Source organism: Schistocerca serialis, chromosome 9 (genome assembly GCF_023864345.2).
Source record: "Schistocerca serialis cubense isolate TAMUIC-IGC-003099 chromosome 9, iqSchSeri2.2, whole genome shotgun sequence".
In the NCBI taxonomy this organism is placed as follows: Eukaryota; Metazoa; Arthropoda; class Insecta; order Orthoptera; family Acrididae; genus Schistocerca; species Schistocerca serialis.
In genome coordinates, this window is record NC_064646.1 from 53,537,220 (window position 1) to 53,681,398 (window position 144,179).

Genomic DNA, 144,179 nt, shown 5'->3' on the forward strand with positions numbered 1-144,179 from the left:
AAGACAATCTGACTGTATTTGGAACTGAAACTAAAACCGCGGCCTTTTTAGGTATACACCTAGTACAAACAAAAATCGTCCTCAATAATAAACCAATATAACAGGTAGCCCATTTCAAATGTTTACGATATGACATATCATATGAGCAACATATGGATATAGAGAAAACAACTAGCACTTGCAGCTCATATGTGGCAGATAAAGTAGAACACTCAAGGAAAGAGACACCGCTGAAATTTTATACAGTCAGAGCAGTTCCCAATTTATTATAAGGAGGAGTCGAATGAAAACGACATAGACGGAAGAAAAGTAAGTAAATTATTTATTATCTCAACTTTTAATACTTATCCCTCTGTAAGACAAAGTGGTCAAAGTCCTGCTTTGATGGAAAAATGTTTTCGGTTGCCTGCGGGACGATGGCTGTACCCAGGTGAGCATCTCTTCGTCCGAAGTTAACCGCTGGCGACGAATGTCTTTTCTTTTAGGACTTCAAAAATATTGAAATCGCATGTGACTGCAGTCTGGTTCAAATGGTTCAAATGGCTGTGAGCACTATGGGACTTAACATCTGAGGTCATCAGTCCCCTGCAACTCAGAACTACTTAAACCTAACTAACCTAAGGACATCACACACATCCATGCCCGAGGCAGGATTCGAACCTGCGACAGTAGCGGTCACGCGACTCCAGACTGTAGCGCCTAGAACCGCTCGGCCACTCCGGCCGGCGAGGATGTGTGGACTGCGCTGCAAAAGTTTCGCTAGGAAGCCCTTATACAGCTTTTATACAGTCCCGATCACTCCCCACGCGACTTCCGTATTTTGGAGCCCTGAAGAAAGACGTTCGAGACCGTCGATTTGCTTCAAACGAAGAGTCGCACGTCCAGATGCAACCATAGACATTTTTCTATGAAAGCATTGATCGCTGATCTCAAAAAAGGTTCAAATCGCTCTAAGCACTATGGGACTTAACATCTGAGGTCATCACTCCCCTAGACTTAGAACTACTTAGACCTAAGTAACCTAAGGACATCACACACATCCATGCCCGAGGCAGGATTCGAACATGCGACCGTAGTAGCAGCGCGGTTCCGGACTGAAGCGCCTAGAACCGCTCGGCCACATCGGCCGGCGCCGTATCTCACAGTGGGATAAATGTATTAACGGTTATGGCGATTACTTTTAAATTAATAAACAGTTTACTTACTTTTTTCATCAGTCTTTTTATCCGTCGACTGCCCGTTATATATATGTTGGAAAGTCGAACGCTGAGAAACAGATATACGGCAGCCAGAAGGGTCAGAAATGAAATTTCTAAGGTCTATTAAAGGGAAGACAGAATTAGAAACGAAGAAATAAGTGAAAAATTAGGGTTGCAAGAAATAATCCAAAATGCAGTCCAGAATAAAGAACAATGGAGAGAACTTGTACATTGTATGTCGCCACAAGGACGTCCTAAACTAGCAGTGGATTACAAACCATGGGGCGATAGAACTGTTAGAGAACCGAGGATGAGATGGTCAGACCACAACAGGCCTTGGGCCTAACCCTGAAGTGGTAGAAGAAAAGAAGAAGAAGGAGAAGAAGACTGTAAGATTTTTAAAAAAATCAAACGTATAAAATGGCAACTTCAGAGTTCGAAATTCTCTCCAGATGTGTTATGCTCATGATGAAAGAAACAAATTGAAAACAGTGATCTGGGGACTAGGATTAGCACGATCTTAGAGTTACTAAAATTCGTACAATTAAAGAAAGTGCTTTGCTTCTTGCATAGCTAATGAAAACTTATGACATTAAATTACAGAACTTCTTCACTGGAAACACTGTTAACAATACGCCGCGAAGTCTGTGTGACGCAACAATTCACAGACGAACGCTAAGTGGAAGAGACGTCAACGTGGAACACCTTTCCCCACCGTCGCAGCGAGCACGAGTTTCGTTCTTTGCTTTCTTTCTCTAGTATGAGACTGCTTTCCTGTTTCGCCACATTAAAGGCAAATATTACAAACCCCCTCCACCTATTGTGTCACCCATTGCTTAACTCTCATTCACTCGTAAAAATGTTTTTTGCTTGCGGTTTACGAAGCCCAGTGTAATAGTCCCCGAATCCAATACAAACGTGGAGTACCGGTACTTCAACTGTTCTAGGTGCTGGTAGTTTATTCTTAAAATAAAGTTCTATTACAGTTGATACTCTATTTTCATTGTCAATTCTTCAGCGCACACGGTTTCAACAATACCGCAACGTACTTTGATCATACTTCTAATAAGACTTACTAGTTAAGCAACCTGGTTAACTATGGCTGTTAGAGATGCGCATAAAAAACATTACGCATTAAAATGGTGCACAGAGGTAATGTCAAAACAGCAGCGTCCCTGCAAAGAACTCGCAAGACGGAGATATCCCCGTAGAGTAAGAATCCTTCTGGAGGGAGCTTTCAAATCGGCAGAAAAATGTTCGCTCCGGACGTACTTTGCCTCGAAAGTCATATAGCCTTATCTAAAATAGAGTCATATTTCCCGTTTAATGCTGGCGAGATGCGCAGTCCGCTATGCTCACTCTACGCTCGGCCATGACAGGCACCCTCTAGCGACCGAGACGCCACACACCGAGACAAACCGGTCGACAGCAAGCCATCCAGTTAGGTCACAGTCGTCATTAAGTCTGAGCGCGCACTACCTTCCCTGACCCCTCGCAAGCCTTGGGCATCTGCGTGGCTGATGCTGTGTCCCTGAAAAGTTGAGAAGCAATATTAAGGCTTAGAAGTTGGTATTCTGTGTAAACGTTCATTTATTTGACGTAGTTAACCAGATCATTCCTAAAATGTACAGTTATTACGATCTCCTGCTTCGCCTTCGAAGGGTGGAGTGAGCTGTGGGCTGTCAGTTGTTTATAGAAAGGATTGCTAACATCACCAGGGTTCCAAAAGACAGGTTCAAAATGGCTCTGAGCACTATGGGACTTGACATCTGAGGTCATCAGTCCCCTAGAACTTAGAACTACTTAAACCTAACCAACCTAAGGACATCACACAGCCGGCCGGAGTGGCCGAGCGGTTCTAGGCGCTACAGTCGGGAACTGCGCGACCGCTACGGTCGCAGGTTCGAATCCTGCCTTGGGCATGGATGTGTGTGATGTCCTTAGGTTAGTTAGGTTTAAGTAGTTCTAAGTTCTAGGGGACTAATGACCTCAGCAGTTAAGTCTCATAGTGATCAGAGCCATTTGAACCATTTGACACCACACACATCCATGCCCGAGGCAGGATTCGAACCTACAACCGTAGCGGTCGGGCGGTTCCAAACTGAAGCCCCTAGAACCGCTCGGCCACTCCGGCCGGCTCGAAAGAGAGGATTCTTACATCTTCGTCAACGTATTTTGTCGTGGAATGTCTGCCACCCCGATTTACTCTGACGGAAGTAAAATGGCAACCATTAATGTAAGCGCGAGATAAGCCATTGTAAATGAGAAATTCTGATACATCACTAACCGGTGTAGCCGCCAGAATGTTGAATGCAAGCATGCAAACGTGCATGCATTGTGTTGTGGAGATATAGCGTGTCAGTTTGTGCGATTTCCGTGCCTGTTTCACTTGGTCGCTTAATACAGGGATGGTTAATGCAGTTTGTCAATGACGGTTTACTTGTCATCAGATGATGTCCCGTTTGTGCTCGATTGGAGGCAGATTTGGTGATCGAGCAGGCCAAAGCAAAATGCCGACAGTCTGCAGATCATGTTGGGAACAACAGCTGTATTTGGGGAAGCGTTATCCTGTTGGAAAACATCCCTGGGAATACTATTAATGAATGGCAGCACAACAGGTCCAATCACCAGATTGACGTAAAAATTTGCAGTGAGGATGCATGGAAACCGTGAGAGTGCTCCTGCTGCCAAACAAAATCATGCCCCAGACCATAACTACAGGTGTAGCACGCAGCAGATTGATTGCAGGCAGTGAAGTGGACTGCTTCTAAGCAACACGAGGCCACCACTGGCACCGATACAGAACCGGCTTTCATCAGAAGGCACAACAGACCTCGAATGAGCTCCCGCTCGACACCACTGAAGTCACAAATGGCGGTGGTCTGGGGTCAGTGGAATGCACGGTACGAGGAGTGTGGCTCGGAGCTGTCCTCGAAATAACCGATTTGTAGCAGTTCGCTGTGTCGCTGTGGTGCCAGCTGCTGCCCATATTGCTGCTGCAAATGCAGTACGATGCGCCAGAGCCACACGGCGAGCGCAACGATCTTCTCGCTCGTCAGCGTCACGTGACCGTCCAGAGCCTGATCTCGCAGCCTCGTGACTACCTGTGCCGGCACTCCTGTACACCGACTGCATTCCTGACAAGTCTTTCTGCAGTATCGCAGAAGGAGAATCTATCTTCTCGTAGCCCTGTTACAAGACCTCGTTCAAACTCAGAGAGGTAGTGATAAATGGCTGGTTCAAATGGCTCTGAGCACTATGGGACTTAACTTTTGAGGTCATCAGTCCCCTAGAACTTGGAACTACGTAAACCTAACTAACCTAAGGACACCACACACGTCCATGCCCGATGCAGGATTCGAACCTGCGACCGTAGCGGTCGCGCGGTTCCAGACTGTAGCGCCTAGAACCGCTCGGCCACTTCGGCCGGCAGGTAGTGATAATGACGTCTTCCTTGCCTTAAAGGCATTGTTGACTAACATAAAATCAGAACGTGCAATCACAAAGGTAACTAATGCCCACGACCGTTACAGTGTATACTTAAAGCAAACCTCATTTGCATCCTCATAGTGGTGCTAGTAGCACCACTCGTGTGCGGCTGGCACTGAATCCAAACAGACACCATTTTTGAGTTGTTTATGTAGCACGACTCCTTGTTCCTCGATTTTTTATCTGTCATTGTGGATGAAACATCCTTCCAGAAAAACATAAGAAAGACTACGTTTGGTTGGAGCGCACTAGTTTATACGAGCGTTTCAGTGGCTTTTGCCCAAGCCACTGGGCCAACAAGCTGAAATGGAAAGCATGAGATGTACGAAGCGCCAGCACAAAAGCATCTCCTTACTCATAGGCAACTATCACGGTAGGGCCCAGGTTTGTAGCGGCTGTGTGTTGCGATGACGGCAACGGAGCGGTCCTTTTGGATGCGGACTACTCTCCCTGTCGATTATCAGCTTAGTTCTCTCCTCCCTCCATTCTCTTGTCATTTAATCACGTATCTCGGAATTTTTTTCGTCGATTTCGACAAGTTAGTTGAAAATCGCGACACATGCGACATCTCTACGAAAAATAACTCTCCACTGCAGCGGCTGGCTAAGCCACAGACGCGTCTCACTCACACTGTAATCTTTCAGTCATTTGGAACGCCGAACTGCATCTAGTCCTTCTTCAATTAATCTGAGGTCCCTATGCTGCTGTATGATTGTGAGTATTGGGCTCTGAACGAAAATTACAAGAGCAGTTAAAAAAGCAGTAATGAAATTCCTAACTTGAACACCGGAATACACTCTTGGAAAAGAACCGTCAGTCAGGAATTTAATGCATTTAATAGAAATGAACAGATGCAAGCACTTGTTACTAAAGGAAGACAATAGATTTGCGAAAAAAGGCTTTTTCTACAAACTTATCGGGCGCCCAAGAGAGAGATGGAAGGGTGATATCTTAATCCCTGTTTGAACGCACGGACCACAGTTACAATGAAGATTATTATTACAATCTGTTGTTGCTGCAGCCTAAAAAGGCTTAATAAACGACGTACTGTTCGTGCAACTGCAGCTGCGCACCCAAGATCACAGAAACGTGTGCGTGACGTGTGTGTTCCTCAGACTGCGGGAGAACAGCGGGCCAACAAACCCCTTTAGCGGCTATCCAGTTTCGGTTTTCTGTGGTTTCTCAATATCACTGAATGCAGATGTTACTATTTCGTTTCGCAACCTTTCCAAACGCCAGCTTGTACTACCTGTCGAATGACCTCGCTGACGGCAGGACGTTAAACCATCTTCTTCCGTTAGGTTGTAAGGCCAGGCAGTGCTGACGTAACCGATAATCGAGGAACAGCTGAAGTGACGTGTGTTTTCAAGGCATGGGGTGATAGAATCACTAAAAGCATGTTGCGTAACTGCCTGGCCTCAGTTACATGTGCGTTAAGTTACTCATCTCCGATAACGAAAAAAATTCATCGAGAGCAGGCGTCCTGACTCACGTAAAAAACGAATGAAGCAAGAAGATGATGATCAGTTTTCAGCTAAGTCACGTCAGTCGATAGTTAGATTTTTCCACATCTTTTCCGACTAGATGGTTTTTCTTTAGATTAGAGGGACCTGGGGAAACACGAAAACGGCTTGCCTCAAAGGGTGCAGGCCGAACACAAGAAGAACTTAGATACAGGAACCATCGGTATAACCGTAGTCAGGGGCGGCGGCAAAGGGGGGGGGGGGGAGCTACGGGGGCTGTAGCCTCCCCCCTCCCAATGGAGTACGATATTATACTGGATAAAACGTCTTCACAAATCAGCGAATATATTACTTCAGCAGATTCAGAAGCTGAAATTATGGAAGAAAAAGTGGGCTGATGAAAGTAAAAGATCTGAAACGGCAACTGAAGATTGAAAGAACTGTGACAATCAGTTTTCCCAAATGTATATGTTTTATTTCAAATATTTGGGACTACTCCTGTCGCCGAAAGCGCTCCGGAACGAAGCTTCTCTACTTTGAGACGAATAAAGACTTTTTTCCGTAACACAGTGGGGCAGGTGAGACTAAATGGATTGGCTCTTGCAAATATCTTCTGTATTTATAAAATTAATGAAAACTTATTCGTTGTAAGTTGACCTTTTTATGGTTTATGTAATTTATAAAATCTCCCATATTACAAATAAGTTTTTTTTTTACCCTAAACTCCAAAACAGTTACGAAAAACTACTTTAAGTAGGGGACTGATGACCTCAGCTGTTAAGTCCCATAATGCTCAGAGCCATTTGAGCCTACTTTAAGCAACACCAAATTTTACCAATTTGTCGATGGAGAGTCTACTTTTGTTAAGCGATATTCCATTCCCCCAAACCCCTCGCCCCTTGACCGACTTCTAGAATCAAATGGTTCAAATGGCTCTCAGCACTACGGGACTTAACTTCTGAGTTCATTAGTCCCCTAGAACTTAGAACTACGTAAACCTAACTAACTTAAGGACATCACACACATCCGTGCGCAAGGCAGGATTCGAACCTGCGACCGTAGCGGTCGCGCGGTTCCAGACTCTAGCGCCTAGAACCGCTCGGTCACTCCGGCCGGCCTTCTAGAATCACCTCTGACAGTAGGAAATTGAAGCTGTGTTGGGAAAGTGCTAATAGAAAGCACTGACGCTCAAATCGTTACAGGCACTGAAAGCTGGCTAAAGTCGGAGATGAGTTAAGCCAAAATTTTTTGCGAAAGACCTAACGGTGTTCAGAAAAGTTTCTTGCTCTTAGAAGTAGTTTACATTATAGTGAAACTGAAGTACATAATTCCTGTGAGTTAGTATGGGTACAGATCATTCTCGGCAACCTGCATTAAATAATAACTGGATCCTTTTACCGATCTCCCAACTCAGATGTGGCGCATGACCTCGCAGTTTGGTCTCCTTCCCCATATCAACCAACCAGCCTCTTTCGGAGTACTGATGCGCAGTGTCGAATCCTTACAAGATAGGATTGACGGAGTACATCGAGAAAGTTCAAAGAAGGGCAGCACGTTTTGTATTATCGAGAAACAGGGGAGTGAGTGTCGCGGATATGGAGTCGATATAATTAAAACAAAGGCGTTTTTCGTTGCGGAGATATTTTCTCGTAAAATTTCAATCACCAACTTTCACCTTCGATTGCGAAAATATTTTGCTGACGGCGGCCTACGTAAGGAGAAACGATCATCGTAATAAAATAAGGGAAATTTGAGCTTGCATCGAAAAAATATAATACTCCTTTTTTCTGCGTGCTCTTCGAGAGTGGAATAATAGAGAATTAGTGCCTCTGCCAGGCACTTAAGTATGATTTGCGAAATAGCCATGTAGATGTAGATGTTGATCTGGTTGTGATACTCCAGACTTTTATCAACGAAGGAATATGTGGAAGAATGTCTTATGCGTGCGTGACGCTTGCTTTCTTTTGATAAGGTTTTACACTTTTTTTTTCTCTAAAGTTGAATGTGTTTAAAAGCGCACCCTTTTGGATGGACGTTTCTTCCCAGCTCCGTAAATTCGCCGCAATACACCAATATAAGCGCACATGGATTATTAATCGCTGTATCTTTATCGTGACGATGATACACTTCGCAGAATTAATTGTTTTGATGCTTTTTAGTCAAAGGGAATTTATTCAAAGTTGATGAGGGCTTATGCGTTTACACACAAATTGTCAAACCAAAGTGTCCCATTGAAAATTTTTCTTGGAGAATGTGGACCCTGAACTGCAATCACAAATGAAAACATCGAGAAACTGCTTGATATAGTGGACAATCGGCGAATAAATGTGTATGAATTAGGTGACGACTTAAACATGTAACAAGGAAACTCACGGAATGTTTTACATGAGTAGTTAATTGTGAGAAAGGTGTGTCGACGATATACATGGTGTCCTATAAATGTTGCCACAAACTTCGAGGGGTTGTAGAGGGTGTCTTGAAGAACAAATCGGGGATAGGAAACCGCATCCAACGACGCTGCAGAGCCACTAGGCCTTTGGAAGCAAATGTGACGTTGTACGCTGATGGACCGCAGGCGGAAAGTCTCGCAATGTTGTGATTGAGTGATCGCGATTGATTGCCACGAGCGCCACTGGAAAAGACGGAGTTTGCAGATTCGTAGAAAGGCCTTGTCTCCTATAAATGCGATGCGCTGTTGCCTCAGTGGATGACGGTTTGCGACACAGTAGCCATTCGCAGTTTATTTTTCTCCTGGAACCATCCAAATGTCTTCGGTATGCAGGAGAAACTAGACTGCAGAGGGAAACCCGTGTCCGCAACCGTCTTCTAGCAAGGAAAGAGAGCGTCGCATTCATAAGAGACAAGGCCTTTCTACACAGCGGGCAGCTCCATCTTCTCCACTAGAGATCGTTGTAGTCAGTCGCGATAGTAGTAGGGAGTTGGTGTTTGTAACACACTTTTGCTATCAAATTGATATGCAAATTTATTAAATTGATCAAATAACCACCCCTGCCCCCACACACCCCCGCCGCCGACCACGCCCATCCCCGCCCCGAGCTGACGTCACGTGTTTTCTCAGCTGCACGTGTGCCCCAGCATCCTCCTCCCCCTCCCCACCCCCAAACCTCGTCCCCCCCCCCCCCAACCTATTCTATTGGTGGGAATTACGAATTTTCGTGGGAATTTCTTTGCCCCAGGGCTGTACTGACATCCCACCCCACCCCCCACACGGAAATTGGCAGGGAATTAAAAATTGGCAGTACCCTTTCTGGGACTCAAACCCTGGTCCTCCTGAGCGGAAAGCCCAAGTGCACCCTCCTAACGCAATTAAATCACCAGAGGTGCTTGGAATTGATGGGAAATTAAAAATAGTGGTGTCGTTTCCGGGGCTCGAACCCTGATTCTGCTGTGTGGAAAGTCAGAGTGCACCCCCAGGACATGGAAACTGTCCAGATGTGGGAGAGGAAGGTTAGCTTAGTGTACTTTATTTATTTTGGTCGGGAAACTGAGACAAATACCGATCCTAATTACGTAATTAATCACAAAGATCGGTCCCAATTACACAACTATACGCATAGCGCAGCACAAGGACGGCATAAAATTGCAATACAGCGCAAAAACTGACGATACCGTACAACTGGTGTTATCCTGCTGGGAAAGAATTTCGCAATACCACTCGAAACCGGCGACGGAAACACTCAAACTCTACCCTACATCTACAATCTGGTGAGAAAAAGACTGGGACGTTAGGTATTATCTTTATTCTTTTTGGTGGGAAATACGTTTAACTGACGAGGTGCTGGTGTTGGACAGAAAGGAGTTTAAAAAGACTATTATCTGGAAGCGTACAGTATCTATCGTTGTTTTACGTCCGAGTTCGCTACAGACGCCTACTTCAAATCACCCTGCAGCCCACCTAACCGAAAGCAATTCACGCTATCACAGCTAATGGAAAAAAGTGCGTCACAGTTCTGATTACACTTTGAGATTGTTATGAAAAAACCAGCACTCGTACTGAACAGGTCATAACGCCGCAGATGTACTGGGGAAAATCCTGCAGAGGAGGCGGTAGTTGAACGTGCGTTCTCCTCGATGTACAATCACGAACTGCCGAAAATCGAGGCCCTCTCCTCTCCCCTCCCTCCCTCCACCCACCTACTGGGTAGACGGACGCAGGGAGGGAGCTACTCCGCCAGCAGCCTCGCGACACGTGCTGGCCGCTGGCCGTCTTGAGACGATGGTCCTTCGCCAGCACAAAAGCAGGCATAGTTAACTAAACGATAGGAGATAAAGGAACGGCTGTCCCGAATGCATCTTGGTCGTCTAAAGGATAGTGACACAACCCCCCCCCCCTCCCCTTAATGGCTAGGGGGCGCACCTGCAGCGACAAGCTGTCACAGACTAGACAGGTCCTCAACGCCTGCAATAGGCCTATCGTCTGGGATGGAAAACGCTTTTATAATTGCGTAGGCTTCCGCGGCCAGAGTCAGTCGACATTAAAGTTTTCTGGGTAGACCCAGACGAAGGCCGCTGTAATCGTGGCCGAAACGTTGGTTTTTCTCCAGCAGCAGTAATTTTTACAGTATGACGCGGTACTATACCCAGAAAACGCTTTTGTTTAACGTCACGTGGGACACTCCAGCTGAGACCGGGGGGAGAGGCACAGTCTCGAAGGGAAGTCGCCCGCCGTCCTGCGCTGGACTATTTGACATCAACTCGACTCGTATAATAAAGCAACTATCCAAAAAAGGAAAAGAAAGCATTCACGACGATAATAAATGTCATCTTTCCGTGAAAATAGACAATGTCCATTTTCATTTAGTTTTATGAGCAAAATCGGCGTAGTTTTTTACGTTCGACTGCACTCGCATCTCATTATTTTGTCACGTCCAGCAAAGTGTACGGCCACCGATCATAAATGATCAGCAGAGACGTACCAACCCTGCGTAAAATCAGAAAAAAAACTTCGACTATTTTGATTCAAAAACTACCGACCAGCGCAGAATGTCGTCGTTATTTCGAAATTACATTGATCATGAGCGTCACTTTGCATGCTGAATAATTTTTGTTTTTGTTCCTTTTTCTGTAGAAGGATTACACTCACCAGGAAGGTCAAATGGGAATCCGCGGAGGGAACACGATGTTCTTTTCGTGGAACACTATTGAGAAATGACATGTGAAGCTGGCCGCAGAGGGATTCTACGGCCCACAACATACATTTCGCTTAAGGACTGTGCTGTTAATAACACGATCGTCGCTACCGCGTTACCATCATCCTGCATAAAAAGCGGTCTTGAGTCTACAGGTACACCCATGAGCCGCTGATAGTATTACGCTTTCTGGTAGCAATGCAGTCAACGATTTTGAATTACGTCTATTCATTCAACCACTTACTTGCATTGGATCCTGTAGAAACATCTTTTAATGATTACAGCCACTGCTGAATCATATTCGTGGCACACTCATATCTGCCGGCCGTTGTGGCCGAGCGGTTCTAGGTGCTTCAGTCTGGAACCGCGCGACCGCTACGGTCGCAGGTTCGAATCCTGCCTCGGACATGGATGTGTGTGATGTCCTTAGGTTGGTTAGGTTTAAGTAGTTCTAAGTTCTAGGGGACTGATGACCTCAGAAGTTAAGTCCCATTGTGCTCAGAGCCATTTTTAGCATATCCTTTCTCCAGTAGACTTTCCATTCCATCCAACAGGCCATGTAAGTGGCGTTTACTTGCACAGTGGACAGACATGTCATTTGCGAATGATATCTTCCACATTTACCGCCTTGACTTTGTCAAGAACATAACGCACGTCGTCGGCATCGTGAGGTCCATCGTGCAGCAGTTAGCTCCATTTTGTGACAAGTGTTGTCTTCCATTACTTTGGGAGTGACCTTGTGCTAACCACCGTGAGTTGGCTGCGATGTTTAGAACTGCGTAGCACGCTGCAACTACGGTGGTCCCGTCTGGGCTGTCGATACGTTTCCACCGCGAGAGACCGGCTGTGCGGATCGACATGTGGCGTGGTAAGCTCTATTGTCCGACTCGTATTTCTGTCGATGTATTCTAGAGTCAGGGCAGCTTCTTTGTTATAGTGATTCACATTAATTCATTTTGGGCTCTCTCTAAGGACTGCTCTTTATGCTGGAGACATTATTGTTGAGTGCTCTCTTGTTCTTTTGCCTGATCCTTTGCAAGTCAATTGCTCACCTAGCGGCTGTTTTAATGTTAGTGATACGTTGGAGAACTTGCGACTAGGCTACGTCTCAGTTAAGTGTCCGTTTCTGACAACTGTTGTAAGAAACGAAGTCCGACGCCTGGGACAGATCAGCAGATGATTGACCTGATAGAGAACAATGATAGTTGGCACATCTCCGAATGCCATCCCTTCCATCTTCCGGCAATTCTGTTAATTCTGACTTCACACCACTGTTGATTCTTTCTTTTACTTTCTTAATGCTTCTTCGGTATGCAGGTTGAACAAAGGAAGAAGAATGCTTGGCTGTCTTGCGCAGTTTTTAATCCGAACAGGTCACTCTTGCTGTTCTGTTCTTATTGTTGAGTCTCGATTCTTGTGCATATTAGACTGTGTAGCGTATGCCCGACCATACATTCCGTTATAGCCGCTTTGATGCAACAGTTTAGTAGGGGATGTCGGTCTCCAGAAATTGGGCTACATGGCATTCGATGCATTCTAGAAATCTCTTGCTATAAGTTCCTCTCCTCTTCGTCTACGTTTGGTCCTCACCAGACGGGTAGTCGTTGTTACTAGTCGTGTGACGTCATCACGTCTGTTTCCGGAGGAATGGGTAAGAGAATACCAGAAATGGCGTCTACTGAGGCACGTAATTTTGTGGTAATCTAGGCCGCCTCGAGGAACAGAGCACATTGTGTGCGGACTCCTGTGCCAGAGTAGAGGGCTGTCGTGCGGCCCTCCTGAGGAGTGCCGGGTCCCTGTGCCTGCTGCCAGCTTGCAGGCAGCGCTGCCTTCTGCTCGTCAGGCCTCCTTCCTGTCCTCTGGACGCAGAGAGCCGCCACCGGGTCCCCCTCTAACTCCCACAGCTCAGTGGCCTCCCAGCAGCGTGCTACCTATTGGAGTACAATAGAAGGGAAGGAAACGGAACAACGTATCCGCTGCTTCCTCCGCGCAGCTTCTTGTGTGTGTTTATAGGATATGTACTTCATTATTTAGTGGTCATGTACGGTGTTTCTTAATTGTAAGCGTGCCCATCCTTCATGTTTTCCACTTCCTCGGCGACTACCACTGCTGTGATCGTCGTGATGGTACAGCCCACTGATCACTGCTGTGAGGCCCGGTCTCGGAGCTGCCATGGTGCTGAAAAACAAAAACTCTAAACCAGCACTAAGCGAAGTGGGGAGGGGATTAAGGTAACTACGGGCGAGAGGAGTTCAAATACGCATACAGCCGCTGTGATCGAGATGGCGTAGCCGGCGGGCAGCACGGATTACTGCGTAAAATCTTCAGTATTTATTGGCACTGCTGAGAGGCAAAGTATTTGCCATCTGCCTAGTTTGTAACGCTCGCACTTCACTGTAGTGAGAATACGAGTTCTTGTCCCTGTGACAAATTTTGTAACTAGATTAGAAGTTGTGGGACTAGATGCAGAATAAATGAACCATGTACGGTACTCTAGTTTATAGCGAAGGGTACAAAGTTGAAGTCACAAAAAAGTAACAAAACAAATCGATAATTTTATTTCGTGTGGTAAAAAATAACAAATTAACAGTATGTACCAGTAAATAAATAACAACAGAATGTAACAGAAGTAACACGTATGTTACAGATGTTAAAATGTACAATCGTGTGAACTTCCTTGCTGTCTGCTTATTGTCTTGATTCAAAAAGGTGCTTCTGTGTGGGGAAATTAGTTTGGTGACAAATGAGATGTACCGTGTGTGGATCTGTGCGCAATGTAGTGTTCGTTTTTTCCTTTCTTATCGTACAGTCACCTACCCACTTTTTTTAGTTTAGTCATTCAAATTTCTGCACCTATCTTTAGTTGTACCTTACATTTGAGAAGGTTGAGTCCGTAGGGATATCGATTGAATAGCAGAAAATCCAATTCGTACGAGGTCTCTTAAAAATTGGTTTCCTGCAGTTAGAATCAGAGATCGGTGAAGCTGTTATCAGAAATAACTTGTTACTCCTCGTTTCCTCCGAACCATCACTATTACGGAGATTTTGATAAATATCCTAGGAACCGATTTAAATCGTACGGCATTGTTGATTTGTTTCCTTGGTTCTCAGTGGAAATGGCCAAACCAATGGGACACTATCATCGTCTTGTTCCGTTTTGAATTATATCCGTCACAGTATTTATTATTCTCAGTATTAGGAACTAGAGAATAGTGCAGACAGTAATATGTAACGCCTCGCAATGAATACAAACCGTTGGATACGACTCCTCTCGACTCGTTTAGTAATTGGCAGTAGGAGAAGCGGGAAGAAACAACCATTTATCCTACGTATTTAAACCAGAATGAAGAAAGGTGTTTACGATGGCATTTCAAATGATTTTTTCAGCGTTAAAAAATTCTTTTTCTTGTCAGCTTATGTAAGGTACTGTACTGCGACTCTCACTGGTGCAGGATTTATTGATTTGCACAGTGAAGTCAACTGCGTTGCAGACCTGGCCCCAACCTCACCGTCGTGCCTGTTGAAGATCTATTATGATTAGAGGTCCGCTTAAACGCTATTCGGTATTGCCATGGCGACCTTTCTACTAAAGTTCGTAATACTGACTTCAGTTAGCATGCAAAATGAAGTAATCTTCGATTACGCTACTGATAGGCAACAACAGGCGAAATACCCTCAGAAGTTAAGAAGAACGTAATAATGCCATGAAATGTGGGAATAACCGAACTGTCAGTGTAGTAAGTTATCGTTGCAAGATACTAACAGAAGTTATTTACAGAAGAACGGAAAAACTGGTAGAAGTCGACCCCGGGGATTCCGGAAAAATGTAGGAACACGCGAGGCAATACTTGACCTTACGACTTACCTTAGAAGATAGGATAAGGAAAGGCCAATCTACATTTATAGCATTTGTAGCCTCAGAGAAAGCTTTTGACAACATTGACTGGAATACTCTTGAAATTCTGAAAGTAGCAGGGATAAAATACAGGGAGCGAAAGGCTATTTACAACTTGTACAGAAACTAGACGGCAGTTATAAAAGTCGAGGGTCATGAAAGAGAAGTCGTGGTTGAGAAGAGAGTGAGACAGGGCTGTAGCCTATCCCCAATGATAATCAATCTGAACATTGAAGAAGCAGTAAAGGAACCCAAAGAAAAAATTGAAGTAGGAAAAGGGAAAAGCTATAAAAACTTTGAGGTTTGTCGATGACATTGTAATTCTGTAGGAGACAGCAGAGGACTTGGAAGAGCAGTTGAGGGAAGATTGTCTTCAAAGCACATAAGATAACACCAGTAAAAGTAAAACAACGAAAAAGAAATGTAGTCGAATTAAACTAGGTAACGCTGAGGGAATGAAATTGGGAAATGAGGCATTGAAAGTAGTAGATGAATCTTGCTATTTAGGCAGAAAAACAACTGGTCATGGCTAAAGTAGAGAACATATAGAATGTACACTGCCAACGGCAAGAAAAGCATTTCTGAAGAAGAGAAATTTATTAACATCGAATACAGATGTAAGTATTAGGAAATCTTTTCTTGAACTACTTGTCTAGGCATGTAGCCATGTATGAAAGTGAAACGTGGACATAAACAATTTAGACGAAAACAGAATAGAAGCCTTTGAAATGTGGTGCAACAGAAGAATGAAGACTCGATGGGTTGATCACGCAATTAATCAGGAGGTACTGTATAGAACAGAGGAGAAAAGAAATTTGTAACGCAATTTGAGCAAAAGAAGGAATCGGTTGGTGGGACACATTCTGAGACATCAAGGGATACCAACTTACTATTGGAGGGGAGTGTGGGGAGAAAATTCGTACGGGCAGACCAAGAGACAGTGAGCAGACTCATAAGGATGTAGGTTGCAGTATTTGTTCGGAGATTGAGCCAGAGCTCATAGATAGAGTAGCATGGAGAACTGCATAAAACCATTCTTCGAACTGAAGAGTGTACGACAGCAACAACAACAAGCACAACTTAAGTAAATTATGTTGTTCTAAAAACGCGGGAGTTAGAAATGTTTGCGTTTATGAAGAAGATCAAACACGTAGGCGCAGTTGAAGGTAAATCCAACTACCGAGATTTAGTATAAAACACTTGCATGGTGTATGCTGTGAATATTGTTCAGGTGTGTGGAATCTGAATTATATGTACTGAAAAGAGAAATAAATCTTCTACAAAGTCAGCCAACAGAACGAATGAGAAGCTTGGACAGTGTAAGGGAGATGATACAAAATGTGAAGTAGCAGACAGTTGTGAAAGATGTCTAGTTCCTCACAAAGGCATTAATTATAAATTCCGGGATCTTCTTTTCTAGATGGAATGTGTGAACATTATTACCCAAATATTGCTTCACAGAGTCCACAAAGATGTAATCAGATTAAATACAACGTGCACGGACGTAGTCATTTTCCTTGTAGTAAGCACCTGTGCTAACATTGAATGTGGCGTCTCCCACTGTGGATTGGATTGCACCGACTGTACGCGTACGTGAGCAACGACATTCCTCTGTCTGATACAGCCGTTTCGTACACTTTGCTGTTGAGGTGATCGGCGGAAATTGCTCCCGTTCCAACAGCATGCATCCCTGAGTTCTGAAATTTGTGTAATGACGTTCAGGCATGTACTTGCGTCGAACGACTTTCCCGAGCATCGATACATAACGCATTGTCTGTATGTAATATGGTGATTCGGTTAAAGTTTTCTTGTCAAGGAATACATCAATGGTGCGAGAACGACGAAACTTCACCATATTTTCAGTTTCTGCCAAGGTATGTTGGAGAAGGGCCACCACATTGTAGATTCCTTGACTTCATTTTTGGAAGTGTCCTTGTCTCCGGCAGTTTTGTTGCCACCCGAAGGCATTGGAGTCAGCATACCCAGCAGGTTAGGCACCATCTTGCCACTGCTTGTGGGCCTCCCGGTGGCGTTCTTGGGCGGCACCCTCTTGGGCATCGCGGGCACGTCCGCCGTCGCGTTCGCCGCCGTGGTGTTGACGAGCGTCGAGTTGTCCAGCCAGAGCCAGCGGCGCTTGATCATGTCGGCCGCCTTCTCGGCAATCATGACGACCGGCGCGCTGGAGGCGGCGCTGACGACGAAGGGCATGACGGAGGCGTCGACGACGCGCAGGCCCTGCACGCCGCGCACGCGCAGCTCGGCGTCCACGACGGCGTTGGGGTCGAAGTCGGCGCCCATCTTGCAGGTGCCCGCCGGGTGGTGCATCGTCCTCGTGTACTGCAGCGCCACGCACTGCCAGTAGGCGAACGAGCCGAACAGGAAGCTGCGGCAGCGCGGCAGCGGCGTGGGGTCGAGCGCGACCCCCAGGCTGCGCAGCGCCCGCGTCTGCGACAGGCGCGCCCCCACCAGCAGCGCCTCGATCAGCACGTAGAGGTCGCGCCGCTCCGAGAAGTAGCCGGGGAAGATCTGCGGCGGCCGCAGCGGGTCCGTCGTGTTGATCCTGACGATGCCGCGGCTGCGCGGCCGCAACACCGCCGGCCGCACCACGATGCGGTTGTAGTAGGCCAGCGGCTGCGCCGTGGCGTTGCTGTGGCACCGCGGCGCGGGCGCCGTGGTGTTGGTGGCTGCCGTGGCATTAGAGGCGGCTGTGGCGTTGGCGCGCAGCCGCGCCTCCAGGGCCCGCGTCGCGTTGTCGATGGTGGCGCTGAAGCAGGACGCGTTGGCCGCGGGAGCCGTCTGCGGCGCGCCGGCCGAGCCGTTCACCGGCACCAGCTCGGACTCGAACAGGAACTGGATGTCCGGGTAGTGCTGCGGCAGCTTCGCGTACTGCGACCGCATGAACGCCGTCACCTGCCGCAGAAGGGCTCGTTATGGCGGCGGTCGCCGTAAAAGGCATTGAGTGCATCGAGGAGACTAGCGGAGAGACAAGTATAGTAGGCAGCTGAGAAGAAAGCCTCCGGGAGAACAGTGCTTTGCGTCCTTTCCTTCCATCCTGCGGCTGCCCACCGTCAATGTTATGGGCTATTCGAGAAGTACTGATCTACCAGTACATCAATGTCAGCCTTTATATGTTTCACTGTCGTCCTGTTTGTCTTTCATCTACATCTACATGATTACTCTGCAATTCACATTTAAGTGCTTGGCAGAGGCTTCATCGAACCACAATCATACTACCTCTCTACCATTCCACTCCCGAACAGCGCGCGGGAAAAACCAACACCTAAACCTTGCTGTTCGAGCTCTGATTTCTCTTATTTTATTTTGATGATCATTCCTACCTATGTAGGTTGGGCTCAACAAAATATTTTCGCATTCGGAAGAGAAAGTTGGTGACTGAAATTTCGTAAATAGATCTCGCCGTGACGAAAAACGTCTTTGCTTTAATGACTTCCATCCCAACTCGCGTATCATATCTACCACACTCTCTCCCCTGTTACTTGATAATACAAAACGTGCTGCCCTTTTTTGCACCCTTTCGATATCCTCCGTCAATCCAATCTGGTAAGGATCCCACACCGCGCAGCAATATTCTAACAGAGGACGAACGAGTATAGTGTAAGCTGTCTCTTTAGTGGACTTGTTGCATCTTCTAAGTGTCCTGCCAATGAAACGCAACCTTTGGCTTGCCTTCCCCACAATATTATCTATGTGGTCTCTCCAACTGAAGTTGTTCGTAATTTTAACACCCAGGTACTTAGTTGAATGGACAGCCTTGAGAATTGTACTATTTATCGAGTAATCGAATTCCAACGGATTTCTTTTGGAACTCGTGTGGGTCACCTCACACGTTTCGTTATTTAGCGTCAACTGCCACCTGCCACACCATACAGGAATCTTTTCTAAATCGCTTTGCAACTGATACTGGTCTTCGGATGACCTTACTAGACGGTAAATTACAGCATCATCTGCGAACAACCTAAGAGAACTGCTCAGATTGTCACCCAGGTCATTTATATAGATCAGGAACAGCAGAGGTCCCACGACGCTTCCCTACATTTTCTATGTACAGGGCAAACAGAAAGAGGCAAATTCTAGTGAAACATGCATGTAGCAAGAAATGGACGGTAAAAGCCTTCCATTGGCGGGATAAAACGAAAGTGTATTTTGACTAAGCACCGCGTTTCAGTACTTGTGTACACAGTACGAGTATTGGAGGTGGTGAGTGCATGATAGTCGAAGAATGTTTACAGGCGACAAAGACGCAGTTACCAACACCTTATTGAGTTTGAACGATGTCACGACAAGGCCAACAGAATAGTCGCGGTTAGGAGAACAGAGAGACAAGTGCAGTAATCAAAAATTCAAATGTCTCTGAGCACTATGGGACTTAACTTCTGAACTCATCAGTCCCCTAGAACTTAGAACTACTTAAACCTAACTAACCTAAGAACATCACACACATCCATGCCCGAGGCAGGATTCGAACCTGCGACCGTAGCGGTCGCGCGGTTCCAGACTGTAGCGCCTAGAACGGCTCGGCCACCCCGTCCAGTTGCAGTAATCAGCTGAGAAGAAAGCCTGCGGGCGATGAGGCGGAAAGCGGGGGACACTCCGCCCCGTGTTGTCCTGCCGCTCTGCGGCTGCCCACGTTTAGTGTTACGGGCCGTTCGACAAGTGTACCGCGCTTGTCCGTGCTCTTCTGGAGTATTCTTGTGCGGTATGTGAGCCTCATCACGTAGGAATGACGGAGGACATCCAAAAAGATCAAATAGACAGAAGAGAGAGAGTGCAACGAGTATAATACACAAACTGGGGTGGCAATAATTGAAACAGAGGTCATTCTCGTGGCGGCAGGATCGTCTCATGAAATTTCAGTCGCCAATTTTCTCCCCCGAATACGAAAATATTTTCTTGGCGCCAACATACATAGCCAGAAATGATCATCGCGATAAAATAAGAGAAATTAGAACTCTCCGCGCGCTGTTCGCTAGTGGAACGGTAAAAAAACAGCTTGAAGGTGGTTTGATGAACACTCTGCCGGCATTTAATTTTGAAATGCAGAGCGATCATGAAGATGTAAATGTAGACCAGTAGGCCAACGTGTCAGCCTTGTTGTGTTTCACTGTCACCCCTCTTCCTTTCATTCTAGTGAAGCAACCATGCAGACATCACATCCATACTGTAAGTAAGAAATGAACGAGAGAAACCTATCACTGGCGGAATGAAACGAAATATGTATCGTGATGAAACAACGTATTTGAGTAGTCGTATATGCAGTACGAATATTAATAAGTAATTGGTTCCACTGTTACTGACACCATATGCACACAAATAGAAAATTTATCCGATGTTATTTCGGAAACGTCAGCACCACCTACACCCAAATGGAGAATCTGACTAGTATTATTCCCCTTCCCCTGGAGTTTTCAGGACAACTCCGGCTGAAGACCTGTTCGTGATTCCTGGAGTGTGGCCCGTCTATATAAGTGTGAGGGGAAGGTATGCTAATAATCTGGAAGATGCAAGAGTCAACGTGGGTGCAAAGAACTGAACAAAGCTAGAAGAGCTCATAATAGCCGGCCGGTGTGGCCGAGCGGTTCTAGGCGCTTCAGTCTGGAACCGCGCGACCGCTACGGTCGCAGGTTCGAATCTTGCCTCGGGCATGGATGTGTGTGATGTCCTTAGGTTAGTTAGGTTTAAGTAGTTCTAAGTTCTAGGGGACTGATGACCTCAGATGTTAAGTCCCATAATGCTCAGAGCCATTTGAACCATTTTTGAGCTCATAATATATTTCCTGATAATAAACAAAGTAAAAATGTATCACTTAAAAGTAAATCAGGACATCTTACAACTTATTGCAGCTGAATTAAATAGCAGCTTCAGATGCATAAAAAAGTACTTGTTGTAAGAACCCATTTCGACCCCTATGCCATTCTGAAGAGGTTAGCAATCAAGTAGCACGGCTGTACGTCCTCGAGTGCTCGGGACAGGCGAGACAGCTGAAGTGTACTGTCTGGCTGATCAGGATACTGAAACCTTCAGTCAAAAGCGTTCATGTGTTTCAGTCGTAAATTCTATAAATAGGATTAAGTTTTATTTTATTAGCAGTTGCAAAAATAAAATACTGAGCGAAAATTACATAACATACAGAAATATGAACTTCATTACATGAGAAAATAACCCACTCTGCATATCAGATGCTTCTCAGGACAAAGTTAGTAAGCAGCCAGGGAAAGTTGTAACTCCGACAAAAGCTTTCGCGGCATTGTCGAATATCATAAAAGTAATACCATAAAATTCCTCACTTGAACTACACGCGATATTCAATTATTCCATTATTAGGCATACGAACTAAGCGTGGAAGAGTCTCGTGGAACGCATATTTGCAAACAAATAAATCAACTGGCCGTGTTGTGGTTATTCCATGACCATTTTGTCATATTTGTGCCATCTTCTTGTAGCCTACAATGGGGTTCATTGTATATTTCTACGAGAAAACTGATTCACATGTGCAACAGTCACGTGTGTTATACACGTGCACCACATTCCTCCTAGTAACAGAAAATCTTTTTCATTGGAGGGCGCATGCATGTGGCACAAAAGCGCTCTGACCGTGTGTTTTACCGAAAATAGACTGTAATTGAAACTGTGGTATAAAAAAATTAATCAGACGTAAGCATTTCTTATGTCTGTCGCATTATAGCTACATACAGTGTGATTTTTAAAATATCCGCCTTCCGCATAGTACAGTGTTTTCCTTTTTTTTATTGTTTAGCTGTGCGTGTTTTGATATGGCTTTTTTCTGTTTTTGAAGTTGAAGGTTTTGAAGGCGGAATTTTACAAGGACTTCTGCCGTTATGCACTTCATGAAATCAAGCATATCATGTTTTGTGTCTTGGAGACTGTTTTGTGGGATGTTGTTGTAAACTATTTTTCACAGCTTTTACCATTTCGACTACGTGGTATCTACGTTTTCAGTAATAAAACGAATTTAAGAGGAGTTCTGATGGTACATTAACCGAGAGATTTTATGATATTACTCAGGTGACAGAGTAACAAGAAAAAGTATAAATAGGAGCAATTAAGTTCCACGAGACAGTCTTAAGGATGGACAATATAAAAAACAAAAGATATGCTATCAATTCCTAATGTGTACTTCTGCAGGCCACTGTTTAATAACCAAGCTTTAAATGATACAAGTTCAAAAATAAAACCGACACCCATATGCAGTGACACATAACTGTGTACGTACACAGCTCTTTATTTATACAAACACAGCTCTTTTTTTATACAAACAGTATGTTCATGAAGTGTCTGAATCTTGAAACTTCCTGGCAGATTAAAACTGTGTGCCGGACCGAGACTCGAACTCGGGACCTTTGCCTTTCGCGGGCAAGTGCTCTACCAACTGAGCTACCCAAGGACGACTCACGCCCCGTCCTCACAGCTTTACTTCTGCCAGTACCTCGCCTCCTACCTTCCAAACTTTACAGAAACTCTCCTGTGAAACTTGCAGGTCTAGCACTCCTGAAAACTGCAGAGTGAAAATCTCATTCTGGAAACATCCCCCAGGCTGTGGCTAAGCCATGTCTCCGCAATATCCTTTCTTTCAGGAGTGCTAGTTCTGCAAGGTTCACAGGTGAGCTTCTGTAAAGTTTGGAAGGTAGGAGGCGAGGTACTGGCAGAAGTAAAAGCTGTGAGGAAGGGGCGTGAGTAGTGCTTGGGTAGCTCAGTTGGTAGAGCACTTGCCCGCGAAAGGCGAAGGTCCCGAGTTCGAGTCTCGGTCCGGCACACAGTTTTAATCTGCCAGGAAGTTTCACATCAGCGCACACTCCGCTGCAGAGTGAAAATCTCATTCTGTCTGTATCTTTATTGCACGATGTGAAAATTAGATACGCAAACGTAAAAACTAGCGAATCGATGTAACCTAGAAATTACATAAATTAAAATACTGCAGTATGAGAACAAATTTAACAGATTCGAAGGAGGTCTATGCTCGCTGCACCATTGTAATGTAGATGTCAAGAGGGCATAGGAGCACTGTAGCTAGAGTTACAGGTCCTCGCTTGGTTATAAACCTAAGAAAGAGTTAAGTGACGAAATAAGCAAGAAGAAGAAGAAGAAGAAGAAGTGCAACATTTAAGAGTTTAGAAGTGGAAGCATATGGGTGAAGGTCAGAAACATCGAATCGAAACGTCACAAAGGGATAAAGTTAGTAGCATTGAACGCAGAAATAATTGACGCAAAACAAAAATGATGAGAAATGGAAGCAGCATGTTGAATAAAATGCTACTGACGGAGGAGATGATGAAGAAGAAGAGGGAAGGTGAATGAAGGAGCGGCACAAAGACTAAATAGTAAAATTGGAGGGAAGACGGAGCGAGGCAGTGAGCGAGTGGTACCTGGTGGACGCCGGTGGCGGAGAGCGGCCCGTTGCCCAGCTGGATGTACCTGGCCAGGTCGACCAGCTGTTGGCGGGGGTGGCGCGGCGCCGTCGCGGTCTGCTCCAGCACCAGCGTCACGCCGCCGGAGCTCACCAGGTCCTGCCGGCACGGTGCGGCGCTCCAGTCAGCCTCATCTACACTTGCGAAGTTAGCGCAGGCTATCGCAAGTAAGCGTAGACTACGGTACTTTTTACAGTACCCCTGGTCAGTTAAGATCGCAACCGAGTTACCGGTGCGTTAGGTGTGTTGCATACCTGTCGGGCGTTATCTCATTCCAGTCGCTGTTTTTGTACATACGATCAGTGCGTTATTAGATTCCCCTAGAAATCTGAAGCGATGAACACCCTAGAAACTGAGTAAGGATCTACATCTACTAAATGTACATACCTGGTCTGCAGTTCACAGTGAAGTATCTGGCAGATTGTCCATCGGAACACTTTTATGCTAAACAGTTTTTGTTGTTGCTGCGCAACAGTCTTACAATAATTTTTAGATGAACACTTCGCTGTTTGATTGCATTGTTGTTTATGTAATTACGACCCAGGATTCGGCCTTTTATGTAATTTTCAAGTGCTTGAGTTTACGTCATTAACACACAAGCACTTGAAAATGGCATAAAAGGGCGAAACCTGGCTCATAATTAAGTAAAGAACAACACAGTCAAATGACGGTGTGTTCATTTAAACACTTTCAAGCTATTTCTCAACCTTTCCACTCTCGAACAGCGCACTCTTAAATCTTTCAGTGCAGGCTCTGTAATTTTGTTACGATGGCCATTCCTCCCTATATAGGTGGGCGCCAACAAAATATTTTAACATTATGAGTAGAAAGTTGGTGACTGAAATTTCATGAGAAGATCCTGCCGCAACGAGCTACGCCTTTGTTCAAATGATTACCTCCCCAATTCACGTGTCATATCCGGGGCACTGTCTCACCTGCTCCGCGACAGTAAAAAACGAGCTACCCTTCTTTGAATTTTCTCGATGTCCTCCGTCAATCGTATCTGATGCAGATCCCATACTGCACAGCAATATTGTATAATTAGGCGGAAAACTGAAAAGACGGCAGAATCTGTGGGAGTTCGGGTAGGGGATAAAATCTCGATCAGACGACGCGGGAGAATGACGCGACGGGACGGGGCGCAGGACTTTCCACTTTTTACCAGGTACCGGTACCTCTGAGCGACTGAAACTCACATATTTTCGACCAAGCAGAGGTCTGTTGCACTTTCTCTCAGGACATGTACACTACCCGGCTATTACCTACTGAGACAGCAAAATACTTTTGAGATTCTTAACAGCTTGGCGAACGAGTTTTCCACCGAGCCTGAAGGACAATCAATGAAACTATAAGATTACCAAAATAAGAAATCACGCACCCACACTATTCCGCCGCTTCGTGCACTGGCCGACCTCCGTTACGGTCGGAATCCGCCACGTCGCGGACTAGGAGGGAGGTTCGTCTCACACCAAACGATTCTGCACTAGGTTACGACAGTTACTCATAGGCGTAGTTTTAGTAAATAAAGTTTTGCGAAACTAGCATTTCAGGAGCCTGCCGCGACAGTACAGCTTCTAGGGCCAGCCCAGTGCCAGGGCGCTCCCGCTGGGGTTAGTTCGGTGGTCGTGGCTACTAAAGTAGGTTTATACTTGCTCTAGCACATCTGTAACGCTGCAGTAGTTTGTGGTACACAAGAAAACAGGAATAACTTGTAGTTTCTCGTAGAGCAACTACGTAGTCAGCTTGACCATTAAGACTAAGGAACGCTACTATATATCAAGCAGCATGTGAAATTTTAGTAAACTGTAGGACCCACTAATCATTTAGGAGGTGGGTTTGTTGTATGATGAACATCGTTAAGAACAAAGAATTAAAAAAATATTCCAGAAGAGAACCTCTTTAGTAGAGCTGTTGAATTTTCTACGTGTTTTGCCAATAAACCGCAGTCTGGTTTACTTTTCTACAACATTATCTACGTGGTCGCTGCAGTTTAAGTTATTCGTAACTCTAATCCCTAAGTATTTGATTGAAATCAAAGTTTTTAAATTTGTGAGACTTAGCCGGCCGGTATGGCCGTGCGGTTCTAGGCGCTTCAGTCTGGACCCGCGTGACCGATACGGTCGCAGGTTCGAATCCTGCCTCGGGCATGGATGTGTGTGATGTTCTTAGGTTAGTTAGGTTTAAGTAGTTCTAAGTTCTAGGAGACTGATGACCACAGATGTTAAGTCCCATAGTGCTCAGAGCCATATGAACCATTTTTTTGAGACTTATCGTGTAACCGAAATTTAGCGGATTCCTTTTGGTATCCTTGTCGGTGACTATAAACTTTTCATTATTTAGAGCCAAATGGCCCTATTCACACTATACAGATGTCTTGTCTAAGTAACTTTTCAGTTGATTTTGATCCTCTGATAACTTTATAACAAGATAAACGATAGCGTCATCTACTAATAATACACTCCTGGAAATGGAAAAAAGAACACATTGACACCGGTGTGTCAGACCCACCATACTTGCTCCGGATACTGGGAGAGGGCTGTACAAGCAATGATCACACGCACGGCACAGCGGACACACCAGGAACCGCGGTGTTGGCCGTCGAATGGCGCTAGCTGCGCAGCATTTGTGCACCGCCGCCGTCAGTGTCAGCCAGTTTGCCGTGGCATACGGAGCTCCATCGCAGTCTTTAACACTGGTAGCATGCCGCGACAGCGTGGACGTGAACCGTATGTGCAGTTGACGGACTTTGAGCGAGGGCGTATAGTGGGCATGCGGGAGGCCGGGTGGACGTACCGCCGAATTGCTCAACACGTGGGGCGTGAGGTCTCCACAGTACATCGATGTTGTCGCCAGTGGTCGGCGGAAGGTGCACGTGCCCGTCGACCTGGGACCGGACCGCAGCGACGCACGGATGCACGCCAAGACCGTAGGATCCTACGCAGTGCCGTAGGGGACCGCACCGCCACTTCCCAGCAAATTAGGGACACTGTTGCTCCTGGGATATCGGCGAGGACCATTCGCAACCGTCTCCATGAAGCTGGGCTACGGTCCCGCACACCGTTAGGCCGTCTTCCGCTCACGCCCCAACATCGTGCAGCCCGCCTCTAGTGGTGTCGCGACAGGCGTGAATGGAGGGACGAATGGAGACGTGTCGTCTTCAGCGATGAGAGTCGCTTCTGCCTTGGTGCCAATGATGGTCGTATACGTGTTTGGCGCCGTGCAGGTGAGCGCCACAATCAGGACTGCATACGACCGAGGCAAACAGGGCCAACACCCGGCATCATGATGTGGGGAGCGATCTCCTACACTGGCCGTACACCACTGGTGATCGTCGAGGGGACACTGAATAGTGCACGGTACATCCAAACCGTCATCGAACCCATCGTTCTACCATTCCTAGACCGGCAAGGGAACTTGCTGTTCCAACAGGACAATGCACGTCCGCATGTATCCCGTGCCACCCAACGTGCTCTAGAAGGTGTAAGTCAACTACCCTGGCCAGCAAGATCTCCGGATCTGTCCCCCATTGAGCATGTTTGGGACTGGATGAAGCGTCGTCTCACGCGGTCTGCACGTCCAGCACGAACGCTGGTCCAACTGAGGCGCCAGGTGGAAATGGCATGGCAAGCCGTTCCACAGGACTACATCCAGCATCTCTACGATCGTCTCCATGGGAGAATAGCAGCCTGCATTGCTGCGAAAGGTGGATATACACTGTACTAGTGCCGACATTGTGCATGCTCTGTTGCCTGTGTCTATGTGCCTGTGGTTCTGTCAGTGTGATCATGTGATGTATGTGACCCCAGGAATGTGTCAATAAAGTTTCCCCTTCCTGGGACAATGAATTCACGGTGTTCTTATTTCAATTTCCAGGAGTGTATAAGAGGGCTGTTCAGGTCGTCTTGTAAATCGTTCGTGTGGATCAGAAAAAGCAGAGGGCCTATAATATGGGGAACGGCCGGATATTACTTCTGCTTTTACTCGATGACTTTCCGTCAGTTACTACAAATTGTGACATTTATGACGGGATTTACACTATGTGATCAAAAGTATGCGTACACCTGGCTGAAAATGACTTATAAATTCGTCGCGCCCTCCATCTGTAATACCGGAATTCAGTATGCTGTTGGCCCAACCTTAGCCTTGATACGTTCAATCAAGTGCTGGAAGGTTTCTTGGGGAATCGCAACCCATTCTTCACGGAACGCTGCACTGAGGAGAGGTATCAATGTCGGTCGGTGAGTCCTCGCACGAAGTCGGCGTTTCAAAACATCCCAAACGTACTGTATAGGATTCAGGTCAGGACTCTGTGCAGGCCAGTCCATTACAGGGATGTTATTGTCGTGTAACCACTCCGCCACGGGCCGTGTATTATGAACAGGTGCACGTTCGTGTTGAAAGATGCAATCTCCATCCCGGAATTGCTCTTCAATAGTGGAAAGCAAGAAGGTGCTTAAAACATCAATGTAGGCCTGTTCTGTGATAGTGCCACGCAAAAAACAAGGGGTGCAAGTCCCCTCCATGAAAAACACCACCGCACCATAACACCACCGCCTCCGAAATTTACTGTTGGCGCTACACACGCTGGCCGATAACGTTCACCGGGCATTCGCCATACCCACACCGTCCCAACGGACGCCACTCCACATGAATCGTCACTCTGCACAACGTTTTTCCACTGTTCAATCGTCAAATTTGTACGCACCTTACACCAAGCGAGGCGTCGTTTGGTATTTACCGGCGTGATGTGTGACATATGAGCAGCCGCTCAACCATGAAATTCAAGTTTTGTCACCCCCCGGCTATCTGTCATAGTAGTTGTAGTGGATCCTTACGCAGTTTGGAATTCCTGTTAAATGGTCTGGATAGATGTAGGCCTGTTACACATTACGACCCTCTTCAACTGTCGACGGTGTCTGTCACTCACCAGACGAGGTCGGCCAGTGCGCTTTTGTGCTGTACGTGTCCCTTCACGTTTCCACTTCACTGTCACTTCGGAAATAGTGGAACTAAGGACGTTTAGGAGTGTGGAAACCTCTCGTGCAGACGTATGTGCTCACTCACAATGTCTAATGACTACTGAGGTCGCTGATATGGAGTACCTGGCAGTAGGTGGCAGCACAATGCATCTAATATGAAAAACGTATGTTTTTGGGAGTGTCCGGGTACTTTTGATCACATAGTGCATGAATGGCCTCGTAACCTAGTTTTCTAAACAGTTATCCAGTCTGTTTCTTCAAAGTAAACACTATTTATAACAAAATTGAAATTGTCGATATTTAATTTAGATTCTTTTCAAAAGTGTTGTTTTGTAGCGTGATAAAGAGGGGCTTTGTAATAAAGATTAAAATAAAAAGAAATTTGGATTTATCAAATAGAGCTAGAAAGCGCAGTCTCCTTGAAGATAAAATTAGGAATAAAAAACCGAAAACAAGAATATATAAAACGTCACTGGAATAGTTTATCGAGCTACGTAAAACGTGTTTCTGTCATTCATAGCCGGCCGCTTTGGACGAGCGGTTTCAGGCGGTTCAGTTCGGAACCGCGCGACCGCTACGGTCGCAGTTTCGAATCCTGCCTCGGGCATGGATGTGTGTGATGTCCTTAGGTTAGTTAGGTTTAAGTAGTTCTAAGTTCTAGGCGACTGATGACCTCAGATGTTAAGTCCCATAGTGCTCAGAGCCATTTGAACCTTTTTTTTTTTTTGTTAGTCATAAATAACTTTCGAAACTTATGAATAACAACAGGAAACTCCTACCTTCGATCATGGTGAAACTACACGGTAGTCTAATACTGTACGATGTGCAGTTCTTATTATGTGCAAAACAAACAAACAAACAGACAGCAGACAAAAAAGAGAAGTCGTCGGCTCCCAATTTTTCTCTCCTTTATGTTTCTATCCCTACCAGTGCTGTCATTACAACCGGTAATCCTAGTACCTACTACTGTACCAAAACTGTCCAGCCGTCGTTTCGATGTGGAGGCAACTCTTGTCTCGTCCTTCCTGACAGCTCGAAGCTGACTGCCCGCACCAGGAGGTCCTGTGCCTTCAGACACAGGTGAGCACGCCTTCTTCCTCACCTCGAAGCATCAACCTGACGCTGCCTCTCCTGTACTTTTTCGGACTTTAGCAAAGTTCCTGACTAGCTGCGACCTTTTCCTCTATTTCGTTTCAACCAGGGTTGCTAGTCTGTAAAGGTACGCTGCAGAGTTTGGAAACGTCGGAGAGATGTACTGCCAAAATGTGACGTAGAAGAAACTGTGTTTCTCTGAATATGCAATCCACCACAATATATTTAATATGAAGCAAAGATGGACGCCTGTAGTTCAATAAGAAGAACCTTTAAGATAATTATTTTTACCGCAATTTCACGTATCTCATTTAGTAAGGAATTTGTGATTCTGTAAAACATACATTTCTCTCTGTACGCATTTCTGATTCGAGGTCGATGATAAGGACATAATAATTTGAAGACCATTTAACGTTCCTATGTACCTGAGAAGAGTTCAGAAGTACGAAACGACACTGTGGGTACGCTTGAAGTATTTTTTCAAAAGTATTCACCAGAGACCTGAGCACAACTGACCCACTGTTTCACGAGTCGGAGGATTCTTTGTTCCCAGAATTCCTGTGTCTGTGGCGGGAGCCAGTGCTCCACCGTGTCCCTAGTTCGCCGTCCGAGTCGAAGCGCTTCCCTTTGAGATGTTTTCTTTTATCAGCGGACCAGACACATGGACAGCAGAGCGACGTGCGACGTAACTGAGCTGTAGGCCGGATGCTCGAGCTCCTACCGCTTGAACCTGGACATTGCACATTGTGTGACCTTGGAGACGTGTCGTGGTCGCGCGTTAATGTGGGGCCGAAGCGCTCCCTCGGCGAGCAGCCCAGGCCGTTTTCTCTTTTTTGGACTTGCGTAAGCTGCGGAGTGTCTCACACTATACGCCACTGTTAAGGGTTTTCCCGTGCTCGAGGAATTCGGTTAGTTGCGGACGTCGGGAGTCGAAAAAGACGACAGGCATCACCTAGCCTGCCAAGAGCAAAGCTTCGATTTTCTTAGGGGGAAAGTGACGACACTACATTCGCGTCCACAGATGTATCACAACGTTATCCCAAAGCAGACTTCAACCGGTTTCATTGCTACAGCGTTCCGTACATTTTCATTTTAACACTCGTTATGTGTGTTTCTAGCTAACTGTAAATTGTCTCTGAAACTTAAGGGAGTCAAACATATGGAAAATGTAAATAATAATGTACAAATTGCACGCATATCGTTCACTGAGGACCAGGACCAGGATCCCAAGTTGATGCCGCAGATTTTCTTTCCTTTAACCTCTGGTGGAGTCGCTACATTGTTAGACACGACTTATCAGCATTCATCACGATAACGTTATATAAATATATTTTATCTAATCATCTGTTGTCGTAACCAGCTAAAACAACAGCCCGCTGCATCGTGCTAAAATTGTTGTCGTTGCTATAATCTTCAATCCGAAGACCGGTCTGATTTGGCTCTCCACGCTACTCTACGCTGTGCCTCGGTACATAACTATCGTCTCCTAAGGGCAGTTGAACATACTTACTACAAGCAACCTTAGTCTACCTCTAGAGTTTCCTCCTCCCGCCACTCGCCACTCCCCGCCCCCCCCCCCCCCCCCTCACACTTCACACTTCCGTTCCTTGCATTACCAAATTAACCATTCCTTTGATGCCTCACGATGTGTCCCATTACACGATCGCCTTTTTTGCTGTTCATTAGGTATGGAGCTACCCAGATAATCCACAGAATTCTTTTGCTGCACTACCTTTCAAAATCTCCTATTGTCGTCTTGTCTGAACTCACCAGAGAAAAAAACTAGTAGGAGAAATAAATTCCACATTTGAGTTCGCGATCTGGTGTGCAGTCTTCATTCCAATTCCTTTCTTGCTCCCTCATTTAATTTATTTAAATCCAGTTAGATGATATTGGTTGTTTGTGACGCAGATGGTAATGCTCCAACACGAGACTCTATATGGGGGGGCACTGTTTTTAATTGGCATCTGATGATGGCTCTATCAACGTGTTCCATAAATGTAATTAAATAATTTAGAGACGCAAACTACTTGGAAATTTGAATAAACGTGATTCTGTATTAGATTCTGGCATTTTTCACATTGGTTGAAGTAAACTTCCTCTCAGCCCGCCTGGCTAGCCGCGTGGTCTAACGTGCTGCTTCCCGAGCCTGAAGCTGTGCCGGTCCCCGGCACGAATCCGCCCCGCGGATTAGTGTCGAGGTCCGGTGTGCCGGCCGGCCTGTGGGTGGTTTCTGAGGCGGTTTTCCATCTGCCTCGGCGACTGCGGCCCGGTTCCCCTTATTCCGCCTCAGTTACACTGTGTCGGCGATTGCTGCGCAAACAGTCTCCACTTACGCGTACATGACTATTACTCTACCACGCAAACACTTGGGGTTACGCTCGTCTGGTATGAGACGTTCCGAGGGGGCGGGTCCACTGGTGGGCGAATTGCACAGTAACCCTGGGTTCGGTGTGGGCCTGCGGTGACGTGGGTGGACTGCTGTGGCCGGTTGTGGGGTTGTGCACCACTGAGGGCTACGGCGGGACGAAGTCTCTCCGTCGTTTCTAGGTCCCCAATTCAATATACACAAATACAAGCTTCCCCTTATTTTGTTGCCATTAATATGCAGCTTCCGCTGTGATGCCATTCTTAAATGTATGTAACAGTAAAACGTATGAGAATAGCCACACTTAGGCCAGAGTCTACGACCTTAACAAATTACTATTGCAATAATCTAACGGCAGTTCATTGAACTTCTCAATCACGGACATAACAAGTGTTTCTAGTATAATAGTCAGAGTACCTCTTAGAAGTTTGTGGACATACAATACTATACATTGTGTCCCAGGAGGAATAATCAATATTCAGGAACATGACATGAACGATCATTCGAAGCAGAAAATCTAGTAAAGGTGCACCTGTTGATCTTCGTTGCTGCGATACAAATCTCCTCTTATTGAACAAGTGCTGGTAGCTCTTAAGGTACGGTACGCGTTTTAGAGCCTATGTTTACCAGAGTTTTTTGCTCCTGAATACTAACCTTTCCTATTGCGACACCCTATACACAGTGATACGTCGCAGCCATCTGGAGCACTGGATGTCTGCTGTACTAGCTTCACTTATTACCATATCTTCGTCTGTGAAGTTCGATAGTGCGACCAACGTCCTTCGATCACAATATCACGTGTGTATTCAGATCTGTTCTTAGACTGTACCCCCAAGTATAGCCATTTGATAGGTTTTGATTTTGCACGCAATTGAAAAAGGTTTCACAGCTGGAAAGGGTACAAAATAACCGGATGCTCTCACTCAGTGAGTAGGCCGGCTGGTGCTCACCTGCAGGTTGTAGCCGACGCTGAGGTCCCGGAGCACGGGAATGCCGAGCGGCCGCAGCCACTCGCTGGGCCCCACGCCGGACAGCATGAGCAGCTGCGGGCTGGCCACCGCCCCCGCGCTCAGGATGACGTCACGGGAGGCGCGCGCGCGCAGCGTCGCGTTGGAGCCGGCCAGCACGTAGCGCACGCCGGTGGCGCGCAGGCTGCCCGCCTCGATGTCCACCTGTGCGCGGCCAGCGGCGGAGAAACGTTACAGCCCTGCTACAGGGGGCCGGGACTTCGAAGTAGCGATGTAGCGAAACATAGATATATCGGACACGCAGTCTCGCAATACTTTATTATCGACATTTGCCCAGCCTATGTATCGATAGCACTGATATACTTCTGTGGTGGAGATGTATTCGGATAATATTATTATTATTGCTATTGCTACAGAAGAATGCTGAAGATAAGGTGGGTAGATCACGTAACTAATGAGGAGGTATTGAATAGGATTGGGGAGAAGAGAAGTTTGTGGCACAACTTGACTAGAAGAAGGGATCGGTTGGTAGGACATGTTTTGAGGCATCAAGGGATCACAAATTTAGTATTGGAGGGCAGCGTGGAGGGTAAAAATCGTAGAGGGTGACCAAGAGATCAATACACTAAGGAGATTCAGAAGGATGTAGGTTGCAGTAGGTACTGGGAGATGAAGAAGCTTGCACAGGATAGAGTAGCATGGAGAGCTGCATCAAACCAGTCTCAGGTCTGAAGACCACAACAACAACAACAACAACAAATATTATTATTACCACCATCTAAATCATAATACTACTTTCTATTTTAACATTGAAATTCCATCTACTGTCCACATTAGCCTTTTATGAAGATTTGAGAGTAGTGAGGATTACAATAAACTTTGTAGTTTACTTAGCTCGTCATGGATAGTTGGCTCCAGTTTTTCTTGACTAGGTGTTTGATTCTTGAATCTGAAAATGTCGGCTTTCAAGTCCTCACGGTTGGATTGATCTAAATAAATTTGAAGATTGTTGCTGTAGAATTTTTGTTTTCAGGTAAATATATTTTTTCACATTTTAGTATATCGTACAGTCGTTTGATTTTTCACGTTAATAAAGCCGAAATTACATTGTTCGAACAAAATACGAAAATACGTCAGGTCACATCAGAGGCATGCTTACGATTCTCACACTCTGCGGAAACCCCGAGCTAATGTGGCCCTCCTTCCTTTCCGGGCTGCTTACCTTCCCTTTCCGCATCCTTCCCCGTCCCCCATCTTCGCCCCCCCCCTCATCTCTGGCTCTTTCCTTCCCTTTCTCCCCCTCTGCGAGTATGGTTTGTGCCTACGTCCGGAGACGGACGCTCGAAACTGTTACAAATTCCTTGCTTTCTATACTTGCAAGTCTTCGTCCTTCCTCCGTCCTCCTCTTTTCCTTCCCTCTTCTCTTTGCCCTTTTCTCCGCTGCGGCGTTTGAGACCCCTCTTCTTTCCTTTCCCTTTCTCTTTTTTCCTTCCTGTGCGTGTCTGAAGGCCGACCCACGCACTTCCATGCGTAGCCAGTGACGGGGTAACGCGTAATTCCCCGCCCCGGGTAGACAGGTAGGACACGTACGTACCCCCTGGTAACGGCCAGGCCCAGGGAGGGGTGATTACCCGAGCTGATACCTTCCCAAAGTGCCGATTGGTCCCTCCGTCCGTTTGTCGGGAGGTGTGACCTGAGGTGTGAACAATCACCTAAGGCGGGTGTGCCCTCGGTGAGGGCCCCCACAAGGGAGGAGCGCGCCATCGGAGACGCCGGTAATCATGGGGGATTCTTCCGCAATGGTTTCCTCACCTTCCACTATGTCTGCTCACAAACGTAAGTTCACTGAGTCTCAGCCACAGACGGTTCTTCCATCGTTGCCACAGTTCCTTGTTGTTTCTCGGTCTGACGAAGGTCACGACTTTTCCACGGTCAACCCTTTCATTATTCAGAAAGGTGTCGACGCAATTGCGGGTCCTGTAAAGTCTTGTTCCAGATTACGGAATGGCACCCTGTTGTTAGAAACAGTCAGTGCCCTCCAGGCACAAAAATTGCTGCGTACCTCACTACTACACACCTTCCCTGTCCGGGTTGAAGCGCACCGCACTTTAAATTCCTCGCGTGGAGTCGTTTATACACGCTCCCTCGATGGATTGTCTGACGAAGAAATTCAGCACTACCTGTCTGACCAGGGCGTAACGGCTGTTCATAGGGTCTTGAAAAGGGTTGACACGAACATCATTCCAACCTGGACTGTCTTCTTGACATTTGACAAAATTCAACTCCCATCGAAAATCAAAGCAGGCTATGAGATAATTTCCGTTCGCCCTTACGTCCCAAACCCTACATGTTGCTATCGGTGTCGGCGGTTCAATCACACCAGCCAGTCCTGTTCCAATCCGGCCAAATGTGTTACGTGTGGCAAGGATGCCCATGAAGGTGCTTGTCCACCTCCATCCCCTCGCTGCATCAACTGTATGGGTGACCACGGTGCTTCCTCTCGAGATTGCCCCGTTTTTAAGGACGAAAAGCTCATCCAGGAAACCAGAGTGAAGGAAAAGGTGTCAACCTTTGCTGCTCGAAAATTATTCGCCAGTCGACAGCTCACCGTGCCTCAGACAGGAAAATACAGCACTGTCCTTGCTTCTCCTCGGCCAACAAAGGAGGCGGCCACGCAGACTTGCGACCTCACGTTTAGTGCCACGGTCGTCAGATCGGCCAGCGCAAAGATCGCCCGTTCAACCTCACCACTTTCGCCTGCCCACTCTATGGCTCACCCTTCATCGGGTTCTGCTACATCTCGAGCCCACAAGTCAGACACCAAGACTTCGAAAAAAGAGCATACTCGTGAAGATTTTTTACGTACCCCAACTTCACACCCATCGGTTCCTCCTTCATCTAATCATCATACTTCCAAGAAGGCTACAAAGAAACCCAGTTCATCTCCTTCTCCGCCAAGGCGTGTCCCATCTACAGCACCACCTGGCGGAAATCGCCCTCGGCCGTCTTCTGTGTCGCCGAGGCGCACTGCTGGCGGCCGATCAACCGGGCGATCGCTGGTGGTAGGAGCTGCTCCTGAACAACCTATGGATCAGGATCTTCTGCCTTCGGCTGAATGCCATTCCATGCTGTCGGTCGCAAGCTCTGAGCAGTCGTTGAGTTGACAGCGACCTTGGTCACATTCCTCCATTTTCTGTTCACCCTATGTCCATTATCCACTGGAATATCCGCGGCATTCGAGCCAATCGGGATGAATTGTCGGTCCTCATACGATCCTACTCGCCGGTCATCTTCTGTCTTCAGGAAACAAAGCTGCGTCCCCATGACCGCTTTGTTCTCCCTCATTTTCAGTCTGTCCGATATGATCTCCCCTCTGTTGAAGGCACTCCAGCCCATGAAGGACTCATGATTCTTCTTCTCCATGATACTCTCCATTATCACCCAATCCACTTAAACACTTCCTTCCAAGCTGTCGCCGTCCGTTCTTTCCCTTTCTGGATATCCCTTTTCTCTTTGTACTGTGTACATTCCATCGTCCACACCAATGGCACGAGCTGATCTCCTTCATCTTCTTGGTCAGCTTCCACCCCCCTATTTGCTGGTTGGGGACTTCAATGCCCACCGCCCGCTTTGGGGATCTCCACATCCTTGTCCACGTGGCTCACTATTGCTAGACGTCTTCCACCAAGCGGATCTAGTTTGCCTCAACACTGGGGTCCCTACATTTTTGTCTGCCTCCACGACAAATTTATCTCATTTAGACCTTGCGGACGGTACTGTTCCGCTAGCTCGGCGCTTCGAATGGTTCGCCCTTGATGATACACACTCGAGTGACCACTTTCCATGTGTCCTTCGACCGCAGCCTCAACTGCCATATATGCGCCCGCGACGCTGGAAGTTTGGCGAAGCCGATTGGACACTTTTTTCGTCTCTAGCGATATTCGATGACCGTCACTTTCCCAGCGTCGACGATGAGGTCAAACACATTACCGACGTTATTCTTACAGCTGCGGAACGTTCAATACCACGCACCTCCGAGTTGCCCCGGCGCCCCCCAGTTCCTTGGCGGAACGAGGCATGCCGTGACGCAGTACGTGAGCGGCGACGTGCTCTTCGCATTTTCCGCCACCATCCTACTTTGGCCAACTGTATCCGATATAAGCAGTTCCGTGCGCGATGCCGTCGCGTCATCCGCGATAGCAAGAAGGCAAGCTGGAAATTCTTTATTAGCTCATTTAACACCTTCACTCCCTCCTCGGAAGTTTGGAGTCGGCTTCGACGGTTCTCAGGCGCGCCTAGTTTCTCCCCGGTCTCTGGGCTCACTGTCGCGCATGATACATTAGTGGACCCCGTCGCATTTTCTAACTCATTGGGTCAGCGATTTCGAGCTCTTCAAATTACCCGCCAGCGTTTCTCCCGAAGAAACGTGCAGCGGAAGTGCGACCTCTTGCTTTCTCCTCTCAAAATCGCGAAAGCTACAATACTGTTTTCTCCATGCGGGAACTACAACATGCACTCTCTTCTTCTCGCTCCTCCGCCCCAGGACCGGATGGTATCCACGTCCAAATGTTGCTGCATTTATCAACCCATAGTCTGCGTTACCTCCTTCGCCTTTATAATCGAATTTGGACCGACAGTACTTTCCCAGACGATGGATGGAAGCTATCGTCGTTCCTGTTCCGAAACCTGGAAAGGACAAACATCTCCCCTCTAGCTATCGCCCCATTTCTCTCACGAGTAGTGTCTGTAAGGTTTTGGAGCGTATGGTGAATTACCGTTTAGCTTGGTGGCTGGAATCCCGCAGTCTTTTAACACCTGCCCAGTGCGGATTCCGAAAGCATCGTTCTGCAGTTGACCATCTTGTTGCTCTCTCCACTTATATCATGAACAATTTTCTCCGGAAACGCCAAACAGTAGCAATATTTTTTGATCTGGAGAGAGCATACGATACCTGTTAGAGGACAGGCATCCTCCGCACACTGTTCTCTTGGGGCTTTCGAGGTCGGCTGCCCCTTTTTCTTCGCGAATTTATGGCAGAGCGCACATTTAGGGTGCGGGTGAACACTACTCTCTCCCGTACTTTCTCCCAAGAAAACGGGGTACCCCAGGGCTCCGTGCTGAGTGTTGTACTGTTTGCCATTGCCATAAATCCAATTATGGATTGTCTTCTTCCTGATGTCTCGGGCTCCCTCTTTGTGGACGATTTTGCGATCTACTACACCTCTCAACGGACCAGCCTCTTGAACGACGTCTTCAAGGATGTCTCGATCGCCTCCACTCTTGGAGCATCGAAACCGGCTTCCATTTTTCTCCCAGTAAGACCGTTTGTGTTAATGTTTGGCGACGTAAGGCGTTTCTTCCGCCCTCCTTACATCTAGGTCCTGTCAACCTTCCGTTTTCAGACGTCGCTAAATTCTTGGGTCTTATGTTTGACAGAAAACTGTGCTGGTCCTCCCATGTTTCCTATCTTTCGGCTCGCTGTCTGCGATCCCTCAACACCCTCCGTGTCCTGAATGGTACCTCCTGGGGAGCGGACCGAGTGGTCCTTCTCCGCCTCTATCGCGCCTTAGTGCGCTCGAAAATGGACTATGGAAGCATAGTCTACTCCTCTGCTCGCTCGTCTATTCTTCGGCGTCTCGACTCTATCCACCACCGTGGATCACGTTTAGTGTCTGGAGCTTTTTACACCAGCCCTGTGGAAAGCCCTTATGCTGAGACTGCTGAACCTCCGCTGTCCAATCGGCGAGCAGTCCTTCTGAGTCGTTATGCTAGCCATCTGTCTTCCATGCCTGCTAATCCAGTCCATGACATTTTTTTCGACGCCTCCTTTGATGTAGGATACGCAGGCCGCCCCTCCTCCCTACTACCACCGGGAGTCCGCTTCCGTCAACTGCTCCATTCTCTTTCCTTCCGCTTTCCTAAAACCTTCTTGACAACTTGGGGTACAGCACCGCCTTGGCTCCGTCCCCGGATCTGCCTGCTCCGTGACCTTTGTCGATTTCCCAAGGAAGGTACCCCTTCACTAGTTTATCGTCGGGCATTTGCTGCTCTATGTGCACAAATGACAGAAGCCACATTTATTTACACCGACGGCTCGAAAACATCGTTAGGTGTAGGGAGTGCCTATATTGTTGGCGACACCCCAAATCACTTTCGGCTTCCCGACCAGTGTTCGGTTTATACTGCGGAGCTTTACGCTGTTCTCCAGGCTGTCCACTACACCCGCCGCCATCAGCAGATACAGTACGTTATCTGTTCAGATTCTCTCAGCTCTCTCCTCAGTCTCCAAGCTCTTTACCCTGTCCACCCTCTGGTCCACAGGATTCAGGACTGTCTGCGCTTGCTCCAAGGGGGGGGGGGGGGGGGGGGGGGGGCGCGTCTCGGTGGCGTTACTCTGGCTCCGAGGACACGTTGGTATCTGTGGAAATGAGGCGGCCGATATTGCAGCCAAGGCTGCAGTCTCTCTTCTTCGGCCAGCTATTCAATCGATTCCCTTCGCCGATCTACGGAGCGTTTTATGTCGTCTTCTTCATTTATGGCACGCACATTGGTCGACACTTCCCCATAATAAATTGCGGGACGTGAAAGCTCTTCCTTGTGCTTGGACCTCTTCCTCCCGAACGCGTCGTCGGGAGGAGGTAATTTTGGCTAGACTCCGGATAGGGCACTGTCTTTTTAGCCATCGACATCTTTTAAGCGGCGATCCTCCCCCACTCTGTCCCCACTGCTTTCAGCTGTGGACGGTAAGACACCTTTTAATTGAGTGCCCCTATTTTAACCCGTTACGCTCCCGTCTACAGCTATCGCCTGATATATCGTCGATTTTAGCAGATGACACGCGCTCAGCCGATCGCGTTCTCGAGTTTATTAGTGCCAGTGAAATGACGTCAGTAATTTGAAGCTTTTTTTGGGGACAACCAACCCCTTTCTGTAGTGGATTTTTAAGCCTTCCTTCTGCTTTTAGTTTCTCCAATTTTATGACTTTCGTTCCCATTGCTGCTGGTTTCCATTTTCGGTTTTTTACTGTTTCCTAAGTCGCGGACCGGGCACTAATGACCATAGCAGTTTTGCGCCCTAAAACCGAAAAAAAAAACTCTGCGGAAAAACCACGTTCCAAAGGGTTTACAATCTTTCTTAAGAAATGAATTTCTGCTAGTTTCTGTTACATTATTACTTTCGATTATTATTTCACGAATGAATGGAGAAATAAACATAGTAAGCGGAATAGTATTGCGTATTTAATAATGGAAATTTTAAGTATGCCAATAGCTCAGTATTACTTTTCCTCAACAGTAGTTGTCGATACCAGTATTATTTTAGAATTTTGGACAGGTCATTATTATCTCAGTTGCTTTTCTGAAAAGTTTCATATAATTTTATACACCGTGTATTATATTTCAAACTACAATTTATGAAAATGAATTACTATATAAAATGTTTTAGTCTCGATGTTATAATCGATAAGTACTAGTTCTGAACGTACAGTTAATTTTTTTTTTAAGAAACGTTTGAAATTACGAACTATTCACACACTTAAAATTTGTGTTATTAATTATGCAATACTGTTGTCTTGTGACAGCCAGAGCGAGAGCACCAGCAGCAGCGAGTACTGTTTGTATAAAGCGTTTATTTACTTATTTGCTGCGCTTAGCTTTTAAATAGTTTTTCTGGGAAAACCTAGCGTAGTTTTCGCGTCTCGTATTTCAGTGAGTGTTTCTTGATTATCAGAGTAGCTCATCAGAAGATTATCTTGGGAATTTGTCACCGTATAGAGTAGGGTAAACATAGTCATGTGTAGGGACTGTGGTTGTTGTGAGCGGACGCAAGGAGAATTGGCAACTCTTCGGGGGCAGGTGGAGGCTTTGTCTGTTAGGCTCATCGAGCTCGAGGCGCAGGCGTCGGCTCGTAGTGGCGTTGGGGCAACTGTGGTGAGACCTATGCCTACTTCGGTGGCCTTGGAATCACATGGAACCCCTGATGTCGCTGCGTCTTCCGGCAGTGAGCATCTTACCGGTCAGCCATCACTCCAGGGTGAATGGCGGACAGTGGTGGGCTCGCGCGTGCCTGGCCGAAAGGCGAAGGTGGGATCTGGCCGCGTGGCAGCTGCCTTACCCCTTTCCAACAGGTACGGGGTGCTTCCTAGTGGTGATGACATCGTTTCCGAGCCACCACAGGATGCCTCGCCTGTTGGGCCAGTGGCCGATTCTCCGGCAAGGTCCCGACAGTCACAGAGGGCGGGCCTATTAGTTATAGGGAGCTCCAACGTTAGGCGGGTTATGGAGCCCCTCAGGAAAATAGCGGGTAGGTCGGGGAAGAATGCCAGTGTGCACTCGGTGTGCTTGCCGGGGGGTCTCGTCCGTAATGTGGAGGAGGCCCTTCCGGCAGCTATTGAACGCACTGGGTGTGACCGGCTGCAGATAGTAGCACATGTCGGAACGAATGACGCCTGCCGCTTGGGTTCTGAGGCCATCCTTGGTTCCTTCCGGCGGCTGGCTGATTTGGTGAAGACAACCAGCATCGCACGCGGAGTGCAAGCTGAGCTTAATATCTGCAGCATAGTGCCCAGAGTCGATCGCGGTCCTCTGGTTTGGAGCCGTGTGGAGGGTCTAAACCAGAGGCTCAGACGACTCTGCGACTATAATGGTTGCAAATTCATCGACCTCCGTTATTGGGTGGAGAACTGTAGGGCCCCCCTAGACAGGTCAGGCGTGCACTACACACCGGAAGCAGCTACTAGGGTAGCAGAGTACGTGTGGCGTGCACACGGGGTTTTTTTAGGTTAGAGGGACCCCCCCTTGGGCGAAACGATAAAATACCTGACGGCTTACCAGAGAGGACATTATCATCGTTGATAAAGAATGTCCGTCCTCAGAGACCAAAAACAGGAAAAGTTAACGTAATATTGGTAAACTGCAGGAGTATCCAGGGCAAGGTTCCTGAATTAGTATCTCTTATTGAAGGAAATAGTGCGCATATAGTATTAGGAACGGAAAGTTGGTTAAAACCGGAAGTGAACAGTAACGAAATCCTAGACACAGAATGGAATATATACCGCAAGGATAGGATAAACGCCAATGGTGGAGGAGTATTTATAGCAGTAAAGAATTCAATAATATCCAGTGAAGTTATTAGCGAATGCGAATGTGAAATAATCTGGGTTAAGTTAAGTATCAAAGGTGGGTCAGATTTGATAGTCGGATGCTTCTATAGACCACCTGCATCAGCAACCGTAGTAGTTGAGCGCCTCAGAGAGAACCTGCAGAACGTCGTGAAGAAGTTTCGTGATCATACTATTGTAATAGGGGGAGACTTCAATCTACCAGGTATAGAATGGGATAGTCACACAATCAGAACTGGAGCCAGGGACAGAGACTCTTGTGACATTATCCTGACTGCCTTGTCCGAGAATTACTTCGAGCAGATAGTTAGAGAACCAACTCGTGAAGCTAACGTTTTAGACCCCATAGCAACAAATAGACCGGAACTTTTCGACTCCGTGAATGTAGAAGAGGGTATCAGTGATCATAAGTCAGTGGTTGCATCAATGACTACAAGTGTAATAAGAAATGCCAAGAAAGGAAGGAAAATATATTTGCTTAACAAGAGTGATAGGGCACAAATCGCAGAATATCTGAGTGACCACCATCAAACGTTCATTTCTGAGGAAGAGGATGTGGAACAAAAATGGAAAAAATTCAGAAACATCGTCCAGTACGCCTTAGATAAGTTCGTACCGACTAAGGTCGAAAACGAGGGGAAAGATCCACCGTGGTATAACAATCATGTACGAAAGGTACTACGGAAACAAAGAAAGCTTCATCATAGGTTTAAGAGTAGTCGAATCATAGCTGATAAGGAAAAGCTGAACGAAGCGAAAAAGAGCGTAAAGAGAGCAATGAGAGAAGCATTCAACGAATTCGAACATAAAACATTGGCAAACAATCTAAACAAGAACCCTAAAAAGTTTTGGTCATATGTAAAATCGGTAAGCGGATCTAAATCCCCTATTCAGTCACTCGTTGACCACGATGGCACCGAAACAGAGGACGACCGAAGAAAGGCAGAAATACTGAATTCAGTGTTCCGAAACTGTTTCACTGCGGAAAATCGTAACACGGTCCCTGACTTCAGCCGTCGCACGGACGCCAAAATGGAAAATATTGAAATAAACGATATCGGAATTGAAAAACAACTGCTATCACTTAGTAGCGGAAAAGCATCCGGACCAGACGAGATACCCTTAAGATTCTACAGTGATTATGCTAAAGAACTTGCCCCGTTTCTATCAGCAATTTATCGTAGATCGCTGGAAGAACGTAAAGTACCTAGCGACTGGAAGAAAGCGCAGGTCGTTCCCATTTTCAAGAAGGGTCATAAATCAGATGCGAATAATTATAGGCCTATTTCGCTTACGTCAATCTGTTGTAGAATAATGGAACATGTTTTGTGTTCTCGTATTATGACGTTCTTAGATAATACAAATCTCCTTCATCATAACCAACATGGATTCCGGAAACAGAGATCATGTGAAACTCAGCTCGCCCTATTTGCCCAAGAAATTCACAGTGCCGTAGACACTGGCGAGCAGATTGATGCCGTATTCCTGGACTTCAGGAAGGCATTTGATACGGTTCCGCACTTACGTTTAGTGAAAAAAATACGAGCTTACGGAATATCGGACCAGGTTTGTGATTGGATTCAGGATTTCCTAGAAGAAAGAACACAACATGTCATTCTTAACGGTTCAAAATCTGCAGATGTAGAGCTAATTTCGGGAGTACCGCAGGGAAGCGTGATAGGACCTTTATTGTTTACAATATACATAAATGACTTAGTTGACAACATCGGTAGCTCCGTGAGGCTATTTGCAGATGACACGGTTGTCTACAAGAAAGTAGCAACATCAGAAGACTCGTACGTACTCCAGGAGGACCTGCATAGGATTAATGCATGGTGCGACAGCTGGCAGCTTTCCCTAAACGTAGATAAATGTAATATAATGCGCATACATAGGGGCAGAAATCCATTCCAGTACGATTATGCCATAGGTGGTAAATCATTGGAAGCGGTAACGACCGTAAAATACTTAGGAGTTACTATCCGGAGCGATCTGAAGTGGAATGATCACATAAAACAAATAGTGGGAAAAGCAGGCGCCAGGTTGAGATTCATAGGAAGAATTCTAAGAAAATGTGACTCATCGACGAAAGAAGTAGCTTACAAAACGCTTGTTCGTCCGATTCTTGAGTATTGCTCATCAGTATGGGACCCTTACCAGGTTGGATTAATAGAAGAGATAGACATGATCCAGCGAAAAGCAGCGCGATTCGTCATGGGGACATTTAGTCAGCGCGAGAGCGTTACGGAGATGCTGAACAAGCTCCAGTGGCGGACACTTCAAGAAAGGCGTTACGCAATACGGAGAGGTTTATTATCGAAATTACGAGAGAGCACATTCCGAGAAGAGATGGGCAACATATTACTACCGCCCACATATATCTCGCGTAATGATCACAACGAAAAGATCCGAGAAATTAGAGCAAATACGGAGACTTACAAGCAGTCGTTCTTCCCATGCACAATTCGTGAATGGAACAGGGAAGGGGGGATCAGATAGTGGTACAATAAGTACCCTCCGCCACACACCGTAAGGTGGCTCGCGGAGTATAGATGTAGATGTAGATGTACTGGTTACTATGTTTATTTCTGGATTCATTTACGAAATAATAATCGAAAGTAATAATCTAACAGAAACTAGTGGAAATTCATTTGTTAAGAAAATTGTAAACACTTTGGAATATGGTTATTTCCGCAGAGTGTGAGAGTGGTAAGCATGCCTCTGATGTGATCTGACGTATTTTTGTAATTTCTATGAACAACGTAATTTCGGCTTTGTTAATGTGAAAAATCAAAAGATTGTATGATATACTAAATTGTGAGCAGATAGATTTACGTAAAAACACAATTTTGCAACAAAAATCTTCAAATTTATTTAGATCAATCCAACCGTCAGGACCTAAAATGTGAAATTTTCAGCTTGAAGAATGAGACCCCTAGTCAAGATGAACTGGAGGCAACTATACAGGACAAGCTAAGTAGACTAGAAAGTTTATTGTAATCCTCTCTCCTTTCAAATCTTCATAAAAGACTAATGTGCACAATAAACGTAATCAGGAAGGAGAGGGGAGATTACAAACGGTACGTACAGTTTCCTGAGTTGACGTTCTTAGAGAAATTTTGATTGTTGTCAGTTGTATACATTCGTAACCTCCTCTTACCTGAAAGTAAGGCTGACAAGTTTTTTAAATGTAACTGTCGCAACCTCTTATGTTTGTGTTGTTCGTTGATCGGTGTGTGTGTTTGTATTCATGATTTTTCATTGTGAAGACAAAAAAAGGAAGTGCCTTTCAAAACTAACGTGTGGAAGCATTTTAAATCAAACTATAATAAAAATGCAGTTATTATGAGAAGGTACTCCGAATCTCTGGTAATATCGCGTACTTAAAAGCTCGTTCAAAACCTCATCACACGAAAACTTTTCATCTGAGCCGCACTGCTACGGGCTCATCGAGGAACCTGTCAGCTGCGCTCCTAGTCCGGCAGTCGCTTCGCACTCGTCAGCTACTCATTCAAGTTGTGCGCATGGAGGTATCGCTATTGTTTTGAGAAATGTTGCTTCATATGCAGGAAGAGAACGAGACAAAAAAAAAAATGAAGCGATTTGTTTCATATTTGATAAGGCTTGAGTCGTGTTATATTGTGTAGAAAGAAGTTCGTGACACATTATAAAATCTTCATTAAGGTAATGTAGAAATGAAATTTGGTTTTCTTTCACAAAGTCCACTCCTCACAGTTTTGAGGAACACGTGCAGTCGTAAGTTATAATATGAATTTTAAAAGAAAAATTTTTTGCACCGATGTATCGAAATTTCAATATTATTGTTTCGATCTGTCGTCGATATTGACATTTAGTATAGCGATTTTAAATATATCAGACATCGATATTTATCTATTCCTACTGACAGGAGAATTCTAATGGTTAAACGAGCTGTAATTATAACAAAGAGAGGTTGCTGTTGTGGCAGAGGTATTGATACACATTGTTGTTCTTCTTGTGGTCTTCAGCCCGATAGCTGCCTAGATTCAACTCCCCATGTAGGTCTGTCCTGTGCGTGCTTTTTCATGCCTGCGTAACTACTGCGGCGTACGTCCTCTCGAACCTGCTCACTGTGTTCTTTCCTTGTTCCAGTTCTACAATTAGTACCTCCCCATCCCCTCCCCCAACAGTCCCGCGAATTACCACATGAGGGTGGCGATTCTTCTGGAAAATCTGGAATTCTCAGGGAATTACATTTTACCTGGAAAAATAGGGGAAATCTGAAGGAATTTCAGAAATGTCATAAAATCTCAGACAGTTCTGCGTTTATAACCTAGTATTGAAATCGTATTTTATTGAGTTTTATAAATCACAAATTTCAAAATACTTAATAATTCAGTGTGTGTTAATTATAAGAATATTATTCCATACAAATTACTAATCTTTATAAACTGCGGTTAAACTACTTCTCATGCCTGATATATAGCTCAGCTGAGAGGAATCAGAAATCATTATTTTGCTATGTTCCCCCCCCCCCCCCCCCCTCCTCCTACTCACCATTAATTTATCATGAGCTTCTCGAAACCATCTTCCTCCTAGCCGTTGGAACTCTCACGGAATTTTTCTTCCAAGCTTGAGCAGTCACCGTGCAAATTAACAATTCCTTGAAGCCCACGGGTGTGTCGCATCGGCCGATCCCTTATTTCAGACGTTTCCTTTCGCCCTAATTTGATTCTCTGTGTCTTTCTTCGTTAGTTATCCGATCTACCTGTCCAAATCTCCACTTCCTTCTGCAGCACGACGATGCAGAAGCTGCAACTTCTTGCCTGAACTCCTTTGTCCTCGGATCACTTCCCTCTCGAGACAAAAAACTTCAGAAAGGACTTCCTAACATTTGAGTTTATATTATATGTTAACAAATTTCTCCTTTTCAGAATCTCTTGTGCTTTACATGCCAACGGCCATTTTATACCTTCTCTACATCATCTGTGGTTTTGCAGCCCGAGTAGCAAAACCTATGCTGTACTTTTAGTGTGTCATTATCAAATCTAATTCTCTCAGCATCACATGATTTAGTTCGAGTATATTCCGTTACGACTATTGAAAATCATCTTATAACTGCATTTCAAGACACTGTTCGTTCCATTCAGCTACTCTTCCCCGTCAATGAATCGCCTCCACACACACAAAAAAAAAAAAAAAAACACGATAACGGATCAAAGTTAACAGGATCAAAGTTAACAGGATCAAAGTCATACAAAAACACCGATTGAATTCGCTCTCAACAAATGCTTACCTTTTAGTAACAGTCGCACCAAGATAGCTAATGGCTCCACACTGTGATGGGTGACTTCTCGCTGTCGAGTTCGTGAACCCTTACTAAATCGCACTTAAAACCGAAAAGTGGCCAAGCAGAATTTTCAGGCCGCGGACGTGAGCGCCTGACAAACGCTTGTAAATTCTTGTAAACTCTCCATATTGGGATAAAAAAAATCTGTGTGTATTACAGGGGGGCGCTCACTCTGGACTTAAGAAATGTTAAATAATTATGTACACCACCAAGACAAGCCTGCCCTGTCCAGGAGGCCTGCCTTGCGGTTTATACATCTTACGAGCTCGAAGCAACGTTCCAGAACTTTTAAGCATTCGGGCCTCTCAGTCAGCCTCATGAAGGGAATGCTAAAAACCCTAACTGAGCGCTCCCTCCCTACCACTAACGGCTCTCCTCTGTGATGTGCTCAAGTGCTGCTCTCTGGCAGGAGTTTTCGCAAGTTTACCTCCAAGTGGTGCTGTAAAACGTCGGCCGTCAGAGGAAAGTCTCTAGCCTTTAAGCTAGTGGTTCCGAATTTTTCTGAGAGCATTATCTCTGAATGTAGTGAGCAATTAGCTAGAAATCCCCCCATCCCACCGTCATCATCATCAACATTAGCGACTAACTAAACTTTGAAATGAAAAAGAATTTTCTTCAAACACTTTTATTTTTAAAATACCCAAAGGTGAAGTTTACATAGTTCTTCAAAAGTAACTGTACACACTTCGTGGGTTTAATGCATCCATCAAAATAAGAGTAAAATGTGAAATAAAGTTATGTCTGAATTGCATTATTTCCGAGTTATGATGCATAATGTCACTTGTAGTAGCCAGTACCTCACGGGACAGTACAGGCTTTTGGCGTGTTGTGTCCGCCTGCAAATCGACTGATGTTGCTTTGCACACCCATCTACGCTGCTCGGTTAACTCTGGAACGAAATTCCTTTGTTTACTTGACTTTGGTTTGGTTCATTGTACTCTAGGGCGCCGCTGTAGTGTAGCGGCCCCGGACGTATTACATACATTCATTCTGTCAGGCACCGACTACAGTCCTTGTGTACGGTACAATGGCGTACTCAGACAGTGAAACGCCGATATGCACCTCCTTAACGACGCAGCAGGAGGCAATGCACGAGCAGCAAGACGACGGTATATGGAAATGTTTCCAAGCAGACGAGTACCGAACTATCAGATTGCTGTGGACAGGCATTTAAGAAAATATGGCATTCGTGGTGCACGACGGTTAGGTCGGCCTCAACTGGATGGAGTGGATATTGAGAACATCCTGGAAATGGTAGATGAAGAGCCGACCATTAGTACCACCTTACGGGTTCCTCAGTCGACTGTATGCCACCTGCTTCGGAGACAGCAGTTGCTAGCATTTCACCTGCAGAAGGTGCAGGAGCTGACACATGCAGACTACCCTAGGCGTCAGAATTTCTGTCAGTGGTTTCTCGAGCGCCATGCTGCTGATCCATTGTTTGTTCGTTGGGTACTGCGGTACGAGGAAATCAACATCGCTTCGCAGTGACCGTTTGGTGAGGCATAGCGGACAATCTGTTACTCGGCTAGCATGTTGCTCCACAGCGCCTGACTGGCAGAGAGTGTCGCCAGTGTATGGAACAGGATTTGATTGGTGTGCTCCATGATGTCCCACTCGCTACACGCACCAACCTACGGCTTGTGCACGGTGGTGCCCCTGCATATTTGAGTCGGCAACCAGGAGAGTATCTGTGTTGCTTGTACCGGTACCGATAAGTGAATAGGTCGTGCAGGAGCAGTTGCTTGGCCCTCCAGATGTCCGGATATTAACGAACTCGTGTATGGTGTTGCAGTTCAGTGTGTGGCACAACTGCAGCAGCAAATTGAAAAAGACTGTGGAAATTGAGATGAACGGAGCCTGCAACATTCCGAGAGCGGTCACTGTCTTCGTCTACATGGACATGTTCAAAAATGTTCAAATGTGTGTGAAATCTTACGGGACTTGACTGCTAAGGTCATCAGTCCCTAAGCTTACACACTACTTAACCTAAATTATCCAAAAGACAAACACACACTCCCATGCCCGAGGGAGGACTCGAACCTCTGCCGGGACCGGCCGCACAGTCCATGACTGCAGCGGCCTAGACCGCTCGGCTAATACATGGACATCATTTTGAACACGTTCTGCGATAAATGTACATTACGTAGTTGTGTAGAATGTCGGGTCCATTCGTGTCGTTGCTTTCTGAGAGGAATCAATTTTGTGCTGTTTGCATCACACTTCCTGCATTCTGCTCTACTGCATAACTCTGAAATAAAGCAATTTCAGACAAAACTTCGACATTTCTCGCTTATTTTGATGCATACGTTATATCCTCGAAGTGTGTGCAGTTTCATCTACATCTACGTGGATACTCTGTAAACCAGACTTAAGTGCCTGACAGATGGTTCATCGAACTACCTTCACAATAGTTCTCTATTATTCCACTCTCGAACAGCGCGCGGAAAAAAACCAACACCTATATATTTCCGTGGGAGCTCTGATTTCGCTTGTTTTATTATGATGATTGTCTTCTTCCTCGCCGGCCGCTGTGGCCGAGCGGTTCTACACGCTTCAGTCCGGAACCGCACTGCTGCTACGGTCGCAGGTTCGAATCCTGCCTCGGGCATGGATGTGTGTGATGTCCTTAGGTAAAGTTAGGTTTAAATAGTTCTAAGTCCAGGGGACTGATGACCTCAGATGCTAAGTCCCATAGTACCTAGAGCCATTTGAACCATCGTCTCCCTGTCTAGGTCGGCGCCAGCAAAATATTTATCGCATGCGGAGGAGGAAGTTGGTGATTGAAATTTCGTGAGAATATTACGTCGCAACGAAAAACGCCTTTGTTTTAATGGTGTCCATCCCAAATCCTGTATCATGTCCGTGACACTCTCTCCCCTATTTCGCGATAATACAAAACGTGTTGCTCTTCTTTGAACTTTCTCGATGCACTCCGTTAATCCCATGTGGTAAGGTTCCCACATCGCGCAGCAGTACTCCGTAAGAGGACGGACAAGCGTAGTGTAGGCAGTCTCTTTAGTAGATCTGCTACATTTTCTAAGTGTCCTGCCAATAAAACGCAGTCTTGGTTAGCCTTCCCCACAACATTTTCTATGTGTTTTTTTCAGTTTAAATTGTCCGTAATTGTTATTCCCAGGTATGTAGTTGAATTTACGACCTTTAGATTAGACTGATTTATCGTGTAACCGAAGTTTAACGGACTCCCTTTAGCACTCGCGTGGATGACCTCACACTTTTCATTATTTAGGGTCAGTTGACATTTTCGCAACATTCACATATCTTTTCTAAATCGTTGTGAAATTTATTTTGATCTTCTGAGTTTACTAGACGATAAACGACAGCATCATCTGCAAACAACCTAAGATGGCTGCTCAGATTGTGTCCTAAATCGTTCGTATAGATAAGGGACAGAGAGGGCCTATAACACTACCTTGGGTAACGTCAGACATCACTTCTGTTTTACTCGATGACTTTCCGTCAGTTACTAGAAACTGTGACCTCTCTGACAGGAGGTCACAAATCCAGTCAGATAACTGAGACGAAATTCCATAAGCGCAGAATTTCACTACGAGCCGCTTGTGTGGTACAGTGTGAAAAGCCTTTTTGAAGTCTAGAAATACGGAATCAGTTTGAAATCCCTTGTCAATAGCATTCAACACTTCGTGTGTTACGTTTGAATCACTCTGTATTTTGTGTTTGTAGATGTTTTATTAAATTAGGAAGTAATGAGTCAGTGCACAGTTGCCACTTCTTACTTCTGACAACTCCTCTTTATAGAATGACGAAGCAACTCTCAGTACATCGCGATTGGTACCTACAGCTCTTTTTGAAAGAAGAAAGGTAACGATCCAACTAGTGGGAGCCACTTCTTAAAAAACATGCATGCTTTGCGCCACTTCTTTCCCTAGCGACACTTGCTTTACCCATGACGAACATCACCATTTAATATCAGCGAAGTTAAAATATGTGCAGTACACTTATTGGTTGTAAATCTTTTGATTGGTGGAATTCTTGCTTTTCAAGTGACAGAAACTGAAACACTTCAGGGTGCCAACCCTCTGTGTCTGACGTCTGCCAGTGATGATAATAATAATAATAATAGTAATCTGTGTCGGTCCTACAGCTATGTGTTTGCCATTACGTAAGTACTGTTGCGTTATGCGAACTGGATAATGAAGCAATTTGTGGTTCATTGCAAGAACTACCTGCACCTCGGAGAAGGCGTTTCGTGAGATATTTAAGCATACTAGACGTATATGTCTCGGTTTCATATGTTTAACGGATGGACTACACTGAGGTGACAAAAGTCATCGGACAGCGATATTTACGTATACAGATAGTGGCATTATTGCGTACACAAGGTACCCAAGAGCAGCACACCGGCGAAGCTGTCATTTGTACTCAGCTGATCCATGTTAAAAGGTTTCCGCCGTGATTATGGCCGCACAACGGAAATGAAGAAACTTTGAACGCGGAGTGGTAATTGGAGTTAGAAGCATGGTACATTTCATTTCGGATCTGGTTAGGGAATTCAATATCCACAATGTAAAGAGTGTGCCGAAAATGTCAGATTTCAGGCATCACCTCTCACCACGCACGACGTAGTGGGCGACGGCTTACATTTGACGACCGAAAACAGCAGCGTTTGCGTAGAGTTGTCAGTGCTAACAGACAAGCAGTGCGGAATAACCACACAGATCAATGTGGGTGCGTAAGACGAACGTATCCGTTAGGGCAGTGCAGCGAAATTGGTCAGCAGACGACCGATCTGAGTGACTTGGGTGACAGCACGACAACCTGTGCAGCCCCCCTCCTGGGCTCGAGACCGTATCGGTTGGACGCTAGACGACCGGTAAACCGTGGCCTGGTCAGATGCGTTCCGATTTCGGTGGGTATGTGCTGATGGTAGGTTTCGAGTGTCGGGCAAATCTCTGTCGGCCATGGACACGAGTGGTCAAGAAAGCACTGTGCAAGCTGGTGGTGGCTTCATAACGGTGTGGACTATCTTTACGTGAGATGGACTGGGTCTTTTAGTCCAACAGAAGAGATCATTGACTGGAAACAGTTATGTTCATCTACTCGGAGATCATTTGCAACCATTCATGGACTTGACGTTTTCATACGACGATGGAATCTTAATCGATGACAATGCGCTGTGTCACTGGCCACAACTGTTCGCGATTGGTTTGAAGAATGTTCTGGACCATTGAAGTGAATGATTTGGTGAAGCAGATCGCCCGACATGAATCCCATCGAACATGAGTGAGACATAATCCAGAGGTCACTTCGTGGACAAAATCTAGCGCCGGCAACAATTTTGGAATTACGTACGGCTATAGAGGCAGCATGGCTCAATATTTCACCAGGGTGTTCAGTCCGTCCCACGTCGAGCTGCTGCACTACACCTGGCACAGGCGGGCCGAACACGATATTCGGAGTTACGTACGACCTTTGTCACTTCACTGTATGTAATCAGTGATGTAGTTCTTATAAAATAGTGACAACAGTAATGTTATATTAGAAACAGTTTCATTTCGTGACCAAAACAAATCGGACCCTTTTGTCTCGATCCCTCAGAAAATATTATTTTACCCGTCAGGGGGGTAATTACGCTTACGTTGGGAACCACTGCTTTAAGCCATCCTAGCACTTTCCGTCGACCTCCAACTGAAGCGGACTATGAAGAGTCCAACGTGTCAACCCGAGGCTGGAGGAAAAAACCCAAACCCACCGGATGGCTGCTCTTGCTCCACTGACAGCCTAGCGCACACCTCTACGACTTGGTAGTGCATTCGGTTGTTTGGGGAAGGAGACCAGACAGCGTGGTCATCCGTCTCATCGGATTAGGGAAGGATGTCGGCCGTGCCCTTTCAGAGGAACCATCCCGGCATTTGCCTGAAGTGATTTAGGGAAATCACGGAAAACCTAAATCAGGATGGCCGGACGCGGGATTGAACCGTCGTCCTCCCGAATGCGAGTCCAGTGTCTAACCACTGCGCCACCTCGCTCGGTAGTGCATTCTGGAGGACAACGGTCCAAATCCGCGTCCGGGTATCCAGATTTAGGTTTTCCGTTATGGCTCGTGTGAAAGGGCACGGCGGATTCCCTTCGCCGCCCTCGACGCCATCCGAGCTGGTACCCTCGGTGTGGGCTGGACGTCAGGTCCTCTCGTTGGCAGCTTACCTTGGTGACGGTGGCGCCGGTGCGGACTGTGAGGTTGGGCCTGGCGCGCGCGGCCCGCAGGAAGGCGGCGTTGGCGCTGGCGCGCTCCCCGTCTCGGCTGGCCGCCTGCGTGATGGCCACGCCCTCGGGGGCGGCGCCCGCCGCGTCCACCTCCTGCAGCCCCAGCTCCCGGAACGCCGATACCAGGGCGCGCGCGTTGTCGTCCGCGAACGGGTACCTGCCGGCACCAACACCGTGGCAAATGCAGACGCCAGCCACACCTGCACGTTGCCCTGTTGTATCTGACCACGAACAGCACCTGTGTTATGTCCTCGGTACGTTGCAAGTATCAGCCGTAGCAAGAACAGCGTTCTGAAGATGTACGAGTGCAGTACGATAAAAGCATTTGAACGCACACTCCTCGTACACTGAGCGCGTCTGTAAGCATGGGAGCCGAAGTGTTTGGTGTTTCAAAGGGCACTGTATCGAAGAATTGTACCGCATACGGGGAAAGTGGAAAAACGTCGCCCTGTACGTCACAACGCGTGCGAAAGTGTGTACTGAGTGATCGCGACGGACGGTCATTTAAGAAGACTGAGACGAAAAGTAAGACGATGACAGCTCCAAAGATCACTGCAGAACTGAACTCCGAATTCGTGAACGCTGTGAGCGCGTAAAACAAAACGAAGGGATCTCCAGAAGCAGGGAATTACAGGGCGAGATGGAACTCCAGAACCACACATTAGTGACGCAAATGCCCGTAACTGTAAAACGTGGAGTATGTAGCAATGGAAAAATCTCATTTGGCCGGATGAGTCTTAGTTCGCACTGTTTCCAGTTTTTGATCGACTTTACGTCGCAGGAGAGGAACGTGGCAGGGGGTCCTGTGTTGATATAGGCAGCTGTGTCCTCGTATTCCGTGAGCCGCACGGTTAGTCTGCAAGTTCGCATTACTGCCAAGGATTTTGTGACCGTCCATCTCATGGGATAATATATAATTTTTTTGCGAAACCCAGATCGCTTCATTTTAAGAGGGTTATGCCAATTACTAGTTTCGACAGAATCGTGCGGTCATCTTCAGACTGGGATTGCAGTGTATGAAAAGAAATAGCTAATCGGTAATCTGCACAAGGTACAGCCTTTTTTTTGGAACGACCCAAATTTTACAAAAAGTTTTAGATACCTTTGCGTATATTTTCACAAGCGTGTGTTTTGAAAACAAAGTGTAAACACATTACAAAACTCCACAAGGTTTATCGTTTTCAAAACAGAATGCTTTCAGATGGGGTGTTGAATGAATAAAAGGTAAAAGTTCAACGTCCGTAGCGCCAATACAGTTTGAACTACACGCCACGTCGACGAACTCACGTGGAGTAAACTGAGGCGCCGCAGAGCCAGCCCTTGTCACTTGTGTAGGCGCCAGGTGACGCAGATTACCGATTACCTGTTTTCTTTTCATACGTTGTACTGCCAATCTGAAGATGACAGTGCGACTGTGTCGAAACTAGTAATTGGAATAATATTCGTAAAATTAAGCGATCTTGGCTTTCACAGAAATGTATATATTGCCAGAGATCGCCCCAACAATATGGATAAGTCATATCCCTGGTAGAATGTTTCTTTCCCAACGCCAAATGCTGAGTTTCAAGATCACATGACCCCTGTTCACACAGCTGCCATCGTCCAGGAATAAGTATGTGAACCCGACGATGCGTTTTCGTATCCTCTCTGCTCACCACAGTCAGCACATCTCTATAATATGGAGCCTTGAGCCTTGGTAGCCTACTTTGGAGAGTATGGTGCGTAATTCCCACCCATCTCCATCATCGTTACTTGAACGTTCTCGCGCTTTTATTTATTTATTTATTTTTTGTCAAAACAACCACCGTCCGAACAGGCCTTGAAGGCCCAACGATATCGAACGGCCACCGTGTCATCCTGAGCCCTTAGGCGTCACCGGATACTGAGGGCCACGTGGTCAGCTCACGGCTCTCCCGGCCGTTGTCAGTTTCCGTGGCTGGTGCCACTACTTCTGAACAAGTACCTCCTCAGCTGGTCTCACAAGGTCTGAGCGCACCCCGCTTGCCAACAGCCCTCGGCAAACCCAGACGGTGAGCCATCCAAGTGCTAACCAAGCCCGACAGCGCTTAACTTCGGTGACTGACCGGAACCGGTGTTACCTCTACTGCAAGGCCGTTGGCTTTCTTGCAGCTATGTGTATCAAATAAAAGACGTGAAGTGTTTAAGGTATCGGCAAAGCAGCGGAGACAATATTGTAATTCATCGAAGAGTAGCGATAAGCCGGCCAGTGTGGCCGAGCCGTTCTAGGCGCTACAGTCTGGAACCGTGCGACCGCTACGGTCACAGGTTCGAATCCTGCCTCGGGTATGGATGTATGTGATGTCCTTAGGTTAGTTAGGTTTAAATAGTTCTAAGTTCTAGGGGACTGATGACCTCAGAAGTTAAGTCCCATAGTCTCAGAGCCATTTGAACCATTTTTGAAGTAACGATAAGCCAAACAAACTACTACGCAATGCTCATTAGTCGTCCCTAAATTGTGTTTAACATAATCGATATAAGACGATGATCCACAATTATGAATCCTATTGTGATTCATTCTCTGCTAGATGTCGCACCTTGATGTGAGCTCCTTTTTCTTAATAATACCAGAGTAAAGTAAATTTTGACTATCATTTAAGTAGTAGCTATCTTTTTAAATGGAAGTTATTTTTGTAAATAGTGGCGGTCTCAGTAATTGTATTAGCTGACCCTTGTATGAAAGTGTGGACGATCTGTTGGCTTTCTTTCAGTATCTGCAAACAAGGACATGCTTCATCCATTAGTAATATACCAAGTGTGATGCTTTATACAGGCCATAGGCGGCAAAATTTATTTAGTGTTTCAACGCGGTCTTGACACAACCACATAGAGGCGATGTTATTCCAATAACTCTGGCTTGAACGTAGTTCAGAGAAGTAGCAGAGGCTAACACATACAAAATTGTAATTGTTGTAATTTACTTCATAAAAGAAAGTTTTATTTAAATGGCCCAGAGTTACTTGCGCTTCAATTACTTAGCAAGGCAAAGATCATAAAGACAAACAGTATCAGTATTTTTCCAAGTTATAGTATACAACTTTTCCTCTCATAGTATTACCAACGGCATTTCTAAATATTTTTGCATTTCGTTTACGTAGACTACGTGGGGGTAAGTTATAACTTGCCACTCTTTTGCGGGAAGAATGATAAAAGATTCCCTCGAAGAGCGTAGAGAACCTGTATTTATCTGTTCCGAGACGACTGCAAATTGTATTGAACACAGTTATTTTCCCACACCTCATGAGGCGCGGTAACGTGTTGTCTTCGTTGTGTTTTGTCCACCCCCTGTATGTAGCCTCAGTTCAGAGGCCAAAGATCTCGGCCAGTACATGTGTGTGCAGCGTCTGCCTTGTGAAGATTCCCTGTACTTGGCTAAACTATTATAGTGCATCATATCATAGCTAACGGCAAAAAGCGACAGAGGTAAAAGTATGTGTTCATAGAATCAAAAACGTTGTAGCATACAGGGATCCGCAAACGATCATTTTACGACACAACTGCTAATGTGTAGTTACGAACTGCCACTGACTTCATTACGAAATACTGTTCCACTTATTAAAACTGCACCTGGTACGTAAACTTTTCGATTATGTCCCCGTCAAAATAGTTTTAAATTTCATCCTCGGCCCAGGTTTGAGAAGGGAGCTAGATGCACGGTGTGGCAAAAAATGGTTCAAACGGCTCTGAGCACTATGGGACTTAACATCTTAGGTCATCAGTCCCCTAGAACTTAGAAGAACTTAAACCTACCTAAGCTAAGGACATCACACACATCCATGCCCGAGGCAGGATTCGAACCGGCGACCCTAGCAGTCCCGCGGTTCCTGACTGAAGCGCCTAGAACGGCTCGGCCACCGTGGCCGGCCACGGTGTGGCACCGACACATTTTACTCTCCACCTGCACAAAGACTCTGCAAACCACCTTAAAGTGCATGGCAAAGGGTCAAAGGGTACTTCGCATTGTACTCGATATTACGGCCTCTTCTCGTTCCATTGACATACAGGGTGCGAAAGTATGTCTCCTGATGTAAGGCGGTGTCTAATGTGTCAGTATGCTCCAAGAAGGATAGGCCGAGTATGACCTACTCATTGGCCTTCAAGATCGCCTCTCCGCAATCTAATCGCCATGCGTGTCGGCAGCTGAGTGGTTACCGTGCCTGACTACCATGCAGGGGGCTTGGGTTCGATTTCCGGCTTAAGTTTCAAATAATTTGTATTATCTCTCTCTCTCTCTCTCTCTCTCTCTCTCTCTCTCTCTCTCTCTCTCTCTCCCTCCACCGTGTGGCAGAGCCGGTGGCACCCGGTGCAAGTCTGTCTATCCGGAGATTTTCTCCGTTGGTGGACTGGGTGTTGTATTCTCCTCATCATCATTTCATTATCACTGACCCGCAAGTTGTCGAAGCGGCGTCAGATAAAAAGACGTGCAATAGGTGGCTGAGCAACCCCCGATTACGAATGGCGGTTATCGCTGTAACAATCGTTTTTTAACCTAACTGTCAAAACCGATCAAAATAACCCGTTTATGAAATAACCTATCTTCGGTTTTATTCCTGTTACTTCCTGTGTTAAACGTAGAAATCGAACAAAGACTGAAAAATGTTGACTCTGTCCGTTTCAGGATACACAGAATCTGAATATTAAATTAAATAGGTAAATAAAAGAGAACCGTTCACCAATCGCTGGTTTTCTCGAAAACTGGTAAGCGGCTAAATGCTACCAAAAAATCACTAATCTGCTTGCTCCTTTATTATTTCGTAGAAATGGCAGACAAATCCTTAATCTTATAAAGCGTATGAGGGACTGTACTTCATTGCTGTGTAATTTCCAGACTACAGTTGATGCCATTCCGCGATACGACGGTTGTCCCGCGATGACAGCGAGTAACTACCGTGTAAAGCAGGTGGGGCAAGTCTCGCACGCTACACGTGCACGGGTTCCTTCAGCTACGACACACGGCAACAGGGACAGCATTGTCTCACCAGTGCTGCCCCTATTCTTATATAACGTGTTTGTTGTTCGTTTCTGTGGGCATTGTCAACAAAATAGCACTGATCGCTTTTCCTATTTTCTAAAACAACATAATATTTCAAACCATTGTTTTTTACGACAAAAACGTTCTACTTTTTTAAAAAGTTTTATTTAGAAACGAAAATGTTAGCAATGCTGCTATGGCTAACTGATATTTCGGTTCTTTTAACTCGTTTGTCAGTAAGAAATGAAAAAAACTGTTATAACCGAGACCAAACAAATACCGAAAAATACAGATTATTTAGAACTAAAATACCGGTATGGGCTGTAACCGGTCAGTTTTTCCCATCCCTACCCCAGATGTCGTCTCTCAGCCAATAATGCTTTACGATCATTTCATCTATACAACCTAGGACATTATTTCATACCGACGTCATTGGCAGCTCGTAAGCACACATTCGCACTTATTTCGGAAACGGTTCACTTACTGTCCGCCGGCCGGAGTGGCCGAGCGGTTCTAGGCGCTTCAGCCTGGCACCGCGCGACCCCTACGGTCGCAGGTTCGAATCCTGCCTTGGGCATGATTGTGTGTGATGTCCTTAGGTTAGTTAGGTTTAAGTAGTTTTAAGTTCTAGGGGATGATGACCTCAGATGTTAAGTCCCATAGTTCTCAGAGCCGTTTGAACTTACTGTCCCATGTCTAACGGAACATTTTTGATTCTGTTGTCGTGTATTTTCTCCGACGCCATTTTTAACCCTTAATTGAAAGAAAATTTCCTAGTGGGACTAAATGTATGAGGATAACAGATACCAGTACTAAGGTTCGCATTAACACAGCCATTCTGGCAAGATGTAAGGAAAGCTGAGAAGACATATTGAAAGGAATGACAGCTACTCGAAACAGAATTTGGCATAACTGTGAACAAAGCGACAGCGACGGTGGGGAAGAATCGTAGAAAGGAGAGTAGCCACTTGTCTACCATCATAGTCGAGAAGCACGTGCTGTAGCCAAGGGGCAGGGAGACCTCCCGTGCTACAGCCACGTCTGCATGGTTGCCTGCGCGGCAGACGTTAGCAATGGAAGGCCCATATTACACTTATCATTTCTCTGATCAAAGATGTCAAATTCGTTTGACCAAACCACTTCATTGGGGCCATCATACTATCGTCAGAGCTTTCTCCATAGTTGTTCCAGGATGGAAGCTGAACATTTACTTGTGTGTATAGCAGCATTTAGTGTAATGTTGACATCGAGTACTTTGCTTAACAAGAAAGGGGAACAGAAACGAATGTTGGCGAAACCAAGGATAACGAGAAGAGAAGCTTGACGTGTTCACCAGAATTTGCTTCATGAGCTACAGTGCGAAGACTGAAGAGCTACAAAAATTACTTGAGAATGAGCGAGAGATCAGTATGTCCTTACGATAGTAGCCCCTCATATTTACAAACAAGATACTCGTTTAAGAAACGAAATTTTTGCGCTAAAGGTCGTCTTACAGTTACTTTAGAAATTTATAGAACAGGGTAAAGCTGTTCGACCTTGTAACATAGTTCTCGTATCGCACGGTGTGCCATTTCACATATTGGTTCAAATGGCTCTAAGCATTATGGGACCTAACATCTGAGGTCATCAGTCCCCTAGACTTAGAACTACTTAAACCTAACCAATCTAAGGACATCACACACACCCATGCCCGAGGCAGGATTCGAACCAGCGACGGTAGCAGCAGCGTGGTTCCGGACTGAAGCGCCTAGAACGGCTCGGTCACAGCGGCCGGTTTTCACATATTGTTCCAGAAATTTGTGAACCAGTATATAAATCACTTTAGGAAGAATTTATGAAAGTTCTGTTACGTTATTTAGAATAACAAATAAATACATTTATTTCAGTTATGCACATTGTATTGACAACACTTTTATTTCCACGTCACCATAGACACCTTAGTCAATTTCATTTGTTTTTTCGTCATCCACAGTGCCGACACTTACAATACAGCTGATGGCTGCAGATATTTATGACATTCTATCCGCTTATTGCGGTTTTTATAATCAATGTGTCTGGTGTTACGAAAAATGTATTCTTCATACGTGGAAATTACCGATGTGGTGTTTCCCGCTAGCCACACATAAAGTAAATTCTGAACTCATTTTACAGGTTAGAAGCAACTCTAGCGTGTCAAATAAGTATACAGTATGGCGAGCTTCGATGAGAACTAGGTCCAGACTCTAACATTGAACAAAGATCTTTGATCAAAGAAATCTTTGATAAAAATTACCTTGGTATACATCAAAGTTTGACCAAAGGCTGTGTTCAAAGATGTTTGTCGAAGAAATTTGTCAGTGTAGGACGGACGTAACCACAACGTAGTTCCGGCCAGGCTAACGGATGGCCCGAACTGTGCCAGAGAGCGCCAATATGGCCGCTGTACATTACGACGCCGGTCACGTGCAGTGAACTAGGGCGTCACGGTATTCCTCTGCTCGTCGGTTATGTAGAGGGCCGGACGCCCAGTGTCAGCGAATTGGCTTCCAGTTAACGACCCAGCAACAGCGAGTTGCTTCCGAGTTTCCAACGAGTCGTCTATGACTTGTATACCGCCTAGAGTTTTAAACCGTTCTAAGAGTGTGTACTTCTGGGACGACCTCTTGAATAGACTGGGATGGGTACTTGACTTAGGATTTAGTGACCAAGTGATCATTAGTGGACGTGTGCTTTACACTGATTCTCTTCATACGAGTTCGAACTGTATTTACTGTAATTGTAATAAATGTGGTAACTCTGATTCGGTTCTGTCAGTCTGTAGTTGTGTAGCCACTGCTATAAACTGAGACAACGACGTTCGTGGCAACCACATGGTGACGGCGCTCGCAGCGCACACACAGTGGTGGAAGGAATGAAAGAATTCCGTTGCCCAGGAAGCGAGCTTACACTATACGACCGGAGCTGGTGAGACAGCTTTCTTCAATAATGGTTTGGGAATGACGAATAAACTGCTGAAAAAACACAGGACGATTCTTTGATGATGATACAAACTTTCGACGATGACTGAGAAGTGTAAATGTGTTAATCTGAGGTAAGTGACGCTGGTACGAAAACGATCGAGTAGAGACTTAAAAGTAAATATCAGTGTGATACGTCCCACAGCAGAATATGTGTACTAGTACTGCTGTTTCTAAAACTGTAAGACAGGCAACTTTCAGAATCGGCAGTTTGGACCAAAACAAGAAAAAAAGTCAAGTAAATATGTGCTCCAAAGTGCATACCTTAAGAGCTATGAGCACTTGTGCATCTTCACGACTGTGAAACACATTTCTTCTACTGAAAACTCTTTGGTTTCCGTGTTTTTGGAAGAGAGAATATGGGCTGAAACAAGAAAAGTGCAGTAACTATAGTCTGTAAAATGGATACCGTAAGAGCTATGGGTAGTTGTCCAGTAGAAAGAGATGGTTCACTGTAGCGAAGATGTACAAGTGCTCGTATCCATTTTAGAGCCCTTGTTTACTAGACTTTTTTGCGTTGGTGCATTCCACTGTCAGAGGCATCAGAACGATTTTCACTTATAACATTCTACTCGGTCGTTTCCGGACGAGGGCACCTTACCCCAAATCGATGCGTTTACTCTTGTTCATCATCCCTGAAAGCTTGTCAAATCATCACGAACTCACGCTGCTTATCTGGAGCACAGCATTATATGGAAGTCGAACATGAACCATTCCAGAGAGGAAAAATCTGGAAGCATTGAAATGTGTTGCTCTCGCATAATTTTATAAAGTGGGCAGGTTAATTGGAGATCTGCTTTGCTATGCACGAATAGTTAATTTGAGATCGGAAGCAGCAGTAGAGGTGAAAAGTAATAGGGTGGACAAAGACTAGAAGCGGCTATATTAGAGGAAGCAGGGTGTACCGGTTAACCACACATGAAAACTTTAGCACAGGAAACGGAGAGACGGAGTGCAGCACCACATCAATCGAAAACTCTTCGTTTAAAAAATGTACAAAATCGAACAGTAACGAAAGTACGCTGTAGCTTGCGTTGTGTCGAATACAGGTTACATGATTAATGTCCTGCAACCATCACTAAATATGTAGCCGCGTGTGAGAAAACCTTTTTAGTTATCCTGTAATGATGATTTCCGTGTTCCTCATACTATTTAATTCCTGTAACGCCACTTTTCATTTCTGCCTTACAAGTCGTCCAGCGTTTCACTTCCATACAGATCTAAGTTGGAAACATAGCTTTTCATCCGTATTTTTCTGGTGTCTCAGTTTGTATTTTTTAATGTTACCAGCGGCTTCCTATACAGAGACCTTCTCTACCTTTTGTTCTTGTGTTTCTCCTCCTTTTTGTATTCCACTTCTGAGAAAGCAGAATTCAATCATATTTTCAAGGATTTCATACCAAAGAATAAAATTTAACTGTCCGAAAAAATGGTTCAAATGGCTCTGAGCACTATGGGACTTAACATCTGAGGTCATCAGTCCCTTAGAACTTAGAAATACTTAAACCTAACTAACCTAAGGACATCACACACATCCATGCCCGAGGCAGAATTCGAACCTGCGACCGTAGCGGTCGCGCGGTTCCACACTGAAGCGCCTAGAACCTCTCGGCCACACCGGCCGGCTTAGCCGTCCAGAATGTCCACCTGCCATACACGCCATCATTTTAATGCCCTCTTTGTTCGTGCGCGTATCATAACCATCAGATGTCACACGAAGCATGCGACTAAATTATCGTTCATTTTCAGTTTCCAGTGCGACGTCAGCACAAATTTTTCTGTCTGTGGAACATAACGACCTCATCAACGGAACCGCTTTCTTATTTCATTGCCTCTTCAATATGTAAATTAAATATAATACCTGAACAAGTTTGAGTTTCCCCTAACAGCTTCTTGATCAGCGCCCTCATTTTCTAAGTACTTTTTGTAACATCGGATTTTATTTTTCCTTACAACACTGTTTATCGGTCTGTGTGCAGTCTCTACGTCAACTTGTTTTGATTTTGTGTTTCTCTCATGTCATCTGTTCTTCATCCGTTTTTTTCTCTAGCTTTTCTACATTTCCAGCTAATTTCTTTTCTGACTGATCTAGTTCATCAACGTTCAGTTTCAGAATTTTTACGTCATCATCATTTGTTTACTAATCTATATCTGCAATATCAGAAAGAAAATGGACTGGGAAGAGATAAGTACAAGTGTCTGACATGCAGCAGTTGCAGCGAAACCATTTTCGTACTGCCGTCTACTGTAGAACATAGGTTTTTGAGATTCGTCAGAAGTTAGTTGAGACCTATTTTCTTTCTGTTCCGTTGAACAGTGTCTGCTATAAAATATTTACATACAATGTTCAGTTGCTGCAGACCGCCCGATACCTTCTTCTTACTTTCTCTATGCATGTCACCAAACAAATTTTCTCTTCTGTTTAACAAATTATGCATATACAGAATGAGATTTTCACTCTGCAGCGGAGTGTGCGCTGATATGAAACTTCCTGGCAGATTAAAACTTTGGGCCCGACCGAGACTCGAACTCGGGACCTTTGCCTTTCGAGGGCAAGTGCCCTACCAACTTTTTTTTTTTTAATCTCATTTTATTCGCTTTTGTTCGTTGCATCTGCTCGGGGCGGACGTCGTAAGACAGCCGTGTAGGTTCGCTGTTGATCGATTAACTCAGTTTTTTTATTACAGAGGGCTGATAACCCTCTGACTGAACACGCTGAGCTACCGTGCCGTCGTGAGCTACCGAAGCACGACTCACGCCCGGTACTCACAGCTTTACTTCTGCCAGTACCTCGTCTCCTACCTTCCAAACTTTACAGAAGCTCTCCTGCGAACCTTGAAGAACTAGCACTCCTGAAAGAAAGGATATCGCGGAGACATGGCTTAGCCACAGCCTAGGGGATGTTTCCAGAATGAGATTTTCACTCTGCAGTGGAGTGTGCGCTGATATGAAACTTCCTGGCAGATTAAAACTGTGTGCCCGACCGAGACTCGAACTCGGGACCTTTGCCTTTCGCGGGCAAGTGCTCTACCATACGCTCATGCATATAGTTAAAACATACTTTGCGCATCAAAAATTAAAGCCAAGATGGTGGCTTGATATTCTGTGTAATATTCTATAACAGTAGCATAACTCATGGTGATTCACAAAATTTGTTTTTATTTTCTCGGTAGAAGAAACTTCGAAAATATTTTGAAGGACTTCTCGTTGTCATTTCTCATCTTACACTCTAAAATTGTTGTCTCGTCAACTTCAGTCCTCCGTTAGATTGCACTATTTTTTTTTAGCTGCACGTTCCATATAGACAACAATTTCTTCTGTTTCACTGAGTCAATTAATTTCATATTTAATCTCATTTTATTTACGCTACGGTAATTAAATTTCAAATTTCCACAATCTTCATTTGCGCTTTTTCCCCTTAAACAGTGAATCAGCGTTCAACGCCTATAGTAGAGACGAGAAACTTTTCGTGGTAATCTATTAACGACAATTTAAACGGTTCTGAGATTCCTTTCCCAGACAGAATCAGAGGCAGTAAAAAATGGCATTTCTCCACAGTCGGATTCGCACTACTGGAGTGAGTGCTGGGAACTCCAGCTTTCTAGCGGACAGGGTAGTAAGAAGCACAGACTGGGTGTCGAAACCCGTGTAAACAGCGACTCATCCACCCACCCGGATCCCGTCCTGGCAGACAAACAAAGAAAGGTGGCCGAGACAAGCAACCGGCACTAAAGGGACGCTCCCTGTTTGAACTTCGCGCTAACTTTCTCGTGGAGTATTTCCTGTGTACTATACAAGATCATAAAACCTCCAGAGGAAAGAAACCCTGTGTGTCCAGCGCTTCTTGCTTGCCCTTCAGGATCCTATAAAACTTCAAAATTTGTATGTATATTCTTTTTGTAGTATGAATATGTTGAACATCACACGGTGTAACACCCATTGGCGTGCGTATTGGAATACTGATGGTCGAATAGCATCTCCTCGGTAAGTTGGAAGTACAAGAAAGGAATTTGTGTGCGAGTTATCACTTTCCAGGTATCTTCGCCTTTCAGGTAATTTTGTTTTTCGCCGCCACAACCAGAACCGAGGCATGTTCATACAACTGCAGCACTTTTAAGAACATCATTTTACATGGCGGAGCGCTTTGTGCCCCAGAACTAAAAATCGTACACGAAACTATACCGGGTGGTTCAAATGGTTCAAATGGCTCTGAGGACTATGGGACTTAACATCTGAGGTCATCAGTCCCTTAGAACTTAGAAATACTTAAACCTAACTAACCTAAGGACATCACACACATCCATGCCCGAGGCAGGATTCGAACTTGCGACCTTAGCGGTCGCGCGGTTCCAGACTGAAGCGCCTAGAACCGCTCCGTCACCGGGCCCGGCCTATACCGGGTGTTTCGCAAGTTCTATTAGAGGCTTTGTAGGTGGTATAAAGGGGACATAGTAGATGAAGTTTTGATAAGGAACCCATAGAGGAAATGTTCCTTTCTGATGTAAAATAAGTTTGACGATCGGACTGTTTTCAGAGGTCCCGTTTCGCGGTATGCATACAAGCTGCGAACAGGGCATCGTTGTCGGTCCCTGTCGTAATTGTGGCATCACTTACCACTTTCGAACGCTACGAGAAGCTGGTACGTTCGCAGCTGGGCTGGTTGACTGTGGTCCCCGCGGAAGCGTCACACCTTCACCTTTGAAGAACGCATCCTTCGTCACGTAGAAGAGAACCCAGCGGCGAGTACTCGGAACAAAATGGCCTCCTGTAGAGCCCATTGTCTCTGCTGTGTGCGTACCGCGAAGCGGGAGATGTAAAAGTGATCCTGTCTTCAGACTTACTTTACATCCAAACACTAAATTTCTTTATCAGAAATTTATCTACTAAGTGCCGTCTGCAACCCCTAGAAGCCTGTGATACTATCGACACTGTTGCTAACGCACGTGCATTGCAAGCGCTGGGCCAGAGGAAATGAACCACTCCTTGTGTGACCCTGGCGTAGAAGCGTGTGTCCATCAGCAAGTAAATTTAGGCAAGTCGCTTGCAGAAGCTACTTCAGCAAGTTCTGTGACGTGCTAACATCCCTAGCAAGACGACTTCAGCTAGTCTTACCAACTTCCAGAAGTAACTTCCCTAAGTTAGGGACACCAGTTTCTTGCATCTTGCTGCAAGTATCTACACGCACACACTCCGCAAGCCATCCTATGGTTTACAGCGGAGGATACCGTGTATCAACTTCTATCATTTCCTTTCCTGTTCCAGTCGCAAATGGAGTGAGGGAGAAACGACTTTCTATATGCCTCCGTACGAGCTCTAATTTCTCTTCTCTCGTCTTCGCGGTCCTTTCGCGAAATGTACGTTGGCTGCAGTGTAATCGTTCTGCAGTCAGCTTCAGATGCCGATTCTCTAACTTTCGTCAGTAATGTTTCTCGGAAATAACGTCGTTTCGCTCCAGGGATTCCCAGTCTGAGTTCAACAAGTATCTCCGTAATATTCGCGTGTTGATCTAATTTGTGGGTAGCAAATTTAGCGGAACGCTTGAGTGCTTCAGTGTCTTCCTTTAATCCTATCCGATGCGAGTTCCAAACACTCGAGCGGTACTCAGGAATGGGTTGCACAAGTGTTCTGTACTCGATCTCCTTTATAAATTAGCTGCTCTCCTAATAAACCGAAGTCTACCATTCGCCTCCCTGTTACCGCCATTACGTGCTCGTTGCATTTCGTATCGCCTTATAGCGTTATACGTAGGTATTTAATCGATGTAGCTGTCTCAAGTAACACACTGCTAATGCTGTATTCGAACAGCATTGTTTTTCCTGTTCATCTGCATTAACTTTCACTTTTATACATATGGATTAAGCTGCCATTCATCACACCAACTAGAAATTGTCTGTAACAGTTTAAACAATCTTACAGCCAGACAACGACGATACCACAGCATCATCAGCAAAGAGTCCAGAGCGGTGGTCACTCTGGCCGTCAGATCATTTGTGTACACCTATCAGCCAGAGCATTGTGACCGCCTGTCTAACAGCCTGTAGGTCCGTACTTGCCAGCTCGGATAACATCGGCGACGCGTCGTGGCATGGAAGCTGTGAGACCTCGGGTAGTCGCTGGAGGGATTTGGCACCACATCTGCGCGCACAAGTCACCTGATTTCCGTAAAGTCCCGGTAGGGGGCAGTGAGCCCTGACGCCACGTTCAGTCACATCCCAGAGGCGTTAGATGAGCTTCAGATCTGGCGTGGTGGGAGGGAGGGGGGGGGGGGGTAGCACATCAATTAGAACTCGCCACTGTGTTCCTCGAACGACTCCGTCGCTCTGCTTGCCTTTTGATTCGTGACATGGCGCATGATCTTGTTGAAGAATGGCACTGCCATCGGGAGACATGATCGTAACGAAAGAGTGTGTGTGGTGTGCAACCAGTGTACGATACTCTTTGGCGGTCAAGGTGCCTTGCACGAGCTCTACTGGACCCGTAGACGCCCACGTGAATGTTCCCCGGAGGATGATGGAGCCGCCGCCAGTTAGTCTCCGTCCCACATTGCAGGTGTCAAGGAGCTGTTCCCCTGGAAGGCGACGGATTCGGGCCCTCTTATCGGCACGATGATGAAGAAGATCCACCAGACCGTGCAACGCTCTACCACTGCGCCAGCGAGCAGTGCCGATGCTCTCGCGCCCATTTCAGTCGTAGTTGCCGGTGTCGCGGTGTTAACATTGGCACATGCATGGGCCATCCGCTGCGGAGACCGATCGTTACGAGTGTTGGGCGCACTTTCTGTCCAGACACACTTGTACTCTGCTCGGCAAGTCTGCTGCCAGTACTGCCACAGTTGGCCTCCTGTACTGCTTTACTTGTCTGCCCAGCCTACGACGTCCGACATTTGTAATGAGGAGTGCCTGCCCAAGACACCCACCACAGCACTCCTCGAACACGCGACAAGTTGTGCAGTTTCCGAAATACTCGTGCCGAGCCTCTCGGTCATCACAATATGTCCTCAGATCGCGCGCCTTCCCCATTGTACACACGGACAGCACGCCCACTGATACAACACGCACAGAACGTGTGTCTGGCTAGCAGTAATTTCTCGACAAGTGACGCTGCTACCGCGTGGACGGGTCTATGTCGATAGCAGGTCGGTGATTAGCGTACATAGAAAATGAGCGGTCGTGTCACACTTCCCCAGGGCGCTTCTGAAGATAAGCCTTTGATGAAAACTCGCCGCCGAGGTCATAACAGGGTTCTCTTACTTCAGAAGTTTTCGGGCCACTCACATATCTGGGAACCTATTCCGTATGCTTGGACCTTGGTTAACAGTGGGCAGTGAGACACCCTGACGAAGGCTTTGCGGACTTCTAGCAATATGGAATCTGCCTGTTGCCCTTCATCGATGGCACACCGAATATCGTGCGACAGAAGGGTACGCTAAATTTCTGACGGGACACGCTTTCTAAATCCGTGCTGCTTTGTAAACATAACCTTTTCGGTCTCAAGGGAATTTATTATATTCTCGCCGAACTTGTCATTTCTGAAAGTTTTTGACGAACTTGGAGTTGTGTGTTTTGAATACCAGAACGAAAATATCAGCGTCGAAAAGGAAGTGGCGCAAAGACTGATGGAGAGAAACAAATTTATCTCGGAACCGCGAATCATAAAACTGGCCACCATCAGCCAAGGAAGTGCGAAATGAATTTACCGATTACTACATTTCATGAGGAAGGGAAAGAGAATGGCATTATAGACGCGGTATAAAATTTTATGGACATATGAGCAGGGTGAATAAAAGCAGACTGACAAGGCAAATCTTTGAGATAGTAAACAAGAGCAAAAACAAGACAAAATGAATCACTGAAGCAGAAGAAGACATTAAAGAAGTGGGGATCACACAAGAGAACATAAACAATAAAGAACAGTTAAAAAAGCATCATAAACACACACTTAAACAAGAACATACAGAGAACAGAACGGGAAAAAGATGGTCGGAAGAACTGAAGAGAGAACACAGTGAACGCATGAAGAGAATTTGGGAAGAACGAAGAAAGAAGAAGAAATCATTACTCAAGTTCAGTCGCCCTCTCAAAAGGGAATAATCGAAAATAATAATATAATGTACACACACTATATATTATATACATTCCCACAGTCAGTTTTAACAGAAAACCTGTACATTGTTGTTTAAAAAATATATAGTTTATGTCATTGTGTATGTAAAAATTTGAAGTGTGGTGTTTGTGTGTGTGTGTGTGTGTGTGTGTGTGTGTGTGTGTGTGTGTGTGTGTGTGTGAAAATGTCTTGGCAAATGTATACTTCAAATTTTTACACACGTTACTCTAATAAACATACACGCTGACGTAGACTATATATTTATTTAACAACAATGTACAGGTTTTCTGTTAAAACTTGACTGCGGGAAAGTGTATATATAGTGTGCGTACCTTACATATTGGAAAACTATGTTGCGTGTGTCCGTCTACATGTGTATTAGAGTATGGTGTAAAAATTTTTTCTAACAATGTTTGCTCGTTAAGTATTATTACCTACATGTATATAAGGAAAAATATATAGCCTAATCCCTTTCGAATGCTTACTATAGTATTGCTTAAAAGCTCCTATGTAAACTTATATGAAGCCTGTGTCCGTTCGAACCATTATTATATCGTGTAAACATATGAAGTAAACAGTGAAATACTTTTAGTGATTTTTGTTAACAGCGTTTAACAAAGACTTGCATTTATATGGCACTACATATTGAGGAAACACCTTTCTTTACTCTAGAAAGACAGCAGACTAACGCAAATGTTGTACGAACTAACCCCCCCCCCTCTCCACCCCATCGAATAACGTCCTGGATTCGACCCCGGCCGCCTCTGTATCCATTTCCTGACCTACACATCTCTGTTCTTCATAACGTTGTTATATAGTCATAATTTTTCTTCAATAATTATAATGCAACAACACTCGTGGGTGCTCCAGTTTTGACACTGTAAACTTTTAGTTGCCTACCTCCCGACACTACTGCAAATAGGCTACTTGTGGCAGCTTTCTGACATTAGCTTGCCCGAGCGACTCGCAGAAGAAAAGTGCTTGCACTTGCGGAAGCTACTTGCTGGCGGACGCGCGGCCTGAGGAGTTGGAGACGCACCTCTGCACGGGCAGCGGGCCGCCCCTGGCGTGGTGGCGGCCGTCGGCGGCCACGTCGGCGTCCAGGTTGTCCTCGGAGCGCAGGAAGTACTTGAGCGCGTCCTCGAAGCCCCAGCCGGGGTTGCCGTGCTCGGCCCAGCGGTCGTAGTCCTGCGGGAAGCCGCGCGCGTACATGCCGGCGCCCAGCACGCTGGAGCCGCCGAGCCCCCGCCCCCGCGGCCAGGCGCAGCCGCCCCCGCCGCACGCGCGGCCGCCCCCGGCGCTGCGCAGCCCCCAGTCCGACGTGTTCTCCAGCAGCGGCGCGAACGGCGGCACCAGCGCCTCGTACGGCTCCTCGCCTCCAGCCTCCAGCACCAGCACCTGCCGCGCAGAACACGTCGACGACGGCGTCAGTCGCGCTAGCGTCTGGAGCGGCGGCGCTGGCAAACCTACAGCTCTACATCAGGCGGTTGTGGTGATCCACTGAAGTGGTTTCCGCGGACTATGAAAAAGGAATAAATATGCCCATAGCCAGAGCAATCGATGGATAGTTGCTATATTCTTCGTCCACTAGTTGTATCACACACCAGTAGAGTGGTACCACGCAGAACCTCCTAGTGAAGTGGCGTGGAGGCTAAGTTGAAAAATAGGGTTTTACAACCAAAAGACTGGGGAAGGATATCGTGTATTGCAATCCTGAATAAAACCAACCTGCTTTCAGAAAAAAGTGTTGCATTAATTACACAGTCGTTTAGTGAAGAAAGTAAGAGTATATGGACTATCAGACTAATTGTGTGATTGGATTGAAGAGTTCCTAGATAACAGAACGCAGCATGTCATTCTCAATGGAGAGAAATCTCCCGAAGTAAGAGTGATTTCAGGTGTGCCGCAGGGGAGTGTCGTAGGACCGTTGCTATTCACAATATACATAAATGACCTTGTGGATGACATCGGAAGTTCACTGAGGCTTTTTGCAGATGATGCTGTGGAATATCGAGAGGTTGTAACAATCGCAAATTGTACTGAAATGCAGGAGGATCTGCAGCGAATTGACGCATGGTGCAGGGAATGGCAATTGAATCTCAATGTAGACAAGGGTAATGTGCTGCGAGTACATAGAAAGAAAGATCATTTATCATTTAGCTACAATATAGCAGGTCAGGCCGGCCGCGGTGGCCGACCGGTTCTAGGCGCTTCAGTCCAGAACCGCGCGACTGCTACGGTCGCAGGTTCGAATCCTGCCTCGGGCATGGATGTATGTGATGTCCTTAGGTTAGTTAGGTTTAAGTAGTTGTAAGTTCTAGGGGACTGATCAAATAACTCTGAGCACTATGGGACTTAACATCTATGGTCATCAGTCCCCTAGAACTTAGAACTACTTAAACATAACTAACCTAAGGACAGCACACAACACCCAGCCATCACGAGGCAGAGAAAATCCCTGACCCCGCCGGGAATCGAACCCGGGAACCTGGGGGACTGATCACCTCCGATTTTAAGTCCCATATTGCTCAGAGCCATTTGAACCATTTTTTAGCAGGTCAGGAACTGGAAGCAGTTAATTCCATAAATTATCTGGGAGTACGCATTAGGAGTGATTTAAAATGGAATGATCATATAAAGTTGATCGTCGGTAAAGCAGATGCCAAACTGAGATTCATTGGAAGAATCCTAAGGAAATGCAATCCGAAAACAAAGGAAGTAGGTTACAGTACGCTTGTTCGCCCACTGCTTGAATACTGCTCAGCAGTGTGGGATCCGTACCAGATAGGGTTGATAGAAGAGATAGAGAAGATCCAGCGGAGAGCAGCGCGCTTCGTTACAGGATCATTTAGTAATCACGAAAGCGTTACGGATATGATAGATAAACTCCAGTGGAAGACTCTGCAGGAGAGACGCTCAGTAGCTGGGTACGGGCTTTTGTTAAAGTTTCGAGAACATGCCTTCACCGAGGAGTGAAACAGTATATTGCTCCCTCCTACGTATATCTCGCGAAGAGACCATGAGGATAAAATCAGAGAGATCAGAGCCCACACAGAGGCATACCGACAATCCTTCTTTCCACGAACAATACGACACTGGAATAGAAGGAAGAATCGATAAGGGTACTCAAGGTACCCTCCGCCACACACCGTCAGGTGGCTTGCGGAGTATGGATGTAGATGTAGTAGTAGATGAATTACTTGCTGACAGCCCGCATAAAATAAGGTGGGGCCTAATCTGTTGTCAATGCAGAATCAGAAATAGGAGAGTGGCTCGGTCAGGAGGGCTCAGTGATTAGAACGTGGTCCAGGCATTGGATGTCACTTGAATAAAATATACCGTTGCTGCATCTGGGTCACAGGGTCCCGGGTTCGATCCCCGGCCGGATCGCTGAGCAGTTCTAGGCGCTTCAGTCCAGAACCGCGCTGCTGCGGGCATGGATGCGTGTGGTGTCCTTAGGTTAGTTAGGTTTAAGTAGTTCTAAGTCTAGGGGACTGATGACCGCAGATGTTATGTCCCATAGTGCTCAGAGCCATTTCAACCCGGCCGGATCGGGGATTTTCTCCGCCCGGGGACTGGGTGTTGTCCTCATCAACTCGTCATCATTCGGGAATTGGCGAGATTGGCACTGGGAAGATTCTGAATTTGTACGGGTGCTGATCACCACGATGTTGAGCGGCCACAAACCATCACCATCATCATCTTGAATAAAATATTCACCAAGGGCATTTCAGCCTGACGGTGACGTGATTGTGAAGTGGAAACGCGAAGGAACAACCAGAGCTAAACCAAAATCAGACAGTCATCACATTAGTGCCGGACATGGACGATCGAGCATTTCGGTCAGTGGTTGTAAAAAATCGCACGAAGTCAGCGGAAGGAATCACTCGTGGGTTGCGAAGTGAAGCCAGCAGTTCAGCCGGCACAGTGACTGTGCATAGGGTGTTGAACAGTGGTATGCAGTGCTCTAGCAGCTCCTCATAAGCCACACATTTCCCCGGTCAGTACTAAACAACGCTTGAGGTAGTGCGAAGAGCAACGCACTGGACAGTGGATGACTGCAAACGAATGATCTGCACTGAACAAGCACCTGCACCCTGTCGCATAGAAGGATTTCGATTGGGCGAATGCCTGCAGAACATTACCTGTCATCATATACAGGGTTGCCCATTGATCGTGACAGGGCCAAATATCTCACGAAACAAGCGTCAAACGAAAAAACTACAAACAACGAAACTCGTCTATTTTGAAGGGGCAAACCAGATGGCGATATGCTTGGCCCGCTAGATGCCGCTACCATAGGCCAAACGGATATCAGCTGCGTTTTTTAAAAATAGGAACCCCCATTTTTTATTACATATTCGTGTAGTGCGTAAAGAAATATGAATGTTTTAGTTGGACCACTTTTTTCGCTTTGTGATAGATGGCGCTGTAATAGTCACAAACATATGGCTCACAATTTTAAACGAACAGTTGGTAATAGGTAGGTTTTTTAAAATAAAATGCAGAACGTAGATATGTTTGAACATTTTATTTCGGTTGTTCCAATGTGATAGATGTACCTTTGTGAACTTATTATTTCTGAGAACGCATGCTGTTACAGCGTGATTACCTGTAAATACCACATTAATGCAATAAATGCTGAAAATGATGTCCGTCAACCTCAATGCATTTGGCAATACGTGTAACGACATTCCTCTCAACAGCGAGTAGTTCGCCTTCCGTAATGTTCGCACATACATTTTCAATGCGCTGACGCATGTTGTCAGGCGTTGTCGGTGGATCACGATAGAAAATATCCTCCAACTTTCCCCACAAAAAGAAATCCGGGGACGCCAGATCCGGTGAACGTGCGGGCTATGGTATGGTGCTTCGACGACCAATCCATCTGTCATGAAATATGCTATTCAATGCCGCTTCAACCGCACGCGAGCTATGTGCCGGTCATCCATCATGTTGGAAGTACATCGCCATTCTATCATCCAGTGAAACATCTTGTAGTAACATCAGTAGAACATTACGTAGGAAATCAGCATACATGGCACCATTTAAACTGCCATCAAGAAACTGGGGGCCAATTGTCCTTCCTCCCATAATGCCGCACCATACATTAACCCGCCAAGGTCGCTGATGTTCCACTTGTCGCAGGCATCGTGGATTTTCCGTTGCCCAATTGCGCATATTATGCCGGTTTACGTTACCGCTGTTGGTGAATGACGCTTCGTCGCTAAATAGAAAGCGTGCAAAAAATCTCTCGTCGTGCCGTAATTTCTCTTGTGCCCAGTGGCACAACTGTACACGACGTTCAAAGTCGTCGCCATGCATTTCCTGGTACATACAAATATGGTACGGGTGCAATCGATTTTGATGTAGCATTCTCAACACCGACGTTTTTGAGATTCCCGATTCTCGCGCAGTTTGTCTGCTACTGATATGCGGGTTAGCCGCGACAGCAGCTAAAACACCTACTTGGGCATCATCATTTGTTGTAGGTCGTGTTTGACGTTTCACATGTGGCTGAACACTTCCTGTTCCCTTAAATAATGTAACTATCCGGCGAACGATCCGGACACTTGGATGATGTCGTCCAGGATACCGATCAGCATACGTAGCACACGCCCGTTGGGCATTTTGATCACAATATCTATACATCAACACGATATCGACCTTTTCCGCAATTGGTAAACGGTCCATTTTAACACGGGTAATGTATCACGAAGCAAATACCGTCCGCACTGGCGGAATGTTACGTGATACCACGTACTTATACGTTTGTGACTATTACAGCGCCATCTGTCACAAAGCGAAAAAAGTGGTCCAACTAAAACATTCATATTTCTTTACGTACTACGCGAATATGTAATAAAAATGTGGTTCCTGTTTTTAAAAAAACGCAGTTGATATTCGTTTGACCTATGGCAGCGCCATCTAGCGGGCCAACCATAGCGCCATCTGGTTTTTCCCTTCAAGCTAGACGAGTTTCGTTCTTTGTAGTTTTTTCGTTTGACGCTTATTTCGTGAGATATTTGGCCCGAACGATATCAATGGACCACCCTGTATATGTGCGAACAGTGTAGTACAGGGGAGGTGGTGCTACGATTTGGGGGTGTTTTTCGTGGTTAGGATGTTATCCCTTTACAGCTCTTAAGATGTTGAAGGATGTGAATACATTTTGCAGAATTTGCCTGGAGGCCGCATCCGGGAAGGTTCGACCGCCAAGTGCAAGTCTTATTTCAGTCGGCGCCACACTGGGCGACTTGCGCGCCGGTGATGAGGATGAAATGATGACGAGGACAACGCAACACCCAGGCCACGAGCGGAGAAAGTCTCCAACCCGGTCGGGCATCGAACCCGGGCCCGCCTGCACGGAAGGCGAGCACGTTACCACCCAGCTAAGCAGGCGGACATTTGTGCACTGTGTTCAGTAGAGAAACAGGTCGCAGACAATGACTGACTGTATCAGCATGAGAAAGCATCCTGTCATAAAGCAGCATCTCGGAGTAATGGTTTGTGGACAATAACATTAATGAAATGGTCTGGCCTGCTCAGAAGCCCGACCTGAACCTAAGGGAACGTCTGTGGGTCGTACATCATTGCATGAGTCGTATTGTTGATCACTGTAATCACAGCCCGTACTGAAGATGCGTTGCACAAGACTAATGTGTCCGTTCGATTCATGTGCAGCATATCCTGAACTTAAAAAAAATTCCTACCCGAATATAAACTTTTATGGCACAATCTTGTTGTGCCATTTCTTGTGCACAAATAATTTCATCGACACACAAATTTATAAGTTAACATTCTGATTCGATTTTCCGCTCTATACAAACTAGAGTAATTAATCTTTTGACGAATACTTACTAGGTTTGTGCCAAAAGAAACTTGATTTGAGTACTTTATTGATTTGCGATACGGCAGTAGGAGCGATGCAACACTTTGAGCAAACAAAATTTATTAGGAAATAATTTGAGCCTCCTTTCCTAAAGGTGATTTTACCTTTATACGAAGCCTTACAAAACGCAGCCTGTGAGAATGTGTTGCATTGGCGATGATCCTTTCCAGCGTTTAGGTATACGGTGGTTGAAATCCCCCTCCTGCCATCCAAATTTAGATTTACATTTCCTTCCCTCAATGGCGCAAGGCAAATGCTGAGATGGTTCTTCTGTAAAGACGTGTTCGATTTTGCTTCACAACCCGAGCATGGGCTAATGACATATTCGTTGACGGAATGAGGATCCCTATTCTGCGTCCCTTGTGTTGTCTGTTCATCGGTCTGACCACACTGCACTTTTATAGTGGCCACACTTGCTTCTACCGGTGGTAAATCGTGTGAGACGGGGACCTGGGACAACGAATTTTTTCTGCAGTATTATTCATGTTTTTTTTTGGGATGCGGCTCTCTTTGAAAACATTGTTTCTGTCCGTAAATAGAGATATCACATTTGGAGGAATTTAGAAGGATATTTTATTTTTTCGGACGCTTTTGCCACTCACTGTGACTCCTGTGCTCTTCCTTCTACGTTGTATACCATAATTTAGTTCTTATTATGCTTTGAGCATGCTTTCGTGCTTATTTGTCCAAAATACGTTGACTGCTGTCACCACACTCTTCCCCTGCTGGCTTATCAGCAGCTATGATAACAAATTTTACGCAGGTCTGATACCGGAACAACAGCCATTTCACTGATGCTTCGAAGTTTTTGCGTTCCTCTCTTCCTCTTAGACACAGAACTTCGCATCGGTGCATTCCCCTTCGAGTCTTCATTTCTCAATAATCTCTGCAGTTCGGGAAGACAACTTCGCTCCTCCGCCACTGCGTTGACAGCGGGCGAGGCAGCCAGCTTCTCGCGGATACCACTACGCGGCGCCACCGACCGGAGTACCGCGCTTTGATATGCTGGCGCGGTAATTCAAAAGTTCGGCACCTTTTTGAGCATACCACAACTATACAAGATTTCTAACGGGCCAGGCTAAATTATCTTTTTATCGGTTAGAATAAAAATTGATAGTGTTATATTCAGTGTCAGCGGTTATTTGTGAAACTGGCTCCAATGATGGCATTCTCATTAATTTTTGAGGTACTACGAGAAGCAGTGAATGAAAACCTTTATTATAAAATGAAACTTTTGCTTTGCAGAAGAGTGTACAATATTGTTACATTTCCTGGCAGATTAAAACTGAGTTCCTGAAAAGGACTCTGACATGGAACCTATTCTTCTGTGCGCAATGAATGTTCTGGATACCTTAGTCGGTAAGAGCATATCCCGCGAAAGGCAGAATTCTTGGTTCGAACCCCGATCGGATATACAGTTACAACTTGCTAGGATGTTCCAAGACAGTTCACATTCTCCATTTTCAACATAGAGTTTTTTCAATTATTTTCACTTTAAAGTTTCTGCACTTCCCTACCACAATAGATATATTGAAGTCTTCCTATGTGTTGTGGGAAAAATGTATACAGTCTATAGCAGTCGTGTTTCTTTGTCAAGCAGTACAACATCGTTACGGTTTAGAATGTACAGAGAGAGACTAAACTGTGAACCCGATGAGGTTAAAAGGCAGATCGCTACCATTCTCTACCAGTCATACCAGCGACAAGATCAAGCTCTGAATGAGTGGTTGATGAGGCGCGATTGGGTGCCAGAACTGGTAGCGCACTGCGCGGGGAAAACAGGGATCCCGTTTTCGAATCCTTGAACAGCCAACAGTTTTGACTTCTTAGTATTAGATTTGTATAATTTACGGGATCTATGGATAAGTGACGTTGTACCTGGAATTTTCAGAAAACAATCTGCAAATAACGGAGAATTTTTAGCGTGTCATAGATGGATCACGATTCTATTCGTTGACTGCTCGTAATGTCGTTACTGACGAGACTGTACCGAGTCTTCTAGGCACGCCTACCTCGTCCCTTTTTTTTTAAAACGTTGTAAACAGGGTCAAAGTAAATTGCTAACCTTCCGTTGCCCACAATCTTCTAGAATCCTTGGTCAGTTTCAGAATGTCGTAAAAATATATCGATGTGATACACTGATTCTTTGATATCATCGTAACACCATTTCTGGCACTGATCATTTTATCATTTAAGGAAATGAAACAAATTTTGTCAAATGAAAAAGTGCGTCTTACATTGTGTTGAGAAAATTTTTCTTGCCGTTTACTTAAAGTAGTAAGAGTATTTTCTCGTTTAACTGTTTAAGTTACAAAACTGGATATGTTGTATTGTTTTCAAATAAACTGATTTGTTTCCTTTCGTCATGTTATGACCGAGTTATTGTTCCTTGGTCACCAGATGTACTTCACTGAAATTTTTCCTGATCGGTTAATTGGGAGAAAAGGACAAATGTTAACTCCTTGTCTTTAAGAAGTTAAAGAAACAATGCAACAGATGAAAGGAAAAAAGCCCGAATTCTGAAAAATATTGGCTCCTGTTCTGGGAAATTAAAGCGCTCAGAGACATGTGACGAACATGCGTGCAACAAGACCGAAAGTACGATATTGCATGGCCTGTGTTGTTAAAAAGAACGATGCAGCCCTCCTTCGGACATGCTTGCATATGCGAAGCAACAGGCACTGCGGCGACTACAGCTGCTACGAAGTACGTGAAATGCATTCGCAGTTGCGAATACGAACAACCGTCAGCTGTATAAGGGAATGACGTCTGTGAAAACTTTTGCCCATATTTTCTTCTTTACGCGAGCCGTCTCCTTACCCATTTTGGATACCCGTGCACGATTCACTGCCAGATCGAAACTTCCGTACGTCGTCGTTCCTGCGTCACATCCTGTACTCATGCGCACAATATGTAACTCCTGTACAAGGGAGGACACTTTAATTGAAACTAGTTGCCTGTATCGCTGGTAAATACGATATTGTGTGTTGTTAATGTTTCTTCAAACATGCAAGCAGTTGAGTCTGATCGTTGAGTAGGCAGTCAGATGGTGTATTTCTGTTGATAAGGATTTCAGTTTCTTCAAGAAGGTCAATCAATCATCGTGCCTTTGTTGGCAAAGTGAAGTATTTCGAATTTCTGTTCTGTGCTGTTTGCAGAAAGATTGTGATGGGCAAGATGCACCCCAGTGATGGCTTTGTTCAGGTATTTGTCCATACATCGACTATATTACGCGCAGACTAAAGCAAGTAACGTCTCTGAGCAAAGTGTGCCGTATCTTCGTATGAAGAAATTTGTGATAAGCAACAGTTGTACAGCACGTGCAGGATTCTGACAAACTTTCGTGACTACGGTATATACGAGTTGTGCATATCCTGTGAAAAGTGAGTGATGTATAACCAACTTTCTTTGACAATCGAGGCTAATGGATGGATATTAATAACAAAGCCGCCCATACTATTCGCAGTAAGTTCGGAATTCATTTTAGGATACAATCGGCATGTGAACAATTTTCATGGTGATACGTTAAAGCATGTTCCATTTTCTTGTCACATAGCCAGCACCCAGCATTACGCTTTGAAATAGTCATGTGACCTTTTGTGCACCATTTGACGATGGGCCTGAAAATGTTCGAAAACCGGTTTTATGAAGTAAATATCTATTTTAAAAAAGTGTCTGTTTGTAGTTTTCTCTATTTATATTAAAAATGTATGTTTAAGCTCGTCCATCTTTTACAAAATTACTGAATCCCTCAAGAGTTGTTCCAGCCATCAGCGCAAGAAAAGCTGTTTTTGATAATGTCATTAAATCAGTGCAACATACTGATTCTTATTTCTTCAGTTTTCAGCACTCTTTTTGACACTGAATTTGTACCAACTTCCGACTTGAAAATCTGAAGTTTTAATTACGTTAAACACATTTCAGCAGAACAATTTTGTACGCACTGTTTCCTAAGAAAGGAGGGGGATGTGGTACGCTAACGGAGCGTCTGAGCTTCCTGTGTCTAACCCGCTTCATGGCAGCCAATAGCTGTTACAGACTGCGCGTCGTAACGGCTTCCAGGGACAATGAAAATTTGATTCTGTATATTTCAAATAATTATCGACCGAATTTAGAAATTTAAACTGCTGTCATAATCTAATCATTAAGTTGAAAGTTTAACATTGTAAACAACTGTTGCAGGTAGGAACTTTGTATGTATCTTGGAAGAGGCTAACGACAGCGCACAAATGACCCAGACTGTACACACAATTTTTATCGTCTACGAAATTTTTTCTCACCGACAGCTTCCACGAACTGATGAAAGGAAAAAAAGGTTATTGATTACCACAGTTTCGCTGTTCATGCAGTAAAACTTCGGCATTAGACATGGCGTTTTAGTTTATTATTTCTTTACTGCCCACCCTGTTCGCAACACAGTTTGTAGAGAGTATTCACATACATCACTCAGTGTGCGTGGAACATTATGTTGTACGACCCATGGTCCAGGAGACATGACGCCATAAACAATGAGATACGAGAAAAAAAGAGCGCAAATTAAACGGATTATACTCATCCACTGTTCCATCAGACTTTGAACGTAATTTCACACCTTTTCTAAACTATTTGTCGTTTACGTGATTGACATCAAATATTAACATATTAACAGATGTGTGAAGTAATCAAAAGTTTGTACCTACTTCATACCGAGTGGTTGTAATTAAACTGACGACGCTGAGAGTGCGGCAGTGCGGGCTGTATACGTTGTAGGGAGCTGACGCATCGTAGGTATGCTTATTAGCCGGGGCGCTCGCAGAGTATACTGGAAAAAAAAAGTTTGCTTAATGCTACCACGTCGAAATACGGCGCTGTAAGCAGACATAACGTGAAATGCTTCTGTTTTGACGTGAATATGCTGGTTGTCTCTCGGTGACGGATGTTGATTTCTTTAGCGAAGTGACTGTTGGTGTAAAGGATTGAGGAAGTTGAAGTTTTGCGTATCATATGCAGTGGCTGTTTAGAAGAAAGACTGTGTAGTCCTGGCAAAGTAGTTTGATCAGAACAGCAGCAGAAGCATCGCTGCATGGTGGGAGTATCGCCCATCGAAACAGCTGCGAAGAGGTCCCATGCCAGCCAATGGGATAAACAATATTACGACGAAATTAGAAGGGAGAGGTGAATGGGGTGGTGCAGCAGGGAGGGGGAGGCGGCGGCGGCGGCGGCGTCGGCCCGTTCCCATGGCACTGTTGATGAAGTTTCTCTAGCTGTAGCCGACCGTGCAGCACATAGCCGCAATTCTGCACCCATCACTACTCGAGCTGTGTCACAGGAGTGTCTCTCCCCTGGTCAACAGTTCAAAAGATATTGCGGCGCATTTTACACTGGTGTTCCAAGAGGATTAAGAATATGTACCAAATAAATAAAATTCTAAGATTGGCTACACCGCCGTGACTTCGCCTCTTTTTTTTCGCGTGCATGGAATCTTCGCATGGACAAGGTACATTTTACTGTGCATGTTGCTGTGAATGCTCTGAACTGTCGCATATGGGGTTCTATTCTGCCACATTGTGTGCAGCAATATCCGCTGCAACCGACTTATGTTGTGACCGTGTGGTGGTGTTTCACAAGCTCCTTCATTCTCGGTCCGTTTCTCTTCGAGGAAGCGACACCTCGCGGGCCAGCTAGCTGTACAGTGACATACGCACATTGCGAGGACCGCCTTTTGCAACACGTTGATTCCAGCCTTGCAAGAATGCCACTGTTCCACACCACTATTTTCGTGCAAGATAGGGCAACACCAAATGTCGGTTGCCAGGTGAAATTCATGCTTCGACCAATGTTTCGCAACGACTGCATCATTTCTAGCCAGTTTCAAAATGTGTGGTCTTCTTCATCCCCCGACCCTGACCCATGTGACTTCCGGTTGTAGGGACATGTAACAGGTTGTGTCTATCAGGCATGTATCCTGCCTCTTCCTGATCTACGAGGGCAGTTCAATAAGTAATGCAACACATTTTTTTTCTCGGCCAATTTTGGTTGAAAAAACCGGAAATTTCTTGTGGAATATTTTCAAACATTCCCGCTTCGTCTCGTATAGTTTCATTGACTTCCGACAGGTGGCAGCGCTGTACGGAGCTGTTAAAATGGCGTCTGTAACGAATGTGCGTTGCAAACAACGGGCAGTGATCGAGTTTCTTTTGGCGGAAAACCAGGGCATCTCAGATATTCATAGGCGCTTGCAGAATGTCTACGGTGATCTGGCAGTGGACAAAAATACGGTGAGTCGTTGGGCAAAGCGTGTGTCATCATCGCCGCAAGGTCAAGCAAGACTGTCTGATCTTCCGCGTGCGGGCCGGCCGTGCACAGCTGTGACTCCTGCAATGGTGGAGCGTGCGAACACACTCGTTCGAGATGATCGACGGATCACCATCAAACAACTCAGTGCTCAACTTGACATCTCTGTTGGTAGTGCTGTCACAATTGTTCACCAGTTGGGATATTCAAAGGTTTGTTCCCGCTGGGTCCCTCGTTGTCTAACCGAACACCATAAAGAGCAAAGGAGAACCATCTGTGCGGAATTGGTTGCTCGTCATGTGGCTGAGGGTGACAATTTCTTGTCAAAGATTGTTACAGGCGATGAAACATGGGTTCATCACTTCGAACCTGAAACAAAACGGCTATCAATGAAGTGGCGCCACACCCACTCCCCTACCAAGAAAAAGTTTAAAGCCATACCCTCAGCCGGTAAAGTCATGGTTACAGTCTTCTGGGACGCTGAAGGGGTTATTCTGTTCGATGTCCTTCCCCATGGTCAAACGATCAACTCTGAAGTGTATTGCGCTACTCTTCAGAAATTGAAGAAAGGACTTCAGCGTGTTCGTAGGCACAAAAATCTGAACGAACTTCTCCTTCTTCATGACAACGCAAGACCTCACACAAGTCTTCGCACCCGAGAGGAGCTCACAAAACTTCAGTGGACTGTTCTTCCTCATGCACCCTACAGCCCCGATCTCGCACCGTCGGATTTCCATATGTTTGGCCCAATGAAGGACGCAATCCGTGGGAGGCACTACGCGGACGATGAAGAAGTTATTGATGCAGTACGACGTTGGCTCCGACATCGACCAGTGGAATGGTACCGTGCAGGCACACAGGCCCTCATTTCAAGGTGGCGTAAGGCCGTAGCATTGAATGGAGATTACGTTGAAAAATAGTGTTGTGTAGCTAAAAGATTGGGGAATAACCTGGTGTATTTCAATGCTGAATAAAACAACCCCTGTTTCAGAAAAAAAAATGTGTTGCATTACTTATTGAACTGCCCTCGTAAAGGAGATCGCAGGACGACATGACATATTGCTCTGTTTTTTTCCACTGGAAATTCCGTGTTACAGATGCAGCATGTTGCTCATTCGGAAGATCGTACTGAGCGCATGTAACATGTGAAAATATCCCAATAACCATGCCAGAATCACTTTTAACAGGTGTTTGATCATTCCTCCACCATGTTGTGAGTGCTTCCAGCGCCAGATTTTCACTTGTTGGCAGAAATTGGAACTATTATTTTCCCAGCATACTCCGCTAGCGCACCGATTAATGGACATTCCTACGATATTGCAGCGTACTTCTATGTATACACTACTGGCCATTAAAATTGGTACACCACGAAGATGACGTGCTACAGACGCGAAATTTAACCGACAGGAAAAAGATGCTGTGATATGCAAATGATTAGCTTTTCAGAGCATTCACACAAGGTTGGCGCCGGTGGCGACACCTACTACGTGCTGACATGAGGAAAGTTTCCAACCGCTTTTCTCATACACAATCAGCAGTTGACCGGCGTTGCCTGGTGAAACGTTGTTGTGTTGCCTCGTGTAAGGAGGAGAAATGCGTACCATCACGTTTCCGACTTTGATAAAGGTCGGATTGTAGCCTATCGCGATTGCGGTTTATCGTATCGCGACATTGCTGCTCGCGTTGGTCGAGATCCAGTGACTGTTAGCAGAATATGGAATCGGTGGGTTCGGGAGGGTAATACGGTACGCCGAGCTGGATCCCAAAGGCCTCGTATCACTAGCAGTGGAAATGACAGGCATCTTATCCGCATGGCTGTAACGGATCGTGCAGCCACGTCTCGATCCCTGAGTCAACAGATGGGGACGTTTGCAAGACAACAACCATCTGCACTAACAGTTCGACGACGTTTGCAGCAGCATCGACCATCAGCTCAGAGACCATGGCTGCGGTTACCCTTGACGCTGCATCACAGACCGGAGCGCCTGCGATGGTGTACTCAACGACAAACCTGGGTGTACGAATGGCAAAACGTCACTTTTTCGGATGAATCCAGGTTCTGTTTACAGCATCATGATGGTCGCTTACGTGTTTATCGACATCGCGGTGAACGCACATTGGAAACGTGTATTCGTCATTGCCATACTGGCGTATCACCCGGCGTGATGGTATGGGGTGCCATTGGTTACACGTCTCGGTCACGTCTTGTTCGCATTGACGGCGCTTTGAACAGTGGACGTTACATCTCAGATGTGTTACGACCCGTGGCTCTGCCCTTCATTCGATCCCTGCGAAACCCTACATTTCAGCACCATAATGCACTACCGCATGTTGCAGGTCCTGTACGGGCCTTTCTGGATACAGAAAATGTTCGACTGCTGCCCTGGCCAGATCTCTCACCATTTAAAAGTCTATCCTTTGGAGTCCGAGGAACTGGCTCGTCACTATACGCCAGTCACTACTCTTGATGAACTGTGGTATAGTGTTGAAGCTGCGTGGGCAGCTGTACCTGTACACGGCACCCAAGCTCTGTTTGACTCAATGCCCAGGCGTATGAAGGCCGTTATTACAGCCAGAGGTGGTTGTCTGGGTACTGATTTCTCAGGATCTATGCACCCAAACTGCGTGAAAATGTAATAACATGTCAGTTCTAGTATAATATATTTGTCCAATGAATACCCGTTTATCATCTGTATTTCTTCTTGGTGTAGCAATTTTAATGGCCAGTAGTGTACAACGTGCACTGCAGCACTCGGAACACAGTTTAATTACAAAAACCCGGTACACGGGAGCTGGACTCTTCAGAGTCGAGGGTTAAGTGAGTGTCGGAGAGCAGCACGTCGGTGGCGGCCGCGACTGACCTTCCAGTCAGGCACCTCGGAGAGGCGGTTGGCGAGCACGCAGCCGGCGGTGCCGCCGCCCACGATGATGAAGTCGTAGGGGGCGTCCGGGGGCGGCGCGGGCGCGGCCGGGGGCCGGCGTCGCGCGGCGCGCTCGCTGCCCGTCACGTTCCTGGCGACGGCGGCGTCCACCAGCGCCATGAAGACGGCGGCCAGCCCCAGCACGGCCGCCGGGCAGCCCGTCGCGTTCTGCACCTCGCGCTCCAGCGCCGACACCGTGGCGCGCAGCGGCGCCGGCACCGCCACCGGCGACCCGCCGCCGCTCCCCGTCTCCATGGCCTGCACAGGGCCCAGCCACAGGCCTGTTGTCATTTCGTACACCGTGCTCTCACAGTGGAACGACCACGTTTTGTGTTGTGTATCCAGGTTACTTACAATCGGGCCGTGCGGAGTTGGCCGTCTTCCATTTTCTTCCTGCTTACAAGATTGGGAGCTTGGTACCAACATATGAGCTTCCAAAGCAATGCGACGTAACTCGTAAATGTAACGTAAAGAACCTGGCTTTCGATGATTACATGCAACAGTAGGCGAACAGCGGAGAAATGGTTCCTGTCGGAGCGCAGACAAAGCCAATATGTTCCTCTTTAAATAACGCCTTGCTCAACAAAAATTCTCTCCAGCACTACTTGAGACATTAGTCGAGCCCGTGCCACGTCGTGTTGTGGCACTTCCGCGTGCTCTACTCGATATTAGGCAGGTGTACCAGTTTCTTTGGCTCTTCAGTGTATGTCTCTCTCCCACTGTCTCCTTTTTTCCCACTTCTTTACAGTATATCACATTGCCACTGTCTATTCTGCCACACTGCCTCCTTGTGTCTTTCTTTCCACGGCAACAGTGTCCACTATATCTCTGCAGGTCAAAAATGTACGCACGTACTTAAAATTTCTGTCCATAACGCGCCCTCCCCATACTTACGCCTCAAAATTCGCTGGTCTGGACAGGTCCAGTCCCGCCCCCCACCTATCCAGGTCTTGGTCTCCACTCATCTGTGTTTTTAAATTCCATTGTCTTCTCCCTGTTTTCCTCCCATTGCTTCTGTCTCCTTCCACCTCTCTTTCTCTTTTACTGCCACTGTCTCTTACTCACCATAAATATCTCCTCTCTCCTTGGCCCCCACGGCTACTGTGTTCACCTATTTCTCTTTCTCTTTCGCTGCCACTTTCTCTCTCCCACCATCACTGTCTCCTTTCTGTTCCACCGTCAGTGTCTCTCTGGTACCCTTCGGCAAAAAAGCGCGAATATATTCGCATAAAAAAAAAACTTTTCGTGAGGAAGGCGGATGAGGGCTGAGGCAGCTAGTTCTCGCACTTTTCTGTCAGAATCGTTTAAAGAGAAGCATATTTGCCTTTTATGTGCTCTAATAAATTTTTTGCGCTGGTTCCCCTCTTTTCTACAGCGCGGTGTGCTGCTTATCTAAAACGAATTACATACGCCCGTAAAGTTTGGGCAGTTTTTTTATATATTTGCGCACCTTTATTTATTTTGACACATATAAACAAAGAATGAATACGCATAATACAAAGTTAACACAAAATCGTTTGCTGTACATTTTTTGGATACTTTGGTCATCTATCACAATTCATGATTCGTATCTTAAAAGAGTAAAAACGTTGTTGTAAATGTTTTACTGAATTTGCAGTCACCGCATTTTTATATAATTTTAGCCAACTATTTTAAGTTATTTTCAGACATGTTGAGACCCTTTTTTAGCCCACTGTTTGCCACTGCAGTTATCACTTTGAGCATATTTGTATAGGTGTGAAGTGCCCCTTAACAGAGACGGCGCGTCACACAGTTTTATTGGCGCAAAAATGATGACTAAAACATAGTTTGGGAACCTCAGAACCCTTTCGATGATTCGAGAACCATTGCCATCTGTTGACTACGTTAGATAAAACCACATTTACGCCTCATAACTGATATTAAGTGCATGTTTTAAGCGTATAAGTACGGTAACTTTGAACTTCGTGCTCTCACTAATGGCTACTGATAGCGAAAAAAGTTTCAAGGTTGCCGAATAGCATCAGCTTGAGAACATATGGTAAAAATTTCGACAGTTTGCCGTGAAATGAAATTATAGAAGTGGCCATCCCCATAATTCGTACTTTTCGTACGCCAAGATCGTGGTTTACGGAGTTGCCTCAGGAACAGCCCATGAACAAATGCCAACCGAGGTCCATCCTAGATCACACCTAATGCAAAGGAATCAATCGATTTTCCGAATTTGCGTGGGCTGGAGGAAGTGTGTAATGTTCAAATTTTGATACTGCAGTGTAGGATAGTACAGTAAATCCGTTCTTTCGATAGGCATACAAAAGGCCGCTGCGCCAAGGGCTGCCGAAACCCTCGTGTTTATGATTCATAGGACCCGAGAGGTGACCCCCTGAAATATCTAATTTTAACACGTGGCTTTTTGGAACATACTGGTACCGCGTACTGTCGCGCACGGACCGATTTCTAAGCTCTCTGAAGTACATACGTTTGTAACTTTTTTTAACAATGTTGCCGATATCTGCGTGTGTATTGTAGAGTCTTGTAACGGTCACCGGCACAAATCTCGCAAGTAGAAACATTTCCTTAGTTTTATTTAAATATCATATTAATTAACGAATGGTGAATCAAAATTTATAATAAAAATACCATCTGTTCGTGTAGTAACTAGCGACCCGCCCTGGATTGGCACAGTTTACGGGCTACTGTTTCGAGTTATGATTAAAATTTGGTGAACAATTTTGGGTAGTTGAATATCTTCACATTCATATAGCTGACACGATTTAAACAGCGCCGTGTCAGGAAGGTTCTCAGGATACACGAGTGTGGTCTGCTCCGGCGTGCAACTGAAGTCTGAAGTGACATCTCGTGGCAATGACAGGCGCCAAAGTGCAGCGAGCTACAGTTACTCTGTAGCCTTTTCCCGCATCTCCCTTCACACCCATGAACATTAACTCTGTACCTCAATATCAGATACGTCCTGGACCGCGGACCATTCGGGAAGTTGGCAGTAGCTCGTGCTGGCACGGCCTGATTCTATTCTGAGGAGTTGCCCACTAGATGGCAGTGGCACCATTTTCAGAGTGTTGGGAAAATTTAATTCACCATAGTTCAGCCAATTTCTATGAAATATTTATAAAAAATGTGTGCAAAACTTCCTCGCAGATCAGTCTATCAATTAGTGAAAGCCACATCAAAATCTGTACTCTAGTTCCTGAGATTAACCCGAACTTACAGATAGAAATTGCAACAAGCGAGTTTCATGTGTGTATAGAGGACTACTAACTACCTGAAAATGCCAGTATTCACAATAAATAAAATCTGGGCAATAGTGCAAAACATCAAATAGAAAAAAAATCTTTTTATTTCTATAGACTGAACATTATTCTTGATATCTGTTTTTCTTTAACAGTGAGGTATTCTGCATGTCTACATAAAAATTTTATTTATTTTCATACAGCCAACAGTTACAAATAGAAAAGAAATTATTACTAAATATTTACTTCACATTTTTATTTGTCAATAAATATGAAGTTTAAATAAAAGTAAAAATCGTTGCCACTAGCGTAATACGAAGTAACGGATACACAATTACCAGACTTTTATACTACACACTCAGCTATTGATGTCCATGACAATCTTATAGGAATATTTTGTACTTCATAAGGTTCGCAAAGCTTTTCTTCTTCAAAGGCGATTTTTTCGACTGCCTTGAGAACTGCGTCACACTACTTTAAGGCATTCATGTCTGGGAAATGGCCTTCAAATGGTATGGATATAAAAATCGAAGATGGCCACTTCGCAACGTTTCCATTTAGTCTAGACAAGGTCAACGAAATGTGGTGATAGTCTACTGGGTATTCTGGATGAAAGAGCCGACAGGAATCTATGGAAACGTGTTTCCGGTGAGGGGGGTAGGGGTGAGGGAGGGAAGAGGGAGGGGGGCTGGAAAGCCATCTACCAGGACGGCACTGTGCAACATTCCAGTCTAAAGTATTTTTTTAAAGGACAAAACAAATTGCAGTGGCCTAGTGGGGAAAGAAGAATGCCTGAAAGTGAGCAATATCCAACTGTGGCTCGATAATATAACCACGATACTGTGAAAGTAAGAAGATTAATAGGAAAGTATCATCATCATGTACATTTTCGGGTTAGACATTGCTGCATGTTCCAGAACCAAGCAATTTAAAGGTGATCCATCATCTTGTTCGTGGCCGCTCCATCCTCCTCCCAGTGTTGGGTCTGTAGGAAAGTAATTTCTAGCAATTTATTTCTCTAAGTTCCCACGAAACTGAAGTGAAATTTATACGGTGTCCAATAACAACTTTTATGGCTCAAATGGTTCAAATGGCTCTGAGCACTATGGGACTTAACATCTGAGCTCATCAGTCCCCTAGAACTTAGAACTACTTAAACCTAACTAACCTAAGGACATCACACACATCCATGCCCGAGGCAGGATTCGAACCTGCGACCGTAGCAGTCGCACGGTTCCGGACTGCGCGCTTAGAACCGCGAGACCACCGCGGCCGGCAACTTTTATGAGTAATTATTAATTTAATTTTACATCTCCGTCCATTTCCACGATTTTTGGCCACTTTTGAAGAAAGACCTGTATTCCCACGCGGTTAAAGTGACTGCATCGATATCTCATAACGTGACGTAGGAAATTTTGCCAAGCGAACTCTTTAAAAATTAACTTCAAATTTCTTCAAATATCCTCCGAGAGAGAGAGAGAGAGAGATACACTATGTGATCAAAAGTATCTGGACACCCTCAAAACATACGTTTTTCATATTAGGTGCATTGTGCTGCCACCTGCTGCCAGGTACTCCATATCAGCGACGTCAGCAGTCATTGCACATCGTGAGAGAGCACATTAGGGCGGTCCGCGGAACTCATCGACTTTGAACGTGGTCAGGTGATTGGGTGTCACTTGTCACACGTCTGTACGCGAGATTTCCACACTCCTAAACATCCCTAGGTCCACTGTTTCCGATGTGATAGTGAAGTGGAAACGTGAAGGGACACGTACAGCACAAAAGCGTACAGGCCGACCTCGTCTGTTGACTGACAGAGACCGCCGACAGTTGAAGAGGGTCGTAATGTGAAATAGGCAGATATCTATCCAGACCATCACACAGGAATTCCAAACTGCATCAGGATCCACTGCAAGTACTATGTAGGTTAGGCGGGAGGTGAGAAAACTTGGATTTCATGGTTGAGTGGCTGCTCATAAGCCACACATCACGCCGGTAAATGCCAAACGACATCTCGCTTGATGTAAGGGGCGTAAACATCGGACGATTGAACAGTGGAAAAACGTTGTGTAGAGAGACGAATCACGGTACACAATGTGGCAATCCGATGTCAGGGTGTGGGTATGGCGAATACCGACGAACGTCATCTGCCAGCGTGTGTAGGGCCAACAGTAAAATTCTGAGGCGGTGGTGTTATGGAGTGGTCGTGTTTTCCATGGAGGGGGCTTGCACCCCTTCTTGTTTTGCGTGGCACTATCACAGCACAGGCCTACATTGATGTTTTAAGCACCTTCTTTCTTCCCACTGTTGAATAGCAATTCGGGGAAGGCTACTGCATCCTTCAACACGATCGAGCACCTGTTCGTAATGTACGGCCTGTGGTGGATTGGTTACATGACGATAACATCCCGGTAATGGGCTGGCGTGCACAGAGTCCTGACCTGAATCCTACAGAATACCTTTGGGATGTTTTGGAACGCCGACTACATGCCAGGCCTCACCGACCGACATCGATACCTCTCCTCAGTCCAGCACTCCATGAACAATGGGCTGCCATTGGCCAAGATACTCTCCAGCACTTGATTGAACGTATGCCTTAGACAGTGGAAGCTGTCATCAAAGCTCAGGGTGGGGCAACGCCATATTGAATTCCAGCATTACCGATGGTGGGCGCGACGAACTTGTAAGTCATTTTTAGCCAGGTGTCCGGATACTTTTGATCACATAGTGTAGTATGGCGAGTTACGGAGGGAGGGGGGACAGCGAACGGAATGGAGGATTACGTATTGTGTATGGTGTAATATAGTAATACCTAATTGAATGTTTGGGCTACATAACAGTTATATCGTAAAGTTGGAACCGTCTATTCGTATCACGCCGGCCGTGGTGGCCGAGCGGTTCTAGGCGCTTCAGTCTGGAATCGCACGACTGCTACGGTCGCAGGTTCGGATCCTGCCTCGGGCATGGATATGTGTGTTGACCTTAGGTTAGTTAGGTTTAAGTAGTTCTATGTTCTAGGGGATTCATGACCTGACATTTTAATTCCCATAGTGCTCAGAGCCATTTGAACCATTTTTTTATTCGCATCAGACGTATAGCAGTTAAAAATATTACACTCGATTACACACCAGATTCTGACGGGTGAAATTTAATGTGTAGAGGATGTAGGTAAGCAAACATTAGGAACAAAATTCAGTGTTTTGTAGAAATAGCGTCGGCGTAAGCAGATGTACTTTCGTTACAGTAAGAGTACTTCAGTTTCACCACGAGTAGTACCTTCAGATTGTGTGCCAACGCATCATCGGAAGTCGCATACGCCCGGCTTCCTGGATTTGCTCACAGCTTCAGAGTGGATCAGAATCCTAGCGATGTTTGCATGGCGGCGTCGAAGTATGCTCTTCACATGATCCTGGAAGTAGTAGTACGTATCAGGTGACCGAACTGGTTACGGGATAGAATGAGTGAAATGCGAAACTGGATTCAGAAGTTGGGAGCTTCAACTTAAAAGAATAAAGGTCCAAGGGACATTGATATCGGTTATTGAGAATGGACACCTCCCAAATATGACACAACATCCCACTTAAGCAGAAGGAGCAGTGGAGGTAAAAGAGATAAAATCTGTTCTATTATCTGATAACCAGAGTTCAGAGACCATGGAATCGCAGTGTCAGACTACGGCGGCCATGGTGACTCGAGATTGTCACGGGATTGTGTTCCGGATCCGTTGGGTTTCTGGATATGACCTGTCTCTCAACATGGCAGATGATTGACAAATTCCTCTCTTTGCGTATGACACAAGTACTGTTTTGAAAAAAAAAAAGGGACGTTGTATAAATAATGTAGCTAACAGGACAGTTAGTAAGATCAGGACATGGCTTTCAGAGCACAGATTAGTGTGTAATTGCAACAAAAGGCGATGCATACACCTCATTACAGGGAACTATAGTAAACGTGGAGTCGTACTGTCCCGAGGTGATCACACAGTCGGTGAAGTCGAACAATTAAAACTCTTACAATTGAGGGCTGATGAAGGCTTCCTTGGGAGTGTCACGTTCAGGATATTGCTGAGAAACTCGGTGCTGCTAACTTCGCTACAAGAATTACCTCCACTGTCTCTGACAGCGGAACACAAACGCACGTCTACTTTGCGTACTGTCACCCTATTACCTCATACGTGTTATAGGAGGGCTTGTCGGAAAGTAAGGAAGGATCGGTCGCGAAATGGAAAGTGCAGACGTGTTGCGCAGTGTCTCTACTCTGCCCGCAGACAGCGTCACGCCGCTCTTCCCAGTTGCGAGCGCACAGGGAGCGCGTACACATGCCTCCCACCAAGTGTGGATGCCTGCCTGCCTGCCGGCCGCGAGATTTCGCCTGACTTCATGCAGTCTCACGTAACTTAACAGTCACGGACTTCTTTCTTCATGAAGATTCTCGGCCGCGCACTGCACGGGAAATGAGGAGCCTCCTGCAGCGTTTGACCACGCACCTTACAATCCGAACGTGGTCGCTCTGATTTTCACTTCCGCTCAAATAGTCTGCTGGCTGTGGGGACAACATTTTCGCACAGAGAATGAGCTGCAGTCCAACGTAGAAAATTGTTGTGAAGCACAGGACGGTGCCTTCTATAGCTAGGGTGTTGGAAAGAGGGTACAACGGTACGAGAGAGGTCTAGAGGAAATTTCTAGTCGGTGTTCTGAATCGCAGCTAGCTCTAAATGTAGAAAAATGTAAGTAATGCGGATGAGTAGGAAAAGCAAACCCGTGATGTTGGGATACAGCAATGGTGGTTCGTGCTTGATAAACCGTCACTTCGTTTCAATACTTGGGCGTCACATTGAAAAGCGATACGAAACGGAAGGAGGACGTGAGGATTGTGATAGGATGGGCGAATGGTCGACTTGGATTTATGGAGAGAATTGTAATAAAGTGTGGTTCATCTGTAAAGGACTAGTGCCACATATCTCGAGTACTTCACGAGTGTTTTGGGATCTGTACCGGGTCTGATTAAAGGTAGACATCGAATCAAGTCAGAGGCGGGCTGCTACATTTGTAGGCGGGCTGCTACATTTGTTACTGGTATGTTCGAACAGCACGAAGGTGCTACGGAGGTGCTTCGCGAACTCAAATGGGAATCCCTGAGGGTAAGGCGACATTCTTCTCGAGGAACACTATTGAGAAAATTTAGAGAACCGGCATTTGAAGCTGACTGCAGAACGAGTGTGTTGCCTCCAACGTACATTGCGCGTAAGAACCACGAAGATCAGAAAGGTGAAATTCGAGCTCATACAGAGGCACATAGACAGTCGTTGTCCCCTCGTTCTATCTGCGAGTGGCACAGGAAAGGAAGTGACCAGCGGCGGCACGGGACGCCGTCCGCCAAGCGCCGTAAGCCGGAGCGGCGGCTGTGTAGGGAAGTAGCTGGAACATGTAGCTAACTTTCGAAAATAAAACATTTAATTTTCACTATGGTTTCCATTTCTCAACCGATCGTTCCTCACTTTCCGAACAGCCCTCGTACTTCGTGGCTGTGCCATCAATATTGTCAGTCCAGAATACAGGCATCTGACTGATGTAATGTGCCAGTTCGCGAACTTCCTGTAAGTCGTCGTTCACGTATCTCTAAATTCCAGGTCTGCCATTCCTGTACACATATTCCATCATGGAATTTGTTGTTGACAGCGCTGCCTCTTTCAGAAGGAACTGCAACATCCACTCAGTGAATACTAGAGGGAAAATCGATATACACGTATTATTCTCTTAAGCATTCTTCAAAAACCTGTGTACGCTTAAGCATGTTTCATTTTTCAAGATTTTAAACATGGCTGCAGCAGCAACTGTTAAAATTCTTCACAATAAAGGATGGCAGCCAAAAACAGTTGCAGGATAGAATTTTTTTTATTGAAATTCTTGACCAAGGTTTCGGTACATATAAATATACCTTCATCAGAAGCAAAACTTCCTGAATAGAAAGACACATTCATTAGAAAAGCCATATCAACGAAAGTGAGAAACAGAAGCTCAAATAACGGTGAAATTGCTAAAGTAATACAGGCACACAATCTTTAGTACTTACTAAAATTACATCATGCACTGGAGAATAATAAAACAATTATGCCAAAAGGCGTCGTCAGTAATTAAAATATCATCTCCATTAGTACAACATGTGTAATGGGCACAGGATCAAAGCGAACAGTTTAACAATGTTACTTCGCCTATGAACTGTTGAGACACGAGTGTGAAGGCACTAAGGCGGATTGTTTCGCCGAGAGAGGGCACTTGCATGTGCCAGACTCGCGCGTATTACAATCCATAAATACATACATAAGCGCATCAAAAATTATTAAAGGTTGTGTTAATTCAAACTTTGTCTTAATAAATAAAGCGTATCACGCCAATTAAAGACATTTATGTAAACTAGAAATATAGAACCAAATATACCTGTGTCCTAGTGTCAAACGGATAAAGCCTTTTGGCATAATTGTTTTATTATTCTCCAGTGCATGATGTAATTTTAGTAAGTACTAAAGATTGTGTGCCTGTATTACTTTAGCAATTTCACCGTTATTTAAGCTTCTGTTTCTCACTTTCGTTGATATGGCTTTTCTAATGAATGTGTCTTTCTATTCAGGAAGTTTTACTTCTGATGAAGGTATATTTATATGTACCGAAACCTTGGTCAAGAATTTCAATAAAAAATTCTATCCTGCAACTGTTTTTGGCTGCCATCCTTTATTGTGAAAAATGTTTCATTTTCCATAGTCTTCCAGGGGGACAGAAAAATTTTGTAGATAACCCCCAAATATTCAAATCCAAGTTGAAGCGTTTCCTAGTGGCACACACCTTCTATTTTGTGTTCTAGTGCTTTTCTCTGTAATGTGTATTCTATTCCTATTCTGTCTTAAAGGTTTTTTCGTGGTTGTCTAATTACTATTTAGTTCTCAACCGTTGCTTTCGCTCGTGTGTCGGAGCTTCCATAGCGCCGTGCGAAATTACGCTCGCGACTGCGGTCGGAATGCACGCACTCTTGGCGTTGCGTGGCATGCCAGAAATTACGGGACGTAGGCCCCTCTGCTCCACAGCGTAGTCGGAAACCGTTATTGGTGAACTCAAATTAATCGTCCGAACTGCTTCGCATGTAAAATCGGTATAAATAAGGGTCTAGCACCATAGCTCGATGTCAGTAGAGAAAGACGCAAATAAAACATTGTTGTTGTTGTTGTGGTCTTCAGTCCTGAGACTGGTTTGATGCAGCTCTCCATGCTACTCTATCCTGTGCAAGCTTTTTCATCTCCCAGTACCTACTGCAACCTACATCCTTCTGAATCTGCTTAGTGTATTCATCTCTTGGTCTCCCTCTACGATTTTTACCCTCCACGCTGCCCTCCAATACTAAATTGGTGATCCCTTGATGCCTCAGAACATGTCCTACCAACCGATCTCTTCTTCTAGTCAAGTTGTGCCACAAACTCCTCTTCTCCCCAATCCTATTCAATACCTCCTCATTAGTTATGTGATCTACCCATCTAATCTTCAGCATTCTTCTGTAGCACCACATTTCAAAAGCCTCTATTCTCTTCTTGTCCAAGCTATTTATCGTCCATGTTTCACTTCCATACATGGCTACACTCCATACAAATACTTTCAGAAACGACTTCCTGACATTTAAATCTATACTAGATGTTAGCAAATTTTTCTTCTTCAGAAACGCTTTCCTTGCCATTGCCAGTCTACATTTTATATCCTTTCTACTTCGACCATCATGTTCTTTTGCTCCCCAAATAGCAAAACTCCTATACTACTTTAAGTGTCTCATTTCCTAATCTAATTCCTTCAGCATCACGCGACTTAATTCGACTACATTCCATTATCCTCGTTTTACTTTTGTTGATGTTCATCTTATATCCTCCTTTCACGACACTATCCATTCCGTTCAACTGCTCTTCCAAGTCCATTGCTGCCTCTGACAGAACTAGAATGTCATCGGCAAACCTCAAAGTTTTTATTTCTTCTCCATGGATTTTAATACCTACTCTGAATTTTTCTTTTGTTTCCTTCACTGCTTGCTCAATATATAGATTGAATAACATCGGGGAGAGGCTACAACCTTGTCTCACTCCCTTCCCAATCACTGCTTCCCTTTCATGTCCCTCGACTCTTATAACTGCCATCTGGTTTCTGTACAAGTTGTAAATAGCCTTTCGCTCCCAGTATTTTACCCCTGCCACCTTCAGAATTTGAAAGAGAGTATTCCAGTCAACATTTTCAAAAGCTTTCTCTAAGTCTACAAATGCTAGAAACGTAGGTTTGCCTTTCCTTAATCTAGCTTCTAAAATAAGTCGTAGGGTCAATATTGCCTCACGTGTTCCTATATTTCTACGGAATCCAAACTGATCTTCCTCGAGGTCGGCTTCTACTAGTTTTTCCATTCGTCTGTAAAGAATTCGCGTTAGTATTTTGCAGCCGTGACTTATTAAACTGATAGTTCGGTAATTTTCTTATCTGTCAACACCTGCTTTCTTTGGGATTGGAATTATTATATTCTTCTTGAAGTCTGAGGGTATTTCGCCTGTTTCATATATCTTGCTCACCAGATGGTAAAGTTTTGTCAGGACTGGCTCTCCCAAGGCTGTCAGTAGTTCTAATGGAATGTTGTCTACTCCCGGGGCCTTGTTTCGACTCAGGTCTCTCAGTGCTCTGTCAAACTCTTCACGCAGTATCATATCTCCCATTTCATCTTCATCTACATCCTCTTCCATTTCCATAATATTGTCCTCAAGAACATCGCCCCTGTATAGACCCCCTATATTCTCCTTCCTACTTTCTGCTTTCCCTTCTTTACTTAGAACTGGGTTTCCATCTGAGCTCTTGATATTCATAAAAGTGGTTCTCTTTTCTCCAAAGGTCTTTTTAATTTACCCCTGGTGAGACAAGCCTCTACATCCTTACATTTATCCTCTAGCCATCCCTGCTTAGCCATTTTGCACTTCCTGTCGATCTCATTTTTGAGACGTTTGTATTCCTTTTTGCCTGCTTCATTTACTGCATTTTTATATTTTCTCCTTTGATCAATTAAGTTCAATATTTCTTCTGTTACCCAAGGATTTCTACTAGCCCTCGTCTTTTTACCTACTTGATCCTCTGCTGCCTTCACCACTCATCCCTCAAAGCTACCCATTCTTCTTCTACTGTATTTCTTTCCCCCATTCCTGTCAATTGTTCCCTAATGCTCTCCCTGAAACTCTCTGCAACCTCTGATTCTGTCAGTTTATCCAGGTCTCATCTCCTTAAATTCCCATCTTTTTGCAGTTTCTTCAGTTTTAATCTACAGTTCATAACCAATAGATTGTGGTGAGAGTCCACATCTGCCCCCGGAAACGTCTTACAATTTAAAACCTGGTTCCTAAATCTCTGTCTTACCATTATATAATCTATCTGAAACCTGTCAGTATCTCCAGGCTTCTTCCATGTATACAACCTTCTTTTATGATTCTTGAACCAAGTGTTAGCTATCATTAAGTTGTGCTCTGTGCAAAATTCTACCAGACGGCTTCCTCTTTCATTTCTTCCCCCCAATCCATATTCACCTACTACGTTTCCTTCTCATCCTTTTCCTACTACCGAATTTCAGTCACCCATGACTATTAAATTCTCGTCTCCCTTCACTATCTGAATAATTTATTTCATCATACATTTCTTCAATTTCTTCGTCATCTGCAGAGCTAGTTGGTATATAAACTTGTACTACTGTGGTAGGCTTGGGCTTCGTGTCTATCTTGGCCACAATAATGCGTTGACTATGCTGTTTGTAGTAGCTTACCCGCACTCCTATTTTTTTATTCATTATTAAACCTATTCCTGCATTCCCCCGTTTTTGATTTTGTATTTATAACCCTGTATTCACCTGACCAAAAGTCTTGTTCCTCCTGCCACCGAACTTCACTAAATCCCACTATATCTAACTTTAACCTATCCATTTCCCTTTTTAAATTTTCTAACCTACCTGTCCGATTAAGGGATCTGACATTCCACGCTCCGATCCGTAGAACGCCAGTTTTCTTTCTCCTGATAACGACGTCCTCCTGAGTAGTCCCCGCCCGGAGATCCGAATGGGGGACTATTTTACCTCCGGAATATTTTACCCAAGAGGACCCCATCATCATTTAACCATACAGTAAAGCTGCATGCCCTCGGGAAAAATTACGGCTGTAGTTTCCCCTTGCTTTCAGCCGTTCGCAGTACCAGCACAGCAAGGCCGTTTTGGTTAGTGTTACAAGGCCAGATCAGTCAATGATCCAGACTGTTGCCCCTGCAACTACTGAAAAGGCTGCTGCCCCTCTTCAGGAACCACATGTTTGTCTGGCCTCTCAACAGATACCCCTCGGTTGTGGTTGCACCTACGGTACGGCTATCTGTATCGCTGAGGCACGCAAGCCTCCCCACCAACGGCAAGGTCCATGGTTCATGGGGGGATTAAACATCACCCTTGCATTTACACGGAAACAGAAGAAAATTTATTGACACGAATTCACCATATCCGAGTCTTTGCTTTCATCCCGCACCACCTGCATGCAGCTAACGGCTCTTCGCTCTTCTCTGAACCGTCTGTTTTTTACCGAATAAATCAGGAACCCTCGCTGAAAAAAAAGAACAGAAAGGCGCCTGACAGCAATTTGACTCCCGCGTCCAGGAACGAACACGCCAAATTATCTCTGTCTTCCGTACTGCACTAAGTAATGTTCTTGATCGCGAAGGATGAGCTACTCCTGATTTCTGATATACGCAATGAAAACATCATTTACGCCCAAGAGGGCACACCACTTCTTCACGCCAAGAGAGCTGCCGCGGAATCCTCCCTTTCCGCGAGCTCCAAACTGCTGCATGAAATTATTTAACGTTCAGGTTTTAGCAGCAGAAATGTAGGGACACTCTGCTAGCGCTTCCAGCGCTCCTGCGAGGTGCCGCCTCCTGCCAGGACTCGTCCTGCTTTCCCTGCGACGTTGGACAGTACTGCCCACCACGAGGAAGTCACTCGACATGGAGCCGCCCTCGTGCGCTCCATCCAGCGGTATCAGGGAAAGACCCAGCACTACTGCCTTCAGGCTAGAGGAAACCTTTTTCTCTGGCGTACACAGCAGGTAAATAGGCACGGTCCAGGAATTATATGTTGCAATTCTTTGTTCACGGATTTTCTGATTAAAAGTCGGTAAAATACCTCGTCCACTTACACATTACTGTGAACACCGCGATATGTTCGACGTCGACGTGCAATAACCGCTCAGACACAGCAGGTGGCAGCACTAGCAGCGGAGGGTATATAATGCGTGTCGGGGGACGCGGAACACAGTGCAGTCGTCGTCGTGATGCGGGAACGGTGCAACTTACCTGACTTCCAGAGTGGTATGGTCGTCGGCTTTCACGCCAAGGGTGGAAGCATTTCCGAAACGGCTAAGTTTGTAAACACTTCGCGTGCCTCCGTGATTAAAGAACACAGTGCATGTGAAAATGGCTCTATCCAAAACTATCGTCGTGGCAAATGTGGTGCACCATTGGACGCAATGGATAGGGTTGAATGACGACTGCTGAAATATGTACGGGCGAATAAACGTGCAACTGTTGAGCAGCTGACCGCCCAGATAAACCGAGGGGGCTCATCGGCCGTTCGGGGGACGTAGCTGCGTACGGACTTCTGCAGCAGGCAACTGGTTTGTGCACCCGTGCTGACTGCTGTTCACGGCGACGGAGGCTGGAATTTTCACGTCCACTGAGGGGTCACTTACGGCCTTTTCACATTAATCACGTTTTATGCTCCATCGAACAGATGGCCGCTGGCGTCTATGGCCCTACAACAATCGTCAGAAGGTCCAGTCCGGACCATTATGGTTTGGGGATTTTAGCGGCATTCCCGAGGTATCACAGGGGATCAACACAAATATCTGTCTACACTTGGAAACAATGTCCACCCCTACATGCATTTTGTTTGTCCTCGGCTCGATGGCATCTGTCAACAGAACAATGCAACGTGTCACACAACTCGCAGTGTACGTGCTTGGTCTGATGGGCACCACGAGAAGTTTACGGTACTCCCTGGGCCACCAAAGTGCGCAGATCTAAACCCAATCGAGAATCTGTGGGATCGGTCTGTTCGTGCCACGGACCTTCACCCGAGGAACCCAGCCCCGCTGGAGTCGCCACGGCCCCACATGCCTGCCGCTGCCTTCCAGGGCCTCGCTGACTCTCTTACTGCACGTCTCGCAGCGGACCGCTCTGCAAACGGTGGTTATCCGGGCTTCTGACAGGCGGCCACATTGGTGTGAGTGGACAGTGTGTGTACCGACTGATCTCATGACCAAGTAGCAAAGGTTCGCACAGTCCCGCGGAACCTGATAAATAAATAAAATACTTAGAAAACTTACTTAAAAAACGGCTAATATTTTTAAACTTCCTGGCAAATTTAAACTGTGTGCCGGACAGAGAGCGGTACTTGGGACCTTTTCCTGTCGCGGGAAAGTTGTCTACCGACTGAGCTGCCCTAGCTCGGGCCGGCACACAGTTTTAATTTACCAAGAAGCCTCTGCAACAGCGCACCCTTTGCTGCAGAGCGAAAATTTCATCCTACAGACGGTCCTCCAGACTGTGGCTAACCCTTGTCTCCCAGAGTGCTGGTCCCCCAAGTTTCATAAGAGCTCTTCTGTAAAGTTTGACACGCAGGAGATGAGATTTTGGCGGACGTCGTGGGCGTGCGAATCGTGGTTCGGTGTCTCACTCGGTAGAGCATTTGCCCACGAAAGGCAAAGGTCCCGACTTCGAGTCTCAGGTAGGAACTGACTTTAATGTACCAGAAAGTTTCGCAATAGCGCACACTCCGCAGCGGAGTGAAAATTTGATGCTGTCTAATACTTTGTTGGCAAGGTTTATAGGTAGCATACACACTACTGTACTGTATCACAATGCCCCTTTCGTCGGACGTAGAGGAATAACGTTGAGATACCAGTCTTCAGCTTTGCGACAACAACTCAGAGGCAACAGGCAGCTGAATAGGATTGTGGTAGTGACCTGAGCCGTCGTGGCAGAAAACACACGTCAGCCGGAATGTTTAAGAAAAACGCTTCAGATCCTAAAATCAGTACTTTAAAAGCACTAACGGTCGGAAATGAATATTCAGTTCTTCATTGACATAAAAAATGTTTCACTGCACATGTTCAAACATAACCCATTGACGTACCTGAATCATATGATCCATTGTTTGTACACGTTACGTGTGATAAGAATGGCGTTGTCACTACACAGTGCATTCTTCCGAGTGTGCACTTCATAGACCAGCTGGCGGCAGCTTATTAATGAATCTTCTTCCACACAAACAAATATCCTCTCCTCAGATTCCACAGTGCAAACACATTTTTCTTAAGAACCTTGGCTAATTTTCCGTGGCTTTAAAGAGATGGTTTACCAAAAGTTACTATCCAGACATATATTTTTTTTCCTATTACGATGATTCCTGTACATTCGTTTGTCTACCAGGGCACTACATCGTGCTCCACTATACGTTAAATGCGTATCTACAAGTTCCTGTAATGAATAATACTGAATCATCGATTACCATTTATGTGCTGTAAACAATGATAAACGCACCCTGGATACGCCACAGATGACTGAATATTGTTTTCCAATTTAACCGCCACAAACCGCTATGCTGTAGGCAGCTACTTGTAAGGCACAATCAGCAATCTGCAGACTCATTCCCCAAAAGCATTCCTTCGAGACCTTGTACCGCTTGACGTATTGATTTTCGAAGCTTCATTCGTTATCTCACTTTAATCAGTTCTGTTTCCTGTATTGTCTGTGTAGTTTCCGCGTTTATGGCTTGGGACACCTTGTATTGACTTCGAACACCCTGTACTGGTGTTAGACTGGTTTGAGAGGAATACTGCTCCCATGAACTCAGCCACGTCCAACCCCAACTGTTTCCACAAGGCGATAAAATTCTTCCTGATACGACTGCGTAGCGATACAAATCGAAATCACACGTTGATTATTAAAGACTGCGGCGTGCACATCCGTAAAGTCGCAACACCTGACGATTAGGGCGTCAACTGTCTTGTAAATCGGAGCTGTATATAAGTTTCGTGAAGGTCAAAGAGCACAAAGGACTCGGTAGATATCCGCCGGTACTGTGTCGCAACGGCCACTAGCTGTGAAGGACAGATAGCGAAAAGCGAACTGGCGTGTTGTTGCCGCAAGAGCCCAGTCCTAATAAGACATGTGGTTTCCTAAAGACACGGTTCCCTGCGCAAACCGCGCAACTGCCGCCTAGAAAGTAACGCTTGGCTGTGGGTTGCTTACCTGAAACTTTTTTTAACGTATTTTCCAAATATTGATTCACTTCTGCTGCATTCGCGTTCTTAATGTCGTCTACTTTGTATGGAAATGAGACAGGAAAATGTGAGTAGCGTCTCATCGAGCTTTGTAATAACTAGAGGAACAGAGGAATCATTAAAGGACATGCCTGAGAATGCTTCCGTGGCTTTATTATTGCCCCTTAATGCTGAATCTGCATCTACTCAATTATTTCTGTCTGGAAGTGGCCGTAAAAGAAAAAAGTGTTATAAATCCATGTAACTCTTGAATATGTTTACAACAAATTGTACAGTAAAACAAAATGAATTTTTCATTTTGCTATGAGACGAAGACGCTACTGTGTTCGGTTTTATTGTTTATTATTATAGGGCTGTTTTGGCCTAATTGCCATGTTCACGTTATCTGTGGAAAGTACATAGTTTAGTGCAATTTTATAAATTTGGAATAATGTAATTTAACGTATTGTAGAATTATGGTTTGTTACGTACAGTACATCAATGTGATATTCATGTCTCAGTTGCTGTCACACTACTGTATAAATTTACTCCTTTGATGATGGTGGAGCTATAGTAGGTATTAAACTTTTGCTGGAGTAGTTGTTTGTAAAGCTGTAGAATTATGAAAGTTTATGTCATAATGGCGTTACTTGACAGCGGTATTACCAGTTGATTCAGCGATGTTATATGGTTACAGTCTGCTTGCTGCTATGGTGTTCTGTAGGTCATATCTTTGTTCTTACCAGCATATATACAAAATTATTCTCAAGAAATTCTAAATCAACAAATCGTTTGAAAATACAAACATTATATACAGAATTTCATTGACATTATCCTCCCAAACTCGAGGTGAGTAGAAAAACAAAATCCGCAAAACATATCAAAGATCATATTACCATGGAATTAAAAATAACCACTGGAAAGAATGTTTCAGAATAAAACAACAGCGGCAAATTGTCATACACTTAGCGCGCCACAACAAAAGGACGCGCAGAAACTTTTTGTACAGTGAAAGAAATGACTGCAGATTTATTGGGTCTCAAATGAATCGTATTTCGAACGCGGACATCACGAAATAAATATATTTCGCAAGTACATAAATTAGGAGTGTAAGTTTCGCTTTTTACGTTCCAGACCTCGTACATGGCATTTCCCGGCGGAGCTCTGAGTACGTCTATAGCAAATTGCTCTTCTCTTGCCAGTGAGTTGACACATTTTGATGAAACTCGTGACAAGGTAATAAAAGTTCAGAGTCGAAAGAAATAACGCGCACTACCAGTCCAAAAAAAAAAAAAAAAAAAAAAAAAAAAGCTTAGTAGCAATGCTAGAAGAAGTCCCGCTTCTTTCATGTATTAATATTTTAGGGAATATTATTCTGCATATTTCAGAAGCTCCTTCGTTGATGAGAATAAGGAATACATTCTCTCAACGGCCGTAAGGGAATGCAGAGCACAAACATGACAAAATTCACTGACGGAAAATAAACAGCAACACCGAGAAGGAGTTAAGCGACAAAAACGAAAGTGGGTACGCGTGTTTCCTTACCTGAAAGATGATGTCTATTCAAATTTCACGCCAGTTGCATACCTTATGCGTTAGTAGCGCCTCTGTGAGGATGTAGGTTTGCTTTAAATACACGCTGTAACGGTCGTGAGGTTAGTTACCTTTAAGACTGGACGTGGTAAAGTCTTGTTAGCTAAGACGTATACAGAGAAGTTGCAGCTTTAGAAAATTGCAGCGAAATGCAGGAAGATCTGTAGCGAATAGGCACTTGGTGCGGGGAGTGGCAACTGACCCTTAACATAGACAAATGTAATGTATTGCGAATACATAGAAAGAAGGATCTTTTATTGTATGAGTATATGATAGCGGAACAAACACTGGTAGCAGTTACTTCTGTAAAATATCTGGGAGTATGCGTGCGGAACGATTTGAAGTGGAATGATCAGGTATAATTAATTGTTGGTAAGGCGGGTGCCAGGTTGAGATTCATTGGGAGAGTCCTTAGAAAATGTAGTCCATCAACAAAGGAGGTGGCTTACAGGACACTCGTTCGACCTATACTTGAGTATTGCTCATCAGTGTGGGATCCGTACCAGGTCGGGTTGACAGAGGAGATAGAGAAGATCCAAAGAAGAGCGGCGCGTTTCGTCCCAGGGTTATTTGGTAAGCGTGATAGCGTTACGGAGATGTTTAGCAAACTCGCAAACTCTGCAAGAGAGGCGCTCTGCATCGCGGTGTAGCTTGCTGTCCAGGTTTCGAGAGGGTGCGTTTCTGGATGTGGTATCGAATATATTGCTTCCCCCTACTTATACCTCCCGAGAAGATCACGAATGTGAAAGTAGAGAGATTCGAGCGCGCACGGAGGCTTTCCGGCAGTCGTTCTTCGCGCGAACAATACGCGACTGGAACAGGAAAGGGAGGTAATGACAGTGACACGTGAAGTGCCCTCCGCCACACGCCGTTGGGTGTCTTGCGGAGTATAAATGTAGATGTAGATGTAGAATGCGTTTGAGGCGACAAAGACACCATTATCAACGCGTCCCCGAGTTGTGATAAAGCTACGAGAAGCTGGATGTTCCTTCTGCGATACTGCACGAAGACTTTGCAGGAATGTATCCACTGTGCATGACTGCTGGCAGCGGTGGCCACGAGAATGTACGACCGCAAGAAGGCCGTGCTGCGAACGGCCACGTGGCGCTGCCGAGAGGGAACACCATCGTGTTGGGCTTGGGGCTCTGGCGCGTCGCACTGCATCTGCAGCAGCAATTTGATCAGCAGTTGGAACCACAGTGACACAACCAACTGTTACATATCGATAACTTCAGGGACAGCTCCAAGCCAGACGGCCTGTAGCGTGTTTTCCAGTGACCCTAATCCACCGACATTCGCGACTTCAGTGGTGTCAAGCTGGAGCTCATTGGAGGGCAGGGTGGAGGTTTATTGTGTTTTCTGATGACAGCTGGTCCTGCCTCGGTGCCAGTGATGGCCGTTTGTTGGTTGAAGTCCTGCAACCAACCTGTCTGCGTTCTAGGCACACTGGACGTACACGTGGAGTTATGGACTGGGGTGCGATTTCGTCAGACTGGAGGAGCACTCTCGGGTCATCTCTAGCACCCTGACTGCAAATTTGTACATCAGACTGGTGAGTCTACCTGTTGTGCTGTCATTCATGAACAGCATTCCAGGGGTCTCTTCCAACAGGATAACGCTCGCCCACATACCACTGTTGTAACCCAACATGCTCTACAGAGTGTCGACGTGTTGCCTTGGCCTGCTCGACCACTAGATCTGCCTCGAATCGAGCACATACGGGACAACACCTGTCAACAACTCCAGCATCATCCAGAAACAGTACTAACCGTCCCTGTATTGAGCGGTCAAGTGCAACGGGCATGGAACTCCACTCCAGAGACTGACATGCGGCACGTGTACAACACTGTGCATGCAGGTTTGCACGCTTGCACGCAACATTTTGGCAGTCACGCCGGTTATTAATGTACCAGCGTTTCACATGTGGAATGGCTCATCTCTCGCTTACATTAACCTGCCATCTTGGAATGTTAATTACTTAAATATGTTACCTAGACAAATGTATTGCCGAAATTTCATTTCTCTACAATTTCATTACTCTGCATTAATTATTTTTTTGATATTACAATTTTTTTCGTCAAGGTAGCAAAAGTCTTAATAATAACAAAATGTGAAGAAGGGCTGAGTAGCTGAAGTAGACCGAACAACGTAACACTGCAAGGAGACGGACGTGACGGCGAGAAAGTCCTTTCTTCACTCGCCCCGCTACTTTACAGAAGCGCCCTTGGAATTCCTGGCACAAGGAAACGAACTCACCTTGCGCGTAACCTGGCTACTCGCTACTGGCACCGTTAGCCCAGCAGGTGATGTGCTGTGGCCTGCCGTGTGCTCCTTGCAGGTGGTGGCCTGCAATTCCATGACTTCTGCCAGTGTTTTCACAATGTGGAACTGCCGATGTCTACGAATCATCTCTTGGTGCGAAGCAACGTCAGCAAAACTGCAATGCAGCGGACAGTGAATCGATCAGATTCAGAAAAGGGAACAACAGGGTTTTGCGGAAATAAATTTCCTTTTACTACAGTTTTGTTATTTTTTGAAAGGTTTGTAGAACTACGTATTATTAACGTGGTAAAGAAGGAAGGAATGAAGATTAGGGTTTAACGTCCCGTCGATAACGATGCCATTAGAGACGGAGCACAAGATTAGTGTGTTTTGTGAACAGCAAGCTGTGCTCTGCCAAAGGAATCATTCCGGCATCTGCGTGGAGCAATTTAGGAAAATCAAGAAAAACCTCTATCTGAATGGTTGGACGCAGGTTTAAATCCCTGTCCTTCCGAATGGGTGTCCAGTGTGCCAGCCTCTGCACCACGTCGCTCGGTAGTGTGATGCTAACGTAGTTTCTCTTTAAAAAATCCTTTTATATCGTAGACAAACTCTTAAAAAGAAACGAGTAATTAATTAATGACATTGTCTTTAAAATGCATGAGCAGTTTTCGCCAAAGTGAAACTCTTCAATTTATAAAGTTTACCGCAAACATATAAAAATGGTTTGTGGGCCGCGTAACCGGCTCTGGCGCCGTTGCGTTGTTCGATGTTGTTTCCAAGGCTCGGCACAACAGAGGTCTGTACGTCTCCGTGGTCGGAGGTTGTAACCTCTTACTCGGAAAGTTACGTAAATTTTAACGAACAGGCGAATATCATTCTCCGTGTTCCAGCGGGCAACACAGATGCGTGACGTAACGGGACACGGTTGCCGCGTGTCAACTCGTGCGGAGAGCTGACTGGAGTCACGGGCTTGTTTCTCGAGGCGGTCTGCTGGCAGCAGCTTTCGAGTTCGCTTCCGAGGCTAAGTGAGCGTCAAGACACTAAGTTGTATTTCAGTACGAAATACGATATTGCCATGCATGCGTGTCCGAAGGGACAGTGCATCGTACTTCTGAACAATACAGGCACTGCAGTATCGTATGTATCGGCCGATAGCGGGCAGCGACCTTCAGCTAAAATCTCCTCCCCTGTACGCAGAATTACGTAATGTGTACGAGTACAGGAGGCCGTGACGCAGGGAAGACAACACGTGGAAGTCTGGGCCTGTCTGTCTGTCAGTCGCGCACGGACAGCTGACGTAGTCAAGGCGAACGCTCGCGTAAAGTGGGAAATCCGGGATCGAGTCCCGCTCTTGCAGAAATTTTTACTGTCGTGATTCCCTTACACGGCTGATGATTGTTCGTATTCGCAACTGCGAATACATTTCGTGCAAATCAATACGAATGTCAAAATTCCGTTGCTGAGATACAAGATCATGCTTATACCTGTGTATATTACTGGGTTTTCCTCCGCGTCCTTTTACATTTCAGCCGCACAACTACGGAACAAACTGCTCAGTAATCTGCATCTGATCCAAAGCCACGCCGATTTCAAGAGGAGACGAAATATTTTCCTTAAATATTTAATATATTAACTTATCAGTAAAGTAATGAGACGTTTGATGACGTTTTATTGATGAGCGTTCTATTATTTAAAAAAAAACAGAGATGGAGTGGGGGTGAGTGATTATTCGTGATGTACTAACAAAGTCATGGCAGCATTACAATAGGAAGATAGTGCAACTTCCCTTCCGGCATATCCCAGCTATCTTCCTTTTGTAATGCTGCCATGAGTTTGTTAGTACATCACGAATAATCACTCACCCCCACTCCATCTCTGTTTTTTTAAAATAATAGAACGCTCATCAATGAAACGTCATCAAACGTCTCATTACTTTACTAATAAGTTAATATATTAAATATTTGACATTAACCGTGTAAACGACAAAAGCGATACAGTAGGTTCGAGTTTATGTTTGAAGTTTGTTGTTAGTCACTAAGTGCTCTCATTATCAAACAAGAGTTGAGTTTAGTCTGGCTAATTTGCGCTCCTTTTTAAGCAGAAGCTAGTTTTTCACATGTATTAATGTTCATGACGTTGTACCTCGAGAGCTCTGTGACGTACAATGATATAATTTTGCAGGTACATTCGGTGCTGTATCTGGATAGTGTCTGTAAAATATGTTGTGACTAGAATTAGCAGCAAATAAGTAATAAATATAACATGTTCCCCCTGGAAGGTGTTACATTAGAGTGTTGCAACTTGAACGTACCCTGAGTTAGTCGTTTACTAACAAAGGTTACTCTTATTCGGCAGCAAGTTGCAGTATGAAAAAATTACTCAACAAAATGTTAATAAGACTGATATTGCTGTTATACGTATATTCATTAGTGTATCTGTTGTATTATGTACAGCGCATGTACTACTCACATTGCAATATTGAGTCTCTAAAGGTTTGTGGTGAGGTTTTAAGGAGGCTCTCATAGCTGTTGTGTTTTCAGGTAAAATAAATGCATAAATAATCAATCAATCAATCAATGAAATATACCTGTAATAATTAAACATTTCTTATACAAAATCGTTAGCGTCGCATGCCTCTTTTTATGACAGGATTGCCGTACTAAAGCTTGTAACTCACCTTGTTCCTGATCCGAAAATTCCCGCTTGTACTCTCGGCGTAGATATGCGGGAAACAGGGCACTAGTGTAGTGTTGTGAATCACACACTGCGGATATGCCCACTGTCGCTCAGTTAGTTCCTCTGCCCATTCCTATGTGAAGCCCGAGAAACCTGACACAAACTTCACTTGTCGCAAAAAAGTCTAGCAATACGCGGAGTGTATGCTGCGTAGAGGCTGCAGCGGCAGAATGCACCGGTGATGAGTTCACCGTCGTCAGAGTCCGGGACGGCGCACACCTCGAGTAGCCGCAGCTGTGCCAGAACAGGCAGCAGTGGCCGCCGCAGCCACACAGCGGCCACCCGCTCTCTGCGCTGCCCGAGCTGCGTGCAGAACGGAACGGCGCTGAACTTCCAGGGAGCTGCCAAGGCCACGCAAACGACGCAGAGTGAAATGAAATCTGACGCTGGCCTCTTTCTGAATGTCGAGTTCTCGGTCCAGGCTATTAAAATATTTGACTGTGGAAGATTGCGTTTTAATAAACAATGTCGCTAAGATAATGGTGCAGTCTAACAAAGTGACTCATAGTTTTGGATTTCGATATCGAAGGCATTCACGACTGTGCCACTAGATCTGTAATCGGTGGGAACTTGTGAAAAAGGAGGTTATACTATTCGCGAGACATTGTTAGGTAAAGTTAAAGAATCAACGATCAATACGAATCGTAAAATGGATTTGCTATCTTTTCCGTGCATCTGGCGAAAGAAGCGTAAGCTGGAGTTAAAAGATATGGGGACTTGTGCGACGGTATCAAGATAATTCCACTGACGCAAAAAATCGCAGCACCAAAAAATTATTAATGTAGAATAAGAAAATTTCGGGGATACACTTTTCTAGGTAACATATTTAGGTGATTAACACTGCAAGATCACAGGTTAATCAAAGCGCGAGATAAGCCGTTACATACATTAAGAACCGGCGTAACCACCAAAATGTTGAATGCAAGGATCAAACGTGGATGCATTGTGTTGTACAGGTGCCGGAAGTCAGTTTGTGGAATAGAGTTCCATACTGTTTGCACTTGATCGACCAATACAGGGACGGTTAATGCTGTTTGTGGATGACGCTGGAGTTGTGGTCCGATGATGTCCCGTATGTGCTCGAGTTGACACAGATCGGTGATCGAGAAGGCCAAAGAAACACACCGACACTCAGTAGGGCATGTTGGGTCACGACAGCGGTATGTGGGCGAGCGTTATCCCGTTGGAAAAACCCACTGGGATGCCGCTCATCAATGGCAGCGCAGCACAACAGGTCGAATCACTAGACTGACGTACACATTCACAGTCAGATGCGTGGGATAGCCATGAGAGTGCATCCCAGACTGAAACTCCAGGTGTAGGTCCAGTGTGTGTAGCACGCCGACAGATTGGTTGCTCCATCTAAGCAACACACGACTATCACTGGCACCGAGGCAGGACCAGCTGTCATCAGGAAACACAACAGACCTCAACCCTGCCTTCCACTGAGCTCTCGCTGGACACCACTAAAGTCGCAAATGGCGGTGGCTTGGGAGTAAGTGGAATGAATACACGTCACAGGGCTCCTACCTCGGAACTGTCCGTGAAGTAACGGATTTGTGGTAGTTCGTTGTGTCACAGTGGTGCCAACTGCTGCTGCAGACGCAGTACGATGCGCCGGAGCCACGCGCCGAACACGATGGTCTTCCCTTGCGGTTGTGCCACGTGGCCGTCCGCAGCCCGGTCTCCTTGCGACCGTACGTTATCGTGACCACAGCTGCCAGCAATCATGTACAGTGGCTACATTCCTGCCACGTATTTCTGCAATGTCGCGGAAGGAACATCCAGCTCTAGTAGCTGTACCTCACGACCTCGTTCAAACTCAGCGAGGCTTAGATAATGATGTATTTGTCACCTTAAAGGCATTCTTGACAAACATCAACTCATTACGCCCAATCTCAAAGGTAACTAGCGCTCGCGACCACTGCAGCGTGTATTTAGAGCACGTCTGTTGTGCATCCACACAGTGGCGCCACTGGCGCCTCTCTTACGCAACTGGCGCGAAATTTGAATAGGCATTATCCTTCTGATGTAGAACCACGCCTACCAACTTACGTTTACGTCTTACAACTCCTTCTTGCTGTTGCGATTTTTTTGTCAATGTATGCTGCATGTTCTCTATTTGTTTGTGGAACAGAGAAAAGACGGTAAAATAACCGTATGATGGAAATTCCGCCAAGTATTCTACACTTAGTCTTGTAATATTTGCGTATGCTTATACAGGTCTGTGGAATCTGGAGCTGACAAAGGGGTAACGAATACTTAACGAGTGTTGTGATGTTTGACCGGGTAACAACTACTGGTTGAGTTATGTTTCATGTGTTAACAGAATAGCTTTTATCTACTGCGTGAGACCGATAATTCGTTATGGCATTATATAAAGTAATATATATGCCTTTCTTGGGCAAATGGAAAATTTACTTCATTGTCTTTTCAGATAATTCGTTTGAATGAAAGCAAATTACACAAAGGAAATCTTGTGTTCCATGTGGTCAAAACAATAGAGACAGTACACAGACCTGAGCCTTTTTAAAATAAGGAACCAGCCGCCGGAAAAAAATATTTTTATGCGAAACGATTCCTGAATGACCAATACGTGTGAGGTAAATATTTGTAAACTGCCTATGTTTCATAACACGTCCCCACCGCACTCACGTTGGTGTTCCTATCAAGCGAAACAATACACCATTGCCCAATGAGTAGCCACAGTGGAGTTCATGATTTTCAGACGTGCATTTGATGTATGGGGCAGCCGTTTATACTGACTGGATAACTGATTTATTTCTCCACCATTTCCCAATCCCAACTTGTTCCTCGTTTGTAATGATTTCTTCTTTGAGAGGACTTTAGAAACTGACCTATTTCTTCAGTCTGCATGGTATTTTCAGCTGAAAAATGTCAGTGTCTAGAATGAGAATCAATATCTAGAATGACGATACGCCTCGATTCTCTCAAAATGGTTCAAATGGCTCTGAGCACTATGAGACTTAACTTCTGAGGTCATCAGTCCCCTGATTCTCTCAGATGACAGGTCGTTGTGACGGGTGTACTGAGACTGGAGGTCCTCACTTTGAACAGTTGCTGTGAGCTTAAACTTTTACTGTAGGATGTAAGTTGTTTTAGTCAGAAAAAAATAGATATTCATTCCGTTCTTTTCTGAAAGTTCCTTGTTTAGCTTCCTGTAGAATCAGGTCCCTCCCATACATTTTATTGCTGTACTCTTTCCTGTTTCATGTGTAGTTCCCTATTTTTAAGCTGCAGTGGACGTTCTGGTAACGAAACAAACTGGGTTGGGTTGTGTCAGCGTAGCTATAACGCAAGAGATGGAATTTTCGTAATTTCTGTTTGCCAGAATTGTGCTGTTTTCCCTCTTAGGTAAAAACATTACGCCTCATTCCTGAAGTAACCGCAGAATCTGGAGAAAGCTGTTTCAGTCCGCGTTTACGTCCTATGAACTTCTTTGAGTCATAGAATGACGTAGTAGGCAAATGAGAGTAATCGTTGAGGACAAGAGCGGTGTTCTTCGTTGGCTTGCTTGGTTGCGAAAACAGATAAAACTAATCACGCAATAAACCCAAGAAATGAAGATGAACTTACTGGAGCGACCTCATATTGTACCGAGTTATAAATGTAGAGAGCATATTACTCTTATGGAATATCGGTCGCTTCACAATTCTGGAAAATGCAATGGATCATTTGTCGTTTCGTTATTCATGCTGTCCAGTGTTAAAAGACGATAATCACTAGAAGGACACGTCTACAGTCAAGCAGATGTCACAATATATGGGAAGACAACAGATCTTTTTGTGATAAAGCGACAACAGAGTGTGATGTAGGGTTTAGAATAACTGCAATAAAGAGGTTGCAGCTTATAACACACTTATCGTTTCAGACACTCAAGTAGCGAAGAAATATCTGAGGAAGTTAGACGTGAAATCTGAACGATTCTTAACAAAAAATTTTGATTTTTGGTAAGAAATGAGAACATAATAAAAATAAACATTAAAATTTAATTTGATTTAATGTTATGTGTATGTATCCATTCATTTGACGTAAAATCCAACACGATAATTGTTGAAACCTATAACTGACAGCTTTAAAACTAAAACAGTATAATACCAAAGTTCCTTTCAAATTAGCTGTGAAATGCCAATAAATGCAATACGTATCAACAGTATAGCCCTCCACAGCCGTTCTTTGCTAACAGTTAGTATCTCAGGTTCGCCAGACAATCCTCCACACGTATTCTTACCAGAAATTCGAAATTTATTCCTGATACTTGGTACTTTCACAAATTGTTGATATTGTCAGCTACACATCAAGCACATAATCTGTAGCTGTGACCTGCGGGATTTTGCTCACCGAGATGTTGCAGCGATTATGGCATCGGTCTTGTGTTCCAGGAAATGATCTTCAGTTCCTCGATGGACGTCGTGATTTGGATTTCGGCGACCTCCCTAAACCTATTGAGGTAAATTTCAAGGTGCTTTTGCTTTAGCAAAGCCACTGCCATTTCAGAGTTCTATCCTCACTTCTGGACCGTGGTGCTTGCGTCCTATCAGTCTGAACGTCCGTTGTTACATCCTGCCAAATCATATCAAGTGCAAGGACGAGAAACGAATAGTATGAAAATGAATGAGCAGCATAGTTTCTCACCGCGACCCAACACACAATCGTCACAAACCTGTGTACAACATGCATCAGGCATATTTGTTTAGGAGATAGTCTAATGAACTTAACAATAAGCCTCAGTACTAGCAAAAACGAAGGAAGACCAAGAGATTAACATCCTGTCGAAGATGTTGATTGAAATGGGCCACAAGAACAAATTAGAAATGATTGGCGGGAAGGCAGACGTTACCTTGACAGAGGAATCATCTCAGAATTCGTCTAATTTAACTTGAGGAAATCACGGAAAACCTACGTCTACTCGGCCAACAGCCTGTAGACTGTAGATGATCGGAGGAAAAACTTTGTTGAAACGAAGTCTAGAGATATCATTTTCTGTATGCTGGCTCCTATTTTGGTTGTAAAAGAGATGGTATTCTTCTTCGGTGAGTGGTCCTGAAGATGGCGTAGTGTAACGCTGGAACTGGTCACAAAAATAGAATGAAACTGGAATTTAGACGGCCGAAGGTGTTTTGATTCGACATTTTATACCGAATAGCCGAAGTCCCGCAACCATCCAGTATAAAGATGGAATTATAGTATCTCCGTTTAAGTTATTACTTCTCTTTGTAGCAGTTGTAGATTCGATATGTAAACAACATCGGGGCTAATGACTCTCAGCTTTTGTTTACAATTAAATGCTGTTTGCGTCTAAATTATTAGTTGTTAGAGATAATGAGCTTTATTCTCTTCGCCACAACGAACGCATTGTATATCACGTAGCAGCCGAATCAAAAGACTATGATCAGCTGCAGATGTGTAGCGTAGAGTCAGAAAAGCGAAACAGCAATCAGCGCAGTGGTTGGATTCCAAGTTGCTCTACTGGCTTTATCTCAACAGGGCTGTGTGGGGTCTGTTACTCTTAAAAAAGCAGTGTTAGTGGTAAAGTGCGTGCCTGGATATCGAGAGGTCGCAGCTCGAATCCCGGTCGAACCACGGACATTTTTCAGTCTACCTTAAACGTTGCCGTCACCTCTCAATGATGTGAAAATTCACCGGGAACGACACGTGGTTCGGATTTAACGTTAAACTGTAGGTGTACTTTCCCCGGTCTGATTACAGGGCAGGTTAGGGACACGCAAGTAGCTGAAGCGGCGTGCAGTTGAAAGTCTTGCACCAGGTAATTGAGCCCCCCCCCCCACTAAATTGTTATTATTATTATTATTATTGTTAGAGGCAATGCACAGCTTCCATAAATATAAAGTACGAAAGGAAGAAATGCTTAAAAGAAAAGAAGAGAAAAGAAAGCTTTGAAATATCTCATTCGAAGAAGGGACAAGTAGGTCGGAAATTGATCGTGGCATCCTGTAACAGTTCACTTGGCGGTAGAATGAAGTGTTAGCGGGAGAAAAACAGTAGGAGCAGGTGAAAACTAGAATATCCAAAAATGTTATACAAGATGTTTGAGTGTAGCAGTTACTCAGAGAAGAAAGTTTCACTACGTGACAGGAAAAAAACGGAGAAAAGCATCAAACTGACAGAAAGGCTGACGGCTTCATACACACGCTCTCTCTCTCTCTCTCTCTCTCTCTCTCTCTCTCTCTCTCTGTCTCTCTCTTGTATCAGATTAGCTCGCTGAGATCCAGTTCACTCCTTAAGAATCCGCAGTATTACGTCGAGTTGGAGCCATTATCCGAATAGCATATTTTATGTAAAATCTAATAAAAATCGGAGAAGAGAATGACACTGAAACTCGTTCACGACAGCAGTCAGCACTACTCGCAGATCAGCTTACACGACGGTCACCGTATTTACAGCCCAAACTTGTTAAAGTGCCACAGTCCGTGTGACGTTTACCGACAGTGTGTTCCCAAACGCTCACAGAGCACGTTTAGTGGCTTCCTCGTTAACGTCGGACGTGTGTCCAGTGGCTGCGCAGTGGTTGAGCGACAGGAAGAGGCTGCCCTACCTGTTTCGCCACGTGCCCCGCGCTGCATCCGCGTCGCTCCGTGGCTGCAGCTGCGGCTGTCAGCTGTCGCACTGGCGGGCGCGCAGCTGCGGCCGCAGAGTCCGGCGCGGCCTTCCGCCCCCGGCGCGGCTTTCACAGCCGCCTCCAGCACGGCCGCCGCCGCCGCCGCCGCCCCCCTCAGCCGGCGTCGCGTTCGTCACGCACGGCGCTCCTTCGGTCTACTTAACCACAAGCTCGCCACGGTGCCGCGCCGGCCAGCGCTTTTTGCCCGCGGCTTTACCATTCGGCCGCTTCCGCCGCTCTGAGGGCGCCAACTGTCCGTCACTGTGGGAGGCGGCGCGGCCGTCGCTTTCGGAACCAGAGGCGTAACGCGCCGCTCGCCGTTCGCCGCTTTTTTGCGTGTCGCAGCGGCGTAACAGTTGTCGCCGGGCGGACATTGCCGCTGGTCTGTCGCCAGCCGTTCTAAGCCTGCAGGGCTGTCCACATTCTCCGGCTGTCCACCGCCTTCGCTCAGCATGTTATTCGCGAGCGACTAAGAGTCAGCTGGTTCTCACCGGAGCAAATAACCACTTTTAGTCATTTTTCAATAAGAGCGATATTTTAATGTGATGTATTTGTTTTGTGGTTTCGCAGAGAGCAGTCTATCAGATGTTGATTATTGTTCGTCGTCATTATCACAGCCACAAGTCACACTGTAAGCTACTGAAATAAGTGGAACCGATGCAGGGTGATTTTTACATTAACACTGTTGTTGACGACGACGGTGACGAGGAAGATGGTAACTGATGTGGCAGGGCTGGCGGCGCCTCTTGTGGTGGCCATTGTGACTGAGTACAAGGTAGTGGGGATGGGGAGCGACGGCAGCGCTTCTGGCGTTGGTGGCGGCGGCGGCGGCGGTGGTGTTGCTGCTGCTGGTGGGGGTTGTAAATCTTGTCACGGTGACTGCTGATGATGGTCACTCCTTATTTTGATAACAACAATAATAATAATAAAACTGTAAAATCTTCGGGTCTGCCTGTATTCTGTTTGAACACACTAATCTCCAAAACAGTAAGACAAATTTTCATATGACTTTCACAGGTAGTTGGCCATAGCTTTGTGCAACGTGTAAGCTCCATTACACCAATATCAGTACACAGAAAAACTATAGTAATTTAAACTTTTATCCATTATAATGTTATAAAAGCGAATGTAGCTGTGTCTGTGTTTTCACAACTAATCCGGTGAACCGATTTCGTTGAAATTTGATAGAAATATCTCGAACATTCAGAAAGAACATAAGCTACTTTAGAAAGTAAAAAAATAATCGCCCCCTAAGAGGGTCGAGTAGGGAATGCCACATCTTTTTTTATACCACTGAACATAAAATTAGTTAAAAATTAAGTCTGTTGTATAATGTACACGTTGTATAATGTATAGATATTTCATTCATACGGTCCTTAGATGAGCACTCCTGCCCAGACCTCTCTGTACGGCTGCCGGCGCCCCTCGCATCCCAGTCTCCATGGACCATGGTCAGTCCAGTCTCCTTCATTAAGACCTCGCGCCGCAATTGCTTCGTTGACGTCGTCTTTCCAGCATCTCGCAGGTCTACCGTGCTTTATTCTTTGATGTGGAGTCAATAATAATAATAATAATAATAATAAACACTCAATACACTTACACGATCACAATGCCACAAATATAGAATACATCACATACATTCAGCAACAGAAAGATTCACATTAAGCAGAAAGGAAGGAGGAAGGGGATTGATCGACATAAAAAACCTACATTATGGACAGGTAGACAATTTAAGAAAATTCTTTATAGAACGAGCAGAAACTAGCAAAATACACAAAGCAATCACTCATATAAATACATCGGCTACACCACTGCAATTTCATAACCACTTCTACAACCCTTTAGGTCACATAACATCAACAGATACGAAGAAAGTAAATTGAAAAAAGAAAACACTACATGGCAAGCACCTATATCATCTAACACAGCCACACGTCGATCAAGACGCATCCAACACATGGCTAAGAAAAGGCAATATATACAGTGAGACGGAAGGATTCATGATTGCAATACAGGATCAAACAATAAACACCAGATATTTCAGCAAGCATATTATTAAAGATCCCAATACCACAACAGATGAATGCAGACTTTGCAAACAACAAATAGAAACAGTAGATCACATCACAAGCGGATGTACAATACTAGCAAATACAGAATACCCCAGAGGACATGACAATGTAGCAAAAATAATACATCAACAGCTTGCCTTACAACACAAACTTATAAAACAACATGTTCCCACATACAAGTATGCACCACAAAATGTACTAGAGGACGATGAATACAAATTATACTGGAACAGAACCATTATAACAGATAAAACAACACCACATAACAAACCTGAAATCATACTCACCAATAAAAAGAAGAAATTAACACAACTAATCGAAATATCCATACCCAATACAACAAATATACAGAAGAAAACAGGAGAAAAAATTGAAAAATACATCCAACTGGCTGAGGAAGTCAAGGACACGTGGCATCACAGGATAAAGTTGACATTATACCAATTACACTATCAGCTACAGGAGTCGTACCACACAATATCCACCAGTACATCAACGCAATACAGCTACATCCAAACGTATATATACAACTACAGAAATCTGTAATTATTGATACATGTTCAATTACCCGAAAGTTCCTAAATGCAATGTAACATATACTGTACAGTTTAAAGGAAGTCACGCTTGATCGAGGTCCGCGTCACTTTCCATTTTTGACCAGACATAACGTCTGAGACAGGAAAGAGAAATAATAATAATAATAATAATAATAATAATAATGATACTCTCAGCGGCTAACAGTAAGCCAGTGTTACTTCTCTAGCGCTGATGGATATTTTGATGATTCCCTATTTGTAAGTAAAGATTGTTAGGTAATCCAGTAAAAAGCAGGAAAAACCGGTATGTAATGTATGATACAGGCAATGTAGTGGTGGCTGTACACTTTAAATGTACAACTGTCTATGGAGGAAGCGAATATATTGGGGAAGGGGGGGGGGGAGGCCTGAAGTGGGGTATGGTGATCGTGACTCAGTTATATTTCATAGAAAAAGAAGTGCCGTACTGTTTGCAGATTTATCAGGTACAGTTTGTTACCAGTGGTCATCAAGGCCATGTCCCAACTCTGCTTTACCTTAAGATCACTAAACAAAAATGTATACTTTTTTGTATTATTGTTTACAATGTGATAATATCTCTCAAACTTCAAACTATTTTAACGCTTTCGCGTCGATCTCAGAGTAGGTGGGACGGGAGAACCGGAGAAAAAAAAATCAGTGATCAAGTGTAAGGACATCATCGTTACCCCAACTCCTTTTTCGTATTCCGCAACAGAACGTGGCTATTTTGTAACGAGACATTGGTAGAAGTTGTAGCTATGGCCACACTGCAAGAGTTAGTAGTTAAGTGTCGTTATCATCTCGAAATATGCCACATTCATACGGGAAAATCTAGAATCTAGTCGCATGAACCCATTCCGCAAGGACATCGCAATCCTAGTAATTAGATGTACGCTTCTACCTGGACGACAGAAGTGAAACTCCTTGGCACCTAAACGTCCTCCGCACTGTACCGCGGCAGCCGCTGGTCTGCCCCGTGGTCCTAATGGGCGATGTTGGCGCCGAACGCACGTACGAGTACGTCCGACTACCGTGATTTCTCAGGCTTGCAGTCTTTGCGTAGGGCCCAGCCACTACAGGGGAATTGTTTTCACCGGTGAACGTGCGTGCAGAGGCACGGCAGTGAACGTGATGTTGCACTCACCGACACGGCTTGCCAATAGCTCATTGTGTTCCAGTACTGACACACCCAGCTAACACACACGTCAGCAGGATGGCAGCTCATAATGGTCCCACAGTTGCAGACAATTACGTGTTTGACCAGCAACCCGCATCTCAGCGGCTAGTCGCTCATCGTGCAACTTGAAATCCCATCACACTCCGACATTCACTATCTACCGAGCAGCCTCGCTTCTCATTGCGCCATGCAGCAACGTGGTAAATAGTGACCATACACCAATTTCAGGAAGTGTCAATACATAGGGGCAATAGGATACATGACGGGTGCCACTGCGCTAAAAGTGAAAAGTAGTTACGAAACAGCTTCATTTATATCTGTGGATTTCAGCTCAGGATAGTTAACGTATTTTGGATTTTCGTGTGAGATGGTAGTCATTAAAAGAAAAAATGTAAACCGCCTATTCGCTCGCGGATACCTCTACAACGTTTTCTCCGGGAGAGTGTAAATTTTATTTTTTTGATACGACATGTGCATCAAGAGTGTGAGGAGTGTGAACTACTGATGGGTCTAACAACAACCGAATACTCGGCTTGAAATGCACATTCGCGGTGTAATTATTCTACAAGTAGAAAACTATTCTACAAGTAAAAAAATTAAAAATTGGGGTCATATATTGATAAAAATAGGCTACGTAGTATGTAAATAAATTATATTATCGGAAAAAGGACAATAACAGAGTGGGATGGCTAAAGTTTGAGTCTGACATGCTGTTGATCGGAACTGCGGTTTTTCAGTGTTGATTCAAAAGAAAACAGGTAGGCCTAACCGAGAAACTGATTGTTTACGAAGAAGTGCGGTAATATCATGCATCGAGAGAAACACAAACGAAGACATGAGAGCAAGAATGAGATAGGATGGAATAGAAATTGGAAGAAAATCATTGAGTAGGTGCGGACTTTTGTTGAGGATACCAAGCCAACGTTGGCCAAAAATGATATCACAAGAAGTGAAGGAAAAATTACACGCTGGTCTTCCCAGCGCGGTTCCTTGCACAGTCGCAATACAAAAAATGTCTGTAACAAAATTTCAGCCTGAAGATATTTTTTGAGAAACTAGATATTGTTGGTACCGTATTGCTGAAGATGAAGGATTCGATTCGAACGGTAGGCTATTTGTTCTTATTTGTTAATTCTGCCTGCATAGTAGTTTTCATTATAGCACGTTTAAGCATTCCGTCTTTTCTCTTACAAAGCAATACACTCCTCCAAAGTTTCCAGTCCACTGTCAACACTTCTTCCTTATTTTTCAATTACAGGCCTTCTTTTAAACTTAAACACCATTTTAAACAAAACAACAAAATACGGCTACGCCCGAGGTCAAACCCTCCGTCTCGATCGTCCTCACCAAGCACACTAACCACTGAACGAGGCCGCACAGAACTGCCGTGCAGTATTGATTGATGATTGTTGTGGCTTATAAACACACTGCACAAGAAATTAGCCGCCCCAGGAGCTGCCACGCTGACACCGCTCAACGCCGCGTCTGAGCTTGATAATGGCTTCAGTTTGGCGAGGAAGGGAGTCCACGAGTTCCTGTAGGCGTGCCGTGGCCAGCTGAAGCTACTCGCCGATGATTACATCCTCTACAGCTACCAGTTTGCGAGAACGTTAATTGCTATTGAAACGCTAGGTAAATCCGCAGGACGGAATAGGTAGTAGGAATTGTGGAAAGGGGCCAAAAATGAGCAGCTGTTAGTTACACTCCAACATATATAACTTTATTTGGTTGCCCAAACATTACAGCGCAAATTTCCGAGCTGAACTATCGACTGAATATGTCACACAGTCTTATGGCTTAAGGGTACAACCTCTTTAATTTTTAAAATGGCTGAAGGCCCGTGATTTAAAACACGACTACAATAAATTTTCAAAAGGCAGAAGGCCCAAAGCTTTATCCTCAAATAATTTTAAAAAAGGAGGCTGATGGCCCAAATAATGTAAGACTTAACAATAAGGAATTTTACCTTTAAAACGGCTGAAGGCCCATGATTCGAAACACAACTCCAATAAATTTTCACAAGACAGTGTGCCCAAGGCTTTATTCTTAAATAATTTTTTTTAAGTGAGGCTGAAGGCCCAAACAATGCAAGACTTGACAAGTAAGGAACTTTCAATTTTAAAACGGCTGAAGGCCCATTATTTAAAACCCAGCTAAAAGCATACAAATTCAAACCGTCGGCTATGAACCATTAAAATACACAAACAAACACCAATATAAAAGGCGTACATCCAGCGGCGCTCTGAAGTTTACGGGGGTCGGTCTGAACTTGATATATTAACGTTCGCTTAGGGGAAACAGGTAGTCGGTTCAACTATATCCGATCCGCCGGCAACCCAACTAAGAGACAGCCAACGGACTCACCGACATGACGACTTGCCTTCCACCCGACCAGTGCACAAGGAACTCTAAAGGCAAAACGTAAAAGGCGTAGCCGCCCACAACCAAGCATACATAAGCTGTCAAAACTACACACACGTGTAGGACAGCGACAACACGGCGAGGAAAGGACACTGCCTGAATTTTACGTCAGCGGCCAGGGCAGGTAACCGGAGCGCGAACGGTGACAAGGCAGAAAATTCCGCTGGTGCACTTGGACTTCAATTAACCAAAATACAGTTAAACTCCACCGGATGGTGACCAAACTTTCGCCAACTCGAACACTCGCTGTTGCTCACGGGAATACCCCCAACAGCCAACCGTGAAAACCAACGGCACAATGTGAACAGACTGGCTTCGGTAATTAAATCACCACTCAACTTTGATGTCCTGGGTCGGTGAGCCACGAACCTCGTAGCAATCGGAACAGCTCCCACACACTCCGACACTGCGTAGAGACCGCCAGCAGGCCCGGCCCACTGCGCCGCGCGGAGATTTCCTGGCTGATCCACACCAACCGACCGACTCCTCAGAGCCAGTACGCCGACAACATTTAAAATAACTCGTCAATCAAAATCACACATACTACACAGAGTTTCACGAACACTTGCACGAAGAACTAGACAATGCTAACGGCAGTGACTGTGCAATAACAGGGACGAATCACGAGTCGGTAGACACAGCCAACCCATAAGCGATCGCCGGCCGACATACACATCGTCCGGCAAGACGACCGACCGACGACCAACCAAGGTGGTCCGCACTCAAGTGATACGTATCTTCAACCGTCGGGCGAGTCATGGCTGTCCGGACATCATTACAGCCGCGCCCCGACTGAACTTGTACCGCATCCTAAGTCAAACACTGCCAGGAGCGATGTGCACCACTAGCGCCTCCCAACTCACTGGCAGATCCGAACTCACTCCGAACACACGACAACCTGGAAGTAATAGCAGTCAGAAAAGATAATACGCCAGGGCTTATATCGATAAGCGCCGCTGCTGCCGCTCACGGGCAGGCAAGTCGGCAACTCAGTGACACCAGTAATTGAAATCAAGATAACGAGGTGGCAGTACAGTGAAAACAGGACGTCAAACGAGGTATGGCACGAACAGGAGCCACGCACGGCTCAGATACGTTTCACCCGCTATTTAAGATAGTCCCAGACGCGAGTGCCCACAGCATACTCACCATGAAGAAGTAGCAGAAAGGACAACACTTGATCACCGAGATTGTTGGAATAACCGTTGTGGCTCAAGCTATAGTAATCTGAATCAGTGGGGCCAAGTCATGTTACGGAAAAGATCCCCAAAACGTCACACAACCGCCTCCAGCCTAAACTGTACCCTCTGTCCACTGCGTGTTAAGCGTCACATCGGGTCGTGGGTGCGCTCGAAGCGCAGCATCGTTTGAAAAGAATATCATGTCACCCTTCGGACTACACTGATTGCGGGTCCGGTACGTGCCTCTTGTCGTCTGGACGCACGTTTGGATATCCCTGAGGTAGGGCCGGATGGAGAGGTAGTGAGAGACCTTGGAGGTTGCCTTCGAGCCGCAATTCACGTCCGGCGTCTAGCATGAAATACCGGAGCACGCGCGCTGCCGGCTGCGGCTGACATTTGATAGGTATCGCTAATTGCCTGCCGTAGCCGTACTGCGAGGCGGTAGTGGAGTTTCCGAAGACTGACTGACGCGCGGCCACGTGAACTTTACCGTGAGACGTTTGGCGGACCTTGGAATGCTCTGAGTACAAGGCGGTACTGCTGCAGCAAATCTGCCCCAAGGTTCTCCGTACTCCAGTCGCCGCAAATACGATTTCTGAGCGGCCGAACTGTCGGCGAGTGGCAAACGCCTACTGGGAGTAAACCGATGAATGTGCGACCAGAGTAAACACAGTCATTGACGGAAGACGGGGTTGTATTTCTGCAACCTTTGTTGCTGTCTTCTACCCTCCCCCCCCTCTCTCCCTCCCTCCCCCCACTCGCCCTCCCTCCCTCCCTCTCCCCCCTCTCTCTCCCTCCCTCCCTCTCCCCCTCTCCCTCCCTCCCTCTCTCTCCCTCCCCTCCCTCCTTCCGTTTATTTTAAGACACGTTTGATACGGGCTTCCACAGCGTCTGTGGTAACTTCTTCACCTGAGGGAAGCACTTGTACCCAACGCCCTCAATTATTTGGTGGATATATTCCAATGTCTGGGATATACATTGTAAGACAGAAACGCACCACGAAGGAATTACCCGATTGAGACGGAAATTGGTAAATTACAATTGCAGAGAAGTTGGATGATATATTCAGGAGAAAGAGCTTCAGAAGTTGAGGAAGGTAGTTATGCGTTGGTCCACCTCTGACGATTATGCAAGCAGTTGATTGGCAGAGCTGATGCATGTCCTCTTGAAGGATATCGTCCAAAATTCTGTGCAGTTGGCGCGTTAGTGGTCTGAAGGCCATCCCCACAGTGCTTCTCAATTGGCGCGAAATCCGCCGACCTTACGGCCAAGGTAGGGTTTAACAACCACGAAGACAAGCAGTCGATACTCTCGCCGTATGCGGGCGGGCTTATCTTGCTGAAATGTAAGCTCGGGATGGCTTGCCGTGAAGGGCAACAAGACGGGGCGTAGGATATCGTCGACGTACCGCTGTGCTGTTAGTGTGCAATGCATGACAACCAAAGCTGTCCAGGACGTCTCCAAGTACCTCTTCACTCGCCATCGGAACTCAGTTAGATGCGGGGCTCATCACTAAGGACAATCCTAGTGCAGTGTCAGAGGCAGTGGAAGTCATTCCTATAGTGAAGATAGGGGCAATTCTTCTTTTCCACAAGGTCTCGCCTTCCACGAAAAGTTGCCAAATTACTTGTATGTATGTGGCCTCGTTACGCCTTAACGGTAGTAGCTTCCGTATTATTTGCAATTAGTGACAACAGATATGCCCTCCACTTCTCATTCTACACATATCAAAGAATAAGCAAAAATTTTGTAACTGATCTCAACAGTGTGGCAGTAAATGAGTCTTCACCTCGGATTATAATACAAAGTGTGGATTCAGTAAATAAGTATCACGCACAATGTGGTCGCTGTGGTCTAAAAATTATATTTTCTAATTAGGACGAAACCTAATTGTTTTGCGCTAGGCATCTTGGTGGCAATACATAACACACTTGGTAACCACGTAACAGATAGTAAACCCACTTTACATCTGTAAAGAATTCCTAAAACAGTAGCCTAATAGATGGAGACGTACTAAAAGAAACGTATATGTCTTCAAAATAGCAATCCATGAAGACCTCGATGCCTCCCGAGGAAGAATCTTACCGAAAGACCTCTCGAACAACCCAAAGTTATTCTGGTCAAATGTAAAGACAGTTAGTAGCACCAGAGTTGGTGTTTCGACACTCACAGAGGACACAGGAATTATATTTAGGTTAGCAAATGAAAGCAGAAAACCTTATGTCCGGTTTCAAATATTCCCTTACAAAGGAAAATCCAGGAGTTCTGATCCACATTAATTTCCGCACCACTACACATATGACTGACACACGTATTAGTGATACACAGCTAGTGTCAGCGAGGCTGAGAAACAGCTGAAATAGCTAAAATTGAAGGCTTCAGGGCCCGATGAAGTTTCTATGAATTGTACACAGAATGTGCGGCTGATTTAGTCCCTCTTTCAGCCATTATTTGCCGCAGATTCCACGAACAAAAAATATTTCCCTACAGTTGGAAGAAAATACAGGTTACACCCGTCTACAAGAAGTGATCCACGTAACTGCCGTCGACTGTCGTTAACACCAGTTTATTGTACACCCTTGGAACATGTTCCTAGCTCAGAAATAATGAGGTATCTCGAAACTGCGGATATTTGATTCTGTAGGAGATTTGCAAGAAGTAGCTGGACTGACAGAAAAACGAATGAGATGGTTCTGCAAGAAATAGGAGAGAAGTAACAAGTACAGTACTGAAAGTTATAAACCAACACAAAGCAAAACTCGTTCGATACTTAATTAGACATAATCTTTTTCTATATAACATTGACGAAGGCAAGATCGTAGGAAAGAAAAAATGGGCGGGGACCGTTGAGAACGACATTTTTCATACATCGAGATGAAGAGGAGTGCTGAAGGAAGGAAGCTATCGCCGCAGAGACGAGGCTTAGCCTTTTAAAGCAAGAAGAGAAAAATCTAGAATAGAATGACCTCTGTAGATTCCGAAAACGTCGGTCATGAGATTTCCATCTCTGATTTCTCTGATACGACATCTTCAAAGGCACGAATCAAAACAACCATCTAGGTTTGAGTATTGAGAGTGTGCTTCTCAGTCCTAGCTGAATTTGTGTTCCCATTTTATGCATCATTTTGTATTTCTCGACTTCCGAGAATCACATAACACACTATCACACCAGGCATTACTAACGAAAGTACAATTACATACGGTATCAAACAAAATTTTCTGCTGGATTGAGAATTTTCTGCTGGATTGAGAATTTTCTGCTGGATTGAGAATTTTCTGCTGGATTGAGAATTATTTGATGGGGAGTACGCAGCACGTTATCTTGGATGAAGAGTCATAGACAGAAGTAATTTCGCATGTAACCCAGGGACTCCTGATGTTCATACGCCGTATTAATTACTTGGTAGTCTTCGTTCATAGTAATCTCCGACATTTTGGTACGGCTGCCAACTCTCCCGTATTATACGGGAACTCCCGTATATTTCTGAATTTTTAAGCCTACTCCCGTCTCCCGTTTTTATTTTCTACGGAAGATACAATCTCATTCATTAAATGTAAATAACATTTCGACTTATAGTGCCGATAATGCTAGTGTCAATTATGGCAAAAATAAATCCGTGATAAAATTGTTGAGTAAGAAAAATAACAAAATATTTAAAGAAAACTGCACAAATCACATAATCCATAATGGCATTAAATATGCTTCTGATGTAGACGTAAAAATGATAGTTGTTAAGATTTATGGACACTTTTCAGTGTCAGCAAAACTCAGAGAAGAATTAAGATAATTTTTTTCAATTTCTACTGATTGGTGTGAAATTTTAAGGCACGTGCCTACTAGGTGGTTGTCCCTCAACCAGCTGTTAACAGACTAATAAAGGAGTGGGAGCCAATAACAAGTTATTTTCAAAGCACAAATGAAACACTTAAAGCTTTGAAATTGTATTTTAGGATGAGGATCCAAGCAAAATGTTACTTCTCGAAGCGTATCTTCAATTTTTTTCTTACATTGGAAATATTATTTTGGAAACCTCAAAATATCTAGGTATCTCAGCCCTGTAGTGTCATTGAAGCTTTGTTTAAGAAAATTTTGCAAAGAAAAGATGACTCATTTTTTGGAAGCAATACACATAAGATTTTAAATAGGATAGATCCTGTCAATCAGAAGAGAATTCAAAATAATCTTGTTGAATTTTATAAAACATTGTAAAAAAAGTAAACATTTCTGACAATGCTACAATTCAGTCCTTGCTACCACTGTCCCTAAAGAATTCGATTACTTTTAATGATTTTCAGAACATGCTTACTCATATTGAGGTCGACATAAATGAGAATAACCTGTACAATGAATTTTGTTCTTTGAAAAATATGATAAATACAAAAATTTGCGCCGACGGTAGCACAGTTGAAAAGTGGGTATCCGTGATGATTGAGGCAGAAGCCAAAGGAATTAGAGCTAAGGACATAAATAAGATTTCTGGCTTTGTTCTCAGTCTACCGGCATCTAATGCTCACACAAAGAAGTTTTTATTTGATGGTCTGGTGATAGGAACCGTTGCAATCTAGACTTAAGGAAAGCTGAACTACAAATAAGTGTTAATTTTTGTTACGCATGCAATGAATTTGTCCGATTTGTAAAGAACGATCGCAAGTTTCAGACTGCTGCCAAAAGTGTAAACTAATATAGTTTTAAGTAAAAAATTCTATAGATCTTCAGCTTATACACTATGTGATCAAAAATATCCGGACGCCTGTGTGAAAAAGATTTACAAGTTCGTGGCTCCCTCCATCAGTAATGCTGGACTTCTATATGGTGTTGGCCCACCCTTAGCCTTGATGACAGCCTCCACTCTCGCAGGCATACGTTCAGTCAGGTGCTGGAAGGTTTCAGGGGGCATGGCAGCCCATTCTTCACGGAGTGCTGCACTGAGGACGGAGGTATCGATGTCGGTCGGTGAGGCCTGGCACGAAGTCGGCGTTCCAAAACATTCCAAAGGTATTTTATAGGATTCAGGTCAGGCTCTGTGCAAGCCAGTCCATTCCACGTCCTAAAAGACAACTATATATATCAGCGCAGTAACTGCGGTGGCATGTTGAACTAGCAACTTTAAACAACAGATGTGTATTCGGCCAGTCAGTTGTGACCAGGCTTTGTAAAATAATGGCAGTGCGGCCATAGTTGGCAATTTTGTTGGAACACAAATCTCAGGCCGCGCGGGATTAGCCAAGCGGTCTTGGGCGCTGCAGTCAGCGACTGTGCGGCTGGTCCCGGCGGAGGTTCGAGTCCTCCCTTGGGCATGGGTGTGTGTGTTGGTCCTTAGGATAATTTAGGTTAAGTAGTGTGTAAGCTTAGGAACTGATGACCTTACCAGTTAAGTCCCATAAGATTTCACACATATTTGAACAAATCTCAGTGGAGCAACAACTGTAAATCAGTTGTTCGAGACATTCTCCAGAATTTCTTAAAAGACATCACAGTCGACGTACATGTACTCATGTCAGATAGTTTTACATTCTGACAGAATGTAACTTCGCAGCGTTACTTAAAAATGGCCATAAGGCTGAAATTGCAATAGTAACAATAAATATTTTATACAGTCAACGGCGACTATGATGTCTTTTAAGAAATATTATATGACTGTGAATCCCAACCATGATAAGTAAATTCTCCAGAATGTTGTGAAGAAGAGAAAAGTGTGTGCAAAGTTTGCCCCGGGCATCTTGACTCTACAACATAAAAAAATCAGGCATGAACGCCTGCCGCGACTTAATTGAATGCAAAACGTGGGCAACAATTCGGACCTACCACAAAGTGCAGAATGGGTCTCTGATGGCTCGTTAAGACCGAAGAAGTTGCGAATCTGACGCGCAAGCTGAACGTCATCTCAAAGAACGACATTTTGACATTTTTCCTATGGTTTACTCAACGGTATGTGGGTTCTCCTCACGGGAGAAGACTATGTAGGACAGCTGAACCACTAAAACCACCATCTCAACTTTCCTCTAGTTTTTATTAATCCAGTCTCGAAACTTTTTGGACTTACGGGTATAACGCAGGCTCAGCCGTAGGTAAAGCAGTTGCCAGACATAGTTTCACTGGTAGGGTAGTGGAAAAATGGATTCCACAAAGGTGACTGTTCACATAACACTCGTCTGTCCAATCTATAATATTGATGAAGTATGTTGGACTCATACCAAATAATACTGACGCCAGCACGGATACACAAATGGTGAAAGAGCTGTCTCATCTATGGGGGGAGAGCGTCAAGGAGATGCTGAGAGAGCTCAAGAAGTTGCTGAAAAAGCTGAATTGGCAGACGCCGGAAAGCAGAGGGCAACTATCGGCGAAAGCCTACTCACAAAGTTTCACGAAGCAGTATGAAGTGGGAAACTAGGAATACACTGGAAACCAACCCCCACGTATCGCCCCCGTAGGAACTCGAATGGAGTTGAATAATTCTTACTGCACTCCATCGTGTGTGGAACGGAAAGAAGCCATAAAGCATGGAAAGTTGGAAGTACCCTCTGTCATGCGCTTCGCTGTGGTTTGCAGAGTATAAATGTACTGGGTGATACTGTAATGGTGTTACAACCTTTTAGGGATGATAGAGAAGTGTAAATATATCAGTTTGACGTAAGGGACACTGGTCCGGAAACGACTGAGGCGGTAGTTACAAGCGAAAGTCATTTTGACACCTGTGGCAGTAGAACACGTGCCAATACTGTTGTTTCTAATGCTAATACTGTAGGCTGGCAACTTTTAGAGATGGCGGTATGGACAAAAACAAGAAAAAAGTCTAATAAACATGGGCTCTAGAATGCATACCTCAAGGGCTGTGAGCACTTGGTCAGTAGAAGATACGTGGTTCACAGAAGCGAAGATGAAGATGTGCTCATAGCTCTTACGGCATACATTTTAGAGCCCATGTTTACCAGAAATTTTTTTCTTGTTTTACTCGTTATCACTGAAAGTTGCTTACGCTAGAATCTTAGCAACAACAGTACCGCTACATGTATCCGACAGGGGCCAGTACCGCTCGAAATTCTCAAGAAGGACGCACAACAATGTGCTATGAAGGGTCTTCAGCGCTCTCGGTAAACACACGCACGCGAAACGAATGCTACCATTGCGCTGTTTATCATTAACATTTCGAAAATCTCTGATTCTTTGGCTCGATCCTTCTGACAAGTGCCGTGTATAACGTAGGATCTCCATAAAATGGACGAGGAAAGGACTGTGTGGAAACACTGGCAATAAAAAGCGACAGGAAGACAGGACATGTGTTAAGACGTCGCTGAGTAATTTATCTTCGATATTACTCCATATCCGAGCTATTGGGAAGGATAAAGTTTAGAATGCACATTAAGCAAAGAAAACGACGAACCACGAAGGACTTATCCCGAAGGAACGGAAATCGATAGGTGTGGTGTGTGTGTACAGACGAACAAATGATCACAGTTTCAGAAAAATTGTACGATTTATTCAAGAGAAAGAGCAAATTGAGCAAGTCAGTAAAGCGTTTATCCACCTCTGATCCTTATTCGAGCACTTACTCGGCTTGGCATTGATTTATAGGGTTGTTGGCTGACACCCTGAGGGATATCGTGCCAAATTCTGTCCAGTTGGTGTTTCAGATTGTCAAAATCTGCCCATAATGCTCCAAACTTTCTCAATTGGAATTCACAATAGAAATGACCTCCTCTGCCTCTGACACTGGAACTTTGAAGCTTGTTTACTTTGCCTGCTTTCGCTCTGTTATCCAGAATGGTGTTATATTTTGGTGCACTCCCCAGGAATGTTCTGAGACCAGAAACGAGCGGGCAGACTGATCTGCAACGTCAGTTGACGAACTTCGTGGAGGCCGCTATTCAGGGGTCTCGGATTTCCGACTGTGCAGTCCCTGTACTTACAGGCAGAACATTAATAAAAGCAGCTAACTGCCGGGACTCTTTCCTCAATGGAGATGGCGGTGGAAAGGTCCTGTGAACGTGTGTCCTAAAGTGCATCACTGCCACGGTAGATGGCGCTGACGAATGAAAGTTCCTCTGACCACGTGACGTGTGTTCCTTGCGTGTTGCAGGCCGTGTGATTGATTCAGCGTACTCTAAGCAGAAGAACGTCGGGAACAAGCCGAGATCGTGTTTTTTGTACGGCCAAGCAGAGGTGTCACGGCTATAACAAAACAAGTACTGTCACAGACACATACCACACACACAACATTTCAAGCCCTTTTTGAACGTTTGTCTGACCATCGGTCCTTCTGACCGACGGACATACAGAGAGGCGACGGACTGTGTGTACACCAGACTTGGAAGACCGGGTTCTACAGGATAGTGAGACGAACCCCGATACAAGGTGCAGGCAAGTGGTCCGCCAACTTGGTGTAAGTCAAAGTACGACTATGTGTATCCTGCATGACGGTAACAACCATCCATATGACCTGCAACGAATGCAAGGATTATCAGCAGCGTATTTCCCTCTAAAGGAAGAATTTTGTCGATGGTTTTTGCACCACACCATCACAAATACGGGATTTCTGTCGTGAGTAATCCACGATGCGAAGCGTGCACTGCATCCCATGGAGGCCACTTTGAACATCTGTTGTGACGTGTGGACGCGATGCAGCTCTGTATGCTACTGTGTTCTGAGACGACTTGTCGTCGCTGCACGCAGGCCGCCCGTTTCCGGACACACGTTCGTTGGACCTTTTTCTTCCTCCATTTCCAATCAGTGATCCGTCTGTGCAGTTTGTCGGTTTTATTAACGTTCACCCTGTTTAGTCCGTCGTGGGATTCGTTGTTGACAATGTTGACTACTTCAGAAAGAACTGCAGCATTCATTCTGTGAACACTTGACCGAAATCGATATAAACTTGGATAATATTTCCCCGGTCATTGTATAGAAAGTGGTCAGTATTCAGCAGCTTTCATTATCAAGAGGCTTCCAGCAAATTGAAAAAATTAAATGATAAACCCTAAGTAATCGTAAGTAATGAAAACCAAATTCAAAGGTTTCCTTGTGGCGCAGTCCTTCTATTCTGTACAGGCGCTCCTCGCAGCAGCTGAGAATTTTTGTCTGTAACGTATTCTTTATTCTCATCAACACTCCTTTGTTTTCTTCTATTCTTTGTTTATAAATTTACTGAGCAGCAATATGTAAACTGTAGTAACTCGTTTCATGCCAAAGTAGCTTCCTCTCGATAAAAAAAAAAGGTCAGTACTTGATGTTAGTTACGTGTATTTCACAAAGGGCACGATATGAAATCGAACAATACGACTTGCCTTAATAAACAGATATGTAAGTAACCACAATTTACTAGGAACCTGTATAGTGACTATGGTGGCTAATTATTAAGCTTTGAAATGACAAGTATTGGCAAATAAAAATTGGTATAATTATGTAGAGTAGTTAATTAGTATTGCCCCGTGATATTGATTGATACTTTCACTGTAGAAACACAATAACAGACAAATAATTTTCGTAACAGTACTATCCTGCTGCATGAAAGTTTTGTAATACCATGACAAAAGTCATGGGATAGCGAGCGACGTGCACATACACAGACGGCAGTAGTAGCGCGGTATAAAACGGCGGTGCTTTCGCGCAGCTGTCATTTGTGCTCTGGTGATTCATGTGAAAACGTTGCAGACGTGATTATGGCTGCGCGGCGGCAATTAACAGACTTCGAACGCGGAGTGGTGGTTGGAGATAGACGCATGGTACATTTCATTTCGGAAATCGATAGGAAGTTCAATATTCCGAGATCCACATTGCCAAGACTGTGCCGGGAATACCAGATTTCAAGCACTGTCTCCCACCACGGCCAACTCTGTGGCCGACGACCTTCACTAAAAGACCGAGAGCAGTGGCGTTTACGTAGAGCTGTCGGTGCTAACAGACCAGCAACACGGCATCACATAACCGCATAAAATGTGATACATACGAATAGCGTAGCCGTTAGGACAGTGTGGAGAAATTTGGCGTTAATGGGCTATGGACATCGCCTCTAGCGCCTCTCTTGGGCTCGTGACCATAGAGATTGGACTGTAGATGACTGGAAACTCTTGGCCTGTTCAGATGAGTGCCGAATGCAGTTGGTAACAGCTGATGGTAAGTTTAGAGTATGGCGCAGGCCACACGAAGCCGTGGACCCAAACTGTCAACAAGGCACTGTGCAAGCTGACGGTGTCTCCATAATGGTGTGGCCTGTGTTTACTTGGAATGGAGTGGGTCATCTGGTCCAACTGAACCGATGATTGACTGCAGGTGGTTGTGTTCGGCTACTCTGAGCCCCATATACAGCCAGTCGTGGACTTCATTTTCCCAAACAACAATGGAATTCTTATGGATGACAATTCGCCATGTTGCTGAGCCACATTTTTTTCCGGGCGGTCTGAAGAAGATCATGGAGAATTCGAGCCACCCAGATCGCTGGACATGAATGCCACAGAATGTATGTGGGACAGAGTCGATAGGTCAGCTCGTGCACAAAATCCCACGGCTCAGTATTTCCGTACGGAACTTCCGACGACATCTTGAGTCAACCCCACGTCGAGTTGCTGCACTGCGCCGGTCAACAAGAGGTCGAGCGCGATGTCCGAGGAGGTGTGCCGTCACTTTTGTCACCTCAGTGTGATTTACGAGGGTCATTCGGACAGTAAGGTCCGTTTTGTTAAAAACGATCACTTCTCTTCAAAAAGCTGTTTTCATTTAATTCCTTAGATGTTTCACTGTTCTTCTACATATTTCTTTAAGGTTTTGACGTAACGTGCTTCACGCTTTTGTATCCTCGAGTCCTAGACATTAGCTGCCTGTGAGGATAATCAGTCTTTATCTGGCATCCAAGTGTTTGTTCAATTTTCGAAATTGTGACTTTTCAGAGACACTTTTGTGCAGAGTTGTTCTACCCACACTGCTAAAATTGCAATTACGAATCAGCGATCTTTACGAATCTTTTCGTCCACTGCTTTGACCGAATCTTCTGACAGCGCTGATAGTCGGCCTGATCGCGGTTCCTCTGGACATTTTCCCGTCCGTCCTGGAAAGCTCTCACCTACATACGAACTTTGCTGTCACTCATCGCGTTTGGGCAATACACTTCACTTACCTGTCGTTGGATTTCCGTTGCTGCAAAGTTCTTCGCTGTCGAAAACCGAATCACTGACCCCTATATCACAGTCGGCGGGCTGTTCAGTTGTTTTAAACATTTCGAACCGACAGTGTTAATGACACACTGCGACTGTGCCAATGCAAAATGGCATCGTTTGACGATGGTGGGAGTCGGTGCCCATGCGCGTTTCAGTATTTGTGCAACGTGCTATTAGCTACGGTAATTCCGGCATTACGTTCCGAATAAACCCCGCAAAAAGAATCCACTGGTTTTAGTTGCTAGCTGGTTTTGTTGCATTAACATATTGCTGCTTCAACTCAGTTTGATATCACGGAGTTTACAGCTGAAACAATTAACTTGTGTTGCAGATGAAAAAGTACCATCACAGATGTGCGTTTTGTTTGTTAATTAGCACCTTATTTAAATTAAGGAACGTTTGCTAACTCCATTGTTCAGGTTCAACAAGATCATTATAGTTAGCTATGCATTTTTACATATTTTGTGATGCTAAAAGGATTTACTGTGAAAACGATGGATCATATAGAATCTTCACATGAAAGTCCATATAGAAACTGTCGGCAATTTATTATTGCAGTAAAAGCCAGTACGGTATATGAGCGGGGGCTGGGGGGTTCGGTATTACAGATTTTAAAATGATAGCGAATTTACGGCACACCATAACTGACATCCTTAATCATCACATAGCACAGATCGCAGGTTCTCTTCAGTAAGGCTTCTAAAATATCAAGCAACCTTGTAGGGCCCACGTCTTCTTCTGGTGCCTTGGGCACTGTAACACAGGAACGCTGCTGCCCTTCGCGCGTTGGAGGTGTTTCCTGTGATGTTTTATTCATGAACTGCCGTTGCTTGGGTTCTAGCTACGCTACATTCTACATAGTTGGCAAACAGAAAACTTTCTTTCTACAGAGTTCACACGCGCCACTTTTTGCTACTTCTTCTCGTAAACATTATTACGGATAAATCTCTGCTAGTTCATACGGAGGTATAGGCCTGTAAATGTGAAGTCTCCGTCATACATTTGCAGCTCATTGTTGTAGAAATCTATGTTAAGTTTGTTTCCTTTTGAAGTATTTTAATGTCGTCAAAATTCTGTGGGAGCTCATACTATTATACGAGTTAATTATAGTTTATTTAATACATTGCGCTATTCAGTTATTTATCACTTTTTAAAATACATTTCTACGTTTGTGATCATTTATTCGTAGGGCTGTTTAAAATTAACTTATTATTTAATTACAGTAAAAAAGCTCTTGTTACATTTTTGCTTGTAGTAGATACAGTTTGTTTGCATAACGTGATGGTAACCCTAAGTTATACGAATCGTAATATGTGTAGTTGGTCGAGACTGTCGAAACGAGGTTTTCGGCGCAAACGGACGATTCTGCAGCCAATCCTCGAAGCTATTTCTGCACTCATAGACGGAGACCTTTTTCCCCTTTGGTGGAGCGCGGCACCGTTTTTTTTTCTTTTTTTTCGTGAAAATGTTGTGCTGCCACGTGGCACATCTTGATGTTTGTAATAAAAATCATCCTAATGTGGGATCAATGTCTGCTGGTTCATACTAATTTCAGCTGCTCTAGCTCGTAAACATAAACCAACCGGATTTAAACTGAACTCTCTCTTGTTCAAATGTGTGTGAAATCTTATGGGACTTAACTGCTAAGATCATCAGTCCATAAGCTCACACTCTACTTGACCTAAATTATCCTAAGGACAAACACACACACCCATGCCCGAGGGAGGACTCGAACCTCCGCCGGGACCGGCCGCACAGTCCATGACTGCAGCGCCTGAGACCGCTCGGCTAATCGCGCGCGGCTGAATTGTCTCTGGGGGCTTCTTCCATCTGTTTCCCAGCAAAATTCGCGCACTCGGGCTTCGCAGCGCGACTCCTCACACGCCAGCGATAAAAAAAATAAAAATTTCGTCCGGCGTGTACATCCAGCAGAAAAAGGGCGTTAAAGAGCAGGAACCTGGCAACACTGTAATCACATGTATGGCAGCTGCCTCTGTCTGCTCAAATCATTTGCGCTGTGCAGTTGGTGCAGTGGCTAGAGTTTTGGGTTAGCGTGCAGGAGGTCGATGATTCGATCCTGTGTTAAGGCACATGTTTTTTATTTGGTAAATGTAGTCCAGGTGGTAAGGTATGTGGGATATTAATGGTCAATAGCGATTGCAGCGGGTCCTCTAGAAAACTTGCACTTAGGTACTACAGTCGATGGAAGATTGGCCAGCCTTGAAAGAAGCCCTTCCCATGTCGTGGGCTTGAGTTTATTTGTTTATATATGAACGTCGTTCAGAGTACTGAGGGCTTTATTGCCGAGGACGACGGGAGGAGAGGAGGGGCAGCGTGAAAACGGAGTGGGCAGTCGCTGTTTCCATTCCTCCGTCACGAGTAGGGAGTGTAAACGTTCAAAATGAAAATACGTTTATCTGTCGTGCGTCTTAAAATTACATGGGTTTTTGATACAGAAGTTGTGGGTGTGATTACTTGTGTTAAAATTTATTCAGGGAATCCATTTTTTGTCGGTAACGCGCCACTAACCCCGTAAGTGTCAAGTGGAGAAGTTCGTGGCTAATCGGCGGTAGTCTAATGCTAGATCGTATATTTTAGAGCTACTTGGGAAAGGCATTTGTTCTCGGAAACGTACTTGCCCAAGGTAACTGGTGTGACAGTAAACTGTATTATTGCTGTGGAAATTTACGTTCCGGCGTTTGTGTTCCTACAGTTAGCAGTGACTCCGAAACTTTCTCTCTAGATGTCGGAATCCGTTAGTGAGAAGGAATTCACAAGTGTTGTGCAGACAACAAGCAGAATACTAGTCGGTTTGATGCAGGAACAGTCAAAGTGAGGCTAAAAGTAAATTATGTGTAGAAATGCAGGAGACTGATCGGGTTCCGCAAATAAATAACCATACGTCTCTTAGCGAAATTACATCCACCGCACTGTCGTGGGATCATACATAATCATGTTCATAGGTTAACAAAGATTTAGGATCGGCGAAACTTTAGGTACGGCGATGATATGTGCAGCAGAGGAGTGCTTTGGGTATATTGTGAAATAACACAGTGATAAATATGCAAGATATGGCCTAATACTAATCATAGGCCGCATTGGGTCCTACGTAGAATGAGAGTATGGGATGTTATGACCGTGCATGAGACAATAGGACGCACAACGGCTCTCCGTACCCCGAATGTAGCTGTTCAGTATTTTGTACTGCATACATGCACACTGAAGCGACGAATGAAAATTTGTACCGAGGCTGGGATTCCAAACCGGGTCTCCTGCCCACTGGGCAGATGCGGCGCCCACTACGCCACCCTGGCGCAGCGGCTCTGCACGACTGCGTGGGCCGCCCCAGCACGCCTGGCTCCTCAGTTCAGCTTCCCATTCAGACCTCAGCCCACTTGGTATTCCCCCAAAACACGAGCAACGTTGCACAGGCTCTCCAAGTGTACTGGAATAGTAACTTAGCGTCGAACTAAACAGGCGATTCTACACGAAACCCAGGCATACGTGCTTTCATCAAATGAAACTGTATGGTTCCAAAGACCTTTTCAAGTCTATCTATGACGCATGTATGCAGACTGAAGCGACAAATGATAATTTGTACCAAAACTGGGCACGGAGGGGTTTCAAGGGTAGTCCGTGCTGTTGTGCAAAGCCACTATGCCGGGGTGGCGTAGTGGGTAGGAGATCCTGGTTCGGATCCTGGCTTTGGTACAAATTTTCATTTGTCGCTACAGTCTGCACGTACACATCGTAGTTGTTGTAAGCGTATTGTGATTGGTTGCGTAGTATTCTTGCGTGCTGCTGCATTTTTGCAGAGTCGAGCACGGGTACGCGGAGCTGCTATGTTGTGTTGTGGGTAGCTCAGCATGGGAAAGGCATTATTATGGAAGTTCAAGTGTGACCGTAAGCATTATTATTGTGAAGTAATGAGATATGGAAGTGGATTCAGTGAAGTAATTAAGTGTGAGCAGTGCCGGGAATAACGTGTTTGAGCGTCCGCCCGTTGCGTGTCGTACCCCCTACTTCATCAATCATCCGCGTCGTGTTCGGCCTTTGAGAACGAAACTAATGGCAATCAGTAAAATAGTTTACCACAAAGGAGAGCAATCAAGTGCCCGTGTCTTGCAGCGAGCGTGAGAGCATGCGTCCGGTCATCACGATTCCGCATCATCAACAATCAACCGCGTCGCAACGAGTGCGCGCACGCTCGTACAAGTGAGAACTATGAACTGTAAGTTAACCTTTATGAACAGTGTTATATTATTACGAGTGTCAAGAAGGACTGGTACCAGATAACTGTGTGTACGTGACGAGTGTATGGAACTTTCGTTCAACCATTCGTGTTCCGCATCATCAACAATCACCTGCATCGTGTCGGTCAGGCGTACTCTCGTCGAAGTGACAGTTGTGGACAGATAAACATCATGATCGCTTGTGTATCGCCGAAGGTACGGCCAGAGTAAGACAGTGAAATACGTGTGACGGCGTGGAGTACAATAGTGACAGACTTTAACATCGCCAAGAATACTGTACTGTAACAAGGGAATGACAATTATGACCTCTCAACAAATCAGCAACAATGTTAATTACCATCAGCACTTACTACTTACAGTGTAAACAGTGCAACCTGCGGTTTTTTAACCATCCAGCATCCTTTGATTAAAGCACCTATACATGAGTCTTAAGCGGGATATTGTATCTCGTTTGACGCTAATCTGCTTTTCCAATACAGTTAAAGAGCCTCTGCAATCCTGTTCGATTTTAGGGGAAATACCAAATAGGGTTAGGCTTGAAGGGGATTTGTATTGGTGAAGGAGGCGTGCTGGGATAGTCCGTGTAGTTGTGCGGGGCTACTGTGCCGCGGTGGCGTAGTGGTGAGTGCGTCTGCCTAGTGAGCAGGAGACGTGGGTTCGAATCCCGGCCTTGGTACAAGTTTTCATTCGTCGCTTCAGTCTGCGTATATACATCATAGATGTTTCAGGTTTGCAGACGTTCTGGAACCATGTCGTTTCATCTGACATTCAGTAAGAGATGCGTTCAAGTTGTAAGGTCTCTGACCTTTTTTTTTCTCTCTCGGTAGGGGAAGCAGAGAGAAACAAATACGTGTGTATTCTTTTTGTACGCGTACGCAGATGGCAGCACTGTAAGCACTCTACTGCTCACAGAACGCTAACGTCTGCGGTGAGTCAGAGCAGGATTGTGATATCTGAATTAGCGACATGTTTATTACAATCGTTTTCTCCACTCCTGTGCTGTGACACACACTGGAATGAATCACTACTTGAGTGAAACGTGTGGTGTTATCATGAATGTGCCTTTGTGGGTGCGACAGTTCAAAAATGGACGAAAGTCACGTGCAACTGCAACGAACCACAACAGTCTCGGCCTCTCACCAGCCCTCATGACAATATTATCAGGCAAGTGGAGACAGTTGTCTCAACGGATCATCAAACAGCATAGCGGTGCTAGGTGCGAGCTGATAAAATGTTTAAAAAGGGAAGACGCTGCCAGCATTGCACGAAAAGCGGCGGGAAACTGCTGCGCGTGTCCTCTTTCACGAAGACAATGCATCCGCGCGTCTGGCGAACGCGACGCACCAGTTTCTTCGTGACAACAACTCTGAAGCGTTTCTCATGCTTCTTACTCAAGTGACCTAGCTCCTAGCGATTTTTGGCTACTTCCAACGATGAAAGACACATTCCATTGTTACACGTTACCCAGTCCTTCTGATATCGGGTGACTTCTTAGTTGCCACAACAGACTCCTAAAGAAGCGTCCGCAGCGGCAATAAAATTTTACCGACGGGATTATGAAAAGTGTGTACGGCTGCAGAGAGATTTCTTGGGAAATGACATAAATTTTAAACATTTTGTGTGATTATTTTGCGAGAAATAAAACTGGAGGCCTAGAACTTCAAGTCGTATAGTCCGTTCTGAAGTCTCCCTTTCATGTACAAGCACTCTCCGGGAATCGGCGATGGCTCGTAGTGTACTGCCCACACGGACTGTTTCAAACTGCGTGAGAAATTCCGTGCCGGTGGTCTGTTTATGTCACGTGTCGCGTCCCGACCGTGGCCTCTGCCTGGGAGTGAGCGACACGGTTCGTTAAAAGTGAGGCAGCCGATTGACCGTAGTCGAAGGGAGTCTTTGATCTGGCTACGATGTTAAATCTCTGATATGATGGTGACGGACTGGAAGCTAGCTTGAAATTAAACTCATCAGAAGCGTTTAACACTTGTAAGTTTGTTACTGGAATCGTAAGAGCCCAACCTATCTGCAGACATGGAGGTGTCTCCTCGAGGTGACCAAGTCCCAGTTACAGAGACCGCGAATTATTATCGCCGTACCGTCTCCGTAGGTGAACCTGTCCGTAACAACAAAACCCGTGCGACAGATGCAGAGAGCCCAAGGCTCGCTAACAGCTCTGCAAGATTCCACCAGACTGCTGCCTCCCTGCAGCGATCCCTGACTGACATTTCGCGCAGCTTCCCGGCGGCTAACACGCCCGCAGCGTCTCTGCTCACCTCTGTCTCTATTCGCCCAACTTCTTTCTCGGAGAGTCCAACTCGCGGGTTTTGTTCACACTTCCCCTACGACCCCGTCGGCTGTTGCCATGTCGCAATGTTGGAGAGCTTATGCCACCTTATTGGCTTTATTTCGTCAGCATTTATTGAGAGGCTGAGCGGAGGGGAAGAGGTGTCTCTGTCTTAATATCGTCACACATTGTGTCCCAAGCCATTCGTTGGCTTCTCATGACGTAGCGCTGTCCCTACCAAAGGCCGTCTCCCCTACCTTCCTCTCGTCCCACGGTGCCCTGGGTCTAGTTAGGAGCTCTGGTCTCGCCAAAATACTACCTGTATAAACCGAATGCACTTTGACTGCTTGCCTGTGGATGGACCACTGTGCAGTAGCATCCGTGGAGTCACTGTGTGTTCGTAGCTTACCGTAGCTGCGCCTGGACGATGGACTGGCGCCTGGCCGGTCGCCTCGCTTCCGCATGGCTTCTCGGTGGCTCATATGACCGCTCCTAATAGTCTGACTTTATTCTTACTTTGCTAATACGTTAATGTGAGACTCGGCTTTTTCTTGTGTACACAACAACCGACAGAGTTGAATCCGCACGGTGTCACTAAGACGTCAATTTTTTACTTTTTTTTATTTTGGAAATCATAGATAGATACATGACTTGACACCAGCGGATCTTTTTCTACCTCTTACAAGGAAGGATATTATCGACATAAATATGCTTAACGATTCAGTCTATCTTGCGTATTGTATTTGACAGTCGCGCAAATGACTTAGGTTTAAACTAGCATTCGGATTTTTTTTCGACTGCGTAGAAAGTTATTTTCACAATCATGGCTGTCAGATATTGATTCTACTGGTTGTGGTAGAATTTGCCCCTTACTATATGCTCTCGAAAGTGTATGACGTCCGCCTTTGCAGCGTTTAGATAGCCTGAAATGTCTCTTATTATCAAACAAATAACGGACTCTGCAGATATTCTGTTTCTGTTTCACAAAAGAAAACAGTATCCTTTTCTTTATCTACTCATCAATTTATCTTTAATTAGGAAAATTCCTACATTTTTAGATGTTTGGACAACATGGTTATGTATTAACAGCGATTAATATAAATTAATAGCGTTTTTATTTATTTACTGCCGAGCGGTTTCAGCTCATCGCAGGGAGCCTACATTTTTGACAAACAGTTTTTTGACAGTTTGCAGTTACTTTCCACCAGTCCGTTTTCGGCTGGCCTGACGAAATTAAACTATATCTGTGTGCTTGGTCGGAAGCTACGGGAATAAATGAGACGATTTATGAATTTGTACCTTGCATTGTGTTTGGATTAGAACATTGAGATTACTTCATATTTCGTCAAATCCTCTTATGCAGATACGGATCAGTCCGGAGAATAGCAGAACTGCTCGGTGAATGTTTCTTATGCAGGGTTGTCTATCATTAACACTTGTGTATCACGAATTTTAATATACTGACACTGCGAGAAGTAAATTTTATGTTCTTCAGAAGTCAGTCAAATGAAAAAAAAAAAAAGAATCTGGGAGTAAAGAGCTAGTTAAGCACCGACTTGCAGTACAGAAGTTGACCAGTCTTCATGTGATGCGAGAGATGCGTGGCAGCAAAAAATGTCGTCTGTATCGTAGAGATCAGAAACGGAGCGAGTAAAGATCTAATGTTGTGGGTTACACACTTTACAAATGAAGGCGCTGCTGCTACACCAGTTCTAACGGGCTTCGTTCGTTTCCGCTGTACTTCTGCGAGTATGGCGAGTCTGAGGACTGTGGCTCTGCGGTCGCTTTATACTTGTCGACTGGTTCTCTCTCACTGAAGCCTGCAGGAGTTTGAGGCTATTCGTGACTTAGTGTGGAAGATGAGTACACGATCTCGATAATATAAAGTACAACTGACAAGGCGAAATGATCGACTGTCGGAATCAGATGGCCATTAACGAAGCTGTATTTTCTGAGACTGTGGAGGGTGCAAGAGGAAAATTAATTGATTCGAAGTACTCAATTGCAAATATGTTCCATTAGAGGAGAGTGTTAGCTGGAATAAATTTCACGCTATAGTCCACGCCTCAGACGAAATACATATAACTTTAGTTGAGTGCGAACAAAATGATTGTATTCTTGTTCATTCCACCTCCGTTATGAGAAAACATATGAGCTGAGTCAAACAAAAACTGGGTACAGAGCAACGTCACTGTTATATTCTTGCTACAAAAAAGCGTGTTATTTCTGTATTGATTTGGACATGGGCTAACAAAGAGTTGTGTAGTGTATAATTTTGTCGTGTTCTCTGATACTGTCGTTACAGACTCGGAAATGCCCCAAAAGTGTGTATTTGTCAACGTAATTGTTAGACATTCTCT

General features: G+C 45.2%; 1 protein-coding gene and 1 non-coding gene across 2 annotated transcripts; one reads left to right on the forward strand and one right to left on the reverse strand.

The window, feature by feature from the left end:
* Positions 1-13,875: 13,875 nt before the first annotated feature.
* Positions 13,876-86,206, reverse strand: LOC126419356 (glucose dehydrogenase [FAD, quinone]-like). The gene is made up of 7 exons (XM_050086543.1): positions 86,135-86,206; positions 85,856-86,083; positions 70,869-71,227; positions 53,681-53,897; positions 33,030-33,251; positions 23,599-23,739; positions 13,876-18,106 (listed from the first exon to the last, which is right to left on the reverse strand). Exons 1-7 carry the CDS (start codon positions 86,204-86,206, stop codon positions 17,045-17,047), a joined length of 2,301 nt encoding a protein of 766 aa, XP_049942500.1. The 3' UTR covers positions 13,876-17,044.
* A 53,934-nt stretch (positions 86,207-140,140) lies between these two features.
* Trnat-agu (transfer RNA threonine (anticodon AGU)) lies at positions 140,141-140,216 on the forward strand. The gene has a single exon. It is a non-coding gene; the product is annotated as a tRNA-Thr (tRNA).
* Positions 140,217-144,179: the final 3,963 nt, after the last annotated feature.

Excerpts from the sequence above, each read along its gene's own strand:
- LOC126419356 (XM_050086543.1), bottom strand. The coding sequence starts at position 86,206 with ATGACAACAGGCCTGTGGCTGGGCCCTGTGCAGGCCATGGAGACGGGG. Across the intron at positions 86,084-86,134 it reads GCGGCGGGTCGCCGGTGGCG|AACGCGACGGGCTGCCCGGC; the intron begins GTGCCGGCGCCG and ends CGCGAGGTGCAG. Across the intron at positions 23,740-33,029 it reads GCGTCGGCTACAACCTGCAG|GACCTGGTGAGCTCCGGCGG; the intron begins GTGAGCACCAGC and ends CCGTGCCGGCAG.